Raw genomic sequence first — 144179 nt, forward strand, 5'->3', positions numbered from 1 at the left:
GAGTGGACAGTAATGCTGAACATATTCTATTTTTTACTGTGTTCAGTGCAGTGTGTACAGGCTAGGGTTGCCATCTTTTAGTTTGCCCAACTCCGGTCAGGGGACAGGGCATGTGACGTTGGAGGGTGGGTGACTCGGGCAGACCGGGTGACAACGGAGGTGGGGTGGGTGGTATAGGGACAAGGCCAATAACATCAGGGGATAGGGTTGCCCAGGGGCTAGGGTTGCCACTTGGCCGGTATTTTACCAGCCTGACTGGTAAAAATGATGGTTGATCCCAATGTTATTAATAGAGAAAAAAGATAAATATATAGGAAGGCCGGTATTTTTTTCCAGAAAAGGTGGCAACCCTTTCAGTGGCGGGACTGGTGACATGGAGATCAGAACATTTAAAGGGGACCTGTCACCCTAAGAAATAATTTCAAATTCTTTTCTATCATGTTAATTGAGCAAAATAAACTTTACTTACACTGTATTTATTATTTAAATTTTGTTTCCTTCTGTTTTAGAATTATACAATCACAGCAAGCAGGCAGCTGCCATTTTGTGGACACGGCTATTAAGGGAAATTGTGTATCACCCCAAAATCTTGTGTATGAACCAGAATAAGGGACCTAATGTCCATGTGCAGTGCCCTACACAATTATAGAGGCTGAGGAGGGAAGGGGGAATGTGGGGAGAGCAGTGACATGTAGGAAGTGCTGAATGGAAAGTGAAAGTAATTGACTGTCCCTCCTCTATGCCACGGGCATAGAGGCGGGGCAGGTAATATTTGATTGACAGTTTCGATATTTAAACACCTTTATAACAGGTATGGATGTTTTAATGAAAATTTTTTTTGGGGTTCCATATTTAATTTGGAAAGAACTTTCATTATGCAGTTTTTTTATGTGTAGGTGACAGGTCCACTTTAAGTGTGTGATGAAATGCATATAATTCCACAGCATATTGGGGAGGAGTCCCTACCCCTGTGAGCTAACAGGAAGGAAGTGCTGCACAGGAAGTGCTGGGAGAGAAGCATCAGAAAGAGAGAGGAGGAGCTGCAGTAAGATGGCAGACATTGAGTGTGAATAATCAGTAGGGAACCCCAGTGGCAGACAAGAGTGCTGTGTTTAGGGTGCAGAAGGAAAGGGGGTGCTGTGTTTAGGGTGCAGAAGGAAAGAGGGTGCTGTATTTAGGGTGCAGAAGGAAAGGGAGTCCTTGTCAGGGCTCTGAAGAACAAAGCGTGTTCTTTTCAGGGCATGGAAAGCCAAAGGAAGTCCTTCTCAGGGCTCTTAAGAAACTGCCACAGAGGAGTGTATCCCCCAGCAACTGAGAGACTAAACAATCTGCATTATTATGTGAATGGCTGACAGGCTGCATGTATCATGGGTTATTTAAAGGTAGTGTCCTGCAAATAAACCCATCAACCTTTCCTCTGTGCTTGTGTATTTCTGGATCAGAGAATTTCTCAGTGAGGGGTTTTACAGCCCAATCTGTCCTGACCCTGAGTGGTGGCATTTCAGTTCCTTCTCTCTCCTGTAGCAGAAATACAGGACTACAGTAGCGCCATAATGAAGAAAATGAGTGATTTCCTGCAGTAGTAGAATAGTGCTACATATATCTATATATACCAGTATGGGGCCAGTTATCCAGAATGCTCTGGACCTGTGGTTTTCTGGATAATGAATCTTTCTGTAATTTGGATTTTCATACCTTAAGTCTACTACAAATTTATGTAAACATTAAATAAACCCAATAGGATGGGTTGCTTACAATAAGGATTAATTATATCTTAGTTGGGATCAAGTACAATGTACTGTTTTATTATTACAAAGAAATTTCTGATTATGTGGATAAAATGGAGTCTATGTGAGACAGCCTTTCTGTATTCAAGGCTTTCTGGACAACAGGTTTCTGGATAACGGGTCTCATACGTGTGTGTGGGTGACAAGGATACCCTGCAGGCATTTCCTTTTAGTTATGGACAAGTATAATTATATTTCAAGAATACTCAGAAAGTATAGTTGCTTTAGTAACATAGATTTGCTGTCAGGGCAGTATGATAAAAACCAGCCAAACTACCAAACTTGCCAATATTTCCACAAGTATCTCTGGGCTTTAAGAAAAATTGGAGGACACTTAATTCCTGCCTTACCCTGATATGTGGAGGAGGAAATGATGTCGGGGCTGTGTGGTTGAGTCCAACTCCTGTGCTGGTTAAATGCCAGTCCTGCCTTCTCTCCAACTCGTTCATTCTTAATCATAAAAAAATCTCCCAACTTCAAAGCAAGAGAAATGATCCCAGGAAAGAAGTCTGAAGCCTGATAATGCACTAACTACATGGAAAGGGCTGCAAATGTTGTGTTTGTGTGTTGTCACGGTGACTAAACCCTCCTTTGTCTTGGGATCCTGTTAGCCAATAGCATTGTAGTCACTGGATGAAGTTGCTGAGTCACATTTACAGCACAAGAATGAATGCCCTGTAAAGAGTCATAAATTCAAAAGTATATTATGATGGTTTGGAGTTTGGTTAGAAGCATATAACTCTCATGCAGCTCACGCAAGTCAACCTGAAAATAATAATTTGCCTAATAAAAAAAATATAATTCTAAGCACCTTTCCAATATACAGTACATGTATTACAAAGTTTCAGTACTTTTTAAATGATGTTCCAAAAGTCTTAGTTCCCCAGCAAAGACAGGTCTGTGAATCTGCTGCCTCGTCCTGGCAGAGAAGAGAAAGGGACAGACAAACACTGCTTTTAATTGCAATACATATACAGATAACCCAAAAACTTTAAAGGGGACCCGTCACCCAAAAAAATTATTCCAAATCCTATTTTATCACATTAGTCAAGCAAAATTAACTTTAATTACACTATTTAAATTATTTGAATCTTGTTTCCTTCAGTCTGGGAATTCAAAATGATAGCAAGCAGGCAGGAGCCATTTTGTGGACACTGCTTTTAAGAAAAGCCTTGCATCATCTTAGAATCTTGTTTGTGTTTGTGCTCCAGAATGGGGGACCCGATGTCCATTCCTATGCCCTGGTTACACAATTAAATGGTAAAGAGAATGGGGGAATGTGGGGAGAGCAGTGACATCTAGAAAGTGCTGAATGGAAAGTGAAAGTAATTGTCTGCCCCGCCTCTATGCCCATGGCATAGAGGAGGGGCAGACAATATTTGATTGACAGCTGAGATTTTTAAATCAGCTTACAACAGCCATGAATGCTTTAATAAAAAATAGAAATTGGATTTCATGTTTAATTTGAAAAGGACTTTTATTACACAGATTTTTGTGTCTGGGTGACAGGTCCACTTTAAATGAATGTATTGTCCAAAGTTGCTTAGAATTAAGGTTTCTTTTATTAGGCAAAAAAAGTATTTTTTAGGTTGACATTCCCTTTAAACCTTTAATTTCCTACTATAAACTGCAGGGAGATTTAGATAAGTAAGCTCAGCAAAACAAAGGAAACAACTGCACACAGGTTATACAATAAGTGATTATATGAATACTGGATATTTTCTGTGACACTGGCATACTAGTTAATGGAGGAGTAATTCCCATTTGCCGCCCTCCATGCTGGGAATTTTGCAGGTGACAAATTGCTGGGAACATCCCCATGTGACATAGAAATACTAACGTAGATGCTAGGCTAGAAATGCTGCACATTATCTTTTGAGATTTTGTACCAGCCCAAGGCAACGCCAGCCCTTTAGCAGTAAAGATCTGTGAATCTGAAGACTCCCCCAGTAGCATATAGATAAAGAAATAATGAAGACCAGTTGAAAAGTTGCTTAGAACTGGTCATTCTATAACATACTAAAAGCCATCTTAAAGGTGAACAACCCCTTTAAGAATCCCTTGATAAAACTCTCCAGAACCCCCCTGAAGCCTTATGCTGGCAATACATACACTTGTTTGGTGAGGTTGCCAAATGAGAGAATCTCTCCCCGATATGCCTACCTTGAGGTGGCAATATTGGGCTAATCCGATAGTGGGCCCTAGGGTGCAAAGATCAGATCACAACAAGGAGAATACGTGCGGTTGGATCGTGTACCGCATGAACAAACTGATTTTCGATGGGAAAAAGCTGACCAGACGACATCTAGATGACTTTTGCCCATATATCAATCAGGGAAGCCGTCGGAGGGCCCCATACACTGCCCAATAAGCTCCCGACTTGACCTTAGAGAAGAACTAAACCCTAAAAATGAATATAGTTAAAAATGCCAAATTTTATAATCAACTTATTGCACCATCCTAAAATGTCAGACTTCAAACTTGTCACAGGGGGTCACCATCTTGGAAAGTGTAAGTGACACTCACATGCTCAGTGGGCTCTGAGCAGCTGTTGAGAAGCTAAGCTTAGGGCTCGTCACTAATTATCCAGCAGAAAATGAGGTTGGTCTGTAATATAAACTGATGCTACAGGGCTGATTATTAAATTCTGATGCTAATTGCACTGGTTTCTGTGCTGCCATGTAGTAATTATCTGTATTAATTACTAATCAGTCATATATTGTGACATTTCTATTCTATGTGTACTGTATATTGTGAGTGGGTCCCTAAGCTCAGTAAGTGACAGCAGCACAGAGCATGTGCATTGAATCAGCAGAAAAGAAGCTACTGGGGCATCTTTGGAGACACAGATCTTTACTGCTAAAGGGCTGTGGTTGCCTTGGGCTGGTACAGAAGCACAAATCTGCTTCTTTAGTTAAGGTTTAGTTATCCTTTAAAATTAAGTGCAGCTTATAGCGGCCTGTGTATGGCCATTTTCACTCCCCACTGGGAACCCCAATACTGCCCTATTTACCATACATGGTCATAAGAAAGCAGAGCAGCAGGGTTGTTATTGTCCTTTTAAAACTGATCAATAGCTGACTTTAACTGTGCATGCTCTTGGTCAGCAGTCGGGGAGAAGAGGACATCAAGTGGCACACAAAAGCCCCCAGCAACCCTATTGCAAGTTGTGCTGAGGTGCCCAGTGTGCTGTGTGTTGTTAAAGTAGATGTTGCTCAGTCTGAAACAGATGTATACCAATCCGTGATGTTTCACCCAGATCAAGGCAGTCAAAGTGATGGTATGGGAGCTATCTAAAAAAACAGGTCAGCCATCTTTAATTTATGTTAGTTTCCACCTCTGATCATGGCTTCAGCCTTTCTCTATGGACTGCTGCCTCCTTTTATCCCAGCACCCCAAAACCCCCAACTCCCTAGATAAACATACATTCTCTTTGAAGCAGTGCCACCTGCTTGATGCATATCTACAGATCACGGCTGAGGCTTTATGTGGATAGCATAACTGACGTTCTCTAAGGCCTTGCTCACCAAGCAATGGGGCCGCTCAGATTTAGCAGCATTGATAAGTGCATTCTCTCAGTATCACATGAGATGATACCAAATCCAGTTCAAATGCTTCTATTATCTAATGTTATACATAGTATTGCCCTCGGAACTTTGCTAGACCTCGGGTGAATGTCAAAAGTATGAAAAATATCTATTGACTGTTGATTAATAAAACACAGTTATAACTAAGTAATTTAAATTGAAATAAGATACAGGGTCATTGAGTTCAACCTTTACCCATAAATAAAAGGGGTTGTTCACCTTTAAATTAACTTTTAGTATGATGTAGAGAGTGATTTTTATTCTGTTTTCATTTTTTATTATTTGTGGTATTTGAGTTATTTAGCTTTTTATTCAGCAGCTCTCCAGTTGGTAATTTCATGCCACCATTACCCTAACAACCCTGCATTGATTTGAATAAAAGACTGGAATATGAATAGGAGAGGCCTGAATAGAAAGATGAGTAATAAAAAGTAGCAATAACAATAAATATGTAGCCTTACAGAGCATTTGTTTTTTTAGTAAGGCTGGAAAATGTCAAAAGAAGAAGGCAAATAATTCAAAAACTATAAAAAATAAAGACCAATGAAGACCAATTGAAAAGTTGCTTAGAATGAGTCATTTTATAACATACTTAGGAGGTTATTTATTAAAGTCCGAATGCCAAAAACTCTAAATGTGAGGTTTTTTTTTACTATAAAATCCAATTTATTTTGTGGAAAAAAAAAATAGAATTCTTCAGGATTTATTATACCCTGACGACAAAAAAAGTCAGAATCCAAAAATCCGGAATCTCAGACCTGTCGAGGTTGTATATAAGTCAGTGGGAAAAGTCCCAGAGATATCCTGATCTGCGCTGGGTTTTGTGTAATAATCCGAAGATTTTGTGTTTTTTGGGCGGAAAATTCTAAAAATTCACATGATTCATCGTTTTTTTTCTCGCACAGGAAATTTTCGGGAAAATATATAAATAAGGAGAAATAACTCATACGGATTTGGTCGGAGTTTCAGAAAATGATGAGATGTTTTCAGATTTTGATAAATAACCCTCTAAAAGTTTATATAAAGGTGAAGCACACCTTTAATGACAGGTAACAAATACATACACACGTATATATATAGTCGTAAAGGTGCACATTATACCAAATGATTAAAAGCGATATATTAAGCAAGAATAGAAGCATTCATTTGACTATACAGTCCTATACAGGTATTTTTGTCAGGTACCCATTACTCGTTCTTTGTCCCAGACTAAAACTGCTGTATAGAACCAAAATGTTGAATAAAATCTCATCTCATGATTATTCTGGCAGTGTTAGAGACAGGGAAAGGAGTCTGTAGTTATAGGGAGAGGACAGGCTGTGAATTCCATGGTGTATGAGCTCAGAGTAGGGCCCCTGAGTTGTGTATGAAGCAGAAAATCCTACTTGTCATTATATATAGTGAATAAAGTACCCCCTTTTGTAAAATATAGGGATATTATAAGTTACCGATGAGTTTCATGACCATATAAAAACACGAGGCCGAAGGCCGAGTGTTTTTATACAGGTCATGGAACTCCGAGGTAACTTCTAATATCCTCATATTTTACAACTGGGGGTACTTTATTTATTATAATACACAAATTTCAATGAGTCATGTGACAGAAATGACATCAGAACTCACCGTTTATAACTGATGACATCAGAACTCACCGTTTATAAGGATATAATTTACAGGATATTCATGGCTTTTGTGTATTATAAAGGGATATTACTAACATGGTGGCCTGTCACCTTGAGACATGAGTAATATATACTGTAGCTTTCCCTCCTTAGTTAAACCCTTAAGTCGGCTGTTTTTGTCTATATCCGAAACGGATTAGAAAATATCCTACATGTAAAAAGTGTTTCATAGGTGCTGCCATCTTGAAACAGGACCCCTTTGTTTTCTGTGTGTGGGCTGAGCCAAACTGCCAAATCTCATGCATGCTTAGTCATCTGTGATAGACATGTTCTGCACCACTCATGTCACACCAAGACTATTCTATTAGGATTGTTTGAAACGCCTTCTGTATTAGCACATTGTGTGGGCTACTACTAAAAATCTCATAAACTATAAAATCACCAAAAGGCTAAAACCTACTAAGAATGTGCAGTCCTTGGGGCTCATTTATAAACACTGGGTAAATCTGCACCTGGGCAGTAATCAATTAAATGTTTGATTTCATCATTCAACCTGCAGCTGCCTGTAAAAAGCCAGTCACTGATTGGTTGCTTTGGGTTACTGCCCAGGTGCAAATATGCTCAGTGTTTATAAATGAGCCCCCTTTACCTTAAAGTCAACCCCAACATAAAAATGTGCCTAATAAAAGAAAACATCATTCTAAGCAACTTTCTAATTTATATTTATTGAAGATGTTCAGTGCTTTTAAAGTTATAGTATTTGCGTAACTCATGGTACTTTTTAAACAATGTTGCAAAAGTCTTTGCAGCAAAGGCAGTTCTCTTAATAAGCTGCCTTGTCTTAGTTGTATCCACAGTCTGAGCCATCAGGGCAGAGAATAGAGAGGGACATCAAGTACATACACAAATAATTCAAAAACCATAGATGTATATTTCAAAGTTAGAAGTACATTTTATTTTATAAGGCAAAAAATATTTTTGGGTTAACATTCCCTTTAAAGGGGTGTTCACCTTTTTGTATTAAGTAGATATGGATATTCTGAGACAACCTGCAGTTGGTTTTCATTTTTTATTATTTATGATTTTTGAGTTATTTTGCTTTTTATCCAGCAGCTCTCCAGTTTGCAATTTCAGCAATCTGGTTGCTAGGGTCTAAACTGTCATAGCAACCATGCACTGATTTGAATAAGAGACTGGAATATGAAAAGGAGAGGACCTGAATAGAATAATATAAATAATAAAAAGTAGCAATAACAATAAATGTGTAACCTTACAGAGCATTTGTTTTTTTAGATGGGGTCAGTGACCCCATTTGAAAGCTGGAGAGAGTTAGAAGGTTGAAAATAATTAAAAAACTATATAAAAAAAATATTTTTTGAAAAGTTGCTTAGAATTAGCCGTTCTATAACATACTCAAAATTAACTTAAAGGTGAACCAACCCTTTGCTCCTTCCTCGTGTATCAACACATCTTTCTATGGCCATAATATGATACAGCCCCCAGGAATTTATCATTGTCTTTTAGATTCCATTGGTTGCATAATAATTAGAAACGTAACCATGCTCCAGAAATTGAGCCAATAATCTTCCCTGGCAAAACACAAGTCAAACTGAGCAGATGTCTGAAGGTGTAGAGTAAATACCATTCTTTGTACTTCTCAGTGATTTACAGGGACACTAATCCTGATTCCTTGTTGTTCTTACTACTGTTACTGTGGCATGATTTGGAGAAGGCTGAAAGAATACTAGAGAATCTCTTGGTTTTAGATATTTGGTTCTCTTCTGGGCCCCAAGAGACTCTAACCCTGATTGGGTTGTGCATTATTTTGGGGTTTGAATCCAAAAAAGATAAATCTGGCAGCAGAGTATCACATAGTTAATATGATTAAATTTAAATGTGGTGCATAGAGGACCTCTAGTGACCAAAACAGGAAATTACCAAAATTTGTATAGACTCGTGCACCAATTATAATGAAAATCAAAACATTATTTATTTCAATATATTTAAAGTCATTTCGTTCCCACTTGGATAGCCCTAATGCATCCCATGCGTTCCCAGCACTTAATCATGGGGCCTAATCATTGTAATGCTTCCTAGTAAATCCTAGGTAAAGTATGCTACAATGTTACAGGGCATTCCTTTTGAAATAAAAAAATAACAAAAGTGGTATAAAGGTGATACCTTTAATGGCTAACTTATATAATCATAGCAAGCTTTCAGAACATTTTAGTTCCTTTTTCAAGCGGATTACACTGAAGCTGTGGTGTTCTCTGGTAAATATATAAATACATAGATATATATGTAAATCCTAGTAATGTTTTTATTTTAATTAGAATTGGTGCATGAGTCTATACATATTTTCATTATTTTGGGGTACCAAAAAGAACTTGTAGGGTGCAAGATGAACCCTAGACTTAAGACCTGGTCAATTGCAAGTGAAAAGCAAAGGCTCCTTTTGCACCTTATTATGATGCTTCTTGCAAACGGGTCACAGTAATTAGTACCAGGGGTGATCCGCCAATGAGGCGAGCTGAGTCACGAGATTTCCCTCCGTGCCACTAATTTGCATATGCAGATTAGGATTCAGTTTGGCCGAATCCAAATCCTGCTGAAAAAGGCAGAATCCTGGATTCGGTGCATCCCTACCAGTAAAGATCATGTTATTACTTATAAACATTAGTGTGTCTAGTGAAGATGATTAATGAAGAATATTTATTGAAAACTCAACATTTCAGGGGTTACTTACTAAACCTCAAAGTTTTCTGATATAGCTAAAAACAAAGTTTTCATGGAAAAAGCTGCAAAAAGTCAGAATCCAAAAATCCACCATCTCAGACCTGTCGAGGTTCTGTATAATTCAATGGGAGAAGCACCTATATCAATTTTGGGTTTAGCCCAAAAATCAGACTTTTTTGGGGTTTTCGGGCTAAAACTTGAAAATAACGAGCGATTCGGGAAAAAAAAGCCTGAAAAACTGTATGATTCGAGTTTTTGCTTGCTTTTATCGAGTTTTTTCACAATCCGATTAAATCGAGTACTTTTTATTAATATAAACTCTAAAATTGGACATGGGAGTTTGGTCGAGCTTTTTTTACTATTATGAGATTTATTCTCATTTTAGTAAATAACCCCCTTCATCTCGCTATGTAGCTTACATCAGGAATGATGAAGGTTCCACAGCATACAGAAATGATGAAGGCTTGAAGTTGGACATCCCTGAACTACAACCTATCCACATTTCTAAACTGCCCATTCATAGACTCAACCACTAGTTCAGACAAAGTTGATTGTCCCGTGTATGGGGCCAAAATGACTTTAGACTCTGACCACTTTTTCAACCAGATATGGTCTAGGCTGTCTGTAGGATCCCATTGGGTAAGGACAACATTGGGCTATGGATGTGGAATAAAGGTGGCCATACACAGGGAGATCCGCTCGTTTGGTGACATATCTCTCCCCGATATGCCCACATTGAGGTGGGCAATATCGGGTTGATACTATCTTGGGCCCAAGATCCGGTTGAATTGAGGGACTGCATCAACGAACAGATACGCCGTGATTCAACGGGATTTTTACCCTGCCCGATTGGGGAAGCCCGTCTGAGATCCCCACACCCGGGCCATTAAGCTGCTGACTCGGTCCCCATATGTGATCCAAGAGATGGCCTGGAGGCTGAGCAATTAGATCCATCTGATTTGATACATCAATTGGGTGGCTGAAGTAGGTCAATATCTTGATTGTTTAGTGATCTGGTCAGGTCTAGAAAATGTAAGATCTTAATGGGATCCTCGTCACACCATGAAATCGATTTCTCAGAGACTTCTGTGACGTCAGCAGTGATATCCTGCTAATTCGCTACTCATGTAGTATAACACCCAGCCACCCAAGCTGTCCACTTTGCCATCAGCCTGAGAACTTAGTGCAATGTGTGTGCACAGTGCAAGGAGCAACAAAGATAAAATATACCATAGAAAAAAAAACATTTTATTTTTGTTTTCCTGTTTCAGAGATTTTTTTCATGACAACAAAAAACATCAACAGACTATTGATCATTAAAAATAATAAAACAAATAAGTTATATAAGAAATATAGAAAATATATCATTTAGCGAGCAAAACGTGATAGAAAACAGGTTGTTTAGTGTAATACCTTCCTTCGGAGGGATTTTTATAGAGGGGGCGGCAGAAAGGGAAAATATAGTGAATATAATAGTGGTACCGGACATTTCTTCCTCGCTCAAGCAGTTAAATTTGGATAAAATGGAGTCTATGTCAGGCAGCCATTACGTAATTCGGAGCTTTCTGGATATCGGGTTTCCGGATAAGGGATCCTATACCTGTACAAGGTGTGAACAATTAAATGGTCATTGCACTGAATCGTGCATTATTTCCTTTGTATTTAGTGGGACAAAATCTGAATCTGTAAGCAGCGTGTAATGTTTAGCCGACCTGAAACAAGACCTAGGCACCTACTTTCAAAAGGGAATATGCTTCGATTCTTCGTCACAATCTCAAGCACCAATTATAGCTTTACATCCTTGCATGAAAGGGTAACCATGAATTGTGTTTATTTTATCTCATATATTAATGTGAATGGATCATGGGGCTCCTGGGTTTTGATAAAAGCGAAAAAAAAGGGATTTCAGACCTCCTCCACCTCTTTTAGGTGAGTGTAAGAATCACATGACTGGAAGAAAGTAAAGGCCCATGGGGGTTAAAAAAAACATGAAACCTTTCATTTTGAAGACCCTCTAGGAACAGTCCATTGGGTAATTATATATTTTTTTATACCTCCAATCTTGTATCAAAGGAATCACACACACACACATTTCTTACTACACACATATATACACATAAAATATCTGATTGATCCGTATTTTGTTCTTCTGCAGACTTGGTGCATGAATGTTGGGTTGCACACTCAGTTAGAGCAGCCCAGCTTTAGACCTGGGGGTCACATACTACCGAACAAGGGTTTTTTATGGTCACAGTATGGCATTATAACACAGAAAAGTTCAAAAGTGGACAGATTCATGCAAGGTATTCCATTTGCTCCTTGCAAGGTCCAGAATACCAAAAGACCAGATAATGGACCTCTGCTTACAAAACAGTCACGACAAAGGGTGAAGGGAAGGGGTTATGCACTGGGAATCCAACGATACCCCTCACAAGAACCAAACATGGAGTAGCTTCAGTTTGCCTCTTTAGTTTAAGAAATAACAAAACCATAAACTGTGCTGATCTGCGGATGGTGGGAAATTGGAAACATTTAGCAGTACCTGTAGGATTAAGTCAATAGAACAGCCAAGGAGATTCTATTATCATCAGTGGGAGGTATTGATTAACACAAAGTCTTGCATCCATCCAGGAACTGACAGTTACAAATCAGATGCTTGCTTTCATGATCCTTACTCTTGCACATTAGAAAAAAATCTCTCTTTTGATTGGATAGGTACTAAACCAAACACATATTTGTTCATGATACCCCATAGCCCCTGATGTATATATACAAGTCTGCTATAATTTACTGACCTTTGCCTATAAATTAAAGGGGACGTAAAGCTAAAATAAAATGTAGCCTAATGATAGAAAATATAATTCTAAGCAGCTTTCCAATATACATTCATTTTTGTGTGTGATACACAGAGCAGTAGTTATGTGTCCCTTGCTATTCCCTGCACTGCTAGTTCTGACAATGTTGTGCAGGTATGGGACCTGTTATCCAGAATGCTGGGGACCTGGGGTTTTCCTGATAACAGATCTTCCCGTAATTTTGTTCTTCATTCCTTAAAGGGATACTGTCATGGGAAAAAATTTTTTTCCAAAATGCATCAGTTAATAGTGCTGTTCCAGCAGAAATTTCTCAAAAGAGCAAACAGATTTTTTTATATTTAATTCTAAAATCTGACATGGGGCTAGACATTTTGTCAATTTCCCAGCTGCCCCTGGTCATGTGACGTGTGCCTGCACTTTAGGAGAGAAATGTTTTCTGGCAGGCTGCTGTTTTTCCTTCTCAATGTAACTGAATGTGTCTCAGTGGGACATGGGTTTTTACTATTGAGTGCTGTTCTTAGATCTTCCAGGCAGCTGTTATCTTGTGTTAGGGAGCTGTTATCTGGTTACCTTCCCATTGTGCTTTTGTTTGGCTGCTGGGGGAAAAGGGAGGGGGGTGATATCACTCCAACTTGCAGTACAGCAGTAAAGAGTGCTTGAAGTTTATCAGAGCACAAGTCACATGACTTGGGGCAGCTGGGAAATTGACAATATGTCTAGCCCCATGTCAGATTTCAAAATTGAATACAAAAAAATCTGTTTGCTCGTTTGAGAAATGGATTTCAGTGCAGAATTCTGCTGGAGCAGCACTATTAACTGATTCATTTTGAAAAAAAATTTTTTTCCCATGACAGTATCCCTTTAAGTCTACTAGAAAATCATTTAAACATTATAGAACCCAATAGGCTGGTTTTGCTTCCAGTAAGGATTAATTGTATTATTTGTATCATGGATTAGATCAAGTACAAGGTACTATTTTATTATTACAGAGAAAAAGGATATCATTTTTAAAAAATTGGATTATTTGAATAAAGCCACAGTCTATGAGAGATGTCCATTCCATAATTCAGAGCTTTCTGGATAACGGAAATTACTGTAGACGGAAGATAGGACAATAGTGTTGATTTTGAAGGAGGGTGCCACAGTCATCGCAAACAATATGGCAGATTGCAATTTGAATTATATATTCAAATATAAAAAATGAAATGTGATACTATTTTACAGCTTTAGAAAACAACTATTATTTCCTTAACTTGGTCAATAACAAATGCACAATACAGAATCCTCTCAAGCTGTGCCTGATCAGGTGGGTCTGATGGGCACTGCTGTGAACTGATTGGTTCATATTATCTCAAAGGGAATCGGGACGTGGTTATAGGAAATAAATATGGGGTAGAAAAAGAAAGCTGTAGAAGGCAGGATCCAAAGACCATGAGTAGCGACATGCAGTCCATAAAAATTAGTTGCAAATAAGTTATATTTCTCAATATATATATATATATATATATATATATATATATATATATATATATATATATATATATATATATACACATATATATATATATATATATATATATATATGCACATATATATATAAAATTTACAAATAGAATAACCACTTTATACTAGCTTACAATATGAACTGTCTAATGGGGGGGACACCATCCCCGAGGGACGGAGGGGAATCATTTGCTGCTCCAAGGACCTTCTTCACATTTAATGTACCAGCTTAGCCAAGTCTGTCATGTTCAATGTTTACAAAGGTCTACGTTGCCCGTTTTTTTTTTACAATAAAACTTTTCAAGATTTCCAGCTCTATGAGTAAAGGCGACACAGTAAATACAGAGCACCGTTGAAAGTGCCAGTTTTCTGCCTTCCTTGTAACAATATTCCATGATATAGTCATCAGCCGTGTAACTCCAACGTGAAAAGGCACCGAGTGAGATAACGGAAAGTAAGGTTCTCCTCCCAGAAATGCTGAACAAGACCTCTTGGTGCTCATTTACATCCAGTTGCGTGCATCTTGGAAGCCTCTTCTATAAAATGTTTCCGTTGGTGTTGAGACTCCAGGAATGTGTATTTAAGGCCTTTTGTGCCATGCTGTAAACAGGTTAAGGAAAAGCATTCCTCATTCTCTAACCACAGTAAGGAGAGGAATCCCCCTCTACCTTCTATTCTGCCAACCGTTGTCTTTTACGTCCTTCCTGTCCGACTTAACAAGGTACAGACACACGCTGTGTCAATACGGATCCAACGCCAACCCACAAGCTTGTTGGAATCTATGGTCAGAGCCCTCACATAAGACTGTTTTGCTTTGCACTCAGATATCCAGTGCTTTTTGTCCACACCTCGGCATCCCCTTGTGGTGCTGCCTGATGGATTGCACTTGGTCTCGAAGAAGTATTGCTTCAGTGGTCCTGTAAGAGTCTGAATCTCAGACATGACGGTCACTATTTTCCCCCGATCATCCACAGCTGTACGCTTATCTGTAACCCAGACGTTGACACTGTCACACACAGAGAGCTCTCCCCGGCGAGACAAGCTGACCGAATCAGATCCCGAAGCCCGTTTTACCCGGGAAGTCTTGTTGGCTGGTTCTGGATGTGCCACTGTCTCCTCTGACAAAAAAAGTAGTGGAGGGCTAGAAGGCTCCTCACTTGAAAGAGACACTCTAGGTGAGTAAAGGTTCCAGTCCTTACCGGCCATGCTGGAATAGGTGGATGAGAAATCTGGGAAGAACCCATGTTGCAGGACATGACTGAAGTTGTACGGAACTGAGTGTAGGTCTGAGGCGTCGGATGTGTTATCAGGGCCATAATCCAAATCTGTGTTTTGGCTCTGGAAGGGGGCAGCGCAGATGGCACAAAAGTATGAGATCACCATGGCATAAAAGCGGAGGATCATTACTTAATCCACCACAGACCACTGCCAAAAAAAGTAAAAACAGAATTAGAATGTGGCATTGCATACAGAAATCTGACATTATACAACTAACGCATATTGGAAGAACATCAAAAGAATGTTCAATATAAGTACAAAATAACAGCTGAGGATGGCAATGCAATATTGAGGCTTTAACGTCTATACCTGTAAGAGAAATGGGCAGAACTGGACATAAATGGTTGTTAGCCTATTTCACTTTATTCCCCCCTTGCAAGTCCCACCTTTGTTCAGCACCCCACTTATATCCTACCAAGGTTATACAGTTTATATAAGAAAACACTGGTGTATCGGTCATTCAGCCATAAAATCTAAAATACCAAGACTATCAAGGGCAGCAAATTAGTTTTCACCCCAAATCCCAATATAATTGTCTTTCAAGTTGGCGTATCAGGTCTACTTAGAAGAGAAAATAAATGTTGGTTTTCAGGATGATCCCCCTGCCACTGTTCCAAGCTCCACCAGGGGGTCCAGCCCCAGAGTTTAAGAACCACTTGCACATAGTGAAAATTTACACGTGGCTCTTTATCTGTGTTGGAACTCAAGCTGTCAGCATCCCCTAGACATAGGGGTCCCCAATCTTTTATACCCGTGAACAACATTCAGGTGTAAAAAGATTTGGGGAGCAACACAAGCAAGAAAAATGTTTGGGGGTGGTGCAAAACAAGTGTTGTGATTGAGCACATGGTAGCCCCTATGTGGACTGGCAGCCTACAGGAGACTCTGTTTGGCAGTACATCTGTTTTTTATGCAACTAAAACTTGCCCCCAAGCCTGTACTTAAAAAATAAGCACCTGCTTTGAGGCCACTGAGAGCAACATCCGAGGGGTTGGTGATGTTGTTCATGAGCCACTGCCTTAGACATTAATCACAGAGACACGGGTACCCCCCACCCCAACACACAAACATAAGCTGTATTATTCTAGCTTGTATAAAATTACTTGATTTTAAAAGTTCAAAGAAAAATAATGGCTTTCATATTGGATCATATTGCTGTTGAAATACTTAAGCCCAAGGCTGCAAAAATGAATTTGAGGACCAATGCCTATGAACCAATGATGCTACAAGAACATCTGCTCCTCTTTCTCTTACTCCAACCCATCTGGTAACCCACAGGCTAGCCTCCTCCAATGCATTCTGCTCCCAAATATTTAAGTTAATAAAGAATTCAGCATATGTTATGCATAGATACAATTTAATTTGGGAAATAAAACTGTACAGCGGTAGATCCTGTTCTCTGGCTAAAACAAGGCTTCAGAATGGACCATATATAAATACCTATAAGTCTCAAGTCATCTAAAGCCTAAGGCAGGCAACAGATTTGCATTATGCTAACCCTATTTAATAAATAACCACAACCGGACTAATTAGAAACTCCTTGTCACGACCGGCACCCAATACCATAACAAGTGCCAAGCACCCTGGTCTCGGCTCGGCTTCACCAGTAGTGTGACCACCGTTGGGCTTCGGGAGGAGGCCTCAGCTTACTTGGGTGCCACCTGGACTTAACGAGAGGTGCAAGGCGAGATGTTCTGGCTGGCAAAGAGGCACAGCTGTTAGCAGAGTCTTTTGGGCCGAAGGTCACGGTACAAATGGAGCAGGCAAGAGACAGGCTGGGTCGAGGCAGGCAGATATCAAGAATCGTCAGGCAGGCAAGGGTCAAACCGGGTTGTCAATCAAGGGGTTAAGCAGGAAGAGTTGTCGTCGGCAGGCAAGGGTCAGGATACAGAATGCAGAATAGTCAGGAACAGGCTGGGTCAAACACGGGTAATCAAACAGACAAGATACGGAACAGATCGGATGCACAAGGCTCAGGAAACCACTAGAACCAAAACGTGCGCCAATGTGCGCTGGCGTAATCACGCCAGTGCGCCTGTACCTTTAAGAGGCGCGCAGGCCCTAAGGAACCAAGATGGTGCCGGCGCTGGAGGCAGGAGCACGGCGGCCGTCCACGCAGCTGTACCACTAGACCACCAGGTATTTTTATTACACTCCTTTTATGAGCCACTAAGCTGCATTAGATCTATAACTGTGAATATCCTGTGTTTCCAGTGTCAGACTGTTTGTTTGGGAAACTGCAGAAGTGTAGGGCAGAACATAAGGGTTCTAGGAATCCTTTTCACATAATGCTAGATATATTCTGCACCCCACCAAAACTCTTGTCAGATGTCCAACTTCTTTAAGGAATGAAGACCTAAATGAGCAGGGAGGTCCTACATTCAATACTGTCAGTATATCACCGAACTGAAATGACTAGCTTTACAGATAAAAGAAATTTACGATAGTTTTATTGGAATATTAATATAAATTATATGTATAAATTGCTATATTTTTGTTTATTGGTGGTTCAGACTGTGGCTCTTTAGGTGCTAAATCTATATAAGTAATTGGACATCAGCAGTTACAAACCCATATTGATAAATGTACAGACTGATTGACTCAGGCTTCTGCTGTTGCGTCTCTTTGATTGCTCTGTTTTGATCCCTATAAGCCTTTAATCTTAGGAGGCAGATAAAAGAATCAAGGAGAAAGGGAAATAACAGTGAGAATGGCTAATGGCCATGAAATGTAAATACTGTGCTCCTGTCATGCTTTCCTCTCACCTTTCCTCATACACAGGCAGCATGGCTATAAACCTCTTGTAAAAAAAAAGATAAAAGCCTCGAGGGATAATTGAAAAGATTATGAAATCAACGAGTATCAAAGGAAAGTGAGAATGTTTTATAGATGTGGTTCCGTGTCTGGCACAGTTCTCCGATCACATGTGCAGTGTTTGAAATAAGTCCTCATCCAGCCGGGTCCAAACACGTGACTGTTCAACAAGAGGAGCCAAACCAAGGCCCCCAATGAAATGACATGTTACACTCCCCAAAGCCTGAAGCCCACTAATGACTAAGGGAGACCGGTACGATAAACATCGTATCTCCCTACGTCTATGATAATCATTTATTTATATAGCGCCAACTTTATGTACTACACTATATATACTTTGCTTTGAAGTTCTGCAGAAGAGGGAGAAGCACAGGCTTGTATGCAGAGGCCTAATTATTGGTTCTGCCATTTCAAGCCATGGGCAATAACGTGAAGATTTGAACTATGCAAACCACTCCGACTTTATTTGGGTTAGTAGTTCAGCCAGGTGCTTCCACCCTGCTCATCGACAGATGCCTCATTTTAATGACACAGACCCATTAGTTCTCTGCTGAGAAGTATGAGAGATAAAAAATAATTAGGTATAAATTGTACTTTGAATAAAACACAAAGAAACACTAAACTTTGATTGCATTTAGGGAGGAAGGCCAACAAACCTGATACCTAGGGGAACCGTCTTCCTTCTAAAGCAGATTCTTTTGGTTGTGGTCCCACCTTTGAAGTCAAACATTTGATATAACTTTTCAATATTTCCAGTGATAGACTGTAAAAAAAAAAGCATTCTCCCTAAAAATGTTACTGTAATTGTCCTTCATGCCATGCCCCTAGGTGGGCCACCCACAGTTATGGAACCACTATCAAGCTTTCTAAATTTGGGAGGGGCAAAGCTATGAAAAGCTAGCGTCCCTTCATATTTGAAGTGCTCCTTTGCTCTGAAGTTCCCCTTTACTTCAAGTTATCATTTTCGCTTACAAAAGTCAGAAAATAAACCTATTTATAGGTTTTATTTTTTAAACTGGCTTCAACAGCTCCTTGTTCAGTGAACACTCTTTAAATGCATCTAAAACTCTGATATAAAGCAGCCAGCCACAACCAGGTAATAGAATCCTATCAAGGTGGATAAATACAGCAGTACCCAATGAAATCCTGAAAATTCTTTATAGGAGAACTAAAGCTTAACTAAAGAAGTAGGCTAGAAATGTTGTGCACTATGTTTTGGGCTTCTGTACCAGCCCTTTAGCAGTAAAGATCTGTGTCTCCAAAGATGCCCCAGTAGCTCCCCATCTTCTTTTCTGCTGATTCACTGCACATGCTCTGTGCTGCTGTCACTTACTGAGCTTAGGGACCCACTCACAATATACAGTACACATAGAATAGAAATGTCACAATATAAGGCTGATTAGTAATTAATACAGATAATTACTACATGGCAGCACAGAAACCAGTGCAATTAGCATCAGAATTTAATAATCAGCCCTGTAGCATCATCTTATATTACAGGGGAAGCTCATTTTCTGCTGGATAATTAGTGACGAGCCCTAAGCTTAGCTTCTCAACAGCTGCTCAGAGCCCACTGAGCATGTGAGTGTCACAGACACTTTCCAAGATGGTGACCCCTGTGACAAGTTTGAAGTCCAGGATCATTGCTGCTATTGACAAGCTGAAACTTTAAGATGGTGCAGTAAGTTTAGTATATAAAATATGATATTTTTATTCGTATTCATTTTTAGGGTTTAGTTGTCCTTTAGATGCCTCAAATCTTGAACTTCAAAGTCATGGACATCATACACATCCAACGACTGGAGCTCCACCATCCAACTACTATATGTATTCTCTTTATTCTTAAACCAAAAGCCAGTGGGTTTATTGTTTTTTCTCACCCCCCACCCCACCCCCTTTCTTGACAAACTCTTGTTCAGGCCCCCCGGCGCATAACAAGGTTACAGATACAGAAAAGCATTTTTGCCCAAGTCATGGGCAATGGGCTGGGCTTTCAGGAGTGTCTAGAAGAGCAAATAAGTATCCTCGACAAATCTCACCCTAATTGACCTTCACACTTTGGGCACCCAAAAATATGCAGTGTGTGTGGAAATGATAAAGAGCATCTGCTCAGGGAGTGCAGGCCATGGTATTACTGTGCCATTGGAAAGGCTAAGGAAACGGCACGTATCTTTTTAACTGTCATCCTGTGATGTTATGAAATTGATATACACTTGAACACAGACGCCGGCTCGGAAGAGATCACATTGCCTTCATCCACACTAGCCTGGGCTTCAGCCAAAAACCTGAGCGCACTCCTTCGACGCGGATCAAATGTACTTCTGAAATTCCACCCCAGGCTCAGGTTAGTCCTCGAACTGGGGCTGAAGGGCCACTCTGAACCCGCCTGTCTCCATTCTAAAGCAGACGCTGGTGATAAGACTCATGCCACCCAGCTGCTGCCCTGACACGGTGCTGCTCCCCCTTTGGGCTCGCTTCTCTTGTATCTGGGGCCTCCAGCTGTTTTTACTGGCATGGCTATCTGAAAGCCAGTGAGCTGTCCTTACCATCAAAGCTATCATCATCTAGTTAATACCTCTTTGTGAGTCATTTGTTAAGCGCTCCGTGAATGTTAACTCTCCACATTCTGTCCCAGTCATGCACCCGAGGCACTAACTACACGGTAACTGACAGCGAGTACTGAAACCTCTTCCTCACTCAACAACAAAACAGTTTAGAGAGTGGGGAATATAAATTATATATAGATCTATGAAGCTTTTCTTTCATCCAGGTCATGGTATATCTAGTAGAAAAAAATCTAGAGCAACCGGACTTGCTGAGTAATTATTCAAGACGTTTCACTACTCATCATCCGGGCAGCTTCTTCTGTTCAAGTTGAATAATTTACAAATGGCGGTGCACACTTGATTTGAAGGAGCTGCTCGGATGAGTAGTGAAACATCTTCAATGATTACTCAACAAGCTCCAGATTTACTTCTACTAGATATTATAAGTATAGTTATATACAGACAACATTTGTGTTACCCAGTATGTGTCCCTTCAGCTTTTGTATAGCTATTGTAGTTGAAAAGTAGTGATGGGTGAATTAATTCGTCAGGCATGGATTCCGGATTTCATTGACTTCGAATGCAGCGAAAATATGCTGCGAATATGTTGCTTGCAAAATTTTTCGCACTTTAAAATTATTTGGACGCCTATTGATTTTAATGCATTTGGAAAAAAGAGTTGCTCGTATAAAAATTGTTGCGTGCATAAAAATTATTCGGACGCCCATTGACTTTACTGCATTTGGTCCAAAGAGTTTTGCGTGTGTTAAAATTGTCGGACGCCCATTGACTTTAATGCATTTGGACAAAAGAGTCGCGCGTGTAAAAATTGTCGCTTGTGTCAAAATTGACACGCATTAAAATAATTATGATGCCCATTGACTTCAATGCATTTTGTGAATTTTTCGCAGTTCGAGAATTTTTTTGAAATTCAGAAATGGGACAGATTTGCCCATCACTACTGTAAAGGCTACAGGTTGTGCAGTTCTACCCTGCATGGCTATTTAGATGCCAGGGGACACAGGTGAGCCCAGTCCGTATCAACTGCTGCCTATATTGGGCTAAACCACTTGCCTATGTATGAAGCAGAGATTCCAGTTCATGCCAAAACTGTCACTTTCTACCATAGCATGACAGCAACTTAGCAGCTGCTTTTTTTACAGCCCAGAATTCTTCTTCACGTTCCAGTGTGTGTTGTTAATGTGGAGGTCATAAAGCCAGTTGTAATCCTGTGCTATAAACAAACCAATTAGGGTTTCTGAATGTCAAAACCACAAAATGAGATGTGACTTTTTAGAGCTTGTTTGACACTGAAAAGCTAATTTACTAAAGGATGCAAAGTGCAAAAAACAAATGCTAAGTGACACATTTTTTTTACCTAAGATATACCTTGCTCCCACTTTTGTCAGCTGGGAGCCGGATCCCACATTCAAGTTTATTTATAAGTCCTGTACCCAACTATTGTGCTCCAGACTGCTGCCATCTATGTTCTTCCAATCAGGTGCATAGCATACCTTGCACTGTATAAAGGGGGAGGTGCAGGTGCTTGAACCAAACTAGGGATGCACCTAATCCACTATTTGGGATTCGGCGAATCTTGGTGAACGATTACGAATGCCAAACCGAATCTGAATCCTAATTTGCATATGCAAATTAGGGGCAGGAAAGGAAAAAGTATAAAAAAAACTTTTATGATGAAAAGTCACGTGATTTCCCTACCCGCCCTAATTTGCATATGCAAATTAAGATTTGGTTCAGCAAGGCACAAGGATTCGACCGAATCCGACTGAAAAAGGTCGAATCCCGAACCGAATAATGGATTCGGTACATGCCTACACCAAACCTTACGCAAATGTAGGACATAGAATTTTTATTCCACGTAATGTCAGTGCTGGTAGCTGCAGTTAATATATAGAGGCACACAGACTGCTCAACCCTGTGCTAAAAAAAAATAAGTATCCCGTAAATTATATTTTACTGTTACAGCTTCTTTCATGTTTGGGACTGACTCAGACAACCTGTCAGGTCAGACCAATTAAAGCTATAACAGCGGTATTTTTTAAAGCACCCTGTAGCCAAGGTGCCTCTCCCCAGTGCCGAAAATTCCTTATGATTCCGCTTTCCCATTAAATGTCTGGCAGAGGCATTTCCAGGTTCTGGGTAGGCTGGAACTAAGACACAAACATAATTTCTGGCCTATTAGAGATACATATGACCCATAACGTGCAGAGGGTTGCATAATGCAACCAGGGCCATAGACTCCATTTTATCCATATAATTCATTTTTTTTAAATGATTTGCTTTTTCTCTGTATTAATAAAACAGTAGATTGTACTTGATCCCAACTAAGATATGATTAATCCTTATTGGAAGCAAAACCAACCTATTGGGTTTATTTAATGTTTATATGATTTTCTAGTAGACTTTTCTAGTAGATTTTCTAGTAGACTTAAGCTAGACTTAAATTACAGAAATACCCCTTATCCAGAAAACCCCTGAGCATTCTGGATAACAGGTCCCATACCTGTACCAGAACACAGTTATTTCCATGTACTAAACACAATTCAGCAGGAACATCTAAGGCTATTTTAATCATGGTAACTGCACTTTAAGGGGTATATTTATCAAAGAGTGACGTTAATAGTGAAGTTCCGCCACTAGAGTGAAATTCTGCCTCTCTATTCATTTCTATGGGATTTTTATAGGCGTATTTAACAAAGGGTGAACTTTCACTTTACCCAGTGATAAATATGCCTTTCAAAATCACATAGAAATTAATTGAGAGCTGCGGAATTTCACTCTAGTAATGGAACTTCACTCTTTGATAAATTTGCCCCTAAGTTGGTTGTTCAACCAATAGTAACCAGACATATAGGACCTGCTTGCTCTGGCAAATAAACAACAAAAATATATACAAGTATGGGATTCGTTATCTGGAAACCCATTGCTAAGAAAGCTCTGAATTACAGAAAGGCTGTCTCCCATAAACTCCATTTTATCCAAATAATCCAATTTTTTAAAAATGATTTCCTTTTCTCTGTAATAATAAAACTTTAGTAGCTTGTATTTGATCCAAACGAATATATAATTAATCCTTATTGGCAAAACCAGCCTATTGGGTTTATTTAATGTTTACATGATTTTCTTGTAGACTTAAGGTATGCAGATGCAAATTAAGGAAAGATCCGTTATCTGGAAAACCGTAAATTCCGAGCATCTGGATAATAGGTCCCATGCCTGTATAAAATCTAAGAAATTGTCCCTGAGAAAGAAGCTAAAAGAACCTCCCACTGTATCACTGGCTTAATCTTCCATAAACCGGATCTTTCCCATTACCCATACGAAGCAGCGTCTCGTAGATGGGAGATACTGTCATGGCTCTGAGCTTGCGAAACGCGCACACAGGATGCCGGGATCCTGATACAATTTAGCCTTTGTTACAGGCTGTACGTTGGGCAGGTTGCTCTCATTTTCTACATTTAATACAGTGTATCATTAACCAAAGCCATATGGGTCCCAGGCATGGACTGCGCTAAGGTTGTTGAAATGATTTATCCTTCAATGAAAACGCTGGCTTACAAAAAATACTTCTAAAGCTAAGTCAATACGGTTCACCGGAAAGGAAATTGTGCACTTTTTTAAAGGGGAAACTCTTTATACTGAAACGTGCGACCTTTACCCACTGCAACTTTGGCTTTGTGCCAGAGCCCACCGTGAGTAATTCAGCTTTTAACTTACTGATCGCATTTAGATTGCAAGCTCTCGTCAAAAGGGGCGGGGCAGTGATGCAATAAGGGGCGGGGCACATCGTGGAGAACCATAGACTTGAGGGGGCCAAACAAAAGGGGCGGGCCATTATGTCAAAAGGGGCGGGCCACATCGCGGAGAACAATTGACTGAGGAGAAAAGGTAAGTTACAGGGGATTAGGGGCAGGCCGAGGGCTCTTTTTGAAGGGTATTACAAATTTACCGGCAGCTACATTGCCGGTAAATTTGTAATACCGGCCCCGGCCTTGGCAGGTGTTTTACCGGCTAGGCCAGTAAAATACCGGCCGGGTGGCAACCCTACTTCCTTTGGATCAACTGGCAGTTAAAATAGACTTAAAAGGTTGAAATTGATGGTCGTGTGTACTATGTTACTATAAGTATTTTTATGTAATTTGTATGCTTGATTTCTACATAGGGTTGCCTCCTTTTTTAGAGAAAAACACTGGCCTTTGTACATTTTTAACTTGCCCATGCAGTGAGCCTGGTGTTCCAATGTGTAGTACCACCGGATGTCACTAGAACTCCACCTAGTATAAAACTTAACTACAAGAGACCCCAGGACAGTCCTACTGCAAACTTACACCACTAAACCAGAGATTCCCAGCACATCATCTGACAAGTTCCCTTTGCAAAAAACAACACAGCATTGTGGGTACCTTCTGTATATGAAGGCTGAGGCAGATGAGAAGTATTAACTAGGAGGCAGGCAGATACATTAAGGATGATAAAACTAATTGTATAATTTTTTAAAAGTCATGACAGCCACCTTATGACAGCTTTGTACCTTACCCTGTGGGTTCTTTCAGCTCCTACAATGAAACACAAAGAGTTGCACCTTAAGTTGAATCCAGCAGAAGCTGCATTTAGGGATCAATAGAAAGGGGCAATAGGTGGGCAGAAAGTGGATGCCCCACTGAAATACCCCATCGTGAGAGGTGCAAGTTATAAAACCTTAGAGGACTCAAGTAAGTTTCAGAAGGCAGTCTGCACTGACCTTTACCGTGCCACACTCTGTCCCTGGGTCCTAAGGTGTGCCTAATATAGGTATGGGATCCGTTATTCAGAAACCCATTATCCAGAAATCTCCAAATTGCAGAAAAGCTGTCTCCCATAGACTTTTCCAAATAATTCAAAATTTTAAAAATGATTTCCTTTTTCTCTGTAATAATAAATTAGTACCTTGTACTTGATCCTAAATAAGATATAATTAATCCTTATTGGAGGCAAAACCAGCCTATTGGGTTTATTAAATGTTTACATGATTTACTAGCAGACTTAAGGTATGAGGATCGAAATTACGGAAAGATCTGGAAAACCCCAGGTCCTGGGCATTCTGGATAACAAGTTTCCTACCTGTACCACTCTAGCACTTGCACCCATGGGTCATGTCAATGGTTAATGACCCCAAACTGTTACTATATTTCCTATGCCCTGTCACTAACATCCCAGTTGAGAAACCCACACACTCTTTGGCTTTTATTAACAAATTTTTATCAAAGGGCCTCCTATGATGATGGGGGTATAGGGCAAATGCTCTTTATGCCCCACCATAAAACCAATCAGATAGATAGATAGATACAGTAGATATATAATAGACAGGTAGATATCTACACTGATAATAGATATATAGAGAGATAAAGATAGATGATAAAAGATAAGTGATAGATAGTTAAATAGAGGATTATTGATATATAGATAATAGATAGACAGACAGACAGATAGATATTGACGTGGCTCATCTACAAGCCAAGTTTTCTGCTTCGTCAACCAACTGTGAGTCACCTGCACCGTACCTTCCAGTAGCAACTTTTGCCCTTTTACTAAAAGCTGCAAATCTCTGTGACTCCAGTATCTATGATGGGAGCGATTGTTCTGTATTTCTTACAGAAATCTCTTGTAATGGTGTAAGGCTTTTTTGGCTTTGGTGGTATAATACACAGAAAATTTCTACATACAAAAATAATACCGTCCCATTTATAGAAAAGGCTTTTCTCTCCAAGCAAACGCTATTTATACTCATTTAAAGGCTCCTGGACATGGTTTCTTTTATGCATAAATTGCCTAATAAATAAAGTGATGTGAACCAGACAGAGGAAACGCTGTGATTAAATTTCTGTTCCGTGGCTGCTCCGTTGCATTCAGGTTGTCAAGTTGAAAGTAGCCAAGGACAGAAAGTCTGAATGAGTGAGATACATGACTTTTCATATCTGCACAATAATTATTAAAGGGCAAATCCCCCTTTCAATTAAAACTTAGTATGACGAGGGCAGTGATGTTCAAAGACTATGTCCTACTGTCTTCCATGTTTTTGTTTGGATTTCTGCAACTTGACCGGTAGTCAGGGGCAAACACATTCATTCTGACGCTACGTTGATTGCTTCTCTGTTGTAATACTTTCTCTTCTCTCCTATTTATCTTAGGGCAGGACTCATATTTGGACAATACTTGCCCATAATGGGCAAACTGCAACATATGACTTCCAATTCAATGGCGAAAGCAGTGCTTTTAAACCACCTACAAGTAACTGTAATACACATGCAGATGATTATGCCGCCATATACAGGTATGGGACCTGTTATCCAGAATGCTCGGGACCTGGGGTTTTCCGGATAATGGGTCTTTCCGTAATTTGGATCTTCATACCTTAAGTCTACTAGAAAATCATTTAAACATTAAAAAAACCCAAGAGGCTGGTTTTGCTTCCAATAAGGCAGGGATGTCCAAAGTCCGGGCTGCGGGCCAATTGTGGCCCGTTTTCAAATTTACACCGGCCCTCAGCCTCCGTCATCAAATTAATAATAATGTGGCCCGCCACAGGAATCGCGTAGCAGTAATATTTGGGCACATTAGTGAAATGATCTGCCAAATTCCCCTAACAACCATGCATTGATTAGAATAATAGGCTGGAATATGAATAGGAGAGGACTGAATAGAAAGATGAGTAATAAAAAGTAACAATAACAATAAATGTGTAGCCTTACATTTGTTTTTAGGTGAGGTTAGGGACCCCCATTTGAAATCTGGTAAAAGTCAGAAGAATAAGGCAAATAATTTGAAAACTATAAAGAAAAAAAAAAAATAATAACAAAGGGCTGAACTCCACAGTGCGGCTTGTTCCGATGCGATTGATGCGCTGTGAGGAAGAGCATGTGACGAGATGGATGCGGCGAATATAAGGTAAGTAATAGAAATGTTTGACCTTGTGGCTGCGTGCATCCGATACCACTGTCAGATGAGGATGCAACATGCGGCGTTTGCATCCGATAGTCGTGTCAGATGCACGCAGCCACAAGGTCCGACATTTCTATTACCTTATATTCGGGTTATCCATCTCGTTGCATGCGCTTCCTCTCAGCGAATCACATAGGACTACACATAGGAGTTCAGCCCTAAGTTCCCAATATAGGCACGAAACATGTAAGGCTTATGCATGTCCTAAAACAGTCTTTTTAATTTTATAAATACTTTGGCTATTCCTTTACTATTGGACGGTGTCTCCCCATATTTGAATTTCCTACATACCACAAAATTGATTGGCAAACCCTTAGACTGGGGGTTCACATGGGTAAGAGACCACCTTATAAACTATATCATTATTATTATTCTATTTTTTCTTTTTTTGATTTTTGTTTTAAGAACAGAGCCACACACCAATGTCTATGCGATTATGCTTGTATTTGGAGCAGCCAGTTATTAGTGAGTGCACAGTGGCTTCCCATGTACTACTATTCACAGACTGCTCTGATGGATGGGCGAGTGTTAGATAAATATAGAACTGCTAACTGGAAAGCGCAGCACCATGGCATTCCCAACATGCTTCCCAAATCAGCAGAAAAGAAATACAGGCTTTGGCAAATTCTTTTGCAAGAACATCTAAAGCCATAGTCTCTTTTTGTATAAGCTTCCAATGGCTGCTGTATACACCCCTATATACACCAGCCCTAGTTCTGTCTATTACTTCCTGACCCCCTCACTTAAACCATTACAGGTTTGGACTCTTCTGCAATCATATTGCTTGCACATTACAGTCTAATTATTATGGGATCTTATTTATTACTAGGGATGCACCGAATTTCTCTCGCCTCCCCTAATTTGCATATGCAAATTAGGATTTGGTTTGGCCGGGCAGAAGGATTTGGCTGAATCCTGGATTTGGTGCATCCCTATTTATTACTTATACAGGTATGGGATCCAATATCCGGAAACCTGTTATATATGGAACAGACTAAATTTTATCCAAATAATCCAGATTTTAAAAAATGATTTCCTTTTTCTCTGTAATAATAAAACAGTAGCTTGTACTTGATCCCAACTAAGATATAATTCATCCTTAATGGAAGCAAAACCAGCCTATTGGGTTTATTTAATATTTACATGATTTTCTAGTAGACTTAAGGCCCCCATACACGGGCCAATAAAAGCTGCCGACTTGGTCTGTATTGGCCCGTGTGTGGGGGCATCCGACAGGCTTCCCCGATCAATATCACTCGATCGGCAGTTAAAAAAAATCCCATCGTATCTCGGCCGCATCTGTGCGTCTATGTGGTCCCATAATCTGACCGCCGGTATCGGACCAATCGGGCCTAGGGCCCACGATCGAATCAGCCTGATATTGCCCACTTCAACGTGGGCATATCGGGGAGAGATCCGCTCATTTGGTGACATCACCAAACGAGCAGATCTCTACCACCTTTAAGGTATGAAGATCCAAATTACGGAAAGATACATTATGAGGAAAAACCCAGGCCCCCAGCATTCTGTATAAAAGGTTCCATACCTGTATATGTGTGTAGGCATACTTACGCCAGATCATTCCAATCACAATCTTCTTAGGAGAAATAGATGTATTTGGGTAAGTTCGTTAATTAGCACAACATAAATTAGTCAGTGGACAATGAACACAGGTTCTATTAAGAGTTAAGTACATAAGCCAGAACATAACATTCTAACTAATTCATTTTATCGCCCGTGACTCATCGGCTTTTTTAGAAGTGTAACTGCTGCAATGACAAATGGCTCTTTTTCAAAACATATTTATTATGATGAAGTGTAATTAGAATGGGAGATATTTCCGTGGTTACTTCATGGAACATTCAGGGAATCTAAGGTGATGCAACACAGACAATCAAAACTCTATTGTAAATCCCCAAAACCTTATATATAAAGTTTAGAAATTATAATAATAATAATAATGCAACGGGCCCTTTGTGAAGGTTGGATAGGGCCTGGCTGTTCAACTCCAGACCTCAGGGGTTTCAACAGATATATTTTTTTTCTACCCTCAATTAAAGGGATACTGTCATGGGAAAAAAATTGTTTTCAAAATGAATCAGTTAATAGTGCTGCTCCAGCAGAATTCTGCACTGAAATCCATTTCTCAAAAGAGCAAACAGATTTTTTTATATTCAATTTTGAAATCTGACATGGGGCTAGACATATTGTCAATTTCCCAGCTGCCCCAAGTCATGTGACTTGTGCTCTGATAAACTTCAATCACTCTTTACTGCGGTACTGCAAGTTGGAGTGATATCACCCCTCCCTTTTCCCCCCAAGCAGCCAAACAAAAGCACAATGGGAAGGTAACCAGATAACAGCTCCCAAAAGCTGGCCATAGATGTTGAGATTTTTAAAAGATCAGATCCTGATCGTGAGACCAATATCTTCTCAGAACGATCGTACGATCGTACGAATTTACCATCAACTAAAAAGACCAATTTGGCAGGAAAACAAAGGGGAGCTGCCTGCTTGGCCCTGCAAACATAGAGAGATTGCACTGGGGCCGACAAAGATTTTTTGACCTGGCCGATCAATTTCCCGACAGATGTCGGCCGAAAAATCGTAAGATGTACGATCGTTCGAATACCACTAACCGCACGATAATTTCGAAGGATTGGTCGGACTTCCCTAAAATCGGTCGTTCGGCAAGAAGAATCGTCGCGTCTATGGGGACCTTAACACAAGATAACAGCTCCCTGGTAGATCTAAGAACAACACTCAATAGTAAAAACCCATGTCCCACTGAGACACATTCAGTTACATTGAGAAGGAAAAACAGCAGCCTGCCAGAAAGCATTTCTCTCCTAAAGTGCAGGCACAAGTCACATGACCAGGGGCAGCTGGGAAATTGACAAAATGTCTAGCCCCATGTCAGATTTCAAAATTGAATAAAAAAAATTGCTCTTTTGAGAAATGGATTTCAGTGCAGAATTCTGCTGGAGCAGCACTATTAACTGATTCATTTTGGAAAAAAAATGTTTCCATGACAGTATCCCTTTAAGGAAAGCTAGGTCAAATTAACATGATTGAAACACTAATTACATTGCCATTACTCAAGCAAGAATATATATATATAATCTGTCCTGTTATAACCTTTGAGGCTTGCTCTTGGACTTACACAGCAATAAACTCATTTATCAGCTGATCTGATGTTTATTGGAGCCACCTGGAGGGGGGTTTATAAAGGTATGCGACCTGTTATCCAGAATGCTGGGGACCTGGGGTAACGGATCTTTCTGTAATTAGGATCTTCATATCTTAAGTCTACTAGAAAATCATGTAAACATTAAATAAACCCAATAGGTTGGTTTTGCTTCCAATAAGGATTAATTATATCTTAGTCGGGATCAAGTACAAGGTTCTGTTTTATTATTACAGAGAAAAGGGAAATCATTTTAAAAAATTTGGATAAAACAGTCTATGGGAGATGGCCTTTACGTAATTCGGAGCTGTTCGGATAACGAGTTTCCAGATAACGGATCCCATACCTGTACTAAGTCACATTAAACGGCTAATGATTTTGTTTATCTTCTCTGTTCATTTTGATCTAAGCATGTTTTTTTCCAAAGCTCTATCAACAAAAAAAGACAGTTTTTTCCCCAGGGCAACACATGCTGTCAACACTGCTGAGCATTCCAACCTACGACACATGCTGTGGTCCGTTTGTTGCTACACCGGGGCACTCATAGACTCATGTCATGTCATTTTAAGACAGCAATGTGCTCCTGGTGCAACCGAATGACTAATGCTCTCGGTCAGGCACTCACAGCATGAGCTAAGTAGTGGCACAAGGAAAATGTTTGTGAAATGAATTAAGTCTTTCAGTGCCTGCTTCTCTTTCATCTCACCACACCAAGGGGCCGATTCATCAAGAGTCGAATATCGAGGGTTAATTAACCCTCGATATTCGACTAGGAACTAAAATCCTTCGACTTCGATATGATTTAGCGCAAATTCTGCGATCGTACGATCGAAGCATTATTCCTTCGATCGAACGATTAAATCCTTCGAATCGAACGATTCGAAGGATTTTAATCCAACGATCGAAGGAATATCCTTCGATCAAAAAAACTTAGGAAAGCCTATGGGGACCTTCCCCATAGGCTAACATTGACTTCGGTAGCTTTTAGCTGCCGAACTAGGGGGTCGAAGTTTTTTTAAAGAGACAGTACTTCGACTATCGAATGGTCGAATAGTCGAACGATTTTTAGTTCGAATCCTTCGATAGTCGTAGTCGAAGTTCAAAGTAGCCCATTCGATGGTCGAAGTAGCCCAAAAAAACTTCGAAATTCGAAGCTTTTTACCTTCGAATCCTTCACTCGAAGTTAATGAATCGGCCCCCAAGTGTTGTTGAAAACATGGCGGAGTGCAGATCAGCGTGAAACATTGTGAAATACCTACAGTACATCCATGTTATTCCTCTTGTTTTAAATGAAAACATATATGTTTACAAGCTAATGTAAAACTGCTCTTCTGAGCACTTTTGCCATTTACATTAATAACATTTTTCTAGCTTTCAAAATATAGGGCTGGACACTGGAAAAAAACCTCTGATCTTGACTGCAAGACAGAAATAAAAGGTAAATGCAGCAGGGGTGGGTACTGGTGTTAGGTTTGACGTGTTTGACTTGTTTAGGGAGCCCTGAGGTAGTAACCCTCGTGGGCCCCCAGTCCCCCAGACACTGAGTTAATATAAAGAATATAATGAATTTGAAACAACACCACTGCATGCAGCTCGTTTTGTCTGGATGGCCAGAGGAACATTTATTTTGTGAGAAGAGGAAAGTGTTGCTTTGATCAGAAAATAAAGAAATGATTGAAATATTTTACAATACCTTTTTTTTTTTTTAAAGATTTGTTAGAAGGTTTATTTGGCAATATACAGACAATGCTAAGGAAGGTTTAGAGGTTGACATTCAAATTTTGTGTAGATAGCCTACACCTTAAAGGGATACTGTCATGGGAAAACTTTTCCCCCCCCCCCAAAACACATCAATTAATATTCCAGCAGATTTCTGCACTGAAATCCATTTATCAAAAGAGCAAACTGTTTTTTTTATATTTCATTTTGAAATCTGACATGGAACTAGAGATATTGTCAGTTTCCCAGGAGCCCTCAGTCATGTGACTTGTGCTCTGATACACTTCAGTCACTCTTTACTGCAAATTTTAGTGATATCACCCCCTCCCCCAGCAGCCTAACAACAGAACAATGGAAAGGTAACCAGATAACAGCTCCCTAACACAAGATAACAGCTGCCTGGTAGATATAAGAACAGCACTCCATGGTAATAATCCAAGTCCCACTGAGACTGATTTAGTTACATTGAGTAGGAGAAACAACAGCCTGCCAGAAAGCAGTTCCATCCTAAAGTGCTGGCTCTTTCTGAAAGCACATGACCAGGCAAAATGACCTGAGATGCACCTACACACCAATATTACAACAAAAAATACACTTGTTGGTTCAGGAATGAGATTTTAGATTGTAGAGTGAATTATTTGCAGTGTATAAACAGTATAATTTAGAATTAAAAACTACAGTGCCCAGAAGAGAATTTTTACATTCAGTCATTGGTTGGCTATCCTACAGGATTAGCCAGTGCATGCCCACTTTTAATCTCTTTTCTGGCCTAAATAATATTCGGTTTTGTTTTATTGACATGAAGAGCAAACACACAATGTCCCTTTCATCTCTGCCGCATTAAAAGCACAGTGCATTTTTCAAACAAAAACTATTGAGAGATCAGAGCCAAGTGTTGGACAATGGGAGGCTCCTTTCTTCCTATTCTAATTCAGCCGCAGATGCTGTTGAGACTAATTCACATGCCGGAGTCACCTTGCAGGTGCTCATTTCATGACCTGAGGCAAGAGCAGCATACCATGGCATGGACTCACTAAACAAGCATCATTCCCACCTACTGGCCCTAATGTATTGGCTGCCCAAGGGAAGACAGTTTGTCAGATTACTCAGAATTCCAATGAGGCTCACCTTTACAATGTTTAGCTTAGGTTTCCCAGGCCATTTCAAAGGAAAATATTCCATTCCTGAACAACTTGTAAACTTCCATACATGGATTGTTTATCCAGTGCACAACAGGCCACCTAGATTGGCATAATTTGTTTTGAGTCAAAACAGCTGATTCAGGTTTGTCACATTCGAACATAAACATCGGTGAGAGAGACACAGAAATAACAATAAAGCCTATGGCACACAGGGTGCATTCTCCCCCAGCAGAAAAATGGCAGCTAAGAAGTGCCCAAAAGTGGCCTTGGAGGTAGCCCGTGTGTCTAGGAGGAGGTGTAGGGTCATCCCATATCCTTAAAATAAAGCTGAAGGAGACGCTATGTCCCCAGCTTTGTCCCTAAAACATGGATGTCCAACCTTTTTACCCATGACTGATATTCTAATATAAAATGAGTCGGGGAGCAACACAAGCAAAAAAACATTTCCAGGGGTGCCAGATAAGGGCTGTGATTGGCTATTTGGTAGCCCCTATGTGGACTGGCAGTCTACAGGAGACTCTGTTTTGGCATTACACCTGGTTCTATGCAACCAAAACTTGTCTCCAAGCTTGCATTGAGAGCAACATCCAACGGGTTGCTGGGCAACATGTTGCTCGAGAGCCACTGGTTAGGGAACACTGCCTTAAAACAAAGCTTTAAGTCCCAGAATCCTTAAATTACACTGTTTACACTGCAAATAATTCACTCTACAATATAAAATTTAATTCCTGAACCAGCAAGTCCCAGAATCCTTAAATTACACTGTTTACACTGCAAATAATTCACTCTACAGTATAAAATTTATTTCCTGAACCAGCAAGTGTATTTTTTTTAGTAATAAAATTGGTGTGTAGGTGCATCTCAGATCATTTCCTGTCCTGTGCTTTCAGAAAGAGCCAGCACTTTAAGATGGAACTGCTTTCTGTCAGGCTGTTGTTTCTCCTACTCAATGTAACTGAATGTGTCTCAGTGGGACAAGGATTTTACTATTGAGTGTTGTTCTTATATCTACCAGGCAGCTGTTATCTTGTGTTAGGGAGCTGCTATCTGGTTACCTTCCCATTGTTCTGTTGTTAAGGTGGCCATAGAAGTAAAGATCTGCTCGTTTGGCGATGTCACGGATCTCTCCCCTAGGGCCCAAAGATCGGATCATAATGCATCTGATACGGGCGGTCGGATCGCGGGACCACATAAACGCACAGATCCGACGGGATCTTTTAACCTGCTGGATCAACATCTGGTCGACTTTCGGCCAGATATTGATCGGGGAAGCCCGTCGGATGGCCCCACACACGGGCCAATAAGCTGCAGACTCGGTCTGACGGCAGCTTTTATCGGTCTGTGTATGGGGGCCTTTAGGCTGCTTGTGGGGAATGGGAGGGGATGATATCACTCCAACTTGCAGTACAGCAGTAAAGTTTCTTTCCATACAAGGTTTTCCCTCAAAGAGACAAATCACATGTGCCTATAAAAAGAAATAACCAAATATTATGTTTAATGTTTTTGGCAGGTTAGATGAGTTTATGGCCCTTTTTAGCATAAGCCCAACTGACTCAGCTAACGTCAAACAGGGGTTTATATTTACCCTTTAAAAGATGATCTACTATGCACAAATATGTTATCACTGTTTATATGTTTTTAAATGTATTTTAATGGGATCTGTGTATATTTTAATTTATGCATGTTTATTGGAAACTTGACAAGATGGACATGTTTCAGGCCAGGACAGAGATGCACAACATTACATGAATACCTAAAAGAACAAAAGCTAAGCATACTCATTGATCAGAATTGCAGTGGCATAACTAGATTTTACTGGGCCCCACAGCAAATTAATTTAAGGGTCCCCAACATATCCAGAGTTTGTTTTGTTTTACTAATATATGTTGTAATAGCACATAATTTGGGCCTCATGGGGTCCCTATAACTCCTGGACCCCCTGCAGCCGCAGGGTCTGCTTCTTCTGTAGTTAGGCCCCATGCTAGAGTCCTGCAGTGGATAGTGTACACGCGGGTTACCCGCAAAAAAACTGGCACCCTGCAGAATGAGGGGAGGATTTGCAGGTGCGGGTATAGATACGGGTCTCATCTAAATTTCTTATGTAATATTGTCTATATTTTACTACTTTTAAAGTTTTACAAAACTTGTTTCTGTCCCCGCCCACTTTTGATGATGTCATGGTTGCAGTAACATCACTTCCTGTTTGATGGTGGTCATGGGTTGCGGATAAGGCAATTGCGGGTCCGGGTCGGGAAAAGTGGGTAAATATTAAAATTGGTTCTGCGCAGGACTCTACTCCATGCAGAGTTGGTTCTGACCCATACCAGCCTGCCCAGCAACTCACTGTATAAGGGTACACTTAAAACTTACAGGGTAAAGTTAATTAAACTGCTTAGGGCACACTGCCGTCTGTTAGACCTGATTTAGTATGTAGCTTGCCTGGTGCTAGAATTGTTCTAAATGTCATGGAGTCACACACACTTAATTATTTCCAAAGTGTTGTATTTTCAGGACTAGAGCAATCTGAATATAGAGTCTTGACTACCTATAGTGTAGTTATGTGCTCCATACAAACTGACCAGCAGCAACTTCACTTCACTGGTGCTTTGAATCCTATTGGGTCTGTATTTTCGGATTGCTCTAGTCCATAAAATTTTTTATAAATAAGTGCCATTCTCAGTATGCGAGGTCCTAGGGCTGCCATTGCTGCATTAGTTACAAATACGAATTTTAGCTAATAGAATCCCATTAAAGGGGTTGTTCACGTTTGAGTTAACTTTGAGTATTACGTACAGAGTGATATTCTGACACAATTTGCAGTTGGTTTTTATTTTTTATGATTTGTGGTTTTTGAGTTATTTAGCTTTTTATTCAGCAGGTCCAAATTACCCTAGCAACCATGCATTGATATGAATAAGAGACTGGAATATGACTAGGAGAGGCCTGAATAGAAAGATGAGCAATAACAATACATTTGTAGCCTTACCGAGCATTTGTTTTTAAAAATTGGGTCAGTGACCCCCATTTGAAAGCTGGAAAGAAGAAGAAGGGAAACAAATCACAATCTATAAAAAAATAAAAGCCAGTTGAAAAGCTGCTTAGAATTAGCCGTACTATTAGGGTCAGGGCACACAGGCAGAGTCGGCGAGATTAGTCGCACGGCGACAAATCTCCTCTTCTTCGGGGCGACATCTCCTCGAACTACCTCTCCTGCCGGCTAAAATGGAAATAGCCAGTGGGATGGCACTCAGCACGATTCTGATTTCTGAAGTCGCCCGCAGTTTTCTCGCCGGCGATTTTCATTACCCTCCCCGAACTGCAAAGGAAAGCAGTTCGGGGAGATTAGTCGGCTCATTTGGGTTTCCTTTCACAGGATAGAGGTAATGCCCCTCTTAGTACAGGAACTGAAGAGTGCAAACAAAATAAACTCCCCCAACACCAAAACAGAACACATGTACCTACAGCAGGAACAACATGCTTGTATAAGTGAAACTTATTTTAGTATTGCTGTTATTTGATTTCGGGTACATTTATTTAAGTCGTGCATGTAACCTGCGGACCACCTGCTGTTGTTGACATCCCTGACATAAAGCAATTTAAGTTATGCACGAGAGGGGACAGCAGTGTCACAAGACCGGCAGCTGTTTTTTACATTACAACAAGGCACTTTCCATAAAGAGGCAAAAGGCCAACCAATGGCATCACATGTAGATGGCACGCATGTGCAAGCTGGGCAGCAGCCTAACTGGCAGACAATTGTTAGATCGCAACTGGAGAGGGGGGGATGTCAACCAAATAGTGCTAATGAAAACTAGCTATATTATTATTATATGACAACATATTCTACAGTGCTTTACAAAGACTATACAGCATTAATATTAGTCCCTGATCCAGTGGAGCTTACAATCTACGGGCCCAATCACATTCACAAGTGCTATGGTCAATTTTATCAGCAGGCAATTAACTTGCTGTATGGTTGGAGTGTTGGTGGAAACTGGGTACCTGAAGGAAAACCGGATAAATATGAGGATAACAGGCAGATAGAAATCTAACGCCATCTATACTATATACTGATGTCCATGCTACAGTTTTATAATGGTATAAAAATGGAATAAAAAAATGTATTATGTAGCATTGACTATGTACTTAATCCCACCATGCATCGGCACTAGACTTGTATTAGTCTGGATATTGGCTTCAGCCTTTGACTTGGTTTGAGCCAACTGAAAACAGGGGTAAAAATGCCTGCGTGTAAATATGTCAGATAAGTACCCAAGAAGCAGCACCTCTAATACACAAGTTTTAAAAAGTCATGAATCATCACTTATATAGTGAATAAAGTTCCCTCTCTTGTAAAATATAAGCATATTATAAGTTACAGAGAAGTTCCATGAACATATAAAAGCACAAGGCTGAAGACCGAGTGTTTTTATATAGGTCAGGGAACTCCAATATGACTTCTAATATCCTCATCTTTTGCAACAGAGGGTACTTTATTTATTATAATACACAGGTTTCAGTGAGTCATGTGACAGAAACGACATCACTAAGCTCCGATTATAACCAATGACATCACTAAGCGCCGATTATAACCAATGACACCACTAAGCACGGTTTGTAAGAATATAATACACAAGAGCCATGAATATCCTGTAAATGATATCCTTATAAACGGTGTTAGTGATGTCATTAGTTATAATTGGAGCTTAGTGATGTCATTTCTGTCACATGACTCACTGTTTTATAATAAATTAAATACCCCCTGTTGCAAAACATGAGGATAGTAGAAGTCATATTAGAGTTCCCTGACCTGTATAAAAACACTCAGTCTTCAGCCTTGTGCTTTTATATGGTCATGGAACTTTGCGGTAACTTATAAAATCCTTATATTTTACAAGAGAGGGAACTGTATTCACTATATAAGTGATGAATTATGACTTTTTAAAACTTTTGTATTAGATGTGCTGCTTCTTGGGTACTTATCTGACATGAAACTTATCTGAAACTTGTGTTTTATAATAAATAAACTACCCCCTGTTGCAAAATATGAGGATAATAGAAGTTATGGTCATGGAACTCCTCGGTAACCTGTAATACCCTTATATTTTACAATAGGGGGTACTTTATTCACTATATAACCTACAGTTTGGTCATTTTCCTATGGGACCAAGCTGTAAATTATATCCTTATAAATGGTGCATTCCTAAATTAGTACGGCAGTTTATAAGCTGAGAGCACTTGCCCAAAAAAACAAACTACATGGATACAATTTAATCAGCAAGTGGGGTGGAAGCAAAACAGCAGTGAATGTTTAATTTTGTAGCAGATAGAGCAAAGCCAAAACACTGCATAAACATATAGTTAGGTCCATAAATATTTGGACAGAGACAACTTTTTTTTTCTAGTTTTGGTTCTGTACATTACCACAATGAATTTTAAATGAAACAACTCAGATGCAGTTGAACGGCAGACTTTCAGCTTTAATTCAGTGGGTTGAACAAAAAGACTGCATAAAAATGTGAGGAACTAAAGCTTCTTTTGCAACACAATCACTTCATTTAAGGGGCTCAAAAGTAATTGGACAAATTAAAAAACTGAAAATAAAATGTTCATTTCATAGCCTTTGCTGGCAATGACGGCCTGAAGTCTTGAACTCATGGACATCACCAGATTCTGGGTTTCCTCCCTTTTAATGCTCTACCAGGCCTTTACTGCAGTGGCTTTCAGTTGCTGTTTGTTTGTGGGCCTTTCTGTCCGAAGTTTAGTCTTCAACAAGTGAAATGCAGCTCAATTGGGTTCAGATCAGGTGACTGACTTGGCCATTCAAGAATATTCCTCTTCTTTGATTTAATAAACTCCTGGGTTGCTTTGGCTGTATGTTTTGGGTCATTATGAAACGCCTCCCAATCAATGTGACTGCATTTACCTGGATTTGAGCAGACAGTGGGGCTCATTTATCAACACTGGGCAAATTTGCCCATAGGCAGTTACCAATAGCAACCAATCAGTGATTAGCTTTTTGAAGCCAGCTGCAAGTAGGACAATGAATGCAGCAATCTGATTGGTTGCCATAGGTTACTGCCCATGGGCAAATTTGCCCAGTGTTGATAAATTACCCCTAATGTCTCTGAACACCTCAGAATTCATTCTTGTGCTTCTGTCCTGTGTCACATCATGGATAAACACTAGTGTCCCACTGGCAGCCATGCACGCCCAAGCCATCACACTGCCTCCCAAATGATTTATAACCTTTGAATTGTACAATTACTTTTGAGCCCCTGAAATGAAGTGATTGTGTTAAAAAAAGGCTTTAGTTCCTCACATTTTCATTGCAATGTTTTTGTTCAACCCACTGAATTAAAGCTGAAAGTCTCATCTGAGGTTTTTCATTTAAAATTCATTGTGGTAATGTACAGAACCAAAATTTTTTAAAAAAAAGTTGTCTCTGTCCAAAGATTTATGGGCCTAACTGTACAGCAAAGGAAGTAAGACACTAGACACAAAATCTGTAGATTATAATGCATACTATACCCCCTACTTAAATGTATACGGCCTTGTGCTTTTATATGGTCACATAACTTCTCCGTGACTAATATCTTTATAAATTACAGTAAGGGGTACATTAGCCACTATATATTTTACAATAAGGGGTACTTTATTCACTACATCTTTTACAAGTTATTTCAAGGTTCATGAGTATTATAAGCCATATTAGGAATGTGTAACAGTACATACGACACACAAAAGACACTTTAGAATAGTTCCAGCATAAGCAGTCTCTGTGCAGACAGTCGGTACTGGGGTCAGTGCCCTGAACCACTCACATTCCAGGCGGACAGTAAGAAGAGAGATCATTAAGAAGCCGAGTTTGGTGTAGGGTAGTGCGTCTGGGATAGTATTTTACTATAGTGCTATTTTAGGAGATGTGCTAATAGTTACATTTGGTTTTTAGAGTTTTTATGCCTTGTAGGTGCAGCCAGAGTGTCTGGATGGTTTAGCCACATGTACTAGAAAGGAGATGGCTTTCCAGCGAGACCCAGCAGAATGGCTGATGTAGAATTCAGAGAGTCATGTCAGGGGGCAGCTTGACATGTAAACTGTAGCTGATTGATAGGGGAAACAGCTCACTGAACTACTGATTTGAGAAACAATATGTCAGTAATAAGAGCTCAGCATGACCAATCTTATTACCAGAAGCCTGGCCCTCGCTGGGTGTCCCCTAGTCATAAATTACCCTTTAGACATAAGACGTGGCCCTTACAGGGTACCCAACTTCTATAGTAAACCCCAGAAGAGGCCCGTATTTCTCAGAAAGTGCATAGGATATGAATACATAATCAGGAAAGTTCAATATGTTTGTAATTTATCATTTTAGTCCTCCCTTCTCATCTTTACCATCCAATAAGGCCTTTCCTTTCACAATCATTGTACAACCAGCAGGACGTCACACTTTTTGCAGTAAAAAGAAAATGGTTGAGTATTTTTGAATTGAGTCACTTCTACTGTATTTCAGTTTTTAGAAATATTCACTTTTGATAATTTACCTTTAACACGTTTCTAGAAGATATGTTAAACCTGGAGACCAGAGACCATTTATGAACAGCTAAAATTCTGTTACAAAAGGTGATGAAAGAAACAAGTTTAGACCAATAAATATGGAGGGGTGTGTGTATGGATGCTGGGTTTTCATTTGGAGGAGTTGAACTTGATGGACTTTGTCTTTTTTCAACCCGATTTAAAGGGGACCCATCACCCAAAAAAAATATTCATAATCCTATTTTATCACATTAGTCAAGCAAAATGAACTTTAATTACACTTTATAAGTTATTTGAATCTTGTTTCAATCAGTCTGGGAATTCATAATTATAGCAAGCAGGCAGGAGCCATTTTGTGGACAAAATTTTGCGGCAAACAATCTCCCCAAACACCTTCCCTGACTCTGCCCCGAGTAAAATGAAAAAAACGCCGGCGCTAATCACGCGCGGCGATTCGTTTTCTGAAGTTGCCCGAAGTTTCCTCACAGGAAACTTCGGACCAATTCGGAAAACGAATCGCCCCTGTGATTAGCACCGGTGTTTTTTCATTTTAGCGAGGAAACTTTGGGCGACTTCGGAAAAAGAATCGTTTTTTCATTTTAGCTGGCGCAGAGTCAGGGAAGGGGTTTGGTCGCCGCAAAGACGAGGCGATTTGTCGCCAGGCGACTAAATCTCCCAAAAACGCCCAGTGTGGCCTTACCCTAACACATTTATTGATATTGCCGCTTTATATTACTCATCTTTCTATTCAGGCCTCTCCTATTCATATTCCAGTCTCTTACACAAATCAATGAATGGTTGCTAGGGTAATTTAGACCCTAGAAACCAGACTGCAGAAATTGCAAACTGGAGAGCTGCTGAATAAAAAAGCTAAAAAATTAAAAAACCACAAATAATAAAAACCAATTGCAAATTATCTCAGAATATTACTCTGTACATACTAATAGTTAACTCAAGACACAAGAGTGACTGCTCCTAGGGATGCTCACTTTGAAGAGAACCATGGATCTCTATATGGCTTTCCCATCACAAACACCAGTAACAGTTGTTGTCTAGAAGGCAAAAGGTATCCTATCCACTATCCTAGGGAACTCTAGTTCATGCAAAACCCACCCATGCTACTAGAGTGGAACCAAAGTAACACCACCTGCTCACACTGCCATATGTGACATATGTTTAATTCAGTGGCTTTCTATTTCATCTATAACAGTCCTGTTTTTTAGAGCAGAATTCCTTAAAGTTTTGAGCATCACAATAACATTCCTTTGAAAGGGAGCCTTGACAGCTTGTCACAAAACTGACATGCCTAGGTTAGGCCATTTAAGTATGACTACTCCAAATATTTGTAAACACAAAGGGGCAGATTTATCAAGGGTCGAACTGAAAACTCAAATTCGAATTTTCAAGTTTTTTTTTATGGTCAAAACTGTCAAATTACACTTGGGAGTTATCCAAGTTCGATTCGCGTTTTTCAAAAATTTTTAATTACATTTTCGAGATTAATCATACTCTGGCCCTGCCGAAATTGCTGTTTAAGTCAATGGGAGAAGTCCAGGGATCATTTTGTTTGCAGCCTTCCTGACATTCGAGTTTTTTTCAGGAGAAAAATCGAATTCAATTCGGGTCGATCCAATTGACCCATGTTTCAAAAATTACATTTTTATAATAAATTTCAATTGGTCGAATTTTGAGTTCATGGGAGTTTTAAAAACTCACATGAATTCGAAATTCGACCTTTTATAAATGGGCCTCCCTAACTTGTGTTTTTTTTTTACAGAGATGTATTGGTTGAAAATAGGGTACAGGTATGGGACAAATTAAACATGAATTAAACCCAATAGGCTGGTGTTGCTTCCAATAAGGATTAATTATATCTTAGTTGGGATCACGTACAAGGCACTGATTTATTATTACAGAGAAAAAGGAAATCATTTTTAAAAATGTTACGATAGATCCCGTGCCTGTAGTAAACATTATCAATCTATTGAAGAGCTACAGATGGTATAACAAACAGAATACATGAATTATGATGGCTCAACTTCTCTATTTTTAACGAATAAAATGACTTGGCAGAATCGTGGAAATGATCTTGCCTTTCAGTGCTCACTGTGATTTATAACACAACCCGCAGGCATGTTAATCTTGTATAACTTCCATGCCAACATGTTGGAGATATACAACCATATGCTTTGCGCTCAATGAAATCAACTAGGTGGGATATTATGGAGTGATGACATCTGCTGCGTGACTAATTTATTTTTAACCCACTACAGTTTTGTGATTGGTCCAAAAACATAACAAAAATATGTTAGGAAGACTAATTTGTTCATTCGATGGATAGAGTGTGCTGGCAGTTTTAGAAAGAAGCAAGATGATTCAATAAAAGTTATACAGTTATGGGACCTGTTATCCAGAATGCTCAGGACCTGGGGTTTTCCGGATAACAGATCTTTTGGTAATTTGGAACTTTGTACCTTAAAGGTCGCCATAGACTCAAAGATCCGATCGTTTGGCGACATCTTTCCCCGATATGCCACTAACGGCATGGCTATATCGGGGGTAATTTGAACGTTCGGCCGTAGGGCCGAACGATTGAATTACGATGCGCCAAGGGGCTCCGACGGGTCGGTCGGTTAAAAATCAAACTTTCCCGATCGATATCCTGGCCAGATATCGATCGGGAAGACCCGTCGGAAGCCCCCATACACTGGCAAATAAGCTGTCAAATCGGTCCAAACGACCGATATCGGCAGCTTTATCTGCCCATGTATGGCCACCTTAAGTCTACTAGAAAATCATGTAAACATTAGGGGGCAGATTTATTAAGGGTTTGAGTGAAAATGTAAAATTCTAATTTTCTAAAAAAATTTGGTCAAAACTCTCATATTCGAAATTGTGAATTATCAAAAATCGATTTGTTTTAATTTGAATTTCAAAATTTATCATACTGCCCTTTAAAGGAAAACTATACCCCCCAAACAATGTAGGTCTCTATAAAAAGATATTGCATAAAACAGCTCATACGTAAAACCCTGCTTCATGCAAATAAATAATTTTCATAATAATATACTTTTCTAGTAGTATGCGCCATTGGGTAATCATATATAGAAAATTGCCATTTTAAAAAATAAGGGCCGCCCCCTGGGATCGTAAGATTCACTGTACTCACAAACATACCAACAAAGCATACTTGTTAGGTCACATGAACCAATTAACAGGCAGAGTTCTGTCTTTTACTTCCACACTTCTTCCTGTTACAGTTAGAGCTGTAGTATTTCTGGTCAGGTGATCTCTGAGGCAGCACACAGACCATCACGAAATGGTGGTTCAAGGCAAGAGATGTAAAAGGGCAAGATTTACTTAACTATTTAGACCATTTTGGTAAGATCCTTTAATATGCCACTTAATATGATGTAAACTATCTGTTAATTTTACAGTTTTCCTTTAAGAACTTGAATTCGACCACCTAAAACCTGCCGAATCTCTGTATAAGTCAATGGGAGAGGTCCAGGGATCAATTCTGTGATGTTTGCAGCCTTAATGACATTCCAGTTTTTTTAGGAGAAAAAAACTTGAATCGAGTTTTTTAAATTCGAAGCGAGTTTATCATTCAAATCGAATTCGATTTGAGTTTTCATTTTCAATTTTAAAAAAAATTTGATTTGAATAAAAAATTTAGACTGGTCGAATTTTGAGTTTATGGGTTTAAAAAAACTCACATGAATTTCGACCCTTAATAAATGTGCCATCCAATAGGCTGGTTTTGCCTCCAATAAGGATTCATTATATTTTAGTTTGGATCAAGTACAAGCTACTGTTTTATTATTACAGAGAAAATGGAAATCGTTTTTAAAAATGTGGATTATTTGTACCACGATAAGGAGCAAATCCATTTGGGAATAGTGTTTTAACTGACAAACACAATTTTACACTTTGTTCTTGTACTTTTTTTCATGAATGAGACCATTTATTTTTACTTTAATGGCAGAGACAGACGCTCAGATTCGGGGAGATTAGTCGCCCAGTGACAACTGTCCTCTTCTTCGGGACAACTAATCTCCCCGAACTGCCTCCCGCCGGTGATTTATATTGTAGCCGGCGGGAGGAAGTTCGGGAAGATTAGTCGTCCCGTGGCGATCGGATCGATTCGTTTTCCGAAGTCGCCGCACGAGGAAACTTCGGGCGTCTTCGGAAAACTAATCGTTCTGAGCGTGTGTCTCTACCCTAAAGACAAAAATAGAAATTTCTTGAGAAATTTGATGGGTGTCACTAAAAAGCAAAAATAGCTGTAGCTTTTTTTTTAATCACTCTAGATTATAACCATGTCTTGTAGTGTGGACAGGTCAGTCAATGGGGCTTATTTAAGAAGTTCAACCACAGTTGTGTTCGCAAAAAGGTGTCTGTAGTTGTGCAAAAAATGCCAAGTAAAATGGTGGTAGCTCGACTGATGTCACAGCAACTCAGTTACCTCCATCCAACCCATTGGCTTGAAAATGACCACAAGTCGTCCTCCTCTATATTATGTCTGTATGATATTGAAGGGCAGATAAATGAAAAGAATTAAGCTGAGTACAAGTGGTTTGGGAATTGTTCCACTCCCACCAGAAGACCATTGGGACAATGTTCTGTGTTAGAATCCTGCAGCGGGTCGGGTACCAGCGGGTTACCCACAAGAAAAGTGGGCACCCTGCGGAAAGAGGGGAGGATTTTCAGGTGCGGGACTGCCGCGGGTCTTATCTAACTTTCTTATCTTATGTAATATTGTCTATATTTTACTCCTTTTACAAAAGTTGTTTCTGTCCCGCCTACTTTTGATGACATCACTTCCAGTTTGCAACACCATCACTTCCTGTTTGAAAGAGGTCGGCTGGTTGCGGGACGGGTTACGGATAAGGCAGTTGGGTTTTTGGGTTGGGTAGCGGATCAAAGTTCGTAAAAATGCGGGTTGCGGGTTCGGGTCTTATAAATTGGTTCCGCGCAGGACTTTATTCTGTGTCTCCTAAGAGACAAAGTGATCAATCTGGCAGGAGAGTTAATAAAGATACTTGTAACACTATCTGCCCAAACATGGTAGGAGAATAAGTTAGAAATAATTTATAACTAGAGTAACTGGTTTGTTTATTAGAATAACCATGGCACAATTCAGACTTTATTATGCTTCCTTTACGTCCCCTGCAATATAAGTAGATGGATTTAGGCATGACAGGTTTACATAAAAGAAACGCTAATGTTTAGATACATCAGAGAACAGCTGTTCTGACCTCATTGTGTGAATACAACGGAACATTCTTTTCCACAGTCTACAGTTCTACTGCAATTTAAGTAAATACAGTGGTAGATTGCTTCCTATTTTATACTATTTGGCACTGAGCGTCAATGAGCCACGTCTATGCAAATATCTTCCACTAGTGAATCTGTAAAATAATGCTGGTAGCTTACATTTCTTTGAAAAAATGTTCATTTTGATCACACAACACAGAACCCATTGAATGACCCACAGTACAAATTTCCAAGAGGGGCTTGATACAAGATTGAATTCAAGTCTGTGAAACAAGGTCTGGAGCGGTAGGTTCCCAAAAATGGGAATCATTACCTTCTAGTTAAACCACTAAACTATGGATCAAAGGGATTTTTTTGGGTAAAAAATGGGTAATGTAATAAAAAGTGCAACATTTGTCCAGCAACCCATTACACCCAAACAGACAGTTAATCAGCTGACCAGTAAGGTACAGGACCTGTTATTCAAAATGCTAGGGCCTGGGGTTTTCCGGATAATAGATCTACGTAATTTGGATCTTCATACCTTAAGTCAGTGGTCCCCAACCTTTTTTACCCGTGAGCCACATTCAAATGTAAAAAGGGTTGGGGAGCAACACAAGCATAAAAAAGTCCCTTGGGGTGCCAAATAAGGTCTGTGGTTGGCTATTTGGTAGCCCCTATGTGGACCGGCAGCCAACGGGAGGCTCTACTTGGCACTATACTTAGTTTTTATGCAGTTAAAACTTTGTTCCAAGCCTGGAGTTCAAAAATAAGCACCTGCTTTGAGGACACTGAGAGCAACATCCAAGGGGTTGGAGAGCAACATGTTTCTCACGAGCTACTGGTCGGGGATATCTGCCTTAAATCTACTATAAAATCATTTAAACATTAATTAATCCCAATAGGATTGTTTTGCTTTCACTAAAGATTAATCATATCTTAGTTGCGATCAAGTACAAGCTACTGTTTTATTATTACAGAGAAAAAGGGAATTATTTTTAAAGATCTGGATAATATGGGAGACCTTTCTGTAATTTAGAGTTTTCTGGATAACGGATCCCATACCTGTACTACTATGTAATTGTTTGCTATGGGTACTATACCAGTACCACACTTGGTGCCTTTTTTACATTACATAAAATCAATAGAAATACAGATTTGCATATCTTCCATTGCCATTGTTTTTTAAATCTTCGGAGGGGCAGGAATTGCTTGAATATTCACAAATCCATGGAAAAAAAACCCTTTTTTTTATGGATTATCTTCAATAAGACACAACGTCCAGTGTAGCTTTAGCCAGTTCAGTGGTTGTTGTACTGAGTGTTCCCCATTTCTTATCCCTTTTTATTGTCCATTCTATGCCCAATGTTTGCCAAATCGTTGGTTTCTTATCATTAGAAAATTATTTCCCTATTATTAATTATTATTTCCCTAGGTAACAAATAATTCATCATTGTTGACTTTTTCTTTGTCATATTAACACAGTTAACATTGTGAAACAATCCAATTGATTTCTTATGTTTATTTGTAGCCATAAGGCATGGTCTAGACTATGGAAAGACTCAGCTTCAAAGTATTTCAGATAATAGGTCCAATCTCTGTACTTCTCAAAATCTCTGAATCAGCCAGTGAGACATACCCCCCTATAAAGCGGCATAGTTTGGATATTAATCAGAGTCTGACCAGCATACTTTTTTTTGGAAACACTGGAAAGAAGTAGATTCTGTGAGATGTGTCAGCAATTTAAGGAATGGTTACTCAAAGGTAGCAATGGCATTTAACTGCTTTAATGTGGCAAAGCCACTGCGGTTAACTTGTGTGGAGGGTGAAATGACAAGAAAGTTTTAGGAATCCCTATTCAACCTTCAATTAATCTTCCTTTTCATATTTAGCCAAAATCTTTCAAAAAGCCATGTAAATTAGCAGAATCCACCCCAACCATTGATGCATGAACATCTGATGAAAGTGTGTTTCTAATAGCAATGGAGCAAGAGGTATCTTTGCAGTGGCATACACAGGGCCAGGTGCACAAAAATCGAAAGAGCATTGTGGGAACCATCAGGGTTGGATTAGGACAGTAGGAAAAAGCCCAACCCTAGTGGACCCCGCCAGCCCAGACCCAGAGCCAGCTGCTCCTGCAATCTTCCCTGACCTCCCTCCCACCCGATTGCAAAAAAAATGACATGGAAGAAGGTACTCGCTGGCAGGGGAGAAGGCTAAGGGGGACTGAGGGAGATTTGCTGGGGATCCAGTTGGGATTTACAGCTGGGGGGCCCTGATATGGCATACCTAGGGTTGCCACCTGGCCGGTATTTTACTGGCCTGGCCGGTAAAAATTATGGTTGATCCCAATGTTAATAATAGGGAAAAGAGATAAATATATAGGAAGGCCGGTATTTTTTTCCAGAAAAGGTGGCAACCCTAGGCATACCCGGTGGACCCAGACCCTCCAGTCTGATGCTGGGAACTGTGCTCTCCATACAATGCCGCATAGACATCAACCACCCAGTGAAATTTGGGCCCCATCTATGACATGCACCAAGCATGCCCCTTATTCCATCCCAGTCATGGTTGTATATTCAGGTGACTGATAAAAAACAGGTTTCCCTTGCCCTTCTCTGGGCTATGAAGGAGTTTGTCTTGGAGATTACCAATAGAAGGCTTTTTGGGGAGGTTAAGCCTTTCTAAATATTAATTATTCCCCACTTAGGCACTGTGTATTGCTTAATGATGTCATCACTGATAATAAGTGCTTAGTGATGCCCTTTAAGTACCCCCTGTTGTACAATATAAGGATATAATATAAGCCCCACAACTCTAAAAACACTCAAGCTTTTATATGGCCATGGACCACTCGTGACTTAGGTCCTTATATTTTACAATAGGGTACATTATTCTCTCTTTTGAGGGTCGGAATGAGCCGTAGGGACACTAAGAAAAAACTTAGTGCCCACCCATTCAGGCCTGCGCCCTGCCCAGCCTTTGGGTGCCCTCGGCTGCAAGTAAATTTGAATGCAGTACAACGCCACGTCACATGACATGGGGGGGGACATTATTCTCTCTCTATATATTTTTTCAGGGTCGGAGTGAGCCAGCAGGATATTGGGAAAATACTCAGTGGGCCCTGCCGACTCAGGTGTGCTCCATGCCCAGAATTTGGGCGCCACAGCTGCAAGTACATTTGAATGCAGAACAACGTCACATGACATAACGCGACATGGCGTGCGGGGGGCAGGGTATTCCCACTGAGGGTGTAGGCTGGCACACTTAGCAACTGAGGGGGTCCCTGAGGTTCCGACGAGTCCCATACACCCCAGTCTGACACTGTAGCTTTTGCTTAGTTTGCCTTTTACTCATATTGATACTGCGTGTAATTTAACTCCTAGCGAGTACCTGTAAGCCAATCTCACAAAAAGAATAAAACAAAAGGCAGCCGGGACGTAGAATCCATTCCCAGAGCATCTGCCAGGCTGCCGCACTAGGGTCAGATACACAAAGCAAACGAATTGACCTTTTTTATCCTCTGATGAGAAAACCAGACAATAATATTGAGCCATTTAACCTTTCCTTTTCCCCAAATAATAATCATCTTCAAAAAGAGTAATTACTATCAGGCAAAACTGATGAAACATCCCAGCACAATTACCAACAAAGCTCACTCTCTCCGGTTGGTATTTTGGTTTCGGGATATTTTGCAACTGGAATCAGATACCCCGAGGTTTGTTGGTAACACAATAGGAGCCCTTGGCAGCTTGTTTAATCAATTACAATGCCTCCATATGTAAAGGTGCAGAATGCACCCAGTCCTATCTTGTCAACTACATTCTCTTTAATGTGCCATACAGGGCACTTTGTGAGAGCAGATTGTTAATAATGTCCCCCTTTAACATCTGAAGGTGACACATAGAATACAGATGAAGGGCTCAAGGCAAATTATTCTGAACCTTTGGTGAGGACAATGTTGTAGACTTTGCAGCGGCATTAATTGTATTATGCTTTATAAAGCCTCACCATGTTATTCATCACCTCAGTTATTCACGCCAGCTCCTGTCCCAGTGGAGCTTACAATCTAATGGCACACACAAACACTTGTACCAATCAGGAGCCAAAGAACAAATCCGTATATTTGAGCAGGGTTGGAGGGACCAGAAGAAGATACAGGGAGAGCACACACTTTGTACAGATAGATAGTGTTTCTGCAGCTGTTGCCTAACCAGGGTCGGACTGGCCGGTGGGCCCCCCGCTGGCCCAGACCTGATCTCCCGGCTGCCCCTTAAAGAGCTGAACCTGCGCGCGACGCAACGTGTTTGCGTGTACGTGTATCTTCCACTAGTGAATCTGTATAATAATGCTGGTAGCTTAAATTTCTTTGAAAAAAGGTTAATTTTGATCACACACCACAGAAACAGAACCCATTGAATGATCCACAGTACAAATTTCCAAGAGGGACTTGATGCAAGATCGAATTCAAGTCTGTGAAATAAGGTCTGGAATAGCAGGTTCAGGTTCCCAAAAATGTGAATCATTACCTTCTAGTTAAACCACTGAATTACAGATCAAAATGCTTTTTTTTAGGGTACAAAATGGGTAAAGTGATAAAAAGTGCAACATTTGTCCATCTAGCAACCCATCACACCCAAATAGACATCAGCAGTTAATCAGCTGACCAGTAAGGTACAGGTATGGGACCTCTTATTAAAAATTCTCGGGGGTCTGGGGTTTTCTGGATAACGGATCTTTCCGTAATTTGGATCTTCATGCTTTAAGTCTACTAGAAAATCATTTAAACATTAAATAAACCCAATAGGATTGTTATGCTTCCAATAAGGATTAATTATATCTTAGTTGGGATCAAGTAGAAGCTACTGTTTTATAATTACAGAGAAAAAGGGAATTATTTTTAAAAATCTGGATAAAATGGAGTCTATTTAATTGCTCATCATTCTATCTATTCATATCTATCTATCTATCATCTATATATCTACCTATAATCTATATATCTATATCTATCCATCTCATCTGTCTGTCATACTCTACTGCCATATGAATTAAAATCTTTTAGTGCACATATTTTACAACAATAACAATGCATTCAAAACCCAAATTGTTTGGTTTGTACAAATCAGGCCTGCCCCAAGGAATTTGAGACAGCTGACAGGTATTTCATATCTATAAGGAGAGAAGGATCCATAGAGTTTATGCTTCTGTAGTGCAAGCTGTTTTTCAGTGGACACCTGAACTCTTGCTAAGTAAAGCTCCCGAACATGCTTTGAGTTCATATAACAGGCAACAAAATGAGATATAACAGAGCTTTCACAGTATCCAAATAGGTATATTAGTTATTGTGGATAAAGGGACTGCTTCCTTTACAGGTATGGGATCAGTTATCCAGAAACCCGTTATCCAGAAAGCTCCAAATTACAGAAAGACCGTCTCCCATAGACTCCATTTTATCCAAATAATCCAAATTTTTTAAAATGATTTCCTTTTTCTCTGTAGTAATAAAACAGTATCTTGTACTTGATATATAATTAATCCTTATTTGAAGCAAAACCAGCCTGTCGGGTTGATTTCAGATTTACATGATTTTCTAGTAGACTTAAGGTATGAAGATCCAAATTATGGAAAAATCCGTTATCCGGCAAACCCCAGGTCCCAAGCATTCTGGATAATAGGTCCAATACCTGAACTAGTATTTTGTATAGTTACAAAGGGGTATAGCTTGATATCAGCCACCCAACAGTAACATTTGTGCTCCTCAAAAAAAAGGTGCACAATAAGGGGCACATTTACTTAGGGTCGAATATCGTGGGTTTATTAACCCTCGATATTCGACCGTCAAAGTAAAATCCTTCGACTTCGAATATCGAAGTCGAAGGATTTACCGCATTTCCTTCGTTTGTACGATCAAAGGAAAAATTCAATTGAACAATTAAATCCTTTGAATCGAATGATTCGAAGGTTTTTAATCCATCGATCGAACGATTTTCCTTCGATCAAAAAAACCTAGGAAAGCCTATGGGGACCTTCCCCATAGGCTAACATTGATGCTCGGTAGGTTTTAGGTGGCGAAGTAGGGGGTTGAAGTTTTTTTTAAAGAGACAGTACTTCCACTATCAAATGGTCGAATAGTCGAACGATTTTTATTTCGAAACGTTCGATTCGAAGTCGTAGGTCGAAGTAGCCAATTCGATGGTCGAAGTAGCCAAAAAAATACTTCGAAATTCTAAGTATTTTTTTATTCTATTCCTTCACTCAAGCTAAATAAATGTGCCCCTTAGTCCTTTAGACTCTCACAATAAGCCCCCATGCCTATATATAGGCAATAGAGAAAAAAACAATGTTATGCAGGTGCTTTTAGGACCCCCCACAGTCAGGGGTATGCTTCCAATACTGTTACCCCACTATAGTCAGCTGAAACATAGACAGTGGTGCTTATTTTACATACTTGCAGGGCTATGTTCCTTTCTTAAAATACAGACAGGGTTACATACCATAAAACGTATCCCTTCCCTCATCTCTACGTTTAGTCTATGTATGTGATCATTTCACATTTATGAAGGCATTCTCTTTTTTTCCCAGAGGTTACCGTGATCGCTTTCTAGAAGCAGCCCTTAGCAATTAAAGCAAATTCAGTGGTTTTGTTGAATATACAAAAGTAACTCAAGATCTCGAATTCAGTCTCCATACAGAAGAGCCTACGAGGGACCAAGAAAAGCAGAGATCAAAATATATACTTGGCAGGACCCATAAGCACACAATTTGCTTTTGCATTAGGATTTCCAATCTTTTTCAGAAATGTGCATTGTCTATTACAGTAGCCTTAGCAAGAAGGAGCCTGAGCAACTTACTAAAAATGGCATGCCTGTAAACAAAGTAATGGGCCAAAGGCCAAGAATGTGGTAGGCCGACTGCATAGCGCTTACTCCTGAATGTGACTTGCTGCTTCACTTCCTTTAGACATAGGCACTACCGGCACACTTGTTTAGCACAAGACTAGATTACTAGTTCCCCCTTTTTTCACCAAGGTCAACTTGCCAGGACCTCATCCAATAAAAGCATCACTACTTTAATAATTGGAATGCACCAATCTCATTTCATGCAACTGAGTCTCACCAGATTTGCAAGCAACATAAAGTTGAGGTTGACATCACAGTTTAGGAAATAAAATTGCAGGTATTGGATCTATTATCCTAAAAGCTTGGGAACTGGGGTTTTCTAAATAAGGGCTCTTTCTATAACATGGAACTTAAGTCAGCAAAATATCATGTGAACATTTAGGGGGGTATTTAATAAAACTACATTTTTTCTCACTCTCGTGAAAAAAAAATTTGACCAAGCTCTCAAACCTTAATCCCAGGGTCGGACTGGGCCAGCGGAACACTGGGAAAAAACCCAGCTCAGATTCGCACTCTGGTTTTCTTCCTCACGACAAAAAGAAGCAGTATGCGCTCTGCCGCGCATGCGTGAGTGTGTGCTGACACTAGCTGGCGTGCATGTGCACTTGCGCTCATGCCCATTGGGTTTCTGGACAAGAGCCGCTGAGGCAGCATCCCCCGGGGTCCGGAGGAGGGCCCTGAGGCGGAAGCCCTGGTGTGCCCCGGGCCCCCAGTCCGACCCTGCCTAATCCCCTAAATTTACCAATAATTCTTCTTGAAAAAGTCGATGAGAAAAAAATAAAATAGAGCGTCAATTCAAATTGTGCAAAATTTGCAAATTAACGCTCTGAAAACTTGACTTTATCGAATTGTAGCCTCAGTAACTCAAATTCATTGGATTATCAAACAAAAACCAGCACAAACAGCCTGAAACTATTGAGAATCCTGAAGGTAAAAAAAATGTTCTAATTGTTAAAGGGACCATCTGCCATTGACATGGAGTATTTTCAGATTACATTTTTTAGCAGCTTTGGAGCAGAATAAACAATTAAACTTTTTCCCCTTTAAAACCTTGACCAGAAAAATTCAAGGTTTAAAAAAATAGGCCCCTTAAAGTAGAACTAAAGCCTAAAAATTAATATGGCTAAAAATGCCATATTTTATTACTGAGCTTATTGCACCAGCATAAAGTTTCAGCTTGTCAATAGCAGCAATGATCCAGGACTTCAAACTTGTCACAGGGGGTCACCATCTTGGAAAGTGTCTGTGACACTCACATGCTCAGTGGGCTCTGAGCAGCTGTTGAGAAGCTAAGCTTAGGGCTCGTCACTAATTATCCAGCAGAAAATGAGGTTGGTCTGTAATATAAGCTGATGCTACAGGGCTGATTATTAAATTCTGATGCTAATTGCACTGGTTTCTGTGCTGCCATGTATTAATTATCTGTATTATTTACTAATCAGCCTTATATTGCGACATTTCTATTCCATATGTATAGTATATTTTGAGTCATTCAGTAAGTGACAGCAGCACAGAGTATGTGCAGTGAATCAGCAAAAAAGAAGATGGGGAGCTACTGGGGCATCTTTGGAGACACGGATCTTTACTGCTAATGGGCTGTGGTTGCCTTGGGCTGGTACAGAAGCCCAAAATAAAATGCACAACATTTCTACCTACTTCTTTAGTAAGTTTTACTTTTCCTTTAATAAACCTAATAGGAATGTTTTGCCACCAAAGTTGATTTATGCTAGCTTAGTTAGGATCAAGTACAATGAACTGTGTGATTTTCACAGAGAAGTAGGAAATCAGTCCTAAAAAATGGAGTAAGGCCTTCCCGTAATTCACAAGGGTTTTATGAATAGCACAATCTATATCTAAATAAGCACAAATGAGATGAGGGAAACATTTGGGTCCTTGTTCAGGATAAAACTCTGCCAACATGGAAGGGGAATGATTTTTTTTTTTTATGTTTGGAGAGGCAACCAGAAGATACTTTCCATTGAAGAACTTATAACATCTGAATATATATAGTAGTTGATCTAATTCTTTGGAGGCTAAGCTTGCCTATATCTGCATCATTGTCCATCCGAGCAAGAATGCCATTGTATTGGCACTTTTACATCCAGTTGACAGTTTCACCAATGCTATGGGTTGCTTGATGGACGCTGTGGGTTACTACACCTTTGTCCCACTGAGAAGAGATGACGTACAAAGCAAGGACAGCACACATTGGAAGGGATAAGAAAATAAAGAATTAGGATATCCAAAACACCAAGAACAAAATGAGAAGAACATGGAGTTAAACTGTTCCTGTATGTCCAAATAACTATGGTAACGACATAACTACATTTTTAACAAGTCTGACCACATCACCAATTCTGCAGAAATTTAACAGTGCCTACTAAATATTTGGAGATCCTCTAGTTTCTGCCCGTCAAGGTAATAACTAAGCTCTGCTAAATGATCTGATGCAAATGTCCCAGGGCCAAATCTACACCCCCTTCATATTTGCTTGGAGTTCAGCCCCTTTGACACAAAATAACCAGTTTTCCTAATTCTCTACATACTTTTACCTCAATGCTAAACATATTTTGCAGAGGAAAAAGCAGGCGCTTGACTACACAGTATAAATCAAAGAGAAGACTGTGGGGGAGATATCACTTAAAATGAACTGCAGAAATATTCCTCTGGATAAAACAGGATTGTACAACAAGGATCACAGAGGAGGGCACGGAGATGGTATTCAGAAAGAAATATGAGGGCAAATACCAGTGTGTTATGAAACATTGTATGCAGTCCAAATGAGGATGCACGGTTTATCATTTACAAATAGGCGAGAAGGAGGAGATTTAAAAGGAAACAATATTAGTAGTTAAACTGTGCATATTTTCTCTATTATTGACGAAGTTTTCACCTTATCTCTTTTAATTTAACTATTGTGAAATATAAAAGAATCAAGAAAAATACCAACAACCATACTCAAGTTTACAAATTAATAACAAACATAATATATATATTTGTGGCATGTTTCCTGAACCTTTGGTTGCTACCAGTTTTGATCTTGGTGCCGGACAAGACGTAACATGGCAAGGGAGAAAAACTCGGAAGCATTGACTCCAAGGGGCATATTTACTAAGGTTTCGAATGGTAAATTCGAATTTTCGAGTTGGTTTATTGGTCAAAACTCACAATTTTGAGTTTAAAACCACCAACTCAAATTCAAATTGAGATTTATCATCCCCCCTACCCGGAAAACAACTCAAATTGGATATGTCACCAACTACAAGTTCATGTACAAGTCAATGGCAGAGGTCCGTTGACCCATTTGAAGATGTTAATAGCCTTCCTGACATTCAAGGTTTTTTTTGGAGGAAAACTCGATTTGAATTGCGTTTGAATTCGATCAGAGTATTCGGGTAGTTAACATTCGATGGAATTTTAGACGTTAACGTTTTTTCATAAATAAGCTCCCATTTGAGTTGTGATTTTATTAGAGTAAAAAAAGAAAGAATCACATAACTCTAAAATTCTCTAATCCCTGAACTTTGAATTATTAGTTAAATAAGTTTTAGTGCACAAACATAAATTTCAGAGCATTACGATTATAGCTGCGAAATAAAGTGGAACTGCAGCTCACACGATGGGGAGGATGACCTGAGTGTAAAAACCCCAGGTCCGTCACCTTCGGACTCAATCTGTACAAAGTATAAAGTGTAGATAAAAATCAGCTCTTTATCGCACTCACCAAGGACGGCAATTGGCTCGGGCGCCGTGCCCAGAACCCGTAGCTTGAGGTGAATTCACAACCAGAAAAAACGTGCATGCACGCACTCCTAGGATGTGTAACTTTTAGTACTATGGAATAAACTACGATTTTACCTCATCGGCTGGCGACATGAATTCGTGGTCGTTTTTTCTGTTTTTTTTTTTTAATAAATATGCCCCCAATTTATATCCAGAAATAATACAATCTGTGTTCTGCTCTAATTGCCATTGCTGCCCTGAGCTGTATCCTAACTCAACAACGCTGAAGAACATAACGATGGTGCTCCTTAATCTGGTTCTGGTTAAGTAGTTTGTTTTGTAGTGATGACTGGTGGTGATGGGAAATCCCATTCCAATTCCCTGCATATGTCCAATGTTTTTCTATTTGATTCTGGCAGCAGGCTCTATGGTCAATTAGACGCTTAGTTTACTATTGGTTTTGTAACCCCAAATCCTCAGGATACAGGCAATCCACAAAGGACGTACCACCCTTTATGTAGATAACTAAACCATCAAATGGTAAGGTCAAGAAGCTGGATTTGAACCCACGCGGTACAAAAAATATCCATGAAACAAAAAGAGACAGATGTCAAGGACCTTGTGAGAAAATGAAAGTGGGAAGTGACTGCTATTGGGACAAGGGTCAAGTCCAAAGGAGAAGGAGGCAATGTTTTCTCATCTCTAGGGAAGGAACCCATTAACCTCCTGTAACCACAGGGAAAATAATAAGAGTACACATGGGCACAACCCAACTAAACTAAATAAGTTACAGATTGATAAATGACTGATAAATGGAGCAAGATGTGAAATAGTCAAAATAAAGTTTGACAGTACAAATAATACAGTACTAACACAATGTTTATACATCCTTACTGAGCAAATTTATTGTATTGTAAATATCCAGAAACAAAATAGAATTGCTGTCTTTGTTACAAATACAGGTAAGGGGCCTGTTATCCAGAGTGCTCGGGACCTGAAAAATGGATCTTTCCGTAATTTGGATCTTTAACTCCTTATTAGAAAATAATTTAAACATTAAATAAACCCAATAGGCTGGTTTTGCCTCCAATAAGGATTAATTATATCTTAGATGGGATCAAGGACAAGGTACTGTTTTATTATTACAGAGAAAAAGGAAATCATGTTGAAAAATTTGGATTATATGGATAAAATGGAGTCTATGGGAGATGGCCTTTCCGTAATATGGTGTGTTGAGATAGGCAAGAACTCTGCAGCAGATTAACAAAATCTTATGTATTTCTAATACAGGTATGGGACCTTTTAACCAGAATTCTTGGGACCTGGGTTTTGCGGATTTCCATAATTTTGATCTTAAGTCTACTAAAAAATCATGTAAACATTAAATAAACCCAATAGGCTGGTTTTGCCTCCAATAAGGATTAATTATATCTTAGTTGGGATCAAGTACAAGCTACTGTCTTATTATTACAGAGGAAAAGGAAATCATTTTTAAACATTTGTATTATTTGGATAAAATGGAGTCTATGGGAGACAGGCTTTCTGTAATTAGGAGCTTTCTGGATAACAGGTTTCCAGATAATGGATCCCATTCCCGTATCTTATATATTTGGATCTGAAGCATTGAAAAACAGAATGACATAATTATGGCAAAAACATTGCATTAAAACTAAATATGTCCAACTATAGAGATAAGAGATATTTAATATCTAGTGCCTGGAAAGCAATGCTTAACATGGCAAGTACTAAATGCATCTATGTATTAAGTGTCTTTTCAGAGGAGGCAGAAGATAAATGAAAAGCCTACACCAAAATATGTTTTGGCCAGCTCTTGGAATGCATTTAATCAAACTGAAGGAAGCCTCTATCCACATGGTATGATTAAACTGTCAGGAGGTGTTTAGGTCAACGTGCCCCTCCTTAGCACAGAACGTCAAGCAGACCACATATAAAGTTCAAAAGAATATAAATGTACACAGGCATTTAACGGGGAAGGGAGACTGGTGGCTTTCAGATGCGGCAGCTTAGGTAAAAACTGACTGTTGTGGAGATATTACTTTATGGTTGGAGGGCATAACATCTGCACAAAACTAGCATAAACATATGTTGGAAAAGTCTTCGCTGAAAAAGGAAGGGGAATGTGAAATAAGAAAGAGATCCATAATACATGGATTTACCTTCTGTACTAGTTCTCCTATGATAATTACTGTTACTTCGTCACCATGTCAAGAAGAAGTCCAGGTTGACTTTCTACAACTGTGACCAGAAACTGATCCTGATGTTTCACGTTGAAAGACCCCGAAACGGATACCATCGCCAACTCAATTCTAAATAAAGCCATAGCCTAGTCTTCTACATCAAAGATGTCCAACCTGCAGGAGGCACTGTGAGTTACAGGTCAACACTAACCGGACATCCCTATCGATACGCACCCCCCAACCCCACACATGTACACTGTTTTAATTTCTTCTTCTACATTCATATTTCAGATCTGAGGGTTAATAAAAAAGCTAAAATATTTCAGTGTCAACAAATCCATAAAGTTTCAGCCTCTTGTGGTGTCATAAAAACCACAGCTCGGTATCTGACAATTTGTGTCAGAGATAATTACCCACTGAAAAGGAGTCAACGAATACAAGTTTTCAGCGCCTCCGGTACAAATCTATTGCGCGCACATGTCAGTGTCAAAGGATAAGCTCTCTACAGAGAGTAACTCACAGGTGTCTTACTGAAGAGAAATCCCCAGGTTTGGATCCTTCAGTAACTAAGCTGAGATAAACCAGTTAAACATACTTCAAAGAATAATTTGATTCTTAATAAAGCAGAGTCAGACACAAGAATGAAGGCCAACTCAATTGGGGAATATGTAAGAAAGGCAGAAAAGTTTGCTCAGGTCTAGTAACCCATAGCAACCAATGACAACTAATAAAATGGCATTGCCAGCTCCATACTATACGCCTGAAAGGAAAATATCCAAACTGCATCTCCAACTTCAGCATCTCAGAATCTATAGGGTACCTTGTTATCTTTCTACCTTAGAAGTACCAGATGCATCCATTTGCATTAAGGATCCTTGCCGTGCATCTTGGACCAAAATACCCAATGATGCATTCAAGCCCTTCCCACACAAGGAGCTTAATCTGACTTGTGGCTTGAGTGACATACACAGCAGTCATTCATAGAATACACTAGGGGGGCCCAAAAGACTAATTAGCACCAATAAAATGAAATAGCCAGCTGACTGCCCCGATAAAGAGTGTGATACAGAGGGTTATAGGGTTTATTCAAACTTGAGAATAACACTGGAAAATGAAGAGGGTGAAAATAAAAACATAAGCAATAAAAAATAATGATTCTAAAATGTAGCCTTTAACTCCTTATGCAAGCAATGAAAAACATCCCAGTCTGTGCAGTCATCTTATAGCAGCAGTAAAACAGTAGGAGTCATGGCTCTGCCCAGCATGATCTAGAGAATTTGCCACCAGCACTGAGACCCGTAGAGAGTTTGGTCAAGCCCTGAGAGCAAGGAATGCAGCTTTGTACTTTCTGACACAGATCATTAGCATAGGTTACACAGTGCTGCAGACAAGGAATATGTATTATCCTTTCTGGTTGCGGGTTGGCTATTCCTACATTGGGTCTTGTCACTTTGATGCAATACTGACACCATTTGAAAAATAGTTCCATGTGGATCACCCATAATCCTCAGTACCTTTTGTCTTTTAAAAGGGTACTCAAAGCCCACGATAAATGCCCCTTATATCTCTTCAACTACTATCCCACTAATGAACAGCATTTCTGGGCTGAAGAGGAGAAGCCTAGGTAAACATGAAAATTAAACGGTAAACGGTAGACACACTTCCTTAAAGTTCCCCTAAGACCTACAAGGTGAGGTTTCAAGTCTATACACTCCCCATCAATGCCAAAAGAATGGACGGCACTCCAATCCAGGAGGGAACAAATTTTATTGCAGGCTCATGCAGGGATCAAAAAGCCCTACGCGTTTCGGGATACAATCCCTTAATCATAGGCAATCATACACTCCCCATATCTCATCCTAACTGACCTACATGGTGGACTTTCAGGTCGAGACACTAGTTTTCCCGACCCACAACCACCCGATATCCGTGCCGCAAAAGCCTGACTTTCTTTTATAGACCCGCACCGACCCGCGGGTGAGTGGATGTAAAAACGGAACCTGGAAGTCGGAAGCTGGCAGTGTAAGGTGGTGGACGGGAAAGCAGGAAGAAGAGCTCGACCCGGACCTGCCACCCGCAAATGGGGGTGCGAGGTCGGCCCGAACATGAACGACCCGCGAGTATTGGGCCGGCCCGCATATCACACACTCCTCAAATTTCACCCAAACTGGCCTTCTAAGCCCCTGTTGCCATTTTCAACTCCTTTTAAAGCGACTGACAGGTTCTTATAAAAATCATAGGAACGTGTCAGTATCAAGTAGTTGCTGCACTCTGAATAGTTCCCCTCAAAGCCATCCCGCGAACCTGAGTTGACCGACCCACAGACACTGCTAAATCATCTTCTGTGCTGTTTCAGCGACGCTGGGGGCAGCTCGATCCTTCCATAGGCAAATTATGAATGAAAACAGGACTTCAGCCTATGGAAGGATCGCTTCGCTCCAAGTCCAGCTTCATGGAAGCAAGGCAGAAGATCCTTTTATCTGTGTCAGTGGGTCGGCTGCGCAAAGGTTTGCAGGGCTGGGGGGCGGCTTTGAAGGGGGCTTTCAGGGGAAATATTCTGGGTGCCGCAACTACTTGATACTGACATATTCCTAAGATTTTTATAGGAACGTGTCAGTATCTCTTTAAAAAGAGCTCTAATTTTCAAGCATTTTGTGTTCTGAGGTTTTGCCTGCTCTGCCTTAACCTTTTTTCTTCTTTTAATTTCTTATTCTATATTTTTTCATGCTCCTAGTTATGATTCAGGGCCACCTCTTAGCATTTTAGTGGCTGATACTTTTCTGATGTATTTGACCTGGGCACAAGGGGGATGTAGATTGCTAGTCATGAGGGAACTTTGCACATCATGCACACTAAAAAAATGATATTGGAATCATTTAGATTTCCCAAATTACAGCAAGCAAAACCTCTAGAACCAATGACAGATGCTTTCCATTAGCATGGGAACTGTGCTGCTTATGGCCTATGGCATAACCAAGCAACAATCATGACTGAATCCAGACGTCAGATTTTTCTATGCAGCATCATTCCCATACAATAAAATGGAAAGCAGTTGCCAGCCATTCCACGCTTTTTATTTTAACCAGAAATATTAAATAGTTCTTTGGCCAGGAGACCTGTGAATGTAAAAGGTCCAGACAAAGGCTCATTCAGCAGGCCATGTGTTTGCTCTGCTCCTGAGAAATTTTCTAGCATCCCAGCCATAAAGCACAACAGAAGTGCTGCATAATTTTGTAGAACTTTAATTACACAGGTGCTATGATGGCTCACATGAGCTATTCTCAAATTTACATAGTTATAGCTCATTGGCGGTCTCAAGCACAGATTTGTGGCAAGGCCACAAAGGCCCAAGTGCAACCCCCAAGTGCAGGATGACTTTCCTTCTCCTTTAAGCAGAGTATATGGAGACAGCCATGGAGCAGACAGGGAAGGCAAAACAACAGCAAACTCTAAGGAATAATCAGAAAGAAACAATGGCTATGGTGAGCTGACAATCTACTGAGGATAGGCTTCCAAGAATGATTCAGTAGCCCCCCCCACTGCCCACTCCTTTATGACAATATGCTTTAAATTTAGAGCTATTATTAAGGTACAAAATGTGTTTCTACTCAGCACTAGCCTACTTAAAGTGAATACTGTAATTGTTTTATATTTTTGCATCATGTATGCCCCTTTTAATGTAGAAGATTTTAGCCATGTACTTTGCAAAACAGAGATCCGAAAAGTTATTATTATAAATAAGGGACATCTTTCAGGAGAACATAATAAGCCACAAAACAAGCAAGCATTATGGATTCAGTCAAGCATTTATTTCGTCCTATGAATGGAGGTAATTAGACTATTACTAGACTAGTGTGCAACTAGCAAAAGCCTAACACAGCTTCAGACATGTTGACATAAATGATCTCCTTGATTAAACAACAACACTTCAGAAGAAAAACCATGGTTTATGTTTATGGTAAATAAAATTCCAATGAGTTCACGTGACTTATGGGTTAGCAAGCTGATTTTTATGTCCAGAATTTTGACTGGCTGATGCACCAGACCTTTAGAAGTAAGTACGGTGCACCATGGAGTGAGATACGTAGACTTAAAAGTCACTTTAAAAATCCATATTTTATTGTTCCATTAATATTCCAATAAAAAGACATCATATATAAAGGAACCATAGCTTAACGTGTTTCGTGGCTATCCAGCCACTTTCTCAAAAGCACCAGACCTGTCTAACTGGTGAAAAGCCATGTGCACACTCTCTGTGGGTGAAACCCTCTCTCTGTGGCTTAGATTCTATTACCCTCTCTTGTTTTATAACTGGGGTGGTTCAACAACTCAGTATTTGGGCAGCCCTGAACAAGTCAGCATTGTATTTAATCAGCATTTATTTCTCCCTTTGCTCTGAAGGATACGACGAGACAGACGGTGTCCTGACATTCTAATACAGCTTATAGCAAGGCAGGCTCTGACCTGCTCATATTAAATACTTCCACCTTGGGAAATTCCAAGGCAGACCGTAACCTACACATCAGTGCTGTGTATATGTCCTGATTACTCTGCGCCGAGAAAGTCCTTACTGCCATTTGTACTGTGTAGAGCTATTTGAAGAGTAATAACTAGGAGTTACTGGGTCCTACTCCAAATGAATTTTAGGATCCCTCTAATCTATAGTAACAAGGCATTTTTATTGAAACAGCTTATCTGTCTGTGCAGCCCTGGGACCCTACACCTTCTTTAGCCCCCAGCAGTCGCAGGTTGTGATTTCTCTAGTTACTCCCTTGCTCCTAGGCTTTCTGTCGGATATTCTTATATCTGGCACCAATTAAGTTGTACTGTTAGAAAAACATATTCACATGCTTGTGTTCAACAGTAGGGACGCAAAATAACTTAACCCGCACCTGTCCCTAACCCACAAAACCTTAACCAACACCCAAACCTAACCTGCAAAAAGTTGCTATAGTAGGACCTGCACCCAATCTGTACCCACATCCTCTCTCTCTCTCTCTCTCTCTCTCTCTCTCTCTCTCTCTCTCTGTGCTACTTCTGTGTGCGCCTCTGGTTCTAAAACAGAATATTTGGCAGCAGTGAAGCAGTCTGACCTTCACCAAACCCTAATACGCAATGGTTCACATAATTTCAACCCAAACCCACCCAACAGTGCATAAACCTGCAGCTCCCAGTGGGTTTCTGGTCAACCCCCAACATAACTGGCTTTGAGCATTGCAGCACAAACACAGACACAAAGCCCTTCTTTACAGTCTAAATAAATTAGCCTTTACTGAATGGTCCGACATTGGGCAGATTCACTAAAGGGCGAATTGTCGCCAGCGACCACTTTGTCAGGCGAAAAGTCGTTACCACGACACTAATTCACTAAACTGCGAGGTTGCGTACTGGGTGTCGAATGCTGCCAACTTTTCACTAGTGATACTTCTTCAGTGCGAGCATTTCATAGCGAAGATTTGTTCCTTTGTGCCTAGCGAAAATTCACTAGTAATCTTAAGCTCATGTCAATTTGAATAGGGGAGGCGCATAAAAGTCGTATACACATCTTTTTAAGAGATGTTGGTGTAAATGCTTGAAGTGGCCATGGGAGCTTAACAAAGACATAAAAGCTCCTCTAATGCCCTAGACATGAGCCCACCCTCAGGGCAGAGACACACAGGCAGTCTAATCTAATCTCCCGAACTGCCCCCTCCCCTGTCTTCCCGCCGGCTAAAATGCAAATCGCCGGCGGGATGGCACTCGACGCAATTCGTTTTCCGAAGACTCCCCCAAGAACTCGGAAAATTAATTGCGCCGAGTGCCATCCCACCGGCGATTTGCATTTTAGCCGGCGAGAAGGCAGTTTGGGGAGATTAGTCGCCCCAAAGAAGAGATTTGTCGCCGGGCGAATAATCTCCCTGAATCTGCCTGTGTGCCCTGACCCTAAAATATATGTGGCAGGCCCATCAAATGTGTTAATAAAAATGTTCACATAAAAATCTTTAATAGTTTGGACTTTTGTAGGCAATCCTGCTTTAAAAATAGAAACGGTGCCTGCATTTTTTACACTTTTAATGACTTTCACTGACATCAGATTGAGGGAGATGTAGCTTTGTTTCAGCAGTTCACCTGGTCTGAGGTGGCAAAGGAAACTCTGGCAAAAGAGGTAAAACTTGCGGAGCAACGGCCATTTGCCAAAGCGAAAAGGCGCCCGGCATTACAGTGCGAACAAACCCTAGCGAGGGTCTTTTTCGGTAGGGAATTGTCGTCTGTGCCTGTTAGTGAATTGGTGATGTCCCTGCGGATGGGATTTCTGGCGAAAAGTCGCTAGAGTTAGCCCCTTCGCCCTATAGTAATCTGCCCCATTATTCCCAAACACAGCTATAATCAAGAAACAATCTGAAAAACGCAGATTACTTTATTGGCAGAGATCTGTTTCTGTTTAATGTATTGCTTATTTGAAAAAAGCCCTAAAAACTGTTTTTAGTGCTGTTGGACAGAGTCTGTTTGCTGGTACATGTTACATTCCAGTACTAAAAGTGGACATACACCTAAATATCTGTTAGTTTAGAGATCCAATCATTTGGCCCCCGATCTGGGTTCCTCATCTGGTCTTCTGTATGTTTAATACCGTCCAGTAGATTTTGAACTAGATATTGGTTGGGCCATAAATGGCCAAAAATCTGATGACTTTGCTGGGTCCCACCTGTCAGCATTAAATGGTTTCTGTATGGCCAGCTTAAAGGGATACTGTCATGAGAAAAAAAAAATTCAAAATGAATAGTGCTGCTCCAGCAGAATTCTGCACTGAAATCCATTTCTCAAAAGAGCAAACAGATTTTTTTATATTCAATTTTGAAATCTGAAATGGGGCTAGACATATTGTCAATTTCCCAGCTGCCCCAAGTCATGTGACTTGTGCTCTGATAAACTTCAATCACTCTTTACTGCTGTACTGCAAGTTGGAGCGATATCACCCCCCTCCCTTTTCCCCCCCAGCAGCCAAACAAAAGAACAATGGGAAGGTAACCAGATAGCAGCTCCCTAACACAAGATAACAGCTGCCTGTTAGATCTAAGAACAACACTCAATAGTAAAAACCCATGTCCCACTGAGACACATTCAGTTACATTGAGAAAAACAGCCGCCTGCCAGAAAGCATTTCTCTCCTAAAGTGCAGGCACAAGTCACATGACCAGGGGCAGCTGGGAAATTGACAAAATGTCTAGCACCATGTTAGATTTCAAAATTGAATATGAAAAAATCTGTTTGCTCTTTTGAGAAATGGATTTCAGTGCAGAATTCTGCTGGAGCAGCACTATTAACTGATTCATTTTGAAAAATTTTCTTTTTTTTCCATGACAGTATCCCTTTAACTTTCATATAAAAAAACCCCAGCAGTGTTGGCATTTTGGGTGTGGCCTATTTGGTGTGGAGGTGTGGCCTATTTGGGAGGATCTTATTCACGTCAAGGAATGGTCACTATTCATGCAGACATCATACTCGAAGGGGAAATATTATGGGAGGATGTTATATGATGCCTTCTAGTATCTCTTTAGGGCAGAGACACACGATGCCATTCGGTAGATTAGTCGCTGACAACAACTCTCCTCTTCTTCTGGGCGACTATTTTCCCCGAATTGCCTCCCCTGCCGACTACAATGAAAATTTCCGGCAGGATGGCACTCTGAGTGCTTCATTTTCCTCTCCCTGAGATGGCACTCGACCCGATGGCACTCTTCCCAAATTGCAGCGTGTGTCTCTGCCCTTAACTGTAGAAACAGGATCATGGCTGCAGCCAGAGAGGAGCAATGAAAAACTGTATCTAGTAGAAACCACAGAATGATACCCTGGGACAAATGAAGAGAATGTGGGAAGTGAACAAGCTGAGGAAGAATCTGACAAAATATTCAAAAAATTGTGAAATAAATTGTGAATAAGACAACACTCTGTCCAGCCTGCAGATAAATAGAAGAGGAAAACAAGACTGACTCCCTTATCTACAATACCAGGCCTTTTCCCAAGAACAGAAGCCTCCGTAAATACAGGTTTAAAAAAAATGCCTCGCATTTCCAAAAAGCCGCACATATTCTTAGTTTGGCTCCAGAAACTCATCTTTTACAGCAGTTTGGGAATCCAGAGAAGCGATAACACTTTCTATCCATCATACAGCCGAGTGTGACCTGAGCTAGAAAGAATTAAAAAGGCCCGTCCGATTCCTCTCCCAGCTTTCATTTGTAGAATTTATAGAATGCCAAATAATATCCGCCATTCTGGAAGCCATTCTTCTTGGTGGAAATACCAAAAAATTAACCAATTATTTGTCAGTGTTTGTAACGAGAAAATATATCATCATCAACAGTTCACAAGCTATAGCATCAAAAAATTTATTAAAAAATGTATACAGGTCATGGAACTTTGAGATGACTTCTTATATCCTCATAATTTACAAATGGGGGTTCATGTGACAAATGACATCACTAAGCAGTGATGACATCACTAAACACCCTTTATATAGTGGAAAATGTACCCCCTACTGTAATTTGTAAAGATAATTATATATGGCTATTATATACTATGGCTTGTAATATCTTTATACATTTTAGCAGGGGGTATATTATTCGTTACAATATACAATTAAATGTATATAGGTTAGTCAAGAGCTTTCTCTCTTTTCTGCAGAAAAATGGCAGGTACAAATGTGGCATAGGGTATGATTTTCCGCTGCTTTTTTAACAAAATAATAATTGCTTCTGTTAGTCTTTTAGACAAGTGACAGGCAGTGTGCAAGGGGAGAGAGATCTACAAGAGATGACCATAAGGTATAAACGGTACTTTCATTTTAAACATCTGTAGACCTGGCAGGGGACTAAAGGATTTAGACATGTGACTCTCTAAAGCCAATCACAGGTTGAGTCTGTTTCAGGGACAGGAAGTTCATTGATTCCCTTGAAATGGTTGCTTCTGAGGGAGTGCAGCAGTTATTACAGTTCCCACAATTATTACAGTTCCCTTTTATATGTTCCCCATGGACCTAACCAAGTGCGTTTGCTTTGATTTTCAGAACTCAGTTACGGACACAACATTCTGTCAATGATTCGCATCCTTACTATTGTACTATAAGGCAAAATACACCTGATTCTGTATAGATCACAGCCACGCCTGCCAAATCCAACAGTCTGTAACCCGGAAATGATTGCCGGCATGCCATATACATGTGTTGCTTTGCTTTCTGCTGAAATGTATTTTAACCTGTTATCCAGCTCTGAATTACAGGAAGGTCATCTCTCATTGGGACAGTCCATTTTAAGCAAATCTAATTTTTAAAACAATGTTTGCTTTTTCTCTGTAATAATAAAACATTACCTTGATGGTAACTAAGCCACATGCCAGGACCACAAAGGATTACTGTAGGGGCAATTAAACAACAGGAAATGTGTTAAGATGCTGCATATGGTACTTGTCAGCGCATTTCACCTCGCTTGGTTTTGATTAATGTGTGACTTGTTGCTGATTCTCAAGCTCCATAATACCAGACTAATCTGCGCCACTGTAATTAGTGGTGAATTGCAAATGTCCCAGCTAGGATATTAGTATTAGCAGAGATGTCAACTTCCCAGGACCAAAATCGAGCCAGACCCACAATCATGCCCAGCCAGGCCCGGACCTGCAATCTGTGGGTTCTGGCAAGTGCCAGAGGGGCTGATGTAAGTTGCCATAGACAGTTACTATTTAGTGGGCTGGTGGGGGCTGTTTGGGCCGCTGTGTACTTGAAATGCCAGGGCCTATTTTGAATCCCAATCCAGGTCTGTAGCCCAGCCATATCCAGTTGCCCCAGCCATGCCCTGATCTGTGGCAGGATTTTGGCACAAAGTAGAAAGAATGAGAATATCTTTTGACACTTAAGGTGCTATACATGCTACTATTACGATCTTTCCTGGAAAAGACCTTTCCAGGAAAGATTGTTCGTTTCAATACACACATGTAGAGTTGAATTGTCAGATATAGATAGAAACAATAGAATTCTACCTGCATCTGATGATTCAGCAACAGTGTCGGGAAAAAACTTGGTGGGCCCCGGTCCTTGTGGGCCTCAACGGAAGAGGCTACTGACCTCCCTCCTTAAAGGAGAACCAACCCCTTTTTATTAAAATCCCCTACCCCCTTAACTACATAGACCCCCCTCCCTGCTCCCCCCCCCCAGCCTAGGTGTTACCTGGGTAAATGCCCCTAACTCTTTACTTATCCCTCAGTGCAGATTCATGGCATCAGAGTTCACCTGCGCCATCTCACGTATCGTCAGTAATCTTCATGGCCTTCTTCCGACGATTCGGCAATTTCCGTGGCTTTCGGCACATGCGCAGTTGTTCGGGACCAGAAGATTGTGGCAACTGCGCATATGCCGATACACTGCTCTCTTCCCAAAGATTACCGAAGAGCAGAATATGGCGCCTGTGAACTCTGATGTCCTGAATCTGCAACGAGGGGTAAGTAAAGAGTTAGGGGCATTTACCCAGGGTAACACCTAGGCTGGGGGGGGAGCAGGGAGGGGGTCTATGTAGAGTAGGGGGGTTGGGGATTTTACTAAAAAGGGGTTTGGTTCTCGATCGACGAGCAGACCGATATCCAAGCCTACTGCCGATATTGGCCGGTCTTCTCCTGCGATACACACACGGAATATCGTACAAAAAATTTGTTTCGTACTATAACATCTGTGTGTGTATGGCCACCACATACACAAAACCCCAACCTAGCAAGAGAATTTGATTGCATGATTTTCCATGAGAAGATCTCATCATATGACTCGTTTGGCTTACACATACTGTAATATTCATTAGATTCTTACAGTGAAGAACACGTTTGTTTTGTGGGGGGGGGAATAGGCCCTAATGTGTATGTCATGCTCCTGGGTGTATACCCCTCGTGGTCTTCATTTATCCCAGACAGTCAGCATTTTCAGTGCTGCAGACATAAGTAGCATTAAATAAAACTGTACATACATACTTAACATTTTCAGTTGCATGTTGGAAATAGGCAGAATGGGAATGCCAGTGACTTAATAACCATGCAAAATAAATAAGACCAATTAAAGCGTTGTGCAAACATGTCTACAAATTCTAAGGTTGACTTAAAGGTGAACTTATTAAATTGTACTCATCACTATGGGAATTGTCACAACATACTGTTGCAAGTCTATGATGTATTTCAACAGCCATTTCCCTTTTAAGGAGAAGCAAAAAAAAAATGTTGAAAGCTTTACCAGACTGGTCCCAACTTCTTTTATTGTCTCATAAATCATGGGAGGGTAGTAACAGGCACTCAGATAAAACGGAATATGAAATAACTGTGCTGATGTTCCGAGCACAGTACAGGCTTTTTAGCCTAGCATCACCTTCCTTCCTCCATTCCATACAGGCAGGTTTAATAGTATGCTGAACCTGTTTCAGTCTGTCTCTAGCAAAACATATAGTCAGACTCCACAAAAGCATACGCCAGCTGCATACCAGATGTTTCCCTTTGTCCACCGATACAGCTGTCTAACGTGACGGCATTCAGATATGGCAATTCACGTTTATTACAGCCACACATTGCCATCTGCCCCCTACTGGTATGCACAAAATGGATTCCTCTGGGTCAGGTTGGCTGTATATTGGCTCCACATGGACATATTTCTTGTATATGAAAGAGTTGCCTTTTCATTCTCACACCTCATTAGACAAGTAAACAGCTTTCTGTTTAAGGACTTAGTACCAGGATCCTGCCGGTACTCTACTTTGGAGATATATAAATATATATATGAGGAATGAGTATCTTAAAAAGCGGATGTATAATATCATAGTAGAGGGGGCAGGGTAGGCAGCTATTGATAACATTCATAACAGGGCCCTTTCAACACATTTCTACCAGACCTGCACAGACAGAAATAAACCTTTAAAGAACGTCAGGACATTCTGATAAGGATTCTTTTATTGTTACTAAGTACACGTGTTCTTGGCATCAAGTTTGTCAATATGGTGTAGTAAAATGAAACCAATAAAAGTAAAGGTAGGCCTGAGGCTATCAGAAGTCAGACATGCACATTAACTGTATCTTGTTTACGTGAAGCTAGTAGGCTGTTATATAGAGATCAAAAAAGATAGCTACCAACACTCTATTAACAAGACACTTTAATTAATTCTTATGAGTTTGCCTAGCTGCCTTCATGTTGGTTACATTCCAGGGATCCTGCCTTCAGTTACTTTGCTCTATTATAACCTAGTTATCTTGCTTAGTTATATTGAAACCCTTAATTTAATTCATGTCAATGGATTTGCCCATACCATTCTCTTGCTCTATTTTATTCTGTACTCCATTCCTAACTCTCTTTACCCTCCCTTTAGTTCTACCTTATATTGTTACTCTTGCACACACACCATGTCTCCATGAATTATACAGATACAATTAAAGTTTATTTTCCATATTATAGGGTCTTTAATCATTTCGAAATTGGGCATTTTATGGAGCCCTTTGCAACATCACTGAGGGACAACTGGATTCCTTAGCCCTGTATGTAGTAAACCCTAACTGGCCTGTAATAAAACAGTGCACAATGTACAGTATGTGCTATTTGTTCTTTGGTCTTTCCGGTATATTGTGTTTTTTTAAATGTGCCATTCTACAATCACCAAGGCTATAAAAAATCTCAAATAAAGAAACACTTGTTAAAATCTTTTATATGGTAAATGCCTTTACTTTATTGCAACTTGAATATAGGTTTGTAAAACAGGATTGTGGTTTTGAAATGTAAGACTAATTGGGGTTTAGCCAGTCAGAATGATGACATTGTTCTGAGTTTTCTTTCTTTTGCAAAAGTTTTGGGAAATTCAAACTTGAACATATGATAAAATTAGGGTCAGATGCCCCAGAAGATGGGAAGCCATAGTTAACACTTTGAAAGCTGTGTATGTGTTCAAATCCATGGGCTTCCTGACTAATATCTTTTCTGGACACCAGGAAAATCCAGTTGGGCACGAAAAGTATTATTATTATCATCAAAGTATTATCATATCAGTACTTTGTGATTATTATAAACAAGAAAAATATAATTTAATGAAGCTAAAGTTAGACACAGTTCCTTTAGCAGCTATAGTAAGTGGGTCAAATGTCATATGTACTGAAAATGTACTGAAATGTACTGTGTCCTCTATTGATCTCTATTAATTGTCTCCAGAATTGGATATAAGATACTTAAGACTATAAAAGGTTTAGTATTTTGGATTTGGCAATAAGTCTATTCAACTTGTAACTGTCAAACCTTGGTGGAGCTTCAGTTTAACAAATAAGAACTTGAAGATCATTGATGTACTCAAGTCTCATTGGACATGCCATATCCATTCTAGAAAGTATTCATCTGGATTGGTACAGATATGGGATTTATTATCCAGCACTAACATATCAAACATCTCTGTGCATTTAATTTGGGGAAAATCCAAGCAAATGCAGCATCTATAAATAAAACCCCATTTTTAGTTCACAGAACCTTACCCATAAGGCATTATAATTTGGGGGTTTGTTCTGACCAGAACATGGATCATTCAGTCAGTGACAGTAAATATAGTACATCTGGATGAGGTTGTTATATCTAAATACTCATTAAAGCTGGCCATAGACGCAAATATCCGATCGTACGGACACTCCACTAAACTAAACACACGGCCCGAAAATCATACGAATCCACGATTCGTACGATCGGATTGTTGCGTCTATGGCCAGCTTAATGCAGTCTTCGATTGGCTGAGGCTTCTTAAGTGTGCTCATGAGGGCATCAGCCAACCCATGAATCATTTTGACTGGTCAGTTTTGGTATAACTTCTAACTCCTAATGGGGATTCAAAGAGGGACCACGTTCAGTTGTAAATGGAAGCATCTAAGTCTAACCTTTACTGGAAACAAAAAGGGAACAATCAGCACTAAGACACAAAAGAATTCCAAGTCCATCTTGTCTGAAGCAACTAATGACCTGACCTGACGCATATTTTTGTGCTTTCCTATTTAATATCCTGCTTTGTGGCGATTATTTATGCTGCGTGTCTGAAGACAGAATGGGTAAGAATGGGTAATAAAGCTTTTGTCTAAGATAAAATTCCATAAAGTTCAATTTGCACAGGGATCAAGTGTTCCTAAATGTGAAGACACGCTGATTAATTAATTGCTGTAATCCAGCCGCAGTCAGTTAAACCTGGAGATAACGACTGGCTTTAGATTGCAAAAACTTGGCACCCGTTACCGAGATCCCTGGTGAATCAGGCGCCTGTGTTGACCCAGCTTCTTTGGGCTTTCTTTTTTCTCCTTGTTAACAGGGACACAAAGTCCCAGAAACTCAATCTCTCTTTGCAAGAGACTTTCATACCCATTTCTCTATCATCTCCTTACAGCTGCTTTCCATTTACAAAGGAATTGTATTTTACTAGCTGAAAAAAAGCCTTCCTACTCTGTAAATGGGATAAAGAAAACTAAAGCTGCCCCCGTTTTACAATTTTCTCAAAAGGACCAACTGAACATTTCATTGAATAAGTGTTGCACCTTGAGCCACACTCCACATGGTCAGATGTCTACATTGGGGAGTTTGATGGCCATCTGGACTTTGTCTTTTTGAAATATATATGTTATAACAAGAAATTGAACAGAAATGTTTTAATGAAGTAAACCAAGTTTACTTTGCTTACTTTGTCAGTTGACTGGTTCTACTTCTAAAACTTTCTTCTATCATTTAACATGAAAAATTAAAAAAACTGCCAGAAAGATGAATACATGCACAGGTGTGCAAGGGTAGGGTGCCTTTTCAGCAAATAGGAAAGTATATAATACAGTTTTTGGACGCCTCCAGACAGAAATATTAGATAGAAATTGTGTAACTCTGTAATGCCCATCCAAATTTATAGAAATAAACAACCCTTTGACTCTCTCATACCACATGAATGTGAAGCACAATTGTTTGCAATTTAGAAACATCTAAAATATAAATGCATTCAAATTTTATGCACAATTCTGGTGTAACAGAATTTCCCATTTGCAAAGTACAGAAAAGGTTTCTGTTGATACAGGTATGGGATCTATTACCCGTAAACCCATTATCCAGACTCCATTTAATCCAAATAATCCAGATTTTTAAAAATGATTTCCTTTTTTCTCTGTAATAATAAAACATTAGCTTGTACTTGATCCCAACTAAGATATAATAATATATAATCCTTATTGGAAGCAAAACCAACCTATTGGGTTTATTTAATGTTTACATGATTTTCTAGTAGCCTTAAGGTATGAAGATCCAAATTACGGAAAGATCCATTATCTGGAAAACCCCAGGTCCCAAGCATTCTGGATAACAGGTCCCATATATGGACCTGTTAGTACAAAATTTCAATATATACCATTTTAATGACACTAATATTTTTGTGATGAATTTGAAAATTATTACAATTCTGGATTAACTAACCATAAATATATTGCATTGATCCCAAAAAAAGTAAAAATAGAAAGGTTTTTTGACTGTTAAAAAAGCAGAAACCAGTGAAACCAGAATACTAAAACCAGGAACTCCTTTAGCAGCTAACAGCTACAAACAGAGACCAACAAAGACTGGAGCCTGATAATTCCACATTTTGGGACTATCATTAGTAGGGAGTTATTTAATAATATAAATTCATTCAAATTTTATGCACAATTTTGGTGTAACTGAATTGCCAATTTGCAAAGTACAGAAAAGGTTTCTGTTGATACAGGTATGGGATCCATTACCCGGAAACCCATTATCCAAAGAATCCAGATTTTTAAAAATGATTTCCTTTTTTCTCTGTAATAATAAAACAGTACATTGTACTTGATCCCAAATAAGATATAATGAATCCTTATTGGAAACAAAACCAGCCTATTGGGCCTCTTTAAAGTTTACATTATTTTCTAGTAGACTTAAGGTATGAAGATCCAAATTACAGAAAGATTCATTTTCTGGAAAACCCCAGGTCCCGAGCATTCTGGATAACAGGTCCCATACCTGTACCTGTTAGTATAAAATTACAATATTTACAATTTTAATGACACTAATATTTTTGTGATGAATTTAAAAATGATTACATTTCTGGATTAATTAACCATAAATATAGTGCATTCAGCCAAATAAAAAGTAAAAATAGAAAGGTTCTTCTTTTAAGAATTTTTTTTTTAACGACCGTTATAAAAGCAGAAACCGGTGAAACCAGAATACTGGGAAAATGGCTGACCCTTCAATTTGGAATGTTTACAAATAAAGACCTATGCGTGTGATGTAAGGGGATGGGATTCTATATTAAGAGTCATGCTTTACAAATAAATGTGAAAATCCTTGATCAAGATATGATAATACAGGTATGGGATCCGTTATCTGGAAACCCGTTATCCAGAAAGTTTCGAATTACGGAAAGGGCATCTCTCATAGACTCCATTTTATCCAAACAATCCAAATTTTTAAAAATGATTTCATTTTTCTCCGTAAAAATAAAACAGTAAGATTGTAAGATATAATTAATCCTTATTGGAAGAACTACCAGCCTATTGGCTTTATTTAATGTTTACATGATCTTCTAGTTGACAAAGTATGGCTATCCAAATTAAAGAAAGAGCCATTCTCCAGAAAACCCCAGGTCCCGAGCATTGTGGATAACAGGTCCCATACCTGTACTTCTAATTTACATTCTAAGAGCGTTCTTGCACACAAAACCAGGTGTTTACCTTGACTGGTATCCTTAATTTTAGGAAGGCTCCTTCCTCTCCCTTGTTCTTAGATCTCCTGGTGGATACATCCCACTCATCTCAAAGAACCAAATTTCTCTCCAAATGGGACCTTTTTCTCCGTGCCCACTTCGGAACAGTGCTGAGGAGGCTTTTAAAACTTGCTGTGAGCTGAGAATAAGATGAGCCAAGTATCCTAATCACACGAGAAAAGAGAGAGGCCAGATCTGGGCAGATCGCTAGCGAGATAACGCTTTTAGCAATGTACCTGCAGGCTGCCCCACCAACATCAAACTAAAGTTCACGATGAATAGAGATTTTTTTTCTCTCTCTTTCTTTCCCCGTCTCTCCTATTCTGCTATCACCAAAGAGGAAAAGAGACGGGAGGTTCATCTTTCACATGAAAACTTAATAACTCCTTAACAGAAGGGAGATCGGTTTTCCTACTGTTATTCAAACACGAGAGGGGCGAGAGAGTTATAAAGACGACAGAAAAAAAAATCCTTTACTATGTAGCGAGAGAGAGAGAGAGAGAGAGAGAGAGAGAGAGAGAGAGAGAGAGAAGGAAAACATACTTTTCCACTTTCGCCCTTTGATGTTTAACATTGTGAGACAAGGTTTTCAGGGGAAAAAAACGGTTTTTGAAAAAAATTTAAAAAAAAAAAGCCTGACAAAAAAATTGAGTCTACAATGTATCGCGTAACACACCCCCTCATCACAAGCCATTCAGCCACGGAATCTATAGATAAAAACCATCTAGTATTACCTCTTCATATAGACTTTACGTCTTTTCTTACTTGGCTGCCTACATGGGGATTGTTTGTTTAAAATAATCCAATCGCATGCTTTACACCCTTTGAAGATAAAGCCCTCTAACAAATCAAGGTGCAGATGGAAAAAAAGCACCAGTGTTCTGATAGTAATTAGAACTAGACACAGCAAATTTAATGTGCACTTAATCATGGCGTGTTCAGGGAATCGAGAGGTCTCTCGAGAACAAACAGAGACGGTGACCCCCTGTAGAAAGGGTCGGTAACACTAGAACAAAAGTTGCCTTTGCAGGAATGGTCTAAGACTTATAAAGGGGCAAACCAAAATGCCACGTATTGAGAGTATTTAAGATATACAATATAAAATGTGCAAGCGTCTGATACTGACCCGACTACCTCAACAACACATTGTATTCTTCATTTGATATAAGGGAAATGTGGGCAAATCATTGTTCTTGTAGAAACTAAAGGTTTTAGTACATTATAAAATGGCTAATTCTAAGCAACATTTCAATTGGCCTTTGTTTTTTTTTCTTTTCGGTAGTTTTTGAATGATTTTCTGCCTTCTCCGTCTGATGCTTTCCAGCTTTCAAATGGGGGTCACTGACCCCATCTAAAAAAACAGAAACTCTGTAAGGCTACAAATCTATTGTGATTGCCACTATTTTTTACTTATCTTCTATTCATATCTCAGTCTCTTATTCAAATCAGTGCATGGTTGCTAGGGTAAATTGGAACCTAGCAGCCAGATTGCTGAAATTGCAAACTGGAGAAGTGCTGAATAAAAAGCTAGATACCCCAAAATCCACAAATAATAAAAAATGAAAACCAATTGCAAATTGTCTCAGAATATCACTCTCTACATCACACTGTGGGGCAGATTTATCAAAGGTCGAGGTGATTTTTCGTATGAAAAAAATTCCAATTTCGAGCTATTTTTTGTGTACTTCGACTAGGGAATAGTTAAAATTCGATTCAAATTTGGAAAAAAATGTGAAAATGTATCATGTACTGTCTCTTTAAAAATTCGACTTTGACCATTCGCCATCTAAAAACTGCCTAATTGCTGTTTTAGCCTATGGGGGACCACCTAGAACCTATTTGGAGTCAATTGGTGGTCTTTCAAAAATTTTGAATCAAATTCAATCAAATGTACTATTCGTACGATTCGAATACGGACCTATTCGATCGAAAACGGACTTATTCGACCAAAAAAAACAACTTCGACTTAATTTCAGTTGGTCTTTTTGAATTTGCATCCCTACTTGTTATGTACTGCTGAATGAGGCAATGCATCCAAAGACATGCAGTCAATGACATTTAGAAAATCTTAAAAAAGATTTGAAAGCATGCAAATGCATATATCCTTTGTGCAGGAAATGCAGCAGCCATGAAAATGGGCTGAGATGAATCTTGATATGCATATTAAACTTCAATAAGGTGCAAAACAAAACAATGCATCATCATTTATTTATACCATGAATTACATGGCACTTTAAGAAAAGTATGCTACTAAATAAATTTTTAGCAAACAAGGACCTTACAAACAAGGATTTACAGAGAAATAATAGCATAAGAAGCCTCTACTCACAAGAGCTTACAATCTAAAGGCATGTGTTGTTTATCAAGATAGAACAGGAGCACATAGGCTAGCACTCATGCTGCTGATTAAACAAATGTCAAGCTATAATAAACACTAGTGTTTATAATAACAATTTATAAATATCAACAGCAGATGTGACCAGCATGTATCTGTCCACCTGTAAAGCTAAAACCAGGAACTCCTTTAGCAGCCAACAGCTACAAGCAGAGACCAGCAAAGACTGGAGCCTGATCATTCCACATCTTGGGACTATCAATAGTAGGGAGTTATTTTATAAATGAATGTGTCTGTACATTACTTTACAACATAAGAGCCCTGAATATCCTCTAATACATATCCTTATAAATTATGTTAGTGATGTCATAAGTTATAAACAGAACTTTGTGATGTCACTTGTGTCACATGTATACGACAAGAGATAATGTAAGACATATTGCAAAATCCTTTAGAAAATACAGGTATGGGATCCAGTATCCGGAAACCAGTTCTGTTACCCAGAAGTAGGGATGCACCGAAACCAGGATTCAGTTTGGGATTCGGCCAGGATTCTGCCTTTTTCAGCAGGATTTGGACTCGGCCAAATCCTTCTGCCTGGCCGAATCATACCCTAATTTGCATATTAGGAGCGGGAGTGAAATCCCATAATTTATTGTCACAAAACAAGGAAGTAAAACATTTTCCCCTTCCCACCCATAATTTGCATATACATATTAGAATTGAGATTCGGTTCGGTATTCTTTCGCAAAGGATTCGGGGGTTCGGCCAAATCCAAAATAGTGGATTTGGTGCATCCTTACTCAGAAGGTTTCCGAATTACAGAAAGGCCATCTTCCATAGAATCCATTTTAATATACAGTTCAGATTGTTAAAAATGATTTCCCTTTTATCTGTTATCGATGCCTTGTACTTGCTTACAACTAAGATATAATTAATCATTATTGGATGTAAAACAGTGCCATTGGGTTTAATGAATGTAGACTTAGGTATGGAGATCCAAATTAGGGAAAGACCCCTTATCTGGAAAGCCCCAGGTCCCAAGCACTTAAAAATTGAGCAGATAATTAAGTCAGTGAGCAATGGAACATCTAGCAGTGTTACTGTGCTTAGAACAGGGAAACATCTGATGACTCTTTTCTGATCAATAATTACATTCTCTCAGCAGAGTGACTTGACAAGACTTTCCTCTTCTCACAAACGTATTTTTCTGCTGAAAATGCCAAAATAACCAGCAGGTGGCATTATTGCTGCAAATTCCTTATACAGTATTAGCAGTGTAAGTAAATATCTTGAAAAATTGCAAAAACTGCTTAGAAGAGTGCTCTCTGTAACTTTACATTAATTTCCGTGAAATGGTTATAAGCCCAGTGACGTCACATAATTGTAGCGAACATGCCTAATGATGTCATGAGACTGGAAGTGGTTGCACACATCATGAAAGTGGTATGGACACCCCTCATACATTATAAAAGATTTGATGGCCTATCTGCCAACTCAACAATTACAAATCATTGGAATCGCTGGAATATTCAGCAGGGAATGTAACCTTTTCTATTGCCAGTGATACCATCAGTACACAAATGTGCTGTAGGGCTGAGCGCTATCAGGAAATATTCCAGGAACTTAATGCACATAACTTAGAGAAGTGTTATGATAGAAAACTGAATAACTAATGGGACTGAGCTCACAAATCAGCCATTCTTTCATAGTACCGTACTAGGAATGCAAATAAGGCAAAGAGGGTTACATATTGCTTAAAAGTAAACAAATTCTGCATTGAAACTATTGAGGACTTTTTTTTCATGTAGTCTGTCTGAATATTCCTTGAATGATCTGGCTGTGCTTTAAAAACCCTTCATAACAAAATAATACAATGTTAGATAATAAATATAGGAACTGTCTCATTGGGAATTTTGTTGGGATCAGTATAGATAGGATTTGTCATTTTTCCACCTGCACTAAAATTTGATCTTATCCTTTAAATACCAGTAATTGGATGCTAATTTATTATCTGTTATCCAGAATGCTGGGGACCTGGGGTTTTCCGGATAAGGGGTCTTTCCTAAATTTGAATCTCCATACTTTAAGGGGCAGGTTTATCATGGGTCGTATTTCGAGGTAATGGGAGTTTTTTTGAACAAAAATTAAAAAAAAGACCAACCGAAATTTATTAACAAAGTCTAAGGTTTTTTCTTCTGGTGAATAGGCCGTATTCGTTCGAACTTGAATCGTTCAAATCGAAGTAACATCGTATTCGATCGAATTCGCTTCAAAGTTTAAATAAAAATTGACCCATTGACTCCAAATGGGTTGACTCCAAATTGGTTCTAGGAGGCTAAAACAGCAATTCGGCAGTTTTAGATGGCGAATGGTCGATGTCAAATCAGACAGTACAGTACAGGATAAATATTCAAATTTTATTCAAATTTGGACTTTTCCCTAGTTGAAGTACACAAAATTAGATTTTTTTTACTTTGACCCTTGATGAACCTAATAGGATTATTTTGCCTCCAATAAGGATTAATTGTATCTTAGTTGAAATCAAGTACAAGCTACTGTTTTATTATTATAGAGAACAGGGAAATCATTTTTAAAAATGTGGATTATTTCATTATGGAGATATGGGAGATTGCCTTTGCCTTAATTCTGAGCTTTCTGGATAATGGATTCTATACCTGTACACATGAGTAAAAGCATTTACAAACATCTTTATTCTAAATATCACTTCCAGACTTAATATGGGTCCAGTGCACAAATGTTCTGGCACAAATACTAAGGGGGTTATTTGTTAAAATCTGAATTTAAATTATTATTAGAGTACAATTAAAAAAGCTTGACCACACTCCCATGCTCAATTTTTGCCTTATTAATAAATAAAATAACTTGCAAAACAGATAAAATCGAGCGAAAACAATAATCGGACGTTTCTTTGGACTTTTTTCCCGAATTGCTAGTTTTTTTCGTGTTTTTGCCAAAAAACCCAGAATTTATTGAATTATCAGGCTAAAGCCAGAGCAAACCACAATATCTTCAAATTGGGATAGGGATTTATACAGGACCTCGACAGGTCAAAGATGGGGGATTTTCGGATTCGGGCTTTTTGCAGCATCTTGAAAAATTCTAGGTTTTTTTTCCACTAAAAATTTAAAATTTTGCCCCAAAAAGACCAGGTTTAGTAAATAACCCCCTAAAAGTGCCGCACAAAAATCATAAAAAGCCATATGTACACATATCCCTACCACTAAATCCTGTCTCCTGGATTTCAGGGCAAAATTAAACCCTCCCTGATAAAAAGCAGAGAGATTGACACAAATTTAACCGCAGTTTTATTGCCTTCTGTTCTATACTTCACTGAAGTGAATGATTTTCACAGACTTACACGTTTCAGTCGCTGAAAAGAAAAGCACCGTAATCCCAGCGTACAAAATATTGGATCAAAGTGTATTTTTATTGGAGCTCAGATTACAATCAATGATGCGTTCGTATGGAATCGCTCTGAAAACTGTGTTTTCCCAACCACCAGTGCAATATATCATTCGGTGGTCAATGGATCTTGCCCGTGTTTTACTGCTGCACCACAGGGTTTAAAAGGCGTCTTGTAAACTCTCCATTATACATGCATTAAACATTTTCAGTGCTCTAAAAATTAGTGCTATAGAAAGTACTCCTGAAACAATGCAGCAAAAGGCAGCCGTCTAACAGAAATGTCTCCTGCTTCATTGTTTCAGGAGTCAGAACCAGGAGTGCAGAGAATGTAAACAGGCATACAGATCCTGCCTTTAGAAGCAATTACATTAACAAATAACTTTAGCTTCTGGCATTATGGAAAGGGCTGTTTTCGGGTGGAGTTCATTTTGGAAATCATACATGGAGGGGAGATTATTACCAACCACCTTGTCCCCAAAATCATCAGAAATGCTCTAATCTATGGTATGTAGAGCGGAAAATCTATTTCCCAAATTCATAGTCACCTATCTGTGATTAAATAGGCCTCCCCAACTTTCCAAGACCCCCTGCCAGATTCAGTCTGTTCTAGTCAATTTTTTTTTTATTCTTCAAGCCAGAATTAATTTAGCAGCAGACAGAGAATATAGAATAGGAGCCCCAGAAAGGCAGGAAGTCTAGGGGCACAAAACAAATAGGGGTATTAAGACACCCCTAAAATATATACAAAAGTTGTATTTAATAGTGAGTTTTTTGTGCATTTCTCTCCGGTGTAGATTCCATCTGTGCCCTGATCTAACACATATCAAAGGCGTGGTTCACCTTATAGTTAACTTTTAGAATGTTATAGAATGGCTTATTGTAAGTAACTTTTCAATTGGTCTTCATTACAGGTATTGGATCTGTTATCTAGAAAGCTCGGGACCTGGGGTTTTCCGGATAATGGATCTTTCCGTAATTTGGATCTTCCCATCTTACAGTAAGTCTACTAGAAATTCATTGAATACATTAAATAAACCCAATAGGCTGGTTTTGCTTCCAATAATGTTTATTTATATTTCATTTTGGATCAAGTACAAGCTACTGTTTTATTATTACAGAGGAAAAGGAAATCATTTTTAAAAATTTGGATTATTTGGATAAAATGAAGTCTATGAGAGACGGCCTTTCTGTAATTCGAAACTTTCTGGATAACGGATTTCCGGATAACGGATCCCATACCTGCGATTGTTTTTTTTTAATTATTTGCATTCTTCTTCCGACTCTTTCAAGCTCTCAAATGGGGGTCACTGACCCTATTTAACAAAACAAATGCTCTGTAAGGCTACAAATGTGTCGTTATTGCTACTTTTTATTACTCGTCTTTCTATTCAGGTCTCTCTTATTCATATTCTAATCTCTTATTCAAGTTGCTAGGATAATTTAGATCCTAGCAACCAGATTGCTGAAATTGGAGAACTGCTGAATAAAAAGCTAAACTGAAAAACCACAAATAATAAAAAAAATTACAACCAACAGCAAAGTGTCTCAGAATATCACTTTCTACATCATATTAAAAGTAGATTTAAAGCTGAACAACCCCTTTAACCACTGCCTTCCTCAGTTCTATGACTGGTGTCTGTAGCAATGACTGTCAGCAAGTGCAACCTTTACAGTTACATGTTCGTGCCAGGACCTGCCCGTACTGTCTGTGTCACAATGGCAGATGCTGAGCAACCATTGAAGATTTTCATAATAAAACCCTGTAAAGCCCCAATCCCATTTTAGGGAAAGTGCTCCCCAGGTGGACATTGCAACCTTGTCTTTGCAAAGAGCCTGCTTTTGGTTTCACAAATAAGTTTAGCCAAGAGAGGCAACCGGTCGGTCATCTCCCGCACATACTCCGACGTTATTCTCTCCACGCTCTTGTCAACTCCAGCCTTAAGCTGCTACACAGAGCAGGTTTACTCCCAGTGCAGGTAACCTGTACTCTCATCCCTGTACTCACAATGGAGCATTCCTAATGTTATTTATACCTCCCTACACTTACTGCATTGCCTCATATAACCTCTGCTACAACTCTGTTTACATAACACAGTAAGAGCTAGTAGTACAGGAGCAAGGCTGGAGTTGGCTCCATACTCACACACTGACAAATCCTTACTTGCACTACATATACTGTAAATCTAAACCCTTAATAAGCAAATTTACCTTCACTACTGCATGATATAACATATCCAAGAAGACAACTAATCCCCCTCTTTTTAATTTTTTTAACAGACGTCATTTTATTATATTTTTGAAATACTTAAAAAACGATTTAAACGATAACTAGATATTGTAGTTATTCCCATTAAATATTATATATATATATATATATATATATATATATATATATATATATATATATATATATATATATTCCGTAGGGTGGCACACATACACAAAAAAGTGTATGCAGCATTCAAAAAGACCAGCAATACTGGGAATTTTGGTGAAACAAGTAAAAACTTTTTCATTTTTTTTTTTCATTTTTCCCAGAGGGGACTGAAACGTCACATTGGCTGTATATGCACTTAACAATACAATTTTTTTTACTTGTTACACCCAAATTCCCAGTGTTGCTGGTCTTTTTGCATGCTGATATATATATATATATAATATATATTGGCACATTTACATATTTGCCAGGAGGCAGGGTGGTCATTTATGGCAATTGTTTTTCAAAATAGTTGATAGTTGTAGATAAAAGTAGGTAGAAATTATATGAATACGATAAACACACAAAAAGTTTGACCAAGAGCTTGCAATCTTACAGCATGAACTGGCATATACACTTATTTTATGTCCAAATACAATACAGATATAGAACGGGCTCTGTACAGATATGAGACCAGAATGCTCAGGAACTGTGTTTTTTTCCGGATAGAAGCTCTTTCTGCAATTTGGATCTTCATACCTTATGTCTACTAGGAAATCGTTTAAACGTTAATTAAATCCAACAGGATTGTTTTGCTTCCAATAAGGATGAATTATATCTTAGTTGGGATCAAGTACAAGCTACTGTTTTATTATTACAGAGAAAAAGGAAAAATATATTTGAATTATGTAAACAAAAAGGAGTCTATGGGAGATGATCTTCCTGTATTTGGAACTTTCTGGATAATGGATTTACGGATGCCTGTATAAAATCCAGCCTGGGGGCATTAAATGAAGAAGAGGTCCCAAATCTTTATATTCTCAAATAAGTCTGCTGCTACAAAGTGTGTTCCTATTTAACATTTTTAAAAATTTGGATTATTTCGATAGAATGGAGTCTATGAGAGATAGCCTTTCTGTAATTCGGAGCTGTCTGGATAACGAGTTCCCGGATAACAGATTCCATACCTGTATACATAATATTTAATTGCTTAACCTGGTCTTATCAGTATATACATCGGCTCAGGGAACTAGGTTTGACAGATCACCCCGGAAACCTTTCAGATCAGAGATGATTCTGGGGACACGGTGTATCGGCAGATAAAATTAACAGTTTGGACAGATCGTTTGAGGTCTGAGATGGTGGTCTGACGAAAAGGGACCCTGTACATGGCCGGACGATAGGACGAAGCATTGCCGACATGCACAACAGCCTAACCATGCGTGTATAAGATCCCATGCAGATTACCCAATTGAGTGTTCCCTTTAGCACAATACACTAAAAAGAAGTGCAATCTATGAACATGAAAGTAACTCCAGGGATTCCTAAATAAATGGACTCAATTACTTTAATACCACTCCTGGGAGCCACAGCCCTTTTAAGGGCAGAGACGCACATGGAGATTTGAGGAGATTTAGTCGCCTGGAGAAGAATCGCCTCTTCCTAAAGCGACTAATCTCCCCGACCTGCCTAAACGATAACTAGACATTGTAGTTATTCCCATTGAATATAGATATTCACCAGGAGGCAGGGTGGTTATTTATGGCATATTTCCTTCAAAACAGTCGTAGATAAAAGTAGAAATGATATGAATACGATAAACACACGCACAAAAGGTTTGACCAAGAGCTTGCAATCTTACAGCATGAATTGGAATATGCAATTATTTTATGTCCAAATACAATCTAGATGTAGAACTGGCTCCATACAGGTATGAAACCAGAATGATCAGACCTGGGTTGAATGATCGGACCTGGGTTGCCGGTGGGAGGACACAGAGTGCTTCGTTTTCCGAAGTCGCCTGAAGTTGCCTCACGAGGAAACTTCAGTGACTTCGGAAAATTAAGCGATTTAGTGCCATCCCGTCGGTGATTTAGATTCTAGCCGGCGGGAAGACATTGCTGGGGGATTAATCGCCCGAAGAAGAGGCGATTTTGTCGATGGGCGACTAATCTTCCCGAATATCCACGTGCGTCTCTTCCCTAACAGCAGATTTGAGCCTGACAGGCAGTTACAGCCCCCAAACCATAAAAGAACTACCCCCAGTGGTTGACCATACATGTGTAGCCTTGAGGCAACTGTCACACGTACAATTCCACCAGGTGGGGAAAGGGTGCAATAGACTAAATAGGAATTTATTTTCTAAACAAAATCTGTCTGCTGGAGGATGCTGGGATCCGTAGTTTAAAGAAAACCAGTTAAAGTAAGTCAAGTTCAACACAACAGTGTGATTTCATTGAAGTATCCGCAATAGAGGGGGATAAAGCGAAAGACTCACCGTGTCGGAGTTGTTCAGCCTCCCCAACATGTGACAGTTGGAGCGAGTTTCCCTTTGGCGTCCGTAGCGAGTAGCCGCACCGCACTCCCTGCCCTTCCTCAGGACACTTTGCTCCCGCAGCCCGGGCACAGAAACTGCCTCCAGAGCAGCAGCCAGGGACAAGTCATTCTTGCAGACTGGTGCCCAGGGTCGGGGTCGCGGCTACGGGGAATGAAACGGGCAGCAGATCCTCAGAGAAAGGTGCAGCAGTATAAGTCCCTTGCACCGGCAGCTACTAGCGCTCACTAACGCTCACTAACACTCACTGCTGCTCATCCCCACCCCCTTCCCTCGGCCTCTGTATAGAAATCGGCTCCTTCCAGACACACGCGAGGCCAGATTCCCAGTAGGAGGCGAAACTCTACTTTAAAGAACAACAAAAAAAAATGTTCTCTTTCTTTTTTTTTCCTCCAGATGACGTGTCTGCGGCAACACGCCCCCTTCTGGGGGTTATTGAACCCGGATAATAATAATAATGATAATAGTCCCCTCTGGGCAAATATCTATTGAGTGCAAGCCTTTAGGGCAAGGGCCTCATCAGCTGGGTCTCCTTAATGGGTTTTCCTCTATCTGCACCTCATTGGATTCTTATTATTACCTACAGTCACTGTGATGGGCTTTCCACTCATATTCTGCCACTGCTAAACCCACAGTCAAATCACTTAAAAGGGTGGTTCACCTTTAAGGTAACTTTTAGTATGTTATAGAATGGCCAATTCTAAGCAACTTTTTAATTACTTATTTTTTATAGTTTTATAGTTATTTGTCTTTTTCCTTTGACTCGTTGCAGCTTTCAAATGGGCGTCGCTGACCCCCAGAAACGTAACTAGAGGGGGGCGGGCCCTGGCCCAGGACGCGCCAGGAATATGCGGCGCAAAGCGGCGCATGGACTGTCGGGGGCCCTGAGGGAGTGTGGGCCCTGGCCCGCTCGCACCCCCTGCTCCCCCGGTAGTTCCACCACTGCTGACCCCTTTTAAAAATGCTCTGTAAGGCTACAAATGTATTGTTATTGCTACTTTTTATTACTCATCTGTCTATTCAGGCCTCTCCTATTCATATTCCAGTCTCTTATTCAAATCAGTGCATGGTTGCTAGGGTAATTGGGAACATAGATACCAGATTGCTTAAATGCAAATTGAAGAGCTGCTGAATAAAAAGCTAAATAACTCAAACACCTTAAATAATAAAAAAGGAAAACCAATTGCAAATTGTCTCCAAATATCACTCTCTACATCAGTGATCCTCAACCAGTAGCTCGTGAACAACATGCTGCTCTCCAACCCCTTGGATTTTGCTCTCAGTGGCCTCAAATTAGGTGCTTATTTTTGAATTCCAGGCTTGGAGGCAGTGTCGGACTGGGACACCAGGGGCCCATCAATTAATCTTAGACCAGGGGCCCTCTCTCAGTTCTATTTTTCTTCCTCTCCTCACTTAACCTCTATTCTCATAGTCTCTTTTCTTTACATACTATCAGTTCCGGACTGAGAATTAAATTAGGCCCTGGTATTTCAGGTACACAGAGGCCCAAACAGCCCACTAAATACTGACTTTTAATGGGACCTTATAGCAGCGCCTCTGGCATTTGCCAGAACCCACCGATTGAATTTCCGGGCCTGCATACTATAATCTCTTTTTCCATCTATTTAGCCTCTTTGTTCTCATAGAAATAGGGAACAGCCATGAAATAGGCCAAATGTTTAGCAGCATGAGGGCCCACTGACACCTGGGCCCACCGGGAGTTTTCCTGGTATCCCAGTGGGCCAGTCCGACACTGCTTGGAGGCAAGATTTGGTTGCATAAAAACCAGATGTACCGCCAACCAGAGTCTCCTGTAGGCTGCCAGTCCACATAGGGGCTACCAATAGCCAATCACAGCCAGGGGCGTAACTATAGAGGAAGCAGACCCTGCGCCTGCAGGGGGGCCCAGGAGGTATAGGGGCCCCACGAGGCCCTAATTCATATACAGTTTAAATAAATATTGGTAAAACAAGTCAACTGCTAAAAATTATGGGGGCCTGAAAAATAATTTGCTGTGGGGCCCAGTAATATCTAGTTACGCCACTGATCACAGCCCTTATTTGGCACCACTCAGGGACATTTTTCATGCTTGTGTTGCTCCCCAACACTTTTGACATCTGAATGGTGTTCATGGGTGAAAAAGGTTGGGGACCCCTGCTCTACATCATACTAAAAGATCTGAAAGGTGAACCACCCCTTTAAAGCCCCTCCCTCCTATATTTTGGGAATCAGGCAGTCTTTATACAGGTATGGGAGCTAATATCCAGAATGCCAAAACCTGGGGCTTTCCGGATAAGAAGTATTTTCATAATTTGGCTCTTCATACAATAAGTCTACTTAAAATGAATTTAAATAATAAATGAATGCAATAGGATTGTTTTGCCTCTAATACTGATTAATTATATCTTAGTTGGGATCAAGTACAAACTACTGTTTTATTATGACAATAAAAACAGGAAATCATTTAAAAATCTGAATTATTTGATTAGAATGTAGTCATTGAGAGACGGCCTTTCTGTCATTTGGATTTTTCTGGATAATGGGTTTCCAGATAATTGATCCCATATTTAAAAACTGGTTATTAATCAGTGCCCCACTAGGACTGTATTGACTGGGTACCCAAGCAGCCACATAGTCTGTCCTGTTTATTCATACCCCCTCTGTGCCACACCTGGAGGTAGCCATAAAAATAGAAATATGATTTCCAGTGTTTGAATGTATTATTTAAAGGGGACGGTATACTTTTTTAAAAAAAAATATACAGGTATGAGACCTGTTATCCAGAATGCTCAGGAGTTTTCTGGATAAGGGGTCTTTCTGTAATTTGGGTCTCCCTACTTCAAGCCTACTAAAATAAATCATTCTAACGTTAATAAAGCCCAATACGATTGTTTTGCCTTCAATAAGGATTCATTTTTATCTTAGTTGGAACCATGTACAAGGTACTGTTTTATTATTACAAAGAAAAAGGAAAAATGTTTTTGAATTATTTAATCAAAATGGTGTCTATGGGAGATGACCTTCCTGTAATTTAGAAATTTCTGGATAATGGGTTTATGGATAACAGATCCTATACCTGTATGCTTTAAATCCAGTCTGGGGGCATTATATAAAGAAGAGGGTATGTTTGCAAATAAGTCTGCTGCCACAACGTGGTTTCATGTTTAGAAAGTGGGAAGGCTGAACCGAATACTGTTTCAAAGACTCCGGCCATTCGTGCAACAAAAATTTTGTTGGATTGTAGGAAAAAAATTCTAGGCTCGTTATAAGAATGAGAATTAAACTGAAATTTTACAGAAAAAATAACATTTTACAGAAAAACTATGGGTTTTTACAGTGTTATAAATAAAGAAGGAGAACACAATTTTAAGTATTTAAAAAATTTTCTCCCTGTTATTTTGACAAATAATACACAGGCCCGGATATGTGGAAAGGCCACCAAGGCCCGGGCCTAGGGTGGCAGGATTTTAGGGGGCGGCATTGCCCAACCACGCCCACATTGGTTCAGAAACACTGGGGATGCACAGGAGATAAAATAGTTTTTAAAACTTTCTGTGCACCAATCCCCATTGCTCCGATCCCGATGATGAAAATTTCGCAAATAAAATGGAGGGGACGGGGGTGACGAACGTCAGCGGGCCTAGGGTGCTACTATTTAAATCCGGTCCTGATAATACATTTTTAAAAGGGGCATTGAGGTTTTATATAAATAGGGATTATGGAAAAGAATTGACTTTTATTAAGTATGCTCATATTCCATTTGACTACTTTATCATTTGGCTTCATGTACAGGTGGGGGATAGAAACTGTTCACTGTCTGGATCATGACATTAATGTTTATAGGTACATGCAAATATTTTCAGCCATAGGAGGTATACATAAACATATGAGATATGTGTATGCAGTAATCACTTAGGGGTAGTGGTTAAATTAGATTTTACTATGATGTAGAGAGTGATATTCCGAGACAATTTGCAATTGGTTTTAATTTTTTATCATTTGTAGATTTTGAGTTATTTAGCTTTATATTCAGCAGCTCTCCTGTTTCAGCAATCTGGTTGGTTAGGGTGCAAATCACCATAGCAACAATGCATTGATGTGAATAAGAGACTGAATAGAAATGTGAGTAATAAAAAGTTGCACTAACAATACATTTGTATATTGTGTATAAATAATTTAAAGAACTATATAACAAAAAAATCAAGGCCAACTGAAAAGTTGCTTAGAATTAGCCATTCTATAACATACTTTAAAAGGTATCTTTAAAATACATGTGTTTGGGGGGGGGGGCATATATAAAAAGTCAGACTATAATGTGAAAGAGTGGCCTCTAGTGACCATAAACCATTACAATACCTGCTCAGTTTAGCATGAAGTACCTGAAAGAAATATACCCCACACATAGGAGTAACAATGTTTCCCTCTGCAGGAGAAGGCATTCAAAATATTTATCCCTTAAATTCTTGCACTGACATTTTTATATGCAAAACTGTGATCCAGTATGTTTTTCAGACTTTTTTCTGTTTCAGATTTGGCTTTCAGCCTGATCCAGAAATGATGGTTTCATTTTATTCCCTGACAAAGGACCTTCAGGGCACCAGCCTTTGCACGACTAAAGAGATGAGTTAATAGAGAGGTAACAATCCTATATAATAAAGCTGAAGTGTCTCTGCGTCCAGTACCTGTGTCCGTGGGATTGCGCTACTGCGCATGTGCCCCACGGACCTCTAGCGCCCGTTAATTTAACAGGCTTAATGTCTATCAGAGCTCCCCGCGGCTAAACACCCTGCAGCAGTCAGTCACTTCTCAGTCACTGCAGCCTAATCCCACCATAGGGTCCCCCTGACTGTCACCGCTCACCCCACAAGGGAGGATGGTTTCCCTGTGCATGCAAAGTTCCCCCCTCCCTGTTATCCTCCCAAGCTATGCACTTGCACTGCGCCTCAGAACAACACTTTTACTGAAGCGCAGGGCACTGCCTCCCTATTTCGTGGCTCCTCCTACTTTCGGCGGTCGTCATAGAAACAGCGTAAGCGCCAGCTGCTAGCCAAACTGGTGTAAGTGCCAAATACGTCTGGCTGCAACTAATATTCGCGACAATGTTCTGTTTTCATCGTATACCAGGTAAAACATGGCCCGGGTTATTCCTATTTCTGAATGATACTGCTTATAGAGTGCGCCTGGAGCTCTAAGTAGGAAGTACATGGTATATGTGTGGCAGTGTGGGAGTGGAAACTGAAAGAGTGGTCCGGAACTTAGTGGTTCGTTTGGTTTCAGAGGGCTCTATTTGGGGAAAGACAGGAAGTAGTCCCAGGCGTGTGGAGGGTTGCTGAGCAGACAGCATGAGGAAGACTCAGGTACCGAGTTGTGACTAGGATAGGGATGATTGATTAAAGGACGGAACAGTTACACGGAAATCCAACATGGTTCCACGGGATCTCCCAGCATACTGTATGGGCCGCATGCGGGGAACAGGAGAGGGGGTAGATGAGACATGCCAGATATATCCATATTGTATAGATCCTATCCTATATAATAAAGTTGAAGTGTCTCTGCGTCCAGTCCCTGTGTCCGTGGTATTGCGCTACTGCGCATGTGCCCCATGGACCGTCTCTGGCGAATTTTCTACATATGTTCTAGCGCCCGTTAATTTTTTTTTTTTTATAACTCTTTATTTAAGTTGTTTTATGAGTTTTACACAAATAATAAGTAAGACACAGTAAGAGACATAAGAAAACAGAAAAAAAAAAAAAACATAAAGGAAAAAAGAAAAAATTACACAGCTGAGAAACTGAGGTATGCAAGGTTGTGGATATGATTGACTAAATACACTGCAATGTCATAACTTTATAAGGTTTCACAAGGTGCAGACCCACCCTACAGCAGAGTTTGGAGTGTGGTATCTGGGCAAACCAGTCAAAGAGTGTTATCGATTGTGGAGGTGGGGGCCTACAGTATCATAGAATAAATGGAATGGGGAGGAATTAGTCGCAATTAAGCCCTACTCGCGGAACGCAATTGTGTCCATTCTCTGTAGCCACAAACTACATATGTAGTGTGGGCGCTCTGGGCCCCAAAATTCCGAAAGGTTGTAGCGACTATGTCGTTGTGTAAATGTTGGGGAAATGGTATATCCAATTCGTCCATATCTTATCATAAGCCGATTTGCTGTGATTATGTATAGCCGACATATATTCCAGACTACGTACATCTTCCACCTTATCTTGCACTTCATTCATAGTAGGGGCTAATCTTTGTTTCCATTTTGAACATATAAGTCTCCGAGCCGCTGTGAGTATGTGGTTCATTAACCTTTGGTCTGCTTTAGGATTCCCCTCAAGGGATTTACCCAGTATATATATATCCAGGGATCAAGTGGTATGGTCCGGAAAAGCACCCTACTCAAAAGTGTTGATACTCTTTCCCAGTACGGGACGATTATAGGACAGAACCACATTAAATGTGCTAATGTGCCTCGTTGTTTACATCCTCTCCAACATCTGTCCGTTGCAGTCGGGTATATGGCGTGGAGTTTATCCGGGGTGTAGTACCAATTAAGTAGAATTTTGTATACGTTCTCCTTGTATCGAACACATGTGGAGGATTTTTTGGCATTCTCCCATATTTCTTCCCAAGCTTCATAGGGTAAGTTAGTTGACAAGCTCTCTTCCCAATAGCGCATATATGCGTGTTTCGGAAAGGGTTCTGTAGGCAGTGTGACCAGCATGTTATATATGTTAGAGATCAGTTTTCCCTGGGAGGGCCCGTCTTTGGCAAGTCTTTCAAAAGGATGAAGCGATAGGTTGAGTTGTCCTTTAGTTATGGTTCTGACATAGTTCGAGATTTGTACGTATTGATAGTATGGTATCGTTTTAGTCCCCATCTTCTCCTGTATCTGCGGCAGTGGCTTAATCTTGCCCATGTAGGATTTATGATGTCCCATAAGTGAAAGCTAACAGGGTCATGCCAGACCCACCGAAGGGACATGGACTGTCCTGGCGGGAATTGTGGGTTGCCAGTAATGGACTGTAAAAGACTGGGTCTAGATATTAGGTGATGCTGTTTGACGACTCTTTTCCAAAGCGATATGTAGCGCCCGTTAATTTAACGGGCTTAATGTCTAGTGTAGTACTAAAAGATTACTTTACGATAAGTTGGATATGACGTGTTCCTAGGGTATAGTAGCTGGACATAGTAAACTCCCATAAATCTGTTGTAGGCTGCAAGTGGACTATTATCAGTAACTCCTGGGTCTTTTCAGTAGTCTTTTGACAGCAATGATCCACCTTCCTCAACTTGTAAGAAAACTCTGCTTAGCTACTCTCCAGCCCCAAGCACTTTGTTGTGCAGGGAGAAGATGGGTCTTCCATATGGACATCTGCTCTACTACTTTTACAAGAAATAAACGAGTTGTACAGGACCAGACTGCAGTATGAGAGTGAATACCTAGGCAAACCCTGGAGAGCCTATTTATTCCCAAGAGATAGCTTCATTTTAACAAGTTATATTACAGCTGTTAGTAGTTGTATGTTTCCTTGACCTTCTGTGGAGTTCCGTGACTTCCCAATGGATATTTTGGGCAGATACATTACTTGGGGGTGGATGTGTGTTTCTGCACTTGAGTATACTTTGAAGCAAGTAAGATAAGAACTGGATATGGAACAGTCATTAGTGCTTGTTTCCCTTCACAGGTAGAGAGCTATTGATGATGTTTTACCATAAACTCAATAAAACATGGAATTACTCAACTGTACATGGTAGAAATAAAACACACAAGCAGTGATATTTAAGGTACCGAGCTATGGATGTTCACAAAGAGAGATAATAACCTGATTACATGGTAGCATCAAATCTTTGAAACGATATAGAGGATATAGATGCATGAGAAGCTAGAGGAGCTCTATCAGGGTTCACTGATATATGTCAATATCTTGATATAGCTATAAAAATCAAGTAGAGCAGGTTGAGGTGATTCAGCATGTTCACAGGATGGATTGCAACTAGATTCGGATTAAGCTCCTCTATACCCAGTTGGGAGGTCACCACTTATGTGGGACATCTCAGGAAGCAATGGTTGGACAATATCGACAGGCCTTCTGAAGCTTGGAGTGCAGCTGGTGACGTCACAAGATGGGTGGCGTGTTCAGGTAGTGGACGAGGCCAACGCCCCGCAAGGGGTAAGGTGCCATGTGTTTCTTGTATGTAATTACTGTGGTTAAACAAAGACAAATGGTCATCTAAATAGTCATATATTTCCCACCAAATGTTTAGCTATGCACGATAACGGAGTGCTCAACCTGCAAGGTTTCCACTTGTTGGAAGTGGTGGGTGCTCAACTAGAAGTCCCCCTCCTTGCACGGGGACAAAGGCCGGTATTATTTTGGCAACGTTTCAGGCTCGTCCGGGCCCTTTATCAAGGCTTGATAAAGGGCCCGGAGGGGCCTGAAACGTTGCCTTTTTTGTGAATGTTTATGGGTTAAATAAATCACCTATTTCACTAAAGCAACACTTTTTGGTGTGTTCTGGATTTTTTCCTATACCAAATGATCTAGAAAAAAGGCACAAAGAAAATCATTGGTGATCCCAAAATTTAAAGGGCCAGCAGTGCTGTCACGTGTTTCTCATTCAGATCAAACAGGGAGACAGTGGCATTATTGGGTGCTTCTCCAGCAGAGAATACACCCTACGAAATAATGATAGCTAGATACATGAAATTAACTCTACATGAACTAATACTATGTGACAAGTGGTTGCCATCAACACTAGCAAGTTTTGCACAAAACCAGTTTTCCAACTGCAGTAAATCATATGTGACAGAGCGAGGTAGTCTGGGTAACCATATGTAAATCATTTGTCTATTTGCTGTCACCAGGGCAATCCAATGGATATGTGCCACCCAACCAATGCACATAATGGACATTTAAAAGGCCTGTGTCCTGCCAAAAACTGATCAGCCCACCAACAGTATTGTGTTTGGGTGGTGTAACTAGGAGCGATGACCCTGGGAATTGCACATAATGGGGCTCACAGAAAAGTAGGGAGAGTGGGGGTAACAGGTATAGCATAATGGTCACAGTAAGTCAAAACACTATACAGTATATCGGTGTTGACCAACCTGTGACTCCTTCAGTTGCTGTTGATGTATAACTACCGGTACGGGATCCGTTATCCAGAAAGCTCTGAATTACAGAAAGTCCGTCTCCCATATACTCCAAATTTTTCAAAATGGTATTTCTGTAATTTCTCTGTAATAATAAAACAGTACATTGTACTTGATCCCAACTAAGATTTAGTCAATCATTATTGGAGGCAAAACCAGCCTATTGGGTTTATTTAATGTTATATTAGACTTAAGGCACGGAGATCCAAATTACAGAAAGATAAGCTATTCAGAAAACCCCAGGTCCCAAGCATTCTGCATAACAGGTCCCATACAAGTACCTAGTGAGAGCCAAAGGCTTGTAGGGTTGCTGGGTGTTTACTTAATCAACAGCTTGAGGGTAAGGCGCACAGGCTGATTCTGAGTGTTTTATCACCTCAATTCAGCAGGTGGGTGACAAAATGCTCGGAACTGTCCCACAACGTCTAATGCATTTTTGAGTAATAACTGCCTCACCCACAAGTACACCCTCGAGACAGGCAATTCCCATAGGAATGTGATTCCAAGTGTTTCCAAGTGTTTTATCGCCCACCTGCCAAGCTGTAAAATACTCGGTCATCCAAAAAGTGCACAGGGCCCCCTCCACAACTAAAGACAGCCCTATCCATCAATATTTTCTCAATTTAATGTTTTATAATAAAAATCTAACCCAAAATTGACTACAGTTTGTTTTTGCTGGTGTTATGCAGGGACAGGCTGACCTGCTAAAGGTCACACAAATCTGTCACAAGGTCTCAGGCCAGTGACTACCACAAATGTCTCCTTAATCACTGTCACTCAGAACAAATGGCTTTCCCATCACGCCACATGATGATTTAGCTTCTCAATACTTGCCTACCTTTCTTATTGTGCCAGAATGTTGGCTCAGCCATCTCCCCCTTCCCTAACAATTATCCCTCGTACTCATTGCAGTGTACGTTTAGCTGCAGGGTGAATAGCTTTGTGGCCTTTCAGGAACAGACAGATACAACAGAACCTGGTAATTTCCTTTTCTGCAACTAAATGTGAAATTGTCAGTGGGGAAAAGAAAATCTGAGCTAAATCCTCAGCTAAGGTGTTTAAAGAAAACATAGAATTCTTAATGAATCAAATGGGATGACTTTGACGTAGTTGGCCAGCTTAAATATATTGCAATATATGGACAAACAATCCCTGTTTTGTTTAAAGGTTAAGGCATTTTTCAGTAGCAGTATGCACAAAATGTCTCTGTCTTAGGGTAAGGCCAGACGAGGAGATTCGGGGAGATTTTGTCGCCTGGCGACTTATCGCCACGTCTTGTGCGCGACTATCTCCCCGAACTGCCTCAGCGTCTTTTCCCCATAGTCTACAACGCAAAATCGCCTGCGCTAATGCACACGCGGCGATGCGTTTTCAATAGTCGCCCAAAGTTGCCTCTAACCTATGCGGAAAAAACGCTGAGGCAGTTCGGGGAGATAGTCGCGCAAAAGACGTGGCGATAAGTCGCCAGGCGACAAAATCTCGCCGAATCTCCTCGTCTGGCCTTACCCTTAAATATATTGATAATGGGTTGAGTGCAGAGGAATCTTGTATTTGTCTATATGTATTTTGTGGTCACACCCTCATTGCACCCCCGCCTAATGGTTTTAAAAACTAGTGGTGAGCACAACTTTCCCTTGTTTGTTATAGTTCTACAGGAGCAGTGACCAGCTCCATGTTGTAGCTCCCACCCTTCCCAACTATAGTCAGGTGATCCCACTGGTGTCTAATAAAAGGGCAGCCAAGTTTGGGAGTTTTACTTTGAAAGCAGCTAGTAAGTTGCAGGTAAAACGTATTCGTCCCTTTTATAAAATGTATAATTAAACCATAGAATTCTTAATGAATCAGATGAAAATTGAGCATAGGACTGGCCAGATATGGGATGACTTTGACGTAGTTGGCCAGCTTAAATATATTGAAATTTATGGACAAACAATCCCTGTTTTGTTTAAAGGGTAAGGCATTTTTCAGTAGCAGTATGCACAAAATGTCTTTGTCTTAAATATATTGATAATGGGTTGAGTGCAGAGGAATCTTGTATTTGTCTAAAGAAAACATAGCACAACTCAGATATTAAAAACCTGAAACTGATACTATAGTACAGGTATGGGATTCATTATCTGGAAATCGGTTATTTGGAAAGCGACATCTCCCATAGACTCAATTTTATCAAATTATCCAAATTTTTAAAAATGATTTCCTTGTTCTCTGTAATAGTAAAACAGTACCTTATACTTGATCCCAACTAAGATACAAGTGATCCTTATTGGAAGAAAAACCAGCCTATTGGCCTAATGTTCACATGATTTTCTAGTCAACTTATGGTATGAAGATCCAAATTACAGAAAGATCCCTTACCTGGAAAACTCCAGTTCCCTGCATTGTGGATAACAGGCGGCATACCTGTACAATATAACACAATTATATATATCATATCTGCTAAAAATCATGTAAACATTAAATAAATCCAATAGGATTGTTTTGGCATCGATAAGGATTAATTATATCTTAGTTGGGATCAAGTACAAGCTAATGTTTCATTATTACAGAGAAAAAGGATAGTGTGTTATTTATTTATTATTTGTGCAATCATTTGTTTATCTATGGGAGATGGGTGTTCCATAGTTCAGAGCTTTCTGGATAATAGATTTCTGGATAGGAGATCTAATACCTATACTTGAGTCCAAACATGCTCCTTGTACCTCTGTATAGTGGTGCCTAGGGCCAATGTTTTGGAAAGTGGGCCCTCAGCCTAAGGTTTTCTGGTGGGCCCCTGGCACCCCGGTCTGACACTGAAAGCAAACACCCCAATTTTTCAGTGCAGGGCAACAGTACATTTTATTGTCATTCCTTTAAAACGCTTTCATTTTTTGGTGTTGCTGTTACAGGAGTGTGACCATAGAATCACACTTTCAAACCCATTCCCAGCAACTGTGAATTGTAGTTCAATAGTGTCTGAAGGAACACAGTTTAGCCAACCCTGCTCAAAACACGCATTGATATACATAGTATAGTGTCTCTGAAGGCATTCTACCCATCTCTTGATGCCTGAGGCAATGCAGATTAAGTAATTCTCTAAAAAGCAGCAAAGCCTTTAAATAGAAATTACCAACCCAGTGTCTGAGTGTTTTCTTAATTAAGTAATTATGTAATTAGTGTTCTAAATTGGTTTTGATGCATGTTCCCATTGGCCACAGGATCAGGGTACAGCTTTAAGATCATTTGAGAAGAAGCTCAGGTGCTAATATTTAAAGGGAAGCAGGGGCCAGGGGTGTAACTACAGAGGAAGCAGACCCAGCAACTGCAGGGGGGCTCAGGTAGAGTCGTGGGTAACCCGTGGGTTAACTGCAAAAAAAAGGAGGCACCCTGCGGAATGAGGGGAGGATTTTCAGGTGCAGTAATAGATGTGGGTCGGGTTGTGGGTTTCTTATTTCTTATCTTATGTAATATTGTCTATATTTTACTCCTTTTAAATTTTTACTTGTTTCTATCCCCGCCCACTTTTGATGATGGCACTTCCAGTTTGCAGCACCATCACTTCCTGTTTGATGGTGATTGGCGGGTTGCGGATAAGGCAGTTGCAGGCCTGGGTCGGGTAGCGGTAAATAGGCGGGTTGCGGTTTGGGTCTCGGTTTGCGGGGTCGGGTCTGGGTCTTAGAAATTGTTTCTGCACAGGACTCTAGGCCCGGGAGGTATAGGGGCTCCATGAGGTCATAATTCATATACAATTTCAATAAATATTGGTAGAACAAGTCAATCTCTAGACATTTAGGGGCCTGAAAAATAATTTGCTGTTGGGCCCACCGGCCCAGTAATATCTAGCCAGTAATATCTACACCACTAGCAGGGGCATACTGTTCAAACCATTAGGAAGCCTAGTAAGGTTGTTCCAGTTTTAGAGTACTCACCCATAGACATAAATAGATGGTGGATGACATAAATAAGGATTATTTCTCTTAGAATTTCCACTCTTACGGGGTAGTTCACCTTTTTGTTAACTTTTAGTACATTACCGAAGGGCCAATTCTGAGCAACTTTTCAAATTGGTCTTCATCATTTTTTTTATATAGTTTTTGAATTACTTGCCACTTTCTTCTGACCCTTTCCAGCTTTGAAATGGTGGTCACTGACCCCATCTAAAAACAAATGCTCTGTAAGGCTAAATATTTATTTGTATTGATACTTTTTATTGTTCACATTTCTATTCAGACCCTCACTTTCATATTCCAGTCTTTTATTCAAATAAATGCATGCATTGCTAGGTTAATTTGGACTCTAGCAACCAGATGGCTAAAATTGCAAACTGGAGAGCTGCTGAATAAAAAGCTAAATAACTCAAAAAACACAAATAATAAAAAATGAAAACCAATCACAAATTGTCTCAGAATATCACTCTCTACATCATACTAAAAGTTAACTCAAAAGTGAACAACCCCTTTAAGGCAGAGCAACTCTATCAACCATTAAATATAATAAGGCACTTGATTTTTTTCTTAGTTGATCAATTTTGGCCTTCCTTAGGGGGACATATTTACTAAAGAGAGAGGGAAGAGTTTATGTGAAATTAGGTCCCTAGCAACTGACAGTTGAGAGTCACTCATTTCTTTCTGGATACCATTGGATTCCTTTAACTATAGTCATAATTTTACGCTAATTCATGTTCATCTCACAGCCATGGATTTTACTCAAGAATGGTCATACCAAAACCTCTTTGTAATATCCCTTTAAATGTTGTGTTTAGGGTTGCCCCCCCCCCCCGGTAAAAATGATGGTTGATCCCAAACTTATTAATAAGGAAAAAAGAAAAATATATAGGAAGGCCGGTATTTTTTTCCAGAAAAGGTGGCAACTCTAGATGTGCTCTCACCAAGAAAGAGATCCCCTGTAGGATTATGTATTTAATATTAATTTCCTGATCTCCTCCCCTCCACAGCTCATATCTCATTCTGATACCAAATAAATAACATTCCAAAGAGGCCATTAATGTTCTATTTGTGATAAGGTTGATTCCTTCCATCCACCCTCAGTGCTGTGAGTGTGTAAATAATGAAGTTGATGCTACATGGGGGGTCTTTGCTGTGCCCTTCTGAAACAAAATGCTGTGGTTTACTTCCATTCAATTTGAAAGTGAACCACAAAGACTGTTTCTTTGGAGCTTAATAATATCAATTGTATAGTCATGTACGTGGGAGAAAGCAAAGCATGACTGGTCACAATATAAAACCAGTTTCATAAGTCCTAGGGGCAAATTTACTAATGGTCGAATATCGAGGGTTAATTAATCCTCGATATTCGACTGCCGAATTGAAATCCTTCGACTTCGAATATCGAAAAATCGTTCGATCGAATGATTAAATCCTTCGAAATGTTCGATTCGAAGGATTTTAATCCATCGATCAAATGATTTTTCTTCGATCAAAAAAAGATTGCTAAGCCTATGGGGACCTTCCCCATAGGCTAACATTGACTTCGGTAGGTTTTAGGTGGCGAACTAGGGGGTCGAAGTTTTTTTAAAGAGACAGTACTTCGACTATCGAATGGTCGACTAGTTGAACGATTTTTAGTTCGATTCGAAGTCGTAGTCGAAGGTCGAAGTAGCCAAAAAAAACATTCGAAATTCGAAATTTTTTATTATTCTATTCCTTCACTCGAAATAAGTAAATTGGCCCCCTAGTAATAGGTGAGACTCACTAATGATTGCTTATTTGTTAGAGTTGAAATGACTGAGCAAGGCCATTGAACACACCCATATGTTGTGGCCTGACCTACTTTTCCTGAGGATATCAAACAACCTAAAATATACTTGTGCTTTAGTGATTCCAAAAATTCAATTGCACTTGTTCTGTATCAGTGTTTATATCCCCTGCACCCCAAAGCTGAGGTTAAACAATAGCTTAAAGGCAGTCAAACATTGGCCTTGCCCTTATGCAATCCAACCAATCAGCCCATGGGCCAAGTGTAGATATCATGCAAGGGGCTATATACATTGACATTATGGCTTGCAAGCCATTGAAGATGCAGATGCAGGTTTAAATGCGTATACAATGTGTATTGCTTGAGGCTGAACAAAGTTATGTGTATGACTTGAGGCTGAACAAAGTTATGGTTTAGTTATTAATATTCATGGAGTCACGGCAAGTGTATTTTAAAGATAAACATGTTGCCTTATGATAACCTTTGCTATATGTTTAATTTAAAGGGGTGGTTCACCTTTAAGTTCATTTTTAGTATGTTATAGAACGACTAATTCTAATTGTTTGTCATTATTTATTTGATTTAATTTATAATTCATAGTTTTTAAATGATTTGCCTCCTTCTTCTGACTCTTTCCAGCTTTGAAATGGGGGTCACTAACCCCATCTAAAAAGAAATGCTTTATAAGGCTACGCATTTATTTTTATTGCCACTTTTTATTACTCATCTTTCTATTGAGGCCTCTCCTATTCATATTCCAGTGTACTTTTTAAATCAGTGCATGGTTGCTAGGGTAATTTGGACCCTAGCAAACAGATTGCTGAAATTGAAAACTGGAGAGCTGCTGAATAAAAAGCCAAAAAACTCAAAAACCATTAATAATGAAAAATGAATGTCATTTGCAAATGGTCTCAAAATATCACTCTCTACATCATACTAAAAGTTAACTCAAAGGTGTTATGTTTTGGGTAGCCGAGGATGAGTAGAGTATAACAGTGCTTTATTAGCAGAGACTCATGCAGCCATTATACAACAGTAACTTTCACATTCACTTTTTAAGCTGTCAGGAAGTATGCACGGTATAAGTCTGAGCACAGTGACATCTACAGGCCATTTGTATAAACACCACATATTCCCCCTATAGTAGGAAAGCATTTGGACAACTATAATAAACAGCGACAATTAAACAGTATGCATTTTAAAACAATATTATACATTCTTCACATAACCAAGTCCTTGGTCTATGCAGGTTATAGCAAATCTACAGTCTATAGGAGCATCTGTAAAAGGACCGACAATATCAATAGCAAGTTTTTCCCATGCTGAATCAGGGAATGGTACTGGTTTTACATCTGGTCTCAACTTAACTTTGTGTACAAGGTTCTTTGCACAATCCAGTAAAGTGTTGCTTTGTGTTGAAATTTTAGACACCAGCTGTGTGGCAGGCACTGGTGCTGTAGTAATGAGACCATCAACTAATTGTAGGTTTAATGCAGCAAAGAGATCCCTTCCAAGTATAGCAGTACCCTTATTCACAATGTAAAAGTCACATTTTGCAGTATTTGATTCAAATTGCACAATCACTGGCAAGAAACCAAGCACAGGGATTGGATCCTTTAAGTAACTGACCAGTTTCAGGGCAGGTGCAACAAGTGGATCTTTTGCAAAGTATTTCAAGAAAGTATCCTTTGGTAGTATAGAAACAGGCTGAACCTGTATCAAGCATCAGGTTAATGGAGTGTCCCTTGTCAGCAGAAGCAGTACTGACACTGACAGTGCATATAAACTTGTCTGGAATAAATGCACCAGCTTTATCCACACTTAATACTATGACATTTGTAGTAGTGACTTCATGAACATCTTTAGCAGAACTACGGCAGATCTTAGCAAAATGTCCTACTTTTGTGCATTTGCGGCACTGTACAGCTTTTGCAGGACATGTAACGTGATTTGCAATGTGTTGTGTTGAACCACATCGAAAGCAGTATTTTCTATTTGTATTTGCTGTATGGTTTTGCAGTGAAGGTGAATCCCTTTCCTTAGCACTGTATTTTGCCTGTGACTGTGCATTATTAGGCCACAGTGCTGAATTCACAGTCTGTACATTCCCAGCAGTTCCCTGGCTGAGAGTTAGCCTCTGCCACTGCTGTTTCAATTTGGCTAGCAACTGTAATAGCCTTTGCAAGGGTTAAATCCTGCTCTAGGAGCAGTCTCTCTCTAATGCGAGGTGAGTTTGTTTTTTCTACTATTTGGTCTCTTAGCATTTCATCTGTTAGATTCCCAAACTCACAGGTAACAACCAGTTCTCTGGTTGCTACAAATTGTTCTGTGGATTCGCCATTATGTTGTCCACGTTGGCGGAATTTATATCTTTCAGCCCCACATTTACTCTTGGCACGAAAAAGTTCTTTATAGCAGTAAGAGCAGTTTCATAAGTCTCATCAGGTAATGGTAATGTATAGAATATACGCTGTCCCTCTGCTCCCAGGCAGTGAATAAGTAAAGCACGCTTTCTAGCAACAGAAATCTCCCCTTGGTCAGCAGCAATAATGTAATTTTTAAACATTCGGATCCAAGCAGTAAAAGGTATGGTAGGCTCACCAGGGTTTGGAAGAAAAGGTGCAGGCTGCTGCAGAGGTAGAAGATCCATCTCGTCGTCAATCTGTTATGTTTTGGCTAGCCGAGGAAGAGTAGAGTATAACAGTACTTTATTAGCAGAAACTCATGCAACCATTATACAACCCCTTTAAGGCAGAGCAACTCTATCAACCATTATCTCATAAGGCACTTGATTTTTTTCTCAGTTGATCATTTTTGGCCTTCCTTCGAGGATATATTTACTAGACAGAGAGGGAAGAGTTGATGTGAATGTGCATGAGAGCAAATGTTTGGGAAAGCAAGAGTGTGTGTGTGTAAGATGTATTAGACAGTGATTATCAGTCCAGTACAGGTTTTATAATGAAAGCAAATTTCTAATATTCCATCCAGCTCTCTATGATCACATTTCATTTTTTTTGGTTTTTGCAGCTGAAACTAAACTTCTACCAATCTCTTAGCATTTGTAGACCTCGGTTTTATACTAGATGCAGCCAAGTATGTTCTGGCTTTATTGGGGGACTGTGGAGTGTTGAATGAGGCCTTGAATGGACTCTCTGTAGCAGAGATTATTCTATAGGATTTGCCATAGCCTGTATAGAGTGATGCTTGAATATACAATGGCCTCCATCAATAAATGGATTTTGAATATCATGATTAAGCTTAATTTTTTTAAAGTTTTATTTAAGTTTATAAATGCTGCAATTACAAGTATTAAACTAAGCCCCATAAATTATACTTGCAGATATGTAGGACAAAAAAGATGATCGGACCCTAGTAACCTTTTTTACCTTTCTTAATTCAGATTTCATGTGTCAGGGTAGTAATTTGCTCTCACATGGATTGTGCTGCAATGACAAGACCAAACATCAATCTACCATAGCGATTGTCCAGAGCTGAATGCTAGTTCAGTGTCTAACAGGTTGATAGACCAACAGTCTACAAAGGTTTTCCAATAATAACTTACCATGCAATGTACATGATGCTGGTTATGCACCCTTGGCAGTCAGCAGAGCTAATTTAGGTCCCGTTGAAAACAGAAAAATTACCATTTTAAATGATAAAAAGCTATGAGCTTACAGGAACAATGCAGACCTGCCTCTTAACCCATAATATAGGTAAGAAAGATTAAAAAAGTATAGAAAAGCTGGTATGGTTTTTTTTCAAAAAAAAAAAAAAAAAGTGGCAGCCCTAGTTATTGAACTCACCTTGGGACGTTTTGCCTCCCTACAAATCTTTGGCCTGGGATAAGTCACTATTTCCCACAGTCAATGTGTTGCTTTACTGTATTTTGTTGCTCAAAGTTGGAGGGCAGTTGGTTCTAGAAATAAGGAATTCCCATACTTTGAAGCTGACAAATTCCATTGCTTATCTGAAATAATTCACTGGGATAATGGTTAAGGAATGTGTAAAATATTTCTTATCTATGTTTAAAGGTTAAAGATCTGATTTGACATTTAATCATGGGAAACATACAGCAAAACTAGTAGAGGTATTTCAGCACTGTTAGGGTTTCCTATTTGAAAAAAACTTTACAGGTTTAGTTTGTGTTAACTTACAGTAAGTACATAGTACAATAAATGATGCATTCTGATACCTTGATATCTGAAGAAATATAAAAGGTGTAATGATGTGTAGTATTTCACCAAAGCTGAAAGGGTTTATCTTCAGGCTGAGAATCCTAAGTGAAGTGAGAAGCAGGGAGGGAAGGTTGAGCTACAGCAATAGATGGGGAGAGCTTTAACTATACGTTTAACAGCTAACCCCCTTGTATGAACCCTACATGAAAGTCTGCCTGTTGTGACTGCTTACCTTGTGTAAACTTTAAAAGGTATCAGTACTGTATTGTACTGTATAGTCCCTGTATTGTTTACACCTCAAATTCAGACAGTAAACTCCTGCATGGTTCACACCTGTGACACCTCTATTGTTCACACCACTAAAGCCCTGTACTGTTCACACCTCAGAGCCAGACTGAAAATGCCCACATTGTTCATCTCTTTGCACCTCAAACAAACGGCTTGTTTCACTGTATGTAGCACAGTATGAACTGTGGTCCTGATAGCTTTCCCTGTCTCCTTCTCTATTCTGCTTTCCCTATGCTCCCTGTGTGTGCCATACTCTTCCTGCCCTATGCTCGCTGTGTGTGCCATACTCTGCCTGCCATATGCTCCCTGTGTGTGCCGTACTCTGCCTGCCCTATGATCACTGTGTGTGTCATACTCTACCTGCCCTATGCTCCCTGTGTGTGCCATACTCTTCCTGCCCTATGCTTGCTGTGTGTGCCATACTCTGCCTGCCTTATGCTCGCTGTGTGTGCCATACTCTGCCTGCCCTATTCTCCCTGTGTGTGTCATACTCTGCCTGTCCTATGATTGCTGTGTGTGCTATATTCTGCCTTCCCCATGCTCCTTGTGTGTGCCATACTCTGCCTGACCTATGCTCCCTGTGTGTGTTAAACTCTGTGCTTAAGAGTATATCTGCTCTCAAGGAAAACAAATAAATAAATATATCCAATCAAAATGAAAAAGTTTCCATAAAATTACACCGTGGTCTCAACACACTGAAAACTCCATTCCAATGGTTTCAATGTACTCAACCCTAGTCTGACGCGTTTCATGCCAAGCCTACACTTACTAGGTTGATGAGTAAGTGCCTGCTTGGCACGAAACACGTAAGGCTACCAACGAAGGCTTAGTAAATACTTTTTTACTTTTATAATTAATTTTGTTACTGCATACATTTTTACAGAGTCTCTTGCATGCATTTAAAGTTTTGTGCCATACTCTATCTGCCCTATGCTCCCTGTGTGTGCCATACTCTACCTGCTCTATGTTACCTTTGTGTGCCATACTCTGCCTGCCCTATGCTACCCATGGGACGTGAGCCTGGTAGGGTTTGTTCTGGAGGTTTGTTAGCATTTGTAAATTGTTGTTAGAGACTCCTAAAGTGTTTAATCATGTGCTGGGGGTTGTTTTATTATGCACAGGGAAGGAGGAGGATTATTGATTTAATGTTTAAAGTTCTTATGTAACATGGGTGTGGTTTAAAGTGAGTGTGGTTTAAAACAGGGAGAGGTCAACACTGGCTTCCATTATCGGCCCTCCACTATGTAGGCCAGAAAAATTCCAGCTCTTAGTACCACAGAAGTTTGACAGCACTGCTCTAAATAATCAAGGCCCTGTTCATCTGGAAGAGCTTCTGATTCCTCATGTACCTGCCCAACCCCTTCGTTCTTCAGTCAGGAATACTCAAGGTGCCCAGAGTAGCATTAAAACTCATTCGATCTCAAAATTTTATTATTATGATTATTATATGGTAAATACAACCTTGTAAAGAACTGAAAAAGAGAATTGCAAATTTGAGATGAATTGTGAAGACAACACCCTCAGTTTTGCCACCTTAAGGGGAATGCATCTTATCGTGTTGGAACAAAAAGATAGCACAAGATATATCTGAGAACTCGATCCTGCTTCACAACTAGATATTAATGAGCAGCAGCTTAGCATCAATCTCAAAATGATGGACTTTTAAAAGGGTATAAAAATCACATTATAAATTTGCGGTTGTTCTACAAGCAAAGTCTTGCCATGTGCAGCTTCTAATAAAAAACGTTTATTGCATAATCACAGCAGATGGGATAAACTGATGCCACAGACACTTGCAGAACCTTGAATACTCACACATTCAGTTTCAGATTTCAACACGTCTCAGAGCAGATTACAGACACTTACACAATCAGACTTTCGCACACAGATCTGGTGGTGTCACTCCCAGGTCAACTTTCCTCTCTTTCTTGGGTTCTCCAGTTGGTGCCATTCCAGTAGATGATGCTGTAGGGCTGTGGTATTTGGGCAGAGACAAGATGAAAGGCAACTGCTAAATGAAAAGATATGGAAATGGCATAAATTGTGCACACGATATGCCCAATTGGTATATTTCATTATTATTATTAAATAAATCACATCACATAAAAATAATAGGTTTCTTTTTCTTCAAAAGCCCTTGACCTAGAAAAAATATTGGTGAGACAACATTATGTTTCTTCATTGTTAAGCCAAAAAAAGGTGATGTGAAGGCAGAGGAATCGTGTGATGAACCATTAATCTGAAGCACAAAGTGTTTAATCTGCAGAGCATGTTTATGGCTGTAGGGGAAAATCGTCCTAGGCCGGTGAAGCTTCCTTTAATGGATAAATCGTATAAGTGGAAATAAATTATAGGGTGTTGGTTGCAACATCAATCCAAAAAAACAAGTTGTTTGTAGCTGTTCAAACCTCTAGGGTGTTTATCATTCAAACACTTGTTTATTATTTTAACAAGTAGAACACAAAGTCTAAACTTCATTGGTGGCAATGCAAGCCATGATGTGGTCAGGTAATTTGGGCAGTTTCAGCAGCACTGTCAGCGGCATAGGGTGAGAGGCAGGACTCTTGCTCAGGCAGAAGAAGTCCCATGTGTTCCCAAAGAAGTCAGTAACTTTAAAGGGGTTTTTTACCTTCAAATTGCAATTGGTTTTCATTGTTTATTATTTGTGGTTTTTGAGTTATTTATCTTTTAATTCAGTGGCTCTCCAGTTTGCAATTTCAGCAGTCTCTTTGCTAGGGTCCAAATTTCCCTAGCAACCATACATTTATTTGAATAATAGGTAAGTGCCTGAATAGAAAGATGAATAATAAAAAGTAGTAAAACCAATATTTTTGTAGCTTTACAGAGCATTTGTTTCTTAACTGGGGTCAGTGACACCCATTTGAAAGCTAGAAAGAGTCAGAAGGAGACAAATAATTCAAAAACTATAAAATAAAGAAAATTAAAATGAAGGCCAATTGGAAAGATGGCTAAAATTAGCCATTCTATAACATACTAAATGTTAGCTTACAGGTAAACAGCCCCGGAGGATTGGTTCTGTCCAGAAGTGTCCTTCCACAGAGTAGGCCCAACGTTTTGTAGCAGACGACTGCCGGTGTTGTTCTTCCACCTACTTTTGGTATCAAGGGGCCATGTATGGAATGGCCACCTTCCTTTGCTGCATTTGTTTGGGCCTACAGTCTTGTACGATTTTATCAATAAATGTATTACCAACTTTCAGGGCCGGATTTCTTCCCCGCCCGCCCCTAGGCCGCGCGGTCCGACCAGGCGGCCGCGCGGTCTTAGCACCCGCCTTCCCAGCGCGCCGGCGAAAAAACGCCGGCGCAGCTGGTGTAGTTGAATGGGGATGCGAACGTCCCCATAATGCGGCTGGGCGGCATGCCGCCCCTATTTTTTGCCGCCCTAGGCCCGGGCCTATGCGGCCTTGCCGCAAATCCGGGCCTGCCAACTTTAGTCCCAGAGAGCCAAACCAAAAAATACATTTCAACTTTTTATAGCAAAAAAGACAGGAAGTTTTTGGTGCTTTCTGAAAACACTGCAGTTGTGAAAAGGGGGAAGAAAGGTTCTCTCACACACCATTCATCATGATATACGGTATGTTTAGCATTGCTGTCATCTAAGCACTTAAAGATGAAACTGATGTGTTGCTTAAAAGCCATGTTTTAGCCGTATTATGTAGGCACGTGTAAAGTGATCACTCTCAGCAACCAACGTGATACATCATTATAGAGGAAAACAATACATTATTTTTAGCTTTATTAGTATAAGAGAGTACAACAGTATATATTTCTAGCTGAAAAAAATCATAAATTCTTAGCAGCTGCAATTCTTTTAAACTTTCAACAAATCTTTCAGGCCTGCAACTCATCATTCTTGGTTTATTCAGCTAAAGGGGGAGTGCGCTGAGAAAAAGGCATTGAGAGAAATTATTTTTAAAGAGCTGTGTTTATTGAAGCTGCCATGTATTTTTCACCAACTTTGCACATGTTTGCAAAAGGAAATGTAAGCAGATCCTAGATTCTTCTTGCCTTTTTTAAACAACAAGTGTTGTACAGTTGCCTCATCCGTTTCTTTTCCCACAATGGTGATTGGAATTCAGATTCTTGGCACCACTTTTTGACTTGAATGGGAACACCTGACAGCACCAATCCTGGATGAAAGTGAGTGCTGGCATTGTGGGGGCAATTACAAAAGACTGTTGACCTATGTGCCATCTGCCTGTAATATTTCCGTATGCTGAGTTGGATACAGTAAGTAACATTAGGTAACTGCAGGTTCCCAAGTAGTGGGCCTGGTCTTCTTTGAATAGCAATCAGAATAAAAATTTGGGAGTAAAGCTGCTTAGCTGTTCTGAATACACTTTCAAGTCTATGAGCAAACAGGGACCTAAAAAAAGGTTGTAGTAGGACTTAAACCCAAATGTACTGCATTGTACTGTACATCAAATAGCTCTGAAACTCCTTTTATCCTTAACCACTGAAATTAACTGATGGTGAGTGTAAATTCTTGCATTAAAAAAATGCCCTGTTAAACAAGGTTTACGGAACCCAAACTGTTACATGTACAATAGCTAACCCCGCTGCAGCTCTGATAAGCCCATCATCACACAATCTATCATCTACCCCCTGGCTGTGTTTATTGCATGAATATGTCCCATGGAATATTACAATCCTGTGGCAGCCAAGAACAAAACCTGTGTTTTGGACACATGGCAGCAATACAGTAAAGCATCAATCTCTGTGAGTCAGGGAATAATAGGAATAATACACTACAGGCAGTGTGGATGTGATGGTTCTGAGAAGTCATCAGTTCTCCTAGTCCTATGATCTTTGCACCGCTGGGTTAAGTGAAATACCTACTGTTTTGTGAAACTCAATGGAATTCACATCGGGGGAGCAGACAGGACTGTTCGAGAGGGCTGCTCATTCAGCCACCATTATTTATTTTATAATTCTCTCTGGCATTAGAGTTAGACACTGGTGTATCGCTGGGCCCTGGACACCACAGGAAGACTGGGGCCCTAACATCAGGGAAAAGGTAAAAACAACATAAATCAAAAGTGTCTAAACGTTTATACTTTCTCCTGTTGAACTGCAGTCTTCAGGGAAGAAAATGAAATTATATGGCCCTTTAAATAAGGCAAAGTAAGGGTAACAGTGCAGTTGTATTCAGTTTTAGAACACAGACAGGAGCATTCGTTATTGATATGTCACATACAGTACCCTTATGAGATATACTAAGCTGGTGATAGATCAGGCACACTTTGCTCAGTGATGTACCCAATATGCAGTCAAAAAGCACTAAACAGCTTCTTTTATATTAGTAAATTACCCCACTAGGTTAATTTGTGGGACGCAAAACTTTAAAAGAAATAGTTTAAATTACCATAATTTGTCTGTCTCTGATTTGGGTGCATTTTTGGCACAAATATTGCTGATTTGCAAGGCCTAGTCCACTTTTTATATATTAAATGGTTTTCAGAGATCCATCTGTGCTGCTGTGATTGCTTCAATCATTGATGCATCTGTGCCACTAACTGAAGCACCTCTGCTATTACATTACAGTTCAACATTTTAAGTCTATATATAACCTGCCTAACTGCTAGTTTATCCAGATGAAGGCCCAACCGCTTACTATGCTCCTCTACTGACCTGCTACTCAACTCTTCTCTCATTACCTCCTCACATGCTCGCATTTCCGAGGGCTGCACCGCTCCTCTGGAATTCTCTCCCACAGTCTGTTCGACTTTCTCCCAACCTTTCTGCCTTCAAAAGATCTCTTAAAACGCACTTATTTAGAGAAGCCTACCCTCACTCTGCTAAACTACCAAATGCAATTCCACATACAGTAAAACATCTCTCATCCACTTAATTCTTATCTTGCCCACTCCCATACCTTGTGTCTTATTCCCTTCTCTTTAGATTGTAAGCTCTTTTTGCACAGGGCCTTCCTTATCTTTTGTACCGGTATTAGTTGTGATGTATGTACCTCCATATGTTCTGTGTATGTAATTCATGTGACTTAGTTGTAAAAACACATTTACAGCACTGCGAAATGTTGGCACTATATAAATACATGTTAATAATAATAATAATAATATTAATAACAATAAAAGGCAAAACGGTTGAATCCTCTCCAATTTTCCTCAGAGGGGGGAAAATTCCTTCCTGACTTCAAGATGGCAAAAGATGGCAACTGGACCAGTCCCTGGATCAACTGTGAGCTATCTTCCATAACCCTGTATTCCATCCCTTGCTAAAAAGCTACCCAGCCCCCTATTAAAGCTATCTAATGTATAATTGATTGATGTACCTTGCTACAGAGTCATGCACCTGAGCTGCCAGTCAATACACCTGTGCTACAGACTGATGCATCTGTGCCACTGTCTGAGCTATCTATGCCAGCTGTGCCTTTAAAGGAGAACTAAAGCTTAACTAAAGAAGTAGCTAGAAATGTTGTACATTATGTTTTGGGCTTCTGTACCAGCCCAAGGCAACCACAGCCCTTTAGCAGGGAAGATCTGAGTTTTCAAAGAGCTGCTCAGAGCCCATTGAGCATGTGTCACAGACACTTACCAAGATGGTGACCCCCTGTGACAAGTTTGAAGTCCTGGATCATTGCTGCTATTGACAAGCTGAAACTTTACACTGGTGCAATATGTTGAGTATAAAAAACATGGCATTTTAACCATATTCATTTTTAGGGTTTAGTTCTCCTTTAATTAATGCAGATTAATATGCCTATGACAAAGATTTATATTCCTGTCCCAATGATCAATGCATTTATACTGATGGTTAATATACCCTTTGCTGCTAGTCTTTGCACCTGTGTCACTGTCTGATGCATCTAAGCTTCTGATTTATGATCTGTGCTGATTAACCTGCTGTGTGCGTGTGGGAATTAAGTGATTCACTGGGTTCCCTGACTCTTATTCCTCATAACACAGTATGTTAACAACCTATGGCAGTTTCAGCTCCAGACATATCAATCCTGCAAATCTTATCATGGACTCTTTGCACTTTCCCACATCTATGAGAGGGTGTAAATAAATGTTTCATGACACAGGCACAGCCATTTCCATCACGATGGCAGCAATCTGTCCATACTTTCATACTTTCATGCGTTCTCTGCGGAAAAAAACCTCAAAAATCAAATTAACTGGAATGTCAAAAAATAAACCTTCCATTGCGTTTTTCAAGTGTTTCCAATCTTTTCATTCAAATTTATGAGATCTTTGTTTGATTGTTGAATCTCAAAAATCTAAGTTTGAAAAAAAAAATGAACATTGTTTTTTTTAGGCTGCAGAATCGCAAAATAAAACCCCTTCTGCTTTATAATATTCAACGCGTTTGGTCACCTTTGTAAAGCAAAAAATGAAAATGAGTGGACACAATATCCCAACCCTTTACATATCAATACAATGGGCTACAATCCTCTGGTTGCCTTGGTAACCAGGAAGTGTAAATTTACTCCCAGGAATTAGTGACCAGGAAGTTTTTCAGGTACTTCCTGTACAATGAAAGTAAATATAGATGCCATCTGTAGCCATGGTTACCAGGAAGTGCTTCCAAGGAAATGAACAACACCAATATAAATAACGCAGTACATGTACTTCACACCTCTGTGAAGTGTACGTGCAGTATTTTCAGAACATTTGCAAATATTATGTCACCTTGCCTCAAGCATTACAGAGCTGGCGAGCATCTACCATAACTATTTGCAGTTATTTCTCACACACATTCCTGCAATTGTTAAAGCATGCTCTTTCATATTATATTTGCATTATTACTGATTATTTAAATACAAAGGGGCAGATTTACTAAAGGGCGAATTGTCCCCAGCGACCAATTCGCACCACTTCGCAAGGCGTTTATTTGTTGCCTCTATGTTAATTCACTAAAATGTGAAGTTGCGTCCTGGGTGCCAAACGCTGGCGACTTTTTGCTAGCGATACTTCTCCAATGCTGCATTTCATAGCGAAGATTTGCTAGCATTCGTTTAAACCTAACGAAGAGTTGCTAGTGAGCTTACACTTAGGTCAATTTGAATTAGGGATGCACCGAATCCACTATTTTGGATTCGGCCAAACCCCTGAATCCTTCTCGAAAGATTCGGGCGAATACCGAACCAAATCCTAATTTGCATATGCAAATTAGGGGTGGGAAGCATTTTTAACTTCCTTGTTTTCTGACAAAAAGTCACACAATTTCCCTCCCCATCCCTAATTTGCATATGCAAATTAGGATTCGTATTCAGTTCGGCCGGGCAGAAGGATTCGGCCGAATCCGAATCCTGCTGAAAATCCTGGATTCGGTGCATCCCTAATTTTAATAGGGCGGGTACAATAAGTTGTATGGACGTCTTTCTTAGAGATGTTGGTGCAAATGCTAACAGTTACCACTTTTTATTACAAAATTTCAAGGAACCCTTAATGAGACAAAAGAGATTCTCTATACCCTACACATAAACCCACCCTAAAACAAATCTGCCATGCCCCTCAAAGGTCTGGAAAAATTTTAACACAAAAAAGTTTAAGTTAGGACTTTTGTAGGTGATCCTGCTTAAAAAAAGGAAAAGTCGCCAGTGTATTTTTCAACTTTAATGCATTTCCAGCATACAGGCCCTTTGATTCTATTAGACTTTCCTAAACCCATAATGAAGTAAAAGATAGATATTAACAATAACTAGAGGTGAATGTGTTTATATCCAGCAATTAAGCTGTGGCCAATCCAAATTGAGTGTGAGTGTGGGTCAGTAGCTGTTACAGTTTGTAAAAGTGTTTGATCCAAAAGAAGGTCAATGAATGAATGAAGTCAAACCAGCTTGGCCTTGTAGAGAAAAATGTGCTTTCTTTGCTCCAGAATGATTGTCAACATAACCCTGCATTACAATTCCACAATAACATTATTTTATTAATCCTGTACATAAATTAATCCTGCTGCTTGGGCTTTCTACATATTTAGCTAGAGACCTGCACAGGTCTGTTTCTGCAAACCCGATTACCCCCAACTCAACCCACACACACTTATCCGCATGTTTTCCCAATCCTTGAACACCTGACCCAACTCCTATGAATGCGTCATGTAAGCCGGAAGTGACATCACACAAACTGGATGTGATGTCACACAGTAGCTGGTTTCACAGGAAACAATATATTTAAATTTTTTTAGCTCCCATTGGGTGCCTACTAGTGCCAAGCCGCAGCTAAAAGGTGCCCATGGACCGCCCACATGGTAGGGACAAAAGGATCGTGTGGGTATTCCGTTGGTACCCGATCCACTACAGGACTCTAATTGCAGCTGTGAAAGCACTTTATGGTGCTGAATATTGATTTTCCTTTCCGTTGCAAGTGCAATATGTTTGTGTCCAAGAGAAGCTCTTTAATCCACCCTGCTGGATGACACCTTACTTTTGTAACTGAGATCTGTGCAACTTATTAATGGGTTGGTCTGTGTTTGCATTAAATTCATGACTAGAACTGCACTGTAAATTCTTGATGGGGTCCTTCTATGCATTTAAATAATGCTCCAATTACACTTTCCACAACAACCCTTAAGCTGGCCATAGACGCAAAGATCTCGATCGTACGATTTTCAGTGGGAGACTGTTACCAGCTTTGTCGTACATAACTTTTGTACGATTGCTGTCAGGGGCAGAACATCGGCTGATCTGTTTTTTACTACTTTATTTGATCAGAATGGTTAGTGGCAGGTCGGGAGATGGGGAAGTCCGATCGTTCAAGGATTCGAATGATCCGATCTTTGCACCTATGGCCAGCTTTACATATTTAATGTTAGTGGGATCCAAGTGGGAAAAATGTGAAACCTGGTTATTTATATAAAGTAAGACTGTCCATCCTTTGACACTTTGCTGTTGCTGAACTCTCCTTCAGAGTTGTAATTCAACAACAGGTTCTCAGGTTAAACAAAAGTGATATAAAGTGTTATTGTTGTCATCTTGTTCTCTTGTTCTTCTTTTAGTCTTGCCTTATTGTCCCCATCTTGCCCTGTTTCTATCTTTTCCTAATACCAGTGCAGAAGTTACAGAAAAAAAGGGAAGGGAATAATTATATTTTCACCATGTAATGTATTCTATGAGACAAATGAAATAGGAATGTAAAACAAAGTTATATAATGACATACAAATCACATTCACAGACATACACAAAGACTTTCATTTGAGAGTAAACACAATTAAGGGATTGAAATAAACGAAGACCTTTTAAAACCATAATATGGAAAAATGTTACAAAGAGGTGGCCCTCTGGCTGGATTTTTTCCCCCAGGTAATCTGATAATTTCAGAACATTCCTTTGCACTGATTCATTATTAGGCATTCAATTTATTTTAAATAATGCTGCATTTTGAATTCAGTGTTAAAGTTTCTTTCTCTCCTTTTTATTGATCTGTTCACCTTTAAGTTAACTTGGAGTATGTAATAGAATGACCAATTCTAAGCAACTTTTCAATTGTTCTTCATTATTTATTTTCTATGGTTTCTTAATTATTTGAATGTTCAAAGGAGAAAAAAGAATGACCCACAAATTGCACCACCCCATTTATAATTCAGTGAGTCCCATGACAAGAGGTAAAACTTAACCTTTATTTGTTTTAATTAAAATAGACCAGAGGTGAAAAATCACGAACGTTTAAAATTACGAAAAGGAGGAGTGCATCATTAGCTGCATTCAGTAGTAAACTCCCAATATTTAGAAGATAGAACGTATTCAACCAAAAAAGGTCATATGAATCATATCATTAATGGGATAAACTACAAAAAGTTCTAGTGGCAAAAGGCAACAGTGGTGGTGCTCAATTCCACAAAGGGTTAATACACTAGTAAGTGCCAAGATAATTCCTCCAACCAAAATGGACTGTGGGCAATGTTGCTATCAGTCCCAAACATTAGCCGAAAACCCCTTTAGTGTGACAGAAAATATAGAGAACAGAGGTCTGTCTGGGAGGGTTAATTGATCGGCGTTCCCAAAGTGCAACCACTAAAGTGCCATTAAACTACCCACTCTTGGTGCACCCCCAGTAATCCTGGCGGGTCCGTATTAAGGCAAGTTACGACGCACAGAACTTTGGTTGCAGCTAATGCACTACCTGCCTGATCGAGCTAAAATTATTGAGAGGCGCCTGACGCGCGTTTCGCTCGCTCGGCGAGCTTTGTCAAAGGCAATCTGAGCGAGCGAAACGCGCGTCAGGCGCCTCTCAATAATTTTAGCAACCAAATTGCTGAAATTGCAAACTGGAGAGCTGCTGAATAAAAAGCTAAATAACTCAAAAACCCATGAATAAAACAAATGAAAATCAATTGCAAATTGTCTCAGAGTATCACTCTCTACATCATACTAAAAGTTAATTTAAAGGTAAACAATCCCTTTAAAAAAGGAGCTTTCAAGACCTGTATTTATTGCATGTGGTCAAAACTGAATTATTTACAGAAAAAAACATATATCATATCTGCTTATAAATATGAGCAAACGTTTCATTCACTTTTGACTTGTTTGTGGCACAAAGCTGTTGTAGGTTTGTGGCCAAATTAATCATCTTTTGCGTATTATTGGAGATTGCTGGATTTCGTCCTTTCCCTTTTAAGCAATGGATACTAGTCCAAATCTAAGCTGCTAATAATTGCAGCCTGGGTAAATAATGATGATGTAATTTTTCATTTTGAACATCCCAGCTGAATATTGTATTTTAAAATTAAAATGAGATATTCAGAATTAATTTGATCAAGTGATCCAGTTTATTTTTGATTTTTTCTGCAGAGTTGTGATTATAAAAAAACAAATGAATTAAAACAACCGAGTGCTAGCTTAAGGGCCACCCAGACCTTCAGCAGAAATAAAAAAAGACATATTCTCTGTAAGAAAGTTTTTCGTTTTACCTTTAGGTTCATGTCATATGAGGTGTTATTTTCACCATTGTATTTCAGCCGTTGGCGAAATACATGAAACCACCCATACTCTCACTGACCGTGATTGAAATCACATATCATTCCTGGAAAAAGTCTGAAAGCCACTGGTACTATTAGGGACAGGAAATTCTCACTACACTAAAGAAGTTACGTACCACGTCTGCCTAGTTATGCCCCAAATTCACTTCCAAATGTCTGAATTTGGGATACTTTTGAAAAATATAGGGGTTGTTGACATATAATATAATAGATTCTCTGCACTCACCAATCTTAATGCAATTATGGCTTAAAATGTTGGAACCTTTGCACATTTTTCAAATGACTCCACTTACTATAACACAATTGACCTAATGCATAAGTTTACAACTGACAAAACCAGATTCTCCTGTTTTACTGTTAAGATTTAGAATGTAACATATTCGTTCAGATTAGAAAAAAGTTACATTTACAAAATTATTTAATTCAAGTTTGGTAGCACACCCTTTGGAAAGAACAACTGACATCAAGTTTATCCCAATAGCCATAAATGAGCCTTTGTCTCTTTTTGGATTACGCTTCTTTTGCAAACGGCTCCAGTTTACAAAGATTTAGTGGCCCATTTACTAAGGGTCAAAGTGAATTCAAAGTGAATTTTCGAATTCAAAAACGTTGAATTTCGAAGTAATTTTTGGGTACTTCGGCCATCAAATAGGCCAAAATTAGTTTCGAATTGAAAATTTGAAAATCGAAGTACTGTCTCTTTAAAAAACGTATGTTATGTTAGCCTATGGCGACCTTCTAGAACCTATAGCCAGTATTTGAAAAATTGAAAACGGCTAAATTCACTCAAAAAAAACCTTCGACTATCGAATTTCTACAATTCGATGGTCAAATTTCGAAGTTTTACCACTTCGAAATTCGACCCTTAGTAAACGTGCACCTTAATGTTTTCCTATCTCTTTACCAGGGTTCAATGGTTCTGTAATAGAGATCCATTTTTCTGACAGTATATTGCACTCCTAAATGCTTTGGTAATTACCTGGGATGGTGCTTTTTTCTTTAAAGGCAACAATGAAGTGATGTGCTTTACCAAAAAGCTCTCCAAAGGACATTTTCCCAGAAAGAGTTTGGCTTGCTCTAGTGGCGTAACTACCGGGGGAGCAGGGGGTGTGATTGGGCCAGGGCCCGCACCCCTCCGGGCCCTCCGGCAGCTTGCGTGCCATTGACTCCGGCGGCGGGAAATGACGTACGGAGGGGGGGCGGGGCTGCACATCCTGCGCCAGGGCCCGTCCCCCTCTAGTTACGTTACTGGCTTGCTCAGTTGGGTGTTGGCGTTTCTCTGTCAACAATTGGGTGTCCATGGATCTCCTACCACTAAGGAGTTGGCAAGATATAGTGTAAGTTGAAGCTGAAGGTTAGCTTGATCAAGGTTATTTCACTAAAATTTTAACTATATTTCTCATCAATATTTGATTTTTCTCATGTTGACGTCCAGGGAGATTGGCTACAGTGCCATGGACCTCATGGATAACATTGTCCCTGAGATTGTCCATGCTTTCTTACAGTTCTTTGCTGTTCTTTTCTTATTCAGTGCGGTGCTTTCAGACAACTGAATCTGGATCAATATGTGCAATTCATATTGCAGACATCTGCATCGCTACACATGTAAGTTTAATTACAGTTTAAAGGATCACCTGCTTGAAATCTAAATAATTCTAACATTTTGAAAAGGCAGCAATCATTTTGCCCACTATACTTTTTGACTTCTGTCTGGAATAAGAGAAGATTTTGTAAATTTTTTACAGTATTTTTTGTTTTGTTCCCTTGAAGACCCAAGAAATGCAGGTATGAATATCAAAGCATTGTTGTTTTCAAAATGTTATTGGCGCATTATATGAAAAAAGCCAATGGTTTTCCCACAATCCAAACCATTAAACAAACAGCGATTGCTTGTCCTTAAATTGTAATATATTTAACCTTGCTCCCAACTTCTGTCAAGTCAGCTCTGTGCCCAATAAAAAGGGAGACATTTTTGGGTGTTTAACTTTGGTAAAGGCAATAGGCCAGATTAATATCAGTATGAAAAGGTTTATCAAGTGAACACTGAGGAAGAGATTCAATTTGAGATGCAATACAATTCATAAAAACGTATGTCATGGTTTATTACGTGAAAACTCTATTGAAGTCTATGTGAAAAAATTGGAACTGAATTAGAAGACAAGTTTTAAATCTTGTCCCTCAGTTTTCACATGATAAACCATGCGATAACTATTTCTCATTGAATTGAATCTTTCCAATGTTAGGCAGAAGAAAATCAAGGCTAGACCAGAGATTACCATCTGTTGTACAGTACTGACAAGCAATCTCTGTTTTTGTTTCCAGGAGAGGGCATTTATGAGTAAATATTTGACTATGGTGGAGAGAAGCGGTATTCTGTTTGGAAAGAAATTAACCACAGAGCTTAAAAAATGTACTTTGAAGACTATCCTCAGTGGGATTCAAGACTCTACAAGGGGAGAGTCTAATTGAGTCACTCTGTCCAGTAGAGGTATTTATTAGATGTATAAACATCAAACACTTTAGGCATATGGTCTAAATTCATTGCAAGGTTTGGAAAAAATAAGATGTTTTGGCAGTAGGATGGGGAAACTAAATCAATGACTGCCACTTGGATCTCCCTACTTTTCAGTAGTTGTATAAAGGAGAGACCAATCGCACTCATATACTAAGTTCCTGGAGGACATTGTTTTTAGCTGATAATGTGGTTTGGATCCATCATTTGCAAAAATTAACCTTTTTACAACATATTCACGGTAGAGATACATTAAATCAAAATATTAAAATAATGATGAAAAACTGTAATGATAGATCTCTAATGTGCAAGGCCCTCCTTCCCAAAATGTGCGTGTAATCCCTTGTACAGTGCAACAGAATATGCTGGTACTTTCTAAATATGTTAATAATAATGATATTATCTACTGTAACTTCATATTCATATGTATATGGGTAAAAAATATTCTTATGATGATTATGGGGAAACTTTGCAAAAAATGTAAGTTCAGTATTTGAAGCTTATGCCAACTAGAGGGTTACAAAGAAAGGAAGGTTATGAAGGACGTTGTACATGCTTAAACCACTTGTGAGATCATCATAAAGAGATGCTTAGATTTCAGTAAAGATTCGGCAGAGGACCAAAGATGTTGTCTGAACTGTGTAATCAAGGAAATGATCCATCTGTTATCTTTCGCCTTGCAAATGATAACTGAATAGATACAAGGGTAGCTACTCACTTTTTGGATTGTACCAATGGCAATTTAGATCACTTCTCAATCCAGGGCATTCAAAGATTAATACCAGACAAGAGAGAAGGGGACCAAATTAAGAAATTACTTTATTTGGAAGCAAAGTGGATTTTTGTCCTAGCCACTAGGTCCCCGATGGGTCTAAATAGTGAATACGATGTATCCTGCTATTTCTAAGTGCTTTCCCTATAGTACTAATTTCTAGTGAGGGATCCTGTGAAATGTTCTCCCTTATCATTCCCAGCTCGCTATTTATACCTCTATATCGAGTTAGTACTTTATTTTATTTCATTGTTTATTGTTTGGTGTGTTGTTCTCATTATTGAATCCTATACTAAGTATTCATTTGATATTTATCTAAAAAGTGTGATATTTCCTTACCATTTTCAGCCAAGTATTCATTTAATACAGTATATATAAAAAAATGGTGATATTTTGTACTATATTCAGGCTAGATGTTTATCTTGAAGCATACTTTTACTCTAACATGATATAATATTATATGTACATTTGTCTACGTATATCTTTATACATTTATACATTTATATATATTTTTAGGGTTTACACATTTTTACTTGTTTTTATGTGTCTATTTATTTATGTATTTGTATGGCACTGTCACTTTAATCTGGACTAAGGTGTACCAACATGTTACTCTATTCAGTCTGGGGTGTACTAAGATGGCCACCAAAGAAAAGTTAAGGCCTTTACCTTTTGACCTCTACTCTGACCTTTATTCAAAACCTCTGAGATGGAGTTCTGATTGTTGCACCTTAGAAAACTTCTTGGATTGGGTGGGTGGCTAATTGGTGCAGTGATTTGATTGGTGTTTAAATATTTAAAGCATGGCTCTGAGAGGTTAGCCTATGATTAAGTGTATATGACACGAAACGCGTAAGGCTGTGGACACAATAAACTTTCTTCACTTTGAACTATTGCCTGTTGGAAGTTTGCTAACATTGAGTGCCGGCTCCTAATTGGTTTTTTGGTTTGTCCGCTCCCCATGCTGACGGCTCAGGGCGGTGCACCTAGGCCACTTCCCCCGTGTGGTGAGTAATCATTATACTGTTTGGAGACTCCAATATCACAGATGTATTTTCGAGGGGTGAACTTGCCCCAGAAGTACATCCCCAAACTTGCACATCATTTATACATGCAGTTTAGAGAGTACTGGACACAGGCCACATAAGAGTTTTGTTCTTACCTCCGACCCTATGACAGTTGATAAATACATGGCCAATTTGCACCTTTTGACGCTGTACTCTGCACCCCCCATCAGAGTTTTTTTTATCCGGTTTGAAGTAGAGAATACAGCCAGACCGAAGAAATCTCTGAATTAGCACTATGCTTTTACTTTCAAGTACAATTCTTTCACTTGAATTTCAAATTTGCTTTAAAGGCCACCCAAGAGATTTTAATCTAATGGAACACAGGGCACATTTGGATTTTTTGCGTTTCCAGCATGGGAGCAAAGCCCCTGAAGGTGCTACCTCCCATAGAGTTGACTGTGAATTCATAAGCATTAGAACTTGACGTTGTCAGGTGCTTTTTAGCATGGACTTTCACTTGTGCCTTCAGGTCTTAACTCCGCTGGAGGCAATAGATGTTGACTTCAGGTGTTTAGTCAATGTGCTGAAAAACAAGCCAAGCCCACACAATATACCCTGTGTGCCATAGACCTTAAATACAATTGTGATGAACTTGTAAAAAGAAATTGGGATACACTGGATACCCCATTGAAGTAGATTAAATTTGGAAGGTGTTGCCTCACCAAGATTCTGCCCATAGGATCCCAGTGTAGCTCCATGTTTCCCCTGCAGGCCCAGGGAACTTATTGACATAAACTCTTGTAGGTTATTCATTAGAGGGAGTACAGTTACCAACGATGCCAGAAAACGTCAAATCTTTTTTGGAGATCAGACTTAGCTTGTAAGAATATAAGCTTAACCCTTAGGTAATAACGTAATTACTTATAGATATTTGGTATTTATTTGCTGTCAGTGCGCCTGTGTTCATCTTGAAAGACCTTGGCAATCTCAGTCAGCCATCATCTTTCAGTCACTCATAATTAATGTGATGACACTTGATAAACCTTTCATTGTCTTGGTTTTACCACGTTCCTTGAAATGATATGAAACTATATCTCATGTTGCTAGTCCTTGCTTGGATCTTTGTGTTGACAGTGCAGCAGTTGACACGACACATGAAAAGGAATCATAGCTTGAAGGAACCTGTTGGCATTTGTTCCAGCGTTTGATTCCTTTTCTCCTATTGAACTGTAAAAACCAGTTTCCAATACAGATTACAAAATAGGTCTACAATGTATTTTAGTAACAAATTATGAAGACACATTGGCAGTGCCTAGAACATGGCTGTATGAGACCATCCAATCCACAGTACAGTTGGAAATTGGCACTGATTACATTCTAGATACCACACTCTCCATTTATTTAAAATAGCTAGAGATCAGAAGACAGACACCTGTGACGTGTCCCAGCATCATTGAAGTGAGGCATACCATTGCAAGGCCAAGGAAATATTACATTTCTGAAGAGCAGATGAGCAAATAAGGTTTTAATGGGCTCTGTTATTTATAAAAAGTTCAAAAGGTTGACTTCAGACAGTGGTGGGTGATTCTGTGATACGTGAAGGCCAGCAGTGAAGTGAAGGCGAAAAGAAGAAATTACTTTATGTTTGCAGAAAATTGGGTAGAAGTTGAAGGAAATTGGTTTTGGCAGCACGTGTGACTGTGAGAGGGACATTGAATGTATTCAGCACTTACAACAACTACATGCATGTGGTTCCCCTTTGTTTCATCATCACATAGAAATTAGTAGGCTACACATAACAGGCACAAAGGGGGGAAATTCCCTCGCTTTCATCTTCTCTAATGTCAAGATCTTTAATGTAGATTGGCAAATAATATACAAGGTCATGGACACAATGAGTCCTACTCTCACTAAACACACCAGACTTTCACATAAAGGGATACTGGAATAGTTAATTGCTCTTTTTGTGATTTATAGGCCGGTTTTAGACTAAGGTTCATCCTTTGTCATGCACTGAAACTTGCAGAGAATTGACACTTTTCAAGACCAATTATAACTGAGAAAAGTTAATTGATGCTGTAGGCACCACCATAAACCTGACCTCGTGCAAGAGAGCTCATGCGTAGATCACTAGTCTGGATGCAAAATTGAGCAAGGTACTTGCATACACACATGCTCTTCTGCAGTGGGACAGTCTTTCTGCCTCCCTATATTAGCATGTGCAAAAAGCTCAAAGGGAGGGTAGACAAAAAGCTGGGAGGTAGTTGAGTGTTATATGCTATTTAAAGGGGTTGATCGCCTTTAAGTTAACATTTAGGGAGTTAGTTACTAAACTTCGATTTTTTTCTGGTCAATTTTTTTTGGGCAAAAACAAAATTTTTTCTAGATTTATTATACCCTGAAGCTGCAAAAAGTCTGAATCCAAAAATACGCCATTTCAAACCTGCCACGGTTATGTAGAAGTCAATGGCAGATGTCCCTTTTACAATTTGAAGATATAATGATCTGCGCTGGGTTTCACCCGATAATCCGAAAAATTTGTGGTTTTCGGACGATAACCCAATAAATTGAGCGATTTGACTCGATTTTATCAAGTCTTTTCCCAACCCTCTTTTTTAAAGCTATTTTATTGATAAATAAGATAAAATCGCAGATGGGAGTTTGGTCGAGCTTGGTTTAATAAAAATATGAGCTAAATTCGAATTTTAGTAAATAACCCTGTTAGAGTCATATTTTTAGATGTTGAATTTCAACAGTTAGGAGGTTTTTGAAACCACGACTAAACTAACTTTCTCTAAAACTATGAATTTCATGATATTTTTAAAAAAATCTGAACTGAAAAAGCACGAATGGGAAAAGTCGTAGAAATATAGCGGAAACTTCAACTATTTAGTATTGTTGCACAAAAGCAGGCATAAAAAAAAAATGAAAACCTCTAAAACCCCATATCAAAGAAAGATGCCACTGACTTTTACATACTTTCTACAGGTTTTAGCTGGAGTATTTTCGTATTCAGTTTTGTCAAATAATAAATCCAGAAAAAGTTGCGCTTTTTTGTAATGACTTAATGAATCAGCCCCATAGTATGTTATGGAGTGTCCTATACTTAACAACTGAGCTTCATTTTTTATTGTTTATAATTTTTGAATCTTTTCTTTGCCCCTTTCCAGCTGTCAGATTGGGGGTCACTGACCCAGGCTGCCAAAAAATGAATGTTCTGCAAGGCTATATAATATTATTGTTATAGTTCATATTCATTACTTTTCTTTCTATTCCTATTCTGCGCCTTCTCCTATTCATCTTCCCATCTCTCATTCAAACCACTGGCAGGTTGCTAGGGTAAATTGGACCCTAGCAACCAGATAGCTGCTGAATTTCCAAACTGGTGAGCTGCTTGAACAGCAAGTTAAATAATTCAAAAACTATAAAAAAAAATAAAAAATAGCGAATTTTCTTAAAATATGAACGTGTACATCATACTAAAAGTTAATTTAATGATGAACCTCCACTTTCATGCTGGATGTCACTACACTCTTTAGGGCAGAGACACACGTTGAGATTTGGGGAGATTTAGTCGTCCGACGACAAATCGCTTCTTCTTTGGGCGACTAATCTCCTCAAACTGCCTTCCTGCCGGATAGAATCTAAATTGCGGGTGGGATGGCAGTCGGAGCACTTTGTTTTTCGAAGTCGCCAGAAGTTTCCTTGTGTGTCGCCCGAAGAAGAGGTGATTTGTCGCCGAGGTGATTTGTCCCCGAATCCCCACATGTGTCTCTGCCGTTAATGTGTCCCTATACCCTTTAAGACAAGGAGTTCCTTTGCCATTTGATACTGTGATGCTGCCACGTGGCCTTTCTGCTGCTTGTTTATCAATATGGGTCAATGACACTTGCAACATGGAATCATGATTGATATGAAACTATACATTTATTTTTAGTGTCTTTGCTACCTAAAATTAGTATTATTTTAAGCAATTGCTATGTTAGACAGCTGTTGTATAAATACAGTTGCATGTGGTCTGTGGATCCAAACTGCTCCTCTTTGACATGTTAGACTCCAGGCAGCAGATACAGCAAGATGTTTATATGTAGTCAAGGTTAAAGGTCCTGGTTACTCCTTTTGACTGATGTAGTATTACGTCTCTATTTATCCATGTTCCTTATATTTGGCAAGTATTATGAGCCATACATGTGGTTTAAAAATATTTCTTCACTGCTTTTCTGTCTTTAATAATTCCCATAAAACCTTTATAAGAAGCCAGTAAATATGTATTTGGCAGAAAATGCAAGATGTTTTTTCATTATTGCAGTCAGTTTCCTGTAAACATTTTTCCAAATAATTCTCCAAGACGTGGACATACAAGCTACAGGTATTCAAAGCCTTCAGCCTCCTAATATAGAGATACTCCGTACCCTTATTGAGTAGATGACAAGGAAGAGTTTTTCCACTGTGTGTCTGCTAGAGATATAACAATTGGTACTCTTATGGTTTTGATGGACAGATACCCTCCTAGGGGGGTCTAAGCCAATAACAATCACATCACCCTAGAGGGACATGGCATCTTGACCAGCTTATGAATAAAAGGCTTGAATTCAAAATAAATCCTGCAGGAAGAGACTGCAGTGTCTCTACTAATAACTGTGCAGCCTGTAGTGAAGATCAGTGGAAGCGAGTAACATCCACCACAAGCTGTGCGTCTGCCCTTATGTTTCTTAAAGCAATCACATTTTTCTTAGATCTGCAGCACAAACACCCCAAGGGTTTTATTCTGCACTGTGGGAAAAATACATTTTGTCTGCTCCATTATCATTTGAGCTGTAGTAAACGGACTTGTTCTTATTTCTTCTATACTGTTGCCTACTCCTTCCATGAGCTACGATTTATGTATCCTGTTGAAACCTTCAGAAGTTAGAAAATGGGCTGATCCTGATCTATGGAGAGAGATCTATGGAACTTTAGTTTGCCATCCAGTAATCTGAAGGCTTTTGTTTAAAATAATGCAAAACAATGGTAAATGTTTCTGTTCACCATGATCAATGTGTCTTGTGTCAATATGTCTCATGGTCAATATGTCTCATGGTCAATATGTCTCAATGTTTGATTGAACTGAAGAATGTTGAACTGAAGATGCTCGGATGAGTAGTGAAAGTAGTGAAAGTCTTCAATGATTACTTAGCAGGTCCAGTTGTTTTAGAATTACCTATACTAGATATACCATGACCTGGATGAATGAAAATCATTCATAGTCATATCTCATAAGCATACCTTTTGTATATGTCTATTATTTCTGGACTGTTATTTCTGTGGTTGAGATTTAAGAAACCTTGAAGGTTGTAGGTCCATCCAACAGCAATAGTATGTGGCCAGTGGTTCTTTTCAGTGATCAGTCAGGTTTCCTAGGCTGTTACCCTTTGGTATATTATTTATTATTTAGGTGAAAGTCACTGGTTTCCCATGTAACACTTTGAAAGGACAAACCACTTTAAATGTCCCTTAGTGGACAGTGCAGATGTAATTGCTGCAGTGCCAGAAAGATCTAAATGCTGACAATGGGTGTCAAAAACAGTTAAGAGAAAAAAGTTACAGTTTAGGAGAGTGGTAGGTTCTCCCTAAGGATTTTAGGGCTAGGGTTTTTTTTTTGTTAGTCCAAAATGCCCAATCTGAGCTCATTGACCCTTAAAGGGATACTGTCATGGGCAAAAAAATTTTTTCAAAATGAATCAGTTAATAGTGCTGCTCCAGCAGAATTCTGCACTGAAATTCATTTCTCAAAAGAGCAAACAGATTTTTTTATATACAATTTTGAAATCTGACATGGGGCTAGACATTTTGTCAATTTCCCAGCTGCCCCAAGTCATGTGACTTGTGCTCTGATAAACTTCAATCACTCTTTACTGCTGTACTGCAAGTTGGAGTGATATTACCCCCTCCCTTTTACATTGAGATGGAAAAACAGCTGCCTGCCAGAAAGCATTTCTCTCCTAAAGTGCAGGCACAAGTCACATGACCAGGGGCAGCTGGGAAATTGACAAAATGTCTAGCCCCATGTCAGATTTCAAAATTGAATATAAAAAAATCTGTTTGCTCTTTTGAGAAATGGATCTCAGTGCAGAATTCTGCTGGAGCAGCACTATTAACTGATTCATTTTGAAAAATCTTTTTTTCCCATGACAGTATCCCTTTAAGTAAAGTTATATGGGCAGGATATGTGCAGCAATGTTACAAGGGGAAAGTACATGGGGTGTAAACAAGGATGAACTGAATTCCAGTTTCTGTTCAGGATTTGGCCAAATTCTAGCCTTATTTGGCAGGATTTTGATTCAGCTGAATTCAAGTGCCCATCCATTCCCTTATTATCATGTAACTTTAAAACACGTGATGTATGGCATTGAATCGGTATATATTTTTTGTAAGTGCGCTTTTTACCTCTAATTAGGTTTATTCACATATGCAAATTAAGATTCAGATCCTCTTCAGGATTCAGCTTCATTGGAGATTCCGTATTTGCCAAATCCAGAAAAAAAGACAACCAAGACAATTACAAGGAAGGTCCACAATCATTACTGATAAGTTGGGGTGATAGAGGCTGTGGTTCAGCAGCAGTTGGAGGGCTGCAGGTTGGATATTGCTGAATTAGTTTTTTCTCCTTTGATTTGGGGCCTTAGCCAACCTGCAATACCTGGGGTTTCATATCTCCAACTCCATCCATAGGCAAATTTATTCTCATTCCCTCTTTCCAGCAGTACTTCCCCCATTCAGCAAACTCCCACATTAATCAACCTTCTGCTGCTACCGTTGTCTGTTTAATAGCAATAAAAAATAATCTTTTGTTTTTGTCTTGGAACCTGGATTCCATGGACAAAGATATATCATGCTTAGCACATTTTGTTAGCAGATAACCATTTCTCAGCTAATTCTTCAGGGCACTGACAGATTCTTCTGGCACTATTGGGTAATCACCTCAGTTCAATTAACCCTCAGTGCCTCACTTTACTTTACTTTAACTGTATTGGCACATTCTGTAAAACCACATAATTACCCTGCAAAGTTGAATGAGTTGAGTGAATGAGCCCGCCGATTACTGGTTTTGGTCTCTCAGCACCATTAGCATGGAAACTGAATAAGAATGGTTCCAAAGAACAACTCAATCCTGCCAGAACAAGGATGCTTTCCCCTTTAGCCTGGGAAGGCAAATACAAATCTTGAAACAGGTTAATATTGTGAGAATATGTATGCTTATAACATCACAGAACATTTTCTAGATAACCTTCATCATCATCGTCACCACTATTAATTTCTGAGCATCAACAAATAATGAAAATCATTGATGATGGTTTGATGATGGACCCACCAATGAACCATACATGCAGGGCTCACTCTAAGAACCATTAGACATAAAGGACCAGCTTCAATTCAATGAGAAAACGTTTTCTCATGGTTTATCACGTGAAAACTCATGGACTAGGAAAAAAAACTTTAAAAAACTTTTTTCCAAATTCAGTTCCAGTTTTTTCTTATAGACTTCAATGGAGTTTTCACATGATAACAAGTGAGATATGTTTTTATGAATTGAATAGCATCTAAAATTAAATCTTGTCCTGATAAACCGTTTTCTTACTGAATTAATTTGGCACAATATGTTCTAAATGGTATTAGAGTGAAACAAATTTATGGTGGATTTATGGGAATAGTACGACAGCTGGGTCCACCTGACAGACCAGATCAACTCTGGGTTTTATATTAGTTTTATCTCCTAACTGGGCTAATGTATAAAGGACTAGGTAGAAGTGAAGGTACACTAAGGTCTAAAAATTGTAGCCCACAGAACCCCATGTACAAAGCATAATACCTGCCACATTGGGAAGATCTCCTCTGACTTGCTTCCATAGTCCAAAAACAATGTGTTTGTACTAATGTGGTAATTAGGGATGCACCGAATACACTATTTTGGATTCGGCTGAACCCCCGAATCCTTAGTGAAAGATTCGGCCGAATACCGAACTGAATTCGAACCCTAATTTGCATATGCAAATTAGGGGTGGGAAGGGGTAAATATTTTTTACTTCCTTGTTTTGTGACAAAAAGTCACATGATTTCCCTTCCCACCCCTAATTTGCATGTGCAAATTAGGATTCGGATTCGGTTCGGCCGGGCAGAAGGATTCGGCGAATCCGAATCCTGCTGAAAAGGCAGAATCCTGGCCGAATCCCAAACTGAATCCTGGATTCGGTGCATTCCTAGTGGTAATTAAATTCAACTGTTTAAATTAAACTGTTAGATCCTGTGTATCAAGGACTGATATGAATGACTAATTTAAGTTGCTGTTGTATCTCATTCCTTGTATATGTAAAGGGTACAAATATATAATCTCCTGGTTAGGGAAACACAATCATCTCTAGCTTACAGATGTAAGAAAATCAAGTTCTTCTAAACTTGCAAAGGAATATAGAGACGTCTACAGTTTCTAATTTATGATGTGTCATACAGGGCAGTGATATACATTGGAGGCTTACTGTACACCTAAGGCAAGCAAGGTCTCCACTCACTAAAGCCCTTTGAGAACGCAGACTGGGATGAGTTCTTAAAATGGCCAATACATCTATACTGTATATATATAAAATTCAAATATTATTGGTTGGAAAACTTGCTGAATGCAAACTGAAAAGCATGGCTGGGGTAATGTGCACTCTACACTACTCTCAAGAATGAACCTACTGTGCACAAGACTTAAAATGTTATAGAGAGAGGTTAAAGGAAGACCATTCAACTGGCGTGATGCTTAATTATATCAGCGTTGGTGCATAAATAGCTTGAAGGAGAGAAGTGAAGTGTTCCAATAAATTAGGGAATGCAACAAAGTGCTTGAGGGTGGCATTTTTATATTAGAAAAAGGAAGATAAGGACAATAGGTCAGGTTGTAAAATTAAAGGGTGAAAGACTTAGGGACAAGGAAGGAAGTACTGGAAGGAAAGGTGATGGATGCCTGGAATAGTATCTTACTGTACAATGACACTGGCAGCAGCAAATATTGGATGGAACATTTGAAACCTAGGAGAGACCCGAGAATATTCCTAATCATTCTCAGGAATTGGGATTCTAAGTGTCAAGTTGAAATTAAAACTGTCACCAAAACGACAACAGACAAAAATATCTACTGGATCTTGTTGGTCACTAAATGTCCAACCCACCTTGAGCCCAGTTCACCTTGGAATTACTGCAAATGTAATGTTCCAGCCAATAACAAGTAAAGCCACACTCAGCAATGGATTGAGCTTATGTGTAGTCCTTACATAGTCCTACCTCAATTGCACCCGTTCTTTTCTCTTCTGCGGGAAAACATGGCAGTTTAAGTTTTTAGAAACATGAGCATCTTTTTTTTTTTTTAATTCTAAACATGAGATTTATAATTTCAAAAATAGGATCTTTATCTAAAATTATTAATGGGAATTAAGCTTAAAGGGCATGTAAAGGCAAAACAATTAAATCCCATTTTTACTTTAATAAAAAAGAAACTTATCTCCAATATACTTTAATTAAAAAATGTGTACAGTTTTTATAAGAAACCTGACTGTATTCAGTGAAATTCTCCCTTCATTTACTGCTGTGGATAGGACGGTCCCTAACTGCTCTGCAGGGAAACAATCATACTTATGAACAGCAGGGGGAGCACCCACCTTACTTCCCAGCCATGCAGAACTTAAAGGGCATCAATCATCACTAAAATCATTTACTAAGTAAATACACTATGGGAAAGTTCAAGAAATCCAATTTTTAAAACAGTTAAAATAGTTTGTATAATGTAAATCATCAGCTCACTATTCCTTCTGCAAGATCTCCCCTATCTCCACTGCAGTTCTAGCTGAGGCAGCCATCTTGGATTTCACTGGCTCCTCCTACCTATATCTTCCCAGCCAACTGCAGCTCTGAAATCTCGCACATGCTCAGTTGAAGTTCCTTCTTGCTTATCAACCCTTCTAAGCTATTTTCAAATCAGCCAAACCTGTGTGTTAGCCGCTGTTCAGTAGTGCTGCCACCTGCTGGAAGTTACTGTGTGCCCTTCATTTGCAAAATAACATCACCAGCAGGGGACAAGATAGGGAAATCTCCTGATACTTCTAGTGGAGGAGTTTACTAAAACAAGGCATTCTGGGTAGAATACTCAGGGTAGTGCTACAATCTGAGCATGCTCCTGAAATCTGCATATTATAGTCTCTGTTATAGTCTCAATATGGCCTCCCTCAGTGAAAGAACCCATTTGACAAAGTAAGGGATTTTTTTAAAACCTGCAGTTTTTTCAAAAAACTATATATGTAGTTTGATTAAACGTGTTTAGCTTGTACTGGTCAGATTGTTAATATGTGTTTGATTTTGGCTGTGATAGGTGCCCTTTAAGCAGCTTTGTTTGTTTCCCTGTTTTGATAATTTATGACGATGACTAAGCAACCCAGACCACACTGAGCATGTGCACAGTCTTGGTCTTGCAAAGATGTTTAACAAAGTTACAAGATGGTGACCCCCTGTGGCCAACTTTGTGGTGCAGTACGTTCATGTTTATGTTTAGTAAACAAAATACAGCATTTCTAGCCTAATTCTATTTTAGACTTTACTTCCCCTTTAATGTCTTTAAATGAGCTCCATCTCTTGGTTAGAAACAAATCAAATCTTTATGCAACCCCTGATATACAGCGTTGCAGGGCCAGTTTTAGACAAATGAAATATGAGAGTGGCTTTTTATTGTACTGTATATTTTTATGCCTTATTTGTTTATTTGGGCCCTCTAATATTTATATTCTGCTCTGTACCCAAATAGGTTTACAGCAATGATGATCCATTGATCTGTTTTGGGCACAATGAGATCATTTAACACTTGTGACGCATGGCAACAGAGCATTAAATAGTTGTTTTATCCCTCAAGCTGGGGGTGGGACAGCTTGGACCTTTCTTCTGTATCTCTGAAGCTAAGCTGAGTGGATGCCAGAAGTCTAATGACCAACAAGAGACACCAGAGAGACAAAACACTATGGCAGTGCCTTTTACTAATGATAATTGCTTTCCCTTTCCATGTGATTATGTTTGTGGGAATGCATTTACAAGAACTGAATAGGCCGCCCTGGAACACCTTTCACCAAGGTGAGGGGGGACAGACAGATGGAGCCTGAGGGCATTTATCTTCACCGGTGTTGAATATCTGTTGAGACAGGTATGATTTGACATATTACCTACATTCACCGACGTGCACTCATGTTGATTAAGTTACAACGACCAGGGGCTAAGGTGACAGTCAGACAGCACGGACAAGGCCAATCTGGAAAAAAAAAAAGAAAAGGCGGAGTTGTTAAAAATAAATTAATAATATGATAAAGTTCCACTGTCCCGGAAAGGTAAGCCCAACCTGACCCCGAGTCACCTTGCACAGAAGGAAATCTGCTAAAGAATATATCCTGTGTGCAGCTAAGCAGGACAATTTCATTAGATAATGGACCCGGCCTTAATGAATGCTTCTCCTGTTTACAAAAAGGACTTAAGCCTGGCAAATTAATAGGAAAATAGGCCTAATTTATTCAAGGGGTTGTAAACCCAAATATAACATTTGCCGTAAGGGCAGCAAATTTAATTCCCAGTCACTTTCCTATAGATATTAATGGCACATTTGTAATTATTTTGAATCTAATTGTTAAAGTGTTTAATACTAAGTAGTATCTGTCTGTTACATTATTGTTTGTAATGTTCCTTTCAATACAGCTGATCAGTACAAAAGATAAGTCAATGAATTTAAAGGAATACAAAAAATAAATAAGAGCTACATATTTAATATAATGCTACCTATGCCGTTCATTATTCGATTGACACTTTTTTGGATTTAGAACAGTGTGATACCAAAAGTTACATTTCAAATGCACTTTCCCTTTCAAATAATGTAGAAATATACAGTGAGGTTTATCGATCCCCTGGACAGGTTTGGGGCCATAAACATGCAGGAGATGTCTGCATCTATCATGGCAGGTGGAAACCACTAGGTTATATTGTGATCTATAACAGCCAGGCCTGGACTGGGAGTCAAAATAGTCCCTGGCATTTCAAGTACACAGAGGCCCAGACAGCCCCCGACCAGCCCAATAAATAGTGACTGTCTATGGCATCTTACAGCAGCCCCTCTGGCATTTGCCAGAACCCAAAGATTGCCAGTCTGGGCCTGTAATTTATGCAACATTTTCTACATCTAGTTCCTTGTAGGCTTCTTAGCACAGCCAAACGTGCATATCTGCTATAACCTTAATAATATATTGAACTTAACATATGATACAATGATTTGGGACCCCTCTCTTCACTGGAGGAATTAAGAATACGAATGTATGAATGTAGTATATTGCCTCAACCATTGGCTGCTATTAGAAGGTCTCAGAGTAAAGGTGGCCATACACGGGCCGATAAAAGCTGCCGACAGACCGTGTCGGCAGCTTATTGGCCCGTGTATGGGGGCCCCCGACGGGCTTCCCCGATCGAGATCTGGCCGAAAGTCGGCCAGATCTCGATCGGATGGGATTAAAAATCCCGTCGGATCGCGGCCGCATCTGTTAGTTGATGCGGTCCCGCGATCCGACCGCCCGTTTGGCGAACGCTAGGATCCGATCGTTGGGCCCTAGGGCCCACGATCGGATCAGCCCGATATTGCCCACCTCAAGGTGGGCATATCGGAGGGAGATCCGCTCGTTTGGCGACATCGCCAAACGAGCGGATCTATCCGTGTATGGCCACCTTAAGCCAATGGTACATGCAAAGGTGCACCAACCACTAACTTCATTTTGGCTGAAAAGTTGCTGCTACATTTTCTAATGACATTTCTAACAATAAAGAAGAGGTGGCTTGGGGCATAGCTATCTTGGTGCGATGGATCAGCGCCACTATAATGGCCTGTGGTCATTCACTGACATCCAGTAGCATGACTGGTAAAAGTAATTCCCAAAATATGCACCACTTCTACCTTGCATATGGATGGAACTAACAATGCAACTGCCTGTGCTTCTCTGAACTGCAACAACATTTATACCAACATCATTTATTGAGCCTACTGGCCCTTGGTAAAGGGTGGCTCACTTTTAAGTTAACTTTTAATATGTTATAGAATGGCCAGTTCTAAGCAACTTTTTCTACTTTTCAGCTTTTAAGTGGCGGTCACTAACCCCCATCTAAAAACAAATGCTCTGTAAGGCTACACATTTATTGTTATATCCTTCTTTTTATTACTCATCTTTTTATGCAGGCCCCCTCCTATTCTAGAGTCTTATGCAAAACAATGCAGGGACCGGAGCAACCAGATTCCTGAAACTGTAAACTGGAGAGCTGCTGAATAAAAAGCTAAATAACGCAAAAAGCACAAATAATAAAAAACAATTGTAAATTGCCTCTACATCTTATTAAAAGTTAAAGGGATACTGTCATCAGAAAACATGTTTTTTTCAAAACGCATCAGTTAGTAGTGCTACTCCAGCAGAATTCTGCACTGAAATCCATTTCTCAAAAGAGCAAACAGATTTTTTCATATTCAATTTTAAAATCTGACATGGGGCTAGACATATTGTCAATTTCCCAGCTGCCCCAAGTCATGTGACTTGTGCCTGCACTTTAGGAGAGAAATGCTTTTTGGCAGGCTGCTGTTTTTCCTTCTCAATGTAACTAAATGTGTCTCAGTGGGACATGGGTTTTTACTGAGTGTTGTTCTTAGATCTACCAGGGAGCTGTTATCTTGTGTTAGGGAGCTGCTATCTGGTTACCTTCGCATTGTTCTTTTGTTTGGCTGCTGGAGGGAAAAAGGGAGGGGGTGATATCACTCCAACTTGCAGTACAGCAGTAAAGAGTGATTGAAGTTTATCAGAGCACAAGTCACATGACTTGGGGCAGCTGGGAAAGTGACAATACGTTTAGCCCCATGTCAGATTTCAAAATTGAATATAAAAAAAATCTGTTTGCTCTTTTGAGAAATGGATTTCAGTGCAAATTTTTTTCCCATGACAGTATCCCTTTAATTTAAAGGTGAACGAACCCCTTTAAGTATTGTAGAACTAATTCCTTTATTGTTCTCTATATCCAGGTGATCAGGGATCCTTCTTCCTTTTTTTTTTTTTTTTGGCAGCACCAAAAAAATAAATCACTGCTGGTGTTAACAGTTTTGCCTTAGTCTTTCAGCAATGTATGAGAAAACTGCAACCCAACTGCTAACTGTGCACCAGCAGTGCAGAAACCCACAGCAACCGATCAGCATTACCATTGAGAGATCTTGTGCAGTTATAAAAAATGAAAGCAAATACATGACTGGTTTATTACACTCAGGGCCGCCATCAGGGGGGCACAGGGGCTACAAGTGTACCGGGTCCGGGCATGAAGGGGGGGGGCCCGACTATGCTGCACTTATTAAAAGAGCTGGGCCCCTCTTGACAGCAATCAAGGGGGGTTGGTGGAAGCACTCTTAAAGCTAAAATAAAATATATTTAAGTATAATGGAAGTGCTACTTACAATGAACTTCCCTGGTCCCCTGTCTCATAAGTAGTTCAATATAAATGTAAATGCACATGTTTACAAAACAGTAGTTTTTAGTTACAAAGTTGAAAAGCCAACATACCACGTCAAGGTAAACCCCATATGGCGGTCCCTAACTTACTTAACTCAGGTCACAATATAAAAAGATACTTCTCTGCATAATAGCATTACCTGTACACAATGTGTGTTGTGCATTGGTTTCAATCTGAAAGCTGAATCCTCCCCCGCCAGCAAGGGCTTTTAAGAGAGAGAGATTGCTCAAACCAACGCCCATATTTAAAAGCATAGGACCACCATTAGTATAAAGGGGTGGGTATTAAAAAACCACATAGAGCTGAGCCACAGCTTCAGGTGAATATACAAAAATCAAGGGGGGGTTAGTGGAAGCACGCCTAAGCCGTGCCGCCCTTCCGAAGTCCCGAACCGCTGAAAAGCCGAACAGCTGAAGTCATGAAGCGGTGAAAAGGCCTGAAGTCCTGAAGCAGGGTAAGGGCAAGGCCAAACATGGCGTTTTTGCGGTGTTTTTCATGCGTTTTTCAGCACGTAGGATTCTTTTCCTAACATGCACTTCTCATTGTTCTCATTGCTCTCATTAAATTTGGACGCCAAATTTAAAGTACGCTGTGTATTTATATAAAGTGTGGTTTCAAACGTGCAGATCCCATAGAGTATTGATTTGGTAGTTTCTTGAGGTATTGGCGTTTCTGCTAAGCAACTTTTCAATTGGCCTTCCTTTTTTCTTTATTATTGTTTTTGAATAATTTGCCTTCTCTTTCCAGCTTTCAAATGGGGGTCACTGCCCCGATCTAAAAACAAATACTCTGGAAGGCTACATAATTTTTGTTATTGTTACTTTGTATTACTCAATTCATGCCTCTCCTATTCATATTCCAGTCTCTTATTCAAATCAATGCATGGCTGCTAGGGTAATTTGGACCCTAGCAACCAAATTGCTGAAATTGCAAACTAGAGAGCTGCTGAATAAACAGCTAAATAACTCAAAAAAACAAAAATAATAAAAAAATTAAAAACAACTGCATATTGGCTCATAATATCAGTCTCTACGTCATACTAAAGAGTTCATTTTAAGGTGAACAACCCCTTTAATAAAATCAATTTAGCATGGTTTGAGGCTTGTGCAACTGAGTAGCTGAGGGCTAGACTGGATTCTATAAGAGGCTGCTTACAGCAGGACATTTGAGATGATAATCAATAAATACGTAACACTCTCAGTTCTATACTGGAGAAGAGAATTGGAGAGGGTTTTGGGAACGTTACTGTAATGGGTAAAACCAGGGGCTGAAGGGAGGTGAGTCCACCCACTGACCTGACCAGTACTGACTAAATATATTAGTCATAGAAATAGGAAGTGATTTTTCTAATGAAACAGAAATATCTGTAATAATATATTCCAAAAAAAGCTGCAAATGAAAGTAACACAACATCACAAGTCTGAGAGGCTGACTTGTGTCAAATTTCATAGTTGTTGTTGGTTTATTATGAGGTAATGAGGCTGGATGTAGAAATACACACATATATAAATATATACACACACACACATATAAATATATACACACAGACATATATGGGGTTGCTAAGACAGAAAAAGCTAGTAGGTTTGTAAATATGCTGAATGACTTTTTATTCCAGCTCGTTCAAGAACCTACTAGGAATAACTCTCTTTTGGACCTTGTAATAACTAACAATACAGAACTCATCTCTAACATTTGTGTGGGTGAGCATTTAGGGAATAGTGATCATAACATGGTCTCCTTTGAGATTCTGTTGCAGAAGCAATTCTATAAGGGAGGAACTAAAACACTAAATTTCAGACGTGCAAACTTTGACAGTATAAGGGCATCTCTGCAACATATTAAGTGGGAAATGCTTTTCTCAGGGTTAAACACAGAACAAAAATGGGAAGTCTTTAAAATGCTGCTTAATAAATATACTTGTCAGTATATTCCACTTGTAAGCATGGAACGTCATTGCAAAGCAAAACCTTTTTGGTTCAATAGAAGCGTTGGTGTTGAGGTGGGTAAGAAAAGACGTGCTTTTAAGGCTTTCAAATTAGCTGGTACAGCCGAAACATTTATAAGGTACAAGGAGTCCAATAAATCATGCAAAGAAGCTGTAAGGCAAGCTAAAATTGCTATAGAAAAGGATATTGCAGCAAGCAGTAAAAAAAATCCAACATTTTTTTTTAAATATGTTAATAGTAAAAAAATTAAGCAGGACAGGGTGGGACCCTTACTATCAGCTGGTTGATGAAATCAAAATAACAAAATAAAAGTGCAGATTCTGAACTCATATTTTTCATCTGTCTACACAAATAAGGAACCAGTAAGTGAAGGTTTCCTTCTTTAGGGCTTTTACACACGGCCGTTCCGACCTGCGCTCCCCTGCGTTCCGTTTGTTGGCGTTCAGCCGCAGGGGAGCGCAGGAATAGACGCAAGTAATGATTTGAAATGGGGCTGTACTCACTCAGGCGCGTGTAGGTGCCGAACGCAGGAAAAATGCAGCATGTTGCGTCTGAACCTGCGTTCGGCGCCTACACGCGCCTGAGTGAGTACAGCCCCATTTCAAATCATTACTTGCGTCTATTCCTGCGCTCCCCTGCGGCTGAACGCCAACAAACGGAACGCAGGGGAGCGCAGGTTGGAACGGCCGTGTGTAAGAGCCCTAACAGTCCCAATTCTAGTAATACAACTAATGATTCATGGTTCACACATGAAGAAATTCAAAAGAGACTAGAACATGTTAAGATTAACAAAGGTCCAGGGCCAGATGGTATTCATCCCAGGGTAATTAGCGAGCTTAGCTCTGTGATTGCCAAACCTCTTTACTTAATTTTTTAGGATTCATCGAGATCTGGCATAGTGCCGAGAGAATGGCGAATAGCTAATGTGGTGCCTCTATTCAAAAAAGGATCCCGTTCTCAGCCTCAAAACTATAGGCAAGTTAGTCTAACGTTAGTGGTAGGAAAGCTATTCGAATAATTTTAATAAAAGATAAGATACTGGACTTCATTACAAATCATAATACTATGAGATTGTGCCAGCATGGTTTTATGCGTAATAGATCTTACCAGACTAACTTAATTTCTTTTTATGAGTAGGTAAGTAGGGACCTCGATTCTGGGATGGCAGTGGATGTGATTTACTTAGACTTTGCTAAAACATTTGATACAGTGCCACACAAAAGGTTACTGGTTAAATTAAGGAATGTTGGCCTGGAACATAGTATTTGTACCTGGATAGAGAACTGGCTAAAAGACTACAGAGAGTGGTGGTAAATGGAACATTTTCTAATTGGACCAGTGTTGTTAGTGGAGTACCACAGGGCTCTGTACTAGGTCCCTTGCTTTTCAACTTGTTTATTAATGACCTGGAGGTGGGCATTGAAAGTACTGTTTCTATTTTTGCAGATGATACTAAATAGGTAAACTATAGGTTCCACTGCAGAGTGATTTGTCTAAACTGGAAAACTGGGCAGCAAACTGGAAAATGAGGTTCAATGCTGATAAATGCAGGTTATGCACTTTGGCAAAAATAATATAAATGCAAGTTATACACTAAATGGCAGTGTGTTGGGAGTTTCCTTAAATGAGAAGGATCTAGGGGTTTTTGTAGATAACACGTTGTCTAATTTTGGGCAGTGTCATTCTGTGGCTACTAAAGCAAATAAAGTTCTGTCTTGCATAAAAAAGGGCATTAACTCAAGGGATGAAAACATAATTATGCCTCTTTATAGGTCCCTGGTGAGGCCTCATCTGGAGTATGGGGGCAGTTTTGGACTCCAGTCCTTAAGAGGGATATAAATGAGCTGGAGAGAGTGCAGAGACTAAGTGCAACTAAACTGGTTAGAGGGATGGAAGACTTAAATTATGAGGGGAGACTGTCAAGGTTGGGGTTGTTTTCTCTGGAAAAAGGGACATGATTACACTTTACAAGTACATTAGAGGACATTATAGACAAATAGCAGGGGACCTTTTTACCCATAAAGTGGATCACCGTACCAGAGGCCACCCCTTCAGACTAGAAGAAAATAAACTTTCATTTGAAGCAACGTAGGGGGTTCTTCACAGTCAGGACAGTGAGGTTGTGGAATGTACTGCCGGGTGATGTTGTGATGCTGATTCAGTTAATGACTATAAGAATGGCTTGGATGATTTGTTGGACAGACATAATATCAAAGGCTATTGTGATACTAAACCCTATAGTTAGTATAGGTATGGGTATATAGAATTTAATTAAAAGTAGGGAGGGGTGTGTATATGGATGCTGGGTTTTCATTTGGAGGGGTTGAACTTGATGGACTTTTTTCAATCCAATTTAACTATGTAACTATGTAACTACCTATATATAAATATACACACACACACACATATATAAATATATACACACATATATAAATATATACACACACACACACACACATATATATATAAATATACACACACACACATATATAAATATATACACACATATATAAATATATAGACACACACATATAAATATATACACTCACATATATAAATATATACACACACACATAAGTACACACACACATATATATATAAATATACACACACATATATAACTATACACATACATATATAAATATACACACACATATATAAATATATATACACACACACATAAATATATACACACACACACATATAAATAAATACACACACACATATAAATATACACACACATATATAAATAAATACACACACACATATAAATATACACACACATATATAAATAAATACACACACATATATAAATATATACACACACATATATAAATATATACACACACACACATATAAATATATAGACACACACACTGATGTGATAATTGTGCCTGTCAGAGAAACACTACAGATGATGATGATCTTTCCCCCGAGGCTGCAGTTATTCTGCTTCTCTTTGAACTGGATGAAAGTAAAGAATGTCATAATTCCCATATTCCCAAACACTGCTGATCCACTCACATCAATGGGTCTTAATACCATCATATATAGATATCTAGTGTTCCCAAGGGTCTTCTGTTTTGAGGGGCCATGAGGCAGGGGCATGGAGGGCAACACGCCTGGAGAACTTAGTCTCAGGGGGGTCGTCAGTTAAATCACAATCACAATAATTGTTTCCGTTATCTTTCCACAGGGGTGTAAAGTCTATACCGGCAGCCTTCAACCGACAGTACAAGCTTCAACACCCCATTAACAGCCAGGTTAGGATTTATATTTCTACTGTTCCCTTAGTTATTTACCCAATTGGTTTGCTGGTTTGTGTTTACTTAAATGAACAACTGGGTTGACACACACGTCACTACTATGGACATAAATGAGCCCTCTCGTGTCTAAGTTAGCAATACCAGTACATATATTATTTAGTTTTAATGTAATTATCTGTTAGACATTGTGCATATGTACTAGCATTATTTAGTGGCGTAACTATAGAGGAAGCAGATCTCGCAGTCGCAGGGGGCCCAGGGAAAAGGGGGCCTGCTTCCTCTATATCCAATTAGAACCCCTTCCCCAGCCGCTCTCTTACCTGTGTCTGGAAAGCAGAGCGCGTCGACATGGGACACATAGTGGGCGTAGTCTGGTTGGGGAGTGGGTGGAGTGTGGGTGAGAAGTGGGTGGGATTTAGGTGGGGAGTGGGCGGAGTCTGGTGGAAAGTGGTCGGGAGGATGGGGATCAGAGTGTGCTGGGCCCCTCTGAAGATTTTTTAGCACTGCAGTTACGCCACTGATTATACTGCTATGTTGAATTGTGCATTCAGGAGCAAATTTACTTACTTGTGAAAATTCGGCATCGTTGGCTTCGCGCACATCGCAACACTTCACCAGGCGTAAATTCGCCTGAACAACGCTAATTCACGAAGATCTGAAGTTGCGCACAGGGTACTGAATGCTTGTGAAGTTGCGCTAGCGCAAATACGATATTCAGTTTGAAGTTACGCTAGCGTTGGCTAATTTGCATACGGCAAGTACAATGGCTGTATATGCTGCAGCAAATACATTATACTACACAAGGCCAGGCAACCTTCATAAAATAAAATAAAGTTGTAATATTGCCCTACACATGAGCCCACTGTATAGTTTAGGTGCCATATGTTATCAAATGTAGGGGGGAAGGAGGGTACCCCAAAAAAAAATTTGATCTTTTCCAGCCTATCACCCTGTAAAAAGGAAAAGACGCCAGTGTTTTTTTGGGACTTTCAACTCAACTTTCAAAATGTCAACTTTTTTTTGATAAACTCCTATCTACTCCATTGCACTTTGCCAGGTCTGAGGTGGCGAAGGCAAGTCTGGCAATAGAGGTAACGGTCAGTAAAATCAAAAACGTAGTGAATTTGCATAGTAAAGCTCTTTCGCCAGAGGTAAAATTCGCCTGGTGTTAGAGTGCGAAGTTGCACCAGAGTCTATCTCCTTCACTAGCGTAATTACGCCAGTGGCCGTTAGTAAATCGGCAAACTGCCGAAATGACGTCACGCTGGCGAATTTTCACCAGCGTTTGCCATATCGCCCTTTAGTAAATTTCCCCCTATGTATCACCACATTGTTGAAACTGCATAAGCCACCCCCCTTTAACTTGACTGGTTTAACCTGACCGATATATACAGTAACTATGCTTCTATATATAACTATATATACAGTAACTATGCTTCTTTATATAACTATATATACAGTAACTATGCTTCTATATATAACTATATATACAGTAACTATGCTTCTTTATATAACTATATATACAGTAACTATGCTTCTATATATAACTATATATACAGTAACTATGCTTCTATATATACAGTAACTATGCTTCTATATATAACTATATATACAGTAACTATGCTTCTATATATACAGTAACTATGCTTCTATATATAACTATATATACAGTAACTATGCTTCTATATATACAGTAACTATGCTTCTATATATAACTATATATACAGTAACTATGCTTCTATATATAACTATATATACAGTAACTATGCTTCTATATATAACTGTATATACAGTAACTATGCTTCTATATATAACTATATATACAGTAACTATGCTTCTGGATTTATTTTGGACTGATTCATAGGTTGTAGTGGTTAAGGGGAAGGCAGCCGAGATGTGTGTCCTGATGGGCACCATGGCTAAAAGCAAATAGAAATATCACTCCTGGCATGTTTCCTTGGGACAACAACACTTTTTCATGTTATTTTTCATATTATTGTTCTGAAGAGAAGGTACATCTTAATGCTGGAAAAACCTTACCCAGCGGCACTAGGGTGAAAACAATCCAGACCTGGATTTTTAAAACGTAATCCCTTTTCAGTGTAATGGTAAAATGGAATCTGGTTTGAAAAATACCCGGCACTGATCATTATTTTAATGACATGGGTTAAGTTTACTTGACTACAAACCACATTATGCATGGGCTT

The 144179-nt window shown here is 39.5% G+C and overlaps 2 protein-coding genes across 2 annotated transcripts in view; both read right to left on the minus strand.

The window, feature by feature from the left end:
- Positions 1–2363, minus strand: part of LOC108696760 — a 6537-nt gene extending 4174 nt beyond the window's left edge. The window contains exon 1 of the mRNA XM_041569624.1: positions 2138–2363. Coding sequence (XP_041425558.1) covers positions 2138–2236 — 99 coding nt within the window. The 5' untranslated portion in view covers positions 2237–2363. The remainder of the gene's footprint in view (positions 1–2137) is intronic.
- Positions 2364–14138: 11775 nt separating this feature from the next.
- ntf4.L (neurotrophin 4 L homeolog) lies at positions 14139–87000 on the minus strand. Its single transcript, XM_018226378.2, has 2 exons — positions 86567–87000; positions 14139–15476 (listed from the first exon to the last, which is right to left on the minus strand). The coding sequence occupies exon 2, from the start codon at positions 15453–15455 to the stop codon at positions 14745–14747; it is 711 nt and encodes a 236-aa protein (XP_018081867.1). The 5' UTR covers positions 15456–15476; positions 86567–87000; the 3' UTR covers positions 14139–14744.
- Positions 87001–144179: the final 57179 nt, after the last annotated feature.

This window comes from Xenopus laevis, chromosome 7L (genome assembly GCF_017654675.1).
Source record: "Xenopus laevis strain J_2021 chromosome 7L, Xenopus_laevis_v10.1, whole genome shotgun sequence".
In the NCBI taxonomy this organism is placed as follows: domain Eukaryota; kingdom Metazoa; phylum Chordata; class Amphibia; order Anura; family Pipidae; genus Xenopus; species Xenopus laevis.

What these genes read in the sequence shown, in the direction of transcription:
- ntf4.L (XM_018226378.2), bottom strand. Translation starts at nt 15,455, where the DNA reads ATGATCCTCCGCTTTTATGCCATGGTGATCTCATACTTTTGTGCCATC.